The 132,218-nt window shown below is 40.0% G+C and overlaps 3 protein-coding genes across 3 annotated transcripts; all 3 read right to left on the reverse strand.

Annotated features, from left to right (window-relative positions):
- Positions 1-12,518: 12,518 nt before the first annotated feature.
- sorl1 (sortilin-related receptor, L(DLR class) A repeats containing) lies at positions 12,519-90,380 on the reverse strand. Its single transcript, XM_047339521.1, has 48 exons — positions 89,975-90,380; positions 73,756-73,872; positions 71,966-72,100; positions 70,913-71,074; positions 70,359-70,426; positions 65,954-66,134; positions 53,560-53,661; positions 52,636-52,805; positions 45,923-46,115; positions 45,347-45,464; positions 41,850-41,923; positions 40,956-41,044; positions 40,293-40,471; positions 38,876-39,062; positions 37,535-37,663; positions 37,168-37,253; positions 36,262-36,434; positions 35,617-35,748; positions 35,050-35,141; positions 34,312-34,558; positions 34,027-34,165; positions 33,685-33,858; positions 33,417-33,530; positions 33,198-33,320; positions 32,757-32,876; positions 32,365-32,490; positions 31,921-32,031; positions 30,740-30,871; positions 29,598-29,729; positions 29,326-29,460; positions 28,006-28,161; positions 27,432-27,599; positions 26,314-26,442; positions 25,937-26,063; positions 25,599-25,768; positions 24,788-24,900; positions 24,145-24,249; positions 23,952-24,018; positions 22,817-22,899; positions 22,631-22,721; positions 22,321-22,511; positions 21,060-21,179; positions 19,401-19,565; positions 18,246-18,420; positions 17,756-17,862; positions 17,314-17,506; positions 16,955-17,167; positions 12,519-15,812 (listed from the first exon to the last, which is right to left on the reverse strand). The coding sequence occupies exons 1-48, from the start codon at positions 90,293-90,295 to the stop codon at positions 15,745-15,747; spliced, it is 6,702 nt and encodes a 2,233-aa protein (XP_047195477.1). The 5' UTR covers positions 90,296-90,380; the 3' UTR covers positions 12,519-15,744.
- A 7,679-nt stretch (positions 90,381-98,059) lies between these two features.
- bco2b (beta-carotene oxygenase 2b) lies at positions 98,060-103,605 on the reverse strand. Its single transcript, XM_035155582.2, has 12 exons — positions 103,512-103,605; positions 103,188-103,386; positions 102,822-103,033; positions 102,520-102,635; positions 102,213-102,315; positions 101,939-102,067; positions 101,149-101,309; positions 100,895-101,062; positions 100,622-100,756; positions 99,983-100,165; positions 99,633-99,743; positions 98,060-99,338 (listed from the first exon to the last, which is right to left on the reverse strand). The coding sequence occupies exons 1-12, from the start codon at positions 103,546-103,548 to the stop codon at positions 99,222-99,224; spliced, it is 1,671 nt and encodes a 556-aa protein (XP_035011473.2). The 5' UTR covers positions 103,549-103,605; the 3' UTR covers positions 98,060-99,221.
- Positions 103,606-120,634: 17,029 nt separating this feature from the next.
- On the reverse strand, positions 120,635-129,385 carry sdhdb (succinate dehydrogenase complex, subunit D, integral membrane protein b). Its single transcript, XM_035154159.1, has 4 exons — positions 129,274-129,385; positions 128,271-128,381; positions 124,356-124,506; positions 120,635-122,405 (listed from the first exon to the last, which is right to left on the reverse strand). Exons 1-4 carry the CDS (start codon positions 129,320-129,322, stop codon positions 122,240-122,242), a joined length of 477 nt encoding a protein of 158 aa, XP_035010050.1. The 5' UTR covers positions 129,323-129,385; the 3' UTR covers positions 120,635-122,239.
- Between the last annotated feature and the right edge of the window lie 2,833 nt (positions 129,386-132,218).

The raw sequence follows: 132,218 nt of genomic DNA on the forward strand, positions 1-132,218 counted from the left end.
GTTTGCTCCGTACATCTAGGTAGGCCCATATATCTTCAGCTTCAGTCTTCTTCCTCCCTCACTGCCAATACGGAAGGTTTTACTCCTCCCTCTGTGGCTGCAGCCTTCCATCCCTGTGACAACACCGAGGGGAGTGTTATTGGCCGGAAGCTGCAGGGAGTCTCTTCCGACACACAACTGAGTGTGTACCCTGCAGTAATGCAACACCTCGGTGGGGTCGAAGGAAAGTTGCACCGACATGTATTTATGACTTTCTTCAGTATGTCGTTACCTACGCTGCAAGATCCAGTGGAGAATTTCTCTTTGTTAACGTGTTTGGCTTCTTTGTCTTTGATAAAGTGGGATTTTGAGTGTGCAGAGGCAAATCTTTTGAAAACAATATTATATTAAAATTATTATAATTATATTGTTTATTATAATTATATTATATATAATTATATTATAGACACATATTAACACTCAACTAAATTCACAACTTTAGATTGATTGTTTTTTGTGAGAGCAGCACATAAATCAGTCTCTACTCCTGTGGATGAATACAGTCAATAGGAAGTAGGAAGGTGTTGACATGGTGACGATGTTGTTGTTGACAGTTTATGCAGTTGAAGGTTGTTTTTTTATTTTCATTGAGTAAAACTCAAGTACAGAAATGTATCTGTGTTTTGACAAGAATCAATGGCAACATTTGTCTATTCACTGTCTGTGTGTGTGTGCTGTCCAAATGAGGGGGTCAGTGTTGCACATAACTAGCTACTACGCAAGTGAGCTACAATTTATAGCATGCTACTTATTTTAGTGGACACTATCTTAATCTGCGTGTGTGTGTGTGTGTGTGTGTGTGTGTGTGTGTGGTGGGTAAGAGCTACAAAAAAGGTTTGATTACATGATTACAGAGATTGATTTGTCATTGTCATATTTTGTATAATATAAAATATGTTACATCATGAACGAAAAATAGTAGAGCTTCTGTTTTATTAAAGAGAAAATAGAGAACAGTGGATAACTTTGTCAGTTTCAGCTAATTTTAGAAAAGTGTCAGGGAACCAACACCTTAAGCCACTCACACATAATAGAGAAAGAAAAGAGGAATCATTATGTTACATAGAAGAAAATATCAGTCGGAAAGGATATCAACACACAACGTTTGTCTTTTGACAAATGTAGCTTTCATTCATACCAGCGTAGCTAATGAGCAAAACATAATCACCATCAAGTATAAGAAGAAGAACAGTTTTTAAATGACGTCAATTCACAGTGTCAGTTAGTTAGTTAGTGGCTTTTCATAACCAGTGAATCTTGTTGCTAGGAGAGCTGCCACTCCGATCTCTTCTATTGGCCAGAAAGATGTGGATGTTCATCCAATAAAGTCCCCACAGCAATAACACACTGATAGCCATCTTCACACAGTCATGGTTTGTCCTTTGACTGCAGCTGAAGTGGACTGAAAAGTAGCTGATGGAAAGGTCACTGAATGGTAAATGGTTCGTATTCATAAAGCCTTTCTAGTCTTGATGACCACTCAAAGCGCTTTACAGTACAGTTTGCCATTCACCCATTCACACACACATTCATACAGTGCATCTATGGGCAGCACTTTTTTTTTTTCATGAGGGGCCATTCAGGGTTCAGCATCTTTACCAAGGACACTTCGGCATGCAGATGTGGAAGACTGGAATCGAACTGCCGACCTTCTAGTTGGAGGACGACCACTCTACCCCTCAGGCACAGCCGGAACAGCCGCACTAAGGAAATGGTTGAAGGACGTCTGCTGGAGGAGAAGAGGTTAAGGTGGATGTTACACATACATATTTCATTAATGCAAATAGTGTATTTGAAGGATGCTGACAATGATAATATCCTGTAGAAAATAATAGAACAGGGACAAATGTGTTGTGTTATTGAGTAGCATCTTAGAGCCAATGAGAACTATTCTCCATCCGGTCTCTTCAGAATAATCTACCAGCCTTATTGCTGCTGCAGGAACTCATGGACTGAACTTTGAGATTCTTGTAACTTGAACTTTTAAAGGCCACATGAAATGACAAATACATGTTGTACCAGTTTTAATCCTTGGGTTCTGCGTTAACTGTTTGAATTAACTTTAATCTCCTGTTATGTTCCAAATATGTGACAAAAAAATCATAGTATTGTTACATCAAAATCCCTGTCTTTTCTCTTCCTGTAAAATTTGAACGGTTTGATGCTCAGGATTCACACTGCAGCATAGAGGGCTGGGCTGCAACTGCTGCCAGCAGACAGATGTGTTTTACACTTTCAGCAGGCAGTGATGCTGTTTCCGTCATCGATAACAGCATCTTCTGCAAATTACATGCCTCTTATCAAATCGTCTGTCCCTCTTGAAAAATCCAACATCTGATTTGCAGCAGTTTAGTGGAAAGTGTAACATTTTCTCCTCCATGATAATCTGGGACTCGCCCAGACGTCAACACACGAGAGACCTGGCTGAGAGACGTGATGAGATTTGGCCACTGACAGCAGGGGAGAAGACTGCTTACATCGAAAGTGGAGGAATCGATCAAAAATAAATCTGAGCAAAACTACTGGACATATTTCTAAATAATAATAAACCTGCCTGTTTGGAATGGACTGTTCTCTTGTCCTGTTAAAGCTCTGGAGCTACTTCAGATTTATGACTTGTCCTAACATAGACACGTGATGTTTCTACTGTTGCTTTGCTAATGTGCTGATCACCTCCTGTGTGGACATGGTGTTAGTCTTGTTAAAAGTATAGGCTGTCCTGGTGTAGCAGTAAAAAGGTTGTAATACTGTTGTGTTTGTGGCAGTCGCCCTTTGTTGCGATGTGACAACACGTCTGCTGAGCAAACCCTGAAAGCACCTGGACCTTGCATTTCTTGACGTTTTAGCAGTGGAAAGCTGTTATCAGCAAATTAAGTTGATAAAGCATCTGTATCCGTCACTCAGATTCACCTGATCCTGAAAATGGGACGACTGAACCGTGATGTGCATGAAAACACTCATCATTCACTTACGCAGCTGTCAGCTGTGTTTTCAAGGTCCACGCCGTATGTGCTGGGAAACATATTATTACAGGTCACATGCTGAGTGCCAGAGGAAACATATTAATGGCAGATGTCAGAAAGCAACCGTTCCGGTACAGCAGGTATGTACTGTAGCCTGGTAATAATGAACTGCTTCTGAGGCAGAAGTGGGGCTGAATGTTTGAGGACTGTCTTAAGAGCAGCACTAGAGGAACCATCATGAAGTCATTCAAATCCAATGAGTTCACTGTGCTGTTGGTCTTCCAGCTCATATGATACAAGTGCACAGAACAGTCACACACTCACGAGCGAGCATTTCTGGTACACATACAAATGCTGTTGTAAACTTCGTGGATCATAGATACCACTGCTGTCGACACAAAGAGCCACAATTGTGACATGTTATATATGCACAATTTTTTGTGTTACGCGCCTTGTAGAAGTGACTTAATGTAACTCTTCTCTCTCCACCTCTGAAGAAGCAGGTTAGAGGATCAGGGATAAGTTTGGGAGTGGAGTGTTCAAAGTGACCAATCGAAGGAGGGGAGCATCAGCCATTGTCCCCGCCTCCAAAGTCTCCAAATGCAACTTGATGAGCGAGAGTCCGTTGGAAACGAGGGGGGAAGCGAGGGGGGAAGGGCACGCTTGTGCTCGTCTCAGACCCGTGTACACGCAAATTTTAGGAACTAAATAAACGCAATAGTTCACACTTGTTTATGTGTGTAAATGCTCTGAAATTGTGAATTTTATGAATAACTAAATATTACTACCATGAAATACACATCTGCTCCCACTGGTATGTAAATATAGGTAAAGGTACAGTCCTGGTAGGCAGGAAGGTGCAATTCAATTCTGATAGGTCGTATAAGTCCAGGGAGGCAGGAAACAAGAACTCTGAAAATCTAAAAAACAGCAACACAACTCCAGAAAATGTACAACAAAATAAACTGATCAGCCATTCAACTGCAAACCAGAGGTCAGGAAACAGGATGTGATGATGGTCAGAGCAACAAGAAGATGGAGATACATTTGCCATTAGTAAAATTATTTTTGTAGATGTGTAACTAACTTTTGCTTTGAGCCAGCACTAATAGAAGGCATGCATGAAGCAGTAGTTGTTAGCCGTGGCGTGGTCTCATGCCATGAGAGGGTACGATGAGGCTCTCAGCAGTAAAAACTGGGATTTGACTGCAGAGGCTGCTCTGCTCTTTTTTAACTTGGATTAACAATGCCTCATATAATGTGGTATTTATCTTTCATGGGACTTGGTCTTAAAATACAGGTAAAGATATAATTATGATGAAACAACATTTCACTCTGCTTTGACTTGCTTTTGGTTCGTCTCCAGGGCTACAGCCATGCCGCAATACCCATCAAACTTTTAAGTCTTCTAAATCTTTCTAAAGGGCAAAAAGGTTAACTCATGGATCCCAAGGGGCTCGAGGGAGGAAGACATAATCATTTGGTTCAGGCTCTTTCTGCCTCTCGCTTCTGTCTGTGAGTCTGACAAGGTCAGAGCAGCGATTCCTCAGGCAGACGGGGAGAGTCTGAGTTCAGCCCAAAGCACCACCCCAGCTGTGATACTGTCAGAGACGCACAATACCAATATTTAACAATACCAATGTCCTCCAGTATACCAAAATTATAGGGAGTGATAGAGATACATACCTAGTATATCAGAGCTTTAGCACTAGAGCAAGACAAGACTAAAGGGTTTCTGTCTTTATTATCACATATAAAGACCGCAGCAGGTCTCCAAGGTGAACAGCCTCTGGCGTGTTAGAACAAGGGGGGTAAGGGAAGTTTTGTTTTTGTGAAATCTCCTGCAAATGAAAAGGCCCGCATGGTTGTGGCCAACTAATTGCTGCAGTCTGGATTCACAAGACAACACACTTGTCAGTATGAAAAGAGCTGGAGCACGATGAAATGTCGGCCGATGATGACGAACGCTGTCGGCTCCTCTCATCGTGTTTTGAAGACGTTCTTAAATAAAATACTTACACCACCTGGAGCTTTGGATGAGGCCTAATGTTTGTAGCTTCAGTGTAGTTTTGGGGGATTTTGTAAAAATTGAAGGTGTTCGTAGACACACCAATGATGAGAGCAGCACACGCCAGCCAATAGTAATCACTTCACTGCCATCATTCTGCAGATTTCACCACATACCCAGAGTCAGTTCAGTTCGTTTGCTACACCTGAAACAGGGAATGTTACATCGAGTTGTCTTGTTAAAGTCATCAGGGGCGTTTTCTCTCTCCTGATTATTTGTTAGGCGGCTTCGGGACGGAGACAGAGTATGTGAAATGTAAAGAAGGAAAAATTTGGTGAGGAAATTAAATCACAGTTTATCAGAGTCCAGTGCTCCCCACAATAATTCATAAAATATTTTTTTATATAGCACTTTTTAAAACACACAGTTACAAAGTGCTTCACATGACAGGTAAAACACACAACATAAGGTATACACAAATGACTATATCCATCCATACATCCATACATACAAACATGCAGACAGACGACCACAAGAAAGTGATTGTGTTACCATGAACTGATGTTAGGCCTCGAGGATGAATGGTTACAAACTCTCTCTTCGCCTCCTTACAATATGTATTTTGACAAAGTTATAGAACATTTTCCAAAGTTTCTGTAGATATCTGGATAAGCTCGAAATCTAGTCTTTAAAATCTGATATCAGTTCAATATGTGTTACATATTTGTCTTTTAAATTCAAGTTTTAATTTGATGTGGTTCTTGTGTGATGATGATGATGATGAAGACTATGTCCTTGATGATGGTTGATTGTATTCCAGTTGGTAAGATGCTGATCAGGTTATCAATAGACTGGTACAATGCACTTTATATGGACTGCCTGACTCTTGCAATTGATCTTATTTATTCAATAATATTTTTTTGTACTTCTTGTGTATTAATATTCTATTTACATAGTGTTATTTATATAATTATAGTAAAGGATGCCTGCGACTCCTGTTCTTGGTTTCTCTGGCCTACTGTATTCAGGGCTCCTCCCACTTCCCTCATTGTACTATATGTTTAATGTTATTTTGTGTCTTCTGTGTTGTACTTCCTAGCTGTAAACACAAATTGCCCTTCTGGGTCAAATAAAGCTGAGAGTTGAAGTTAAAAGTCGATATATATCGTTATAACTCCTCCGTGTTACATATGCTTTGGGTAGATATAACACATTGTTTTGAATGTTCTACCTCAGATTTGTGAAATGAAAATTGTAAAACTACAGCTAACTTCAACTTTTCTGTTCTACCACATCACAACATTCTGGGCATATCAACAGTGATGGGATTGTAAGAACTTTGCCTGTATTCTGGTCACTTTTTCGATCTGCATGTGTGTGTTTTGTGTCTTGTCTTTCATTCCCTACAGTGTGTGTTGCTGGCTGGGTGTGGCCTCTGGTCCCCTCTGCTCCCACTAACTCACCTGCACAGCTCCTCACCCATCGACTCTTTCATCTACCTCAGTATGAAAGCACCAGCTCAGACACGACTTCTTCACCAGGACGACAAATTTACTTGTGGTAGGTTTGCTATGGAATAGTCCATTGTAGGGGGTGCTGATACACTAGTTACTCATGAATTATAGGCATTCTGATGTCATTTTATGATTAATTAATGAAGAGTAAAAATCTGTTTATTAAACCTAATTCAAGCAATAACAGAGAGCAAAATTAGCCGCACACTACATCAGGTATAGAACAAATCACAGGAAAACAGAACAGGTTCTCATAATGAATTCATGAAACAGTGGATTTGATGACTTTGCCGATGAGTGTTTGCTAATACGGACATGTATTTGTCATGTGCTGGATACATGTCACTGATTCAATAGAGGTCTGTACAGAGGGTGAGGAGATCTCTCAGAATAAATGTACTTTTGCCTTGTCGCTGTTGTATTTGTGTGTTATGTAATTATGTAGATTATAAAGCTGTGTTCACACCAAGCGTGACGCGAATTTTCTCATTGCGTTACTTGTGCAAGTTTGGCCACAGGATCAGTTGTGTTAAAGGTTCAGTGTGTAGAATCTAGTGACATCTACAGGTAAAGTTGCATGTTGCAGCTGAATACCCCTCCCCTCACCCTCCCCTTCCAAACATGAAAGATAGCCTGTGGTGGCCTTCAGTTGTCATAAAAACTCAAAATGTGTTAGTTTGTCCAGTTTGGGCTACTGTAAAAAACATGGTGGCCTCCGTAGAGAGGACCCGCTCCCGATGTGAATATAATCACCAGTAGAATGGATGTGGCAGGATGAGAACTCAACTAAATGACTGAACCTATATTCACTGGAACGAAGATGTTTTGGGTTGAGGGGAAAAACGCGAACTTCGTCTTCATCTTCAAGAAATTCTTCTCTTGGTGCAAGTTGCCTTGATAAATAGATAAATGTATGAACAGATATATAAACACATCATCATCACATATGTGATCTCATTTCTTAAACCTACTTTTATCCTTTGGCTTTTTCCTAACTGATGGTATTTACTGTACTTGTTTTAATTATTTAACTTTTTATTATTATTATTATTACAATTTTAATTTAAAACATTATGTTTTGAAAGGTGCTCTGTTAATAAAAGTGAAACTATTAGTCTCTCATCAGACCTCCAGGAAGACTTCAGGGAAGCTGTTAAATAAGAAAAAGCCTCCATTCTTGCAATTTCACATTTAAGTGCATTAAAGAAAGTTTAATTTCGACCTGGAACATTTTTCAGTTAGTAATAATATAGCTTTAGATTACAGCAAATTACTGAATGCAACATGTACTGAGATTTGGTTAAATAATGGAAAGGAATATTGGATTTATTGAATTAATTTAAGCCTTTTGATTGCCTTAATTAAACTAGCTTAAATCTTACAGGCGGAGTTTTACAATCAGATATTAGTCTGGCAAATGTCCACTGAGAATCTGTTAAACTGAGGCAGCAAGGAGCTGATGATAATGACTAAATGCAGCACCGTCATATAAAACCTGATCCTGTCTCCAAAGTCATTTTAGTCTGAGCCCATGGGAACCAGTCCTCTGCAAAGCCAGCTGCCTGTGAAGGCCTCAGTGAAACAATGTGTTTGTCAGATTGTGAAAGAATGAGAAACATCTGCTTTTTGTAACTTTGCTTATCAGGCGATACGGCAAGCAGTGATTGTTCAGGTGTGGTGTTCTGAGCCTTAAAACTTCTCTCTCGATGTTTCTTCATTATTATTATTCAGATTTCTTTAATTTTCACTTTTTGTGTGTTCACAAGATACAGTTTGCAAATGTGTACCAGTATCTCAACATGTGTTCCTCAGAGGAGCTGTTATTGATATTTTCATAACATGTACTATGTGACTATGTAAAATGCTCACAGTGACGAACCCACAGAGAATCTGCAGCTCCCCCTGGCTTTACGGAGCTGTGGTGCCAGATTCAGCTCATTGTTAAATCGTCCGGGCCACAACTTCGCTGCTTTGTTTCAGTTCCACAGTTCTCATAGCCTCACTTATGTAGTTTATTCTTTCTTTCCTTTATTTCACTTCTTTTGGTTTTAGATTGCTTAACATTTTAACAGTTTTGAGTTGCTTTTATTATTTCTTTTTTGAAAGCACTTTGTAACTTTGTTTTAATTAGTGCAATGTAAGAAATGTTTATCCATTTACTGATATTATTAACATTATTATTATTATTTATTTTTCTTTGGCCAAGCCGATAGATTTTAGACTCGTGAAATGCTGTGAACTAGCTGCAGTAGGTACTGAGCCACTGTAATAGCTCATCAACATGGTGGAGTGCAGGAGGTGGTGGGGACCAAAAACAGAGTGAGAAGAGTATGAATATTGTACTAATTCAAGGACACAGCTCCAAATGAATGATAATGTTTCACTGTAACTGCTGGATGTGTAAATAAGCTGTTTGTTTGTGAACCAGTTCTTCATATCAACTCAAAAGGTGGTAATAAGTCAACAATGTTTTCACGCCCCCAAGTGGCACAAAATAGAATTTATAAATGATTTACATGCTTAGATTGCCTGGTGTTTTGAATTTGTTTTGTAGAATATTCATGAAACTTTCCTCGATGTTTTTGAGTAAATTCTTATGTAGAAACTCTTTTTGTTGATAATGTTGTGAAGTGTAGGAAACCTCCAAACCAATGTTATCCTCCTTTACTCTCCTCTCTCTTTCTTCTTCTCTCACAGCCTTCACTCCAGTCTTGATCTTGCATCGTCAACCTCCAGTCTACTGACCTTTGACCCTGGGCAATTAGAAACTGGGCAACTGTCAAAAAGCTCTTGATCACCTCTTGACCTGTGGAGGTTGAGACAAGTGCTCTGTTGTTGTTGTGCATTTATGCGTGTGTGCATTTGTGCTATGGTCTCAACCTTCGTGACCTTTGACTAGTAGCTACACTAGAAAGCAACCGGCAGCTCCCTGATGAGGCTTACCCTTACTTTGTGTGTCTTTCTGAGTGTGTGTGTGTGTGTGTGTGCTCTTTTACAGCTATCTTTGTGAGGACCAATTTGAGCCTACAACCCACGGAGTGAGGACATTTTGGGAAAGTGAGGACATTTTGGCTGGTCCTCACCTTCTGACCCTCTTCTATTGGATTGTTTTGGGGTTAAGACTTGGTTTTAGGTTTAGAATTAGGTTAGGGTTAGGGTTAGGCATTTAGTTATTGATAGTTAAGGTTAGGGTAAGGGGGCAGGGAACGCATTATGCCAATGAGTGTCCTCACTAAAATAAATTGAATATGTGTGTGTGTGTGTGTGTGTGTACTGCACAATACATCTTTATGGACAAGCGTCAGGGTTAACCCTAACCCTAACCCACTTTAAACAAATTTTGGCAGCCTTAAACTTAGAAACCTGATTAAAATAGAACTGACATCATTTTAGATGCTTACTTTGTAACTGAAGGCATTAAAACTTCCTCCAGGTGGTATTATAAACAGTCTTTTAAAATGCACTGAGATTTATTTACAGTTCTGATAAAAGTGCAAATCTCTGACCTGATTCTTGGTTTCCTGAGGATATTAATAGCTTAACCATTCCAGCTGGATCATCTCAGTGTCTGTTTGTCTGTCAAACAACTACTTATATTTCAATAAATATGGATTGCAAATGAGTATTGTTAAGATTTCAGTCCTGGTTGATTTGTTGAATGCAGCAGCACACGAAATGCTTGGTTTAGTAACTTGAAACATCTACATTAGAGTTTTATTAGAGGCAACAGTAAACAGTGACAATCGGAATCCAGTGTGAGAATGACAGCCTCTGCCAATTGTGATAAATTGTCCCTTCTCCCAGTCGGGCGTGCCCAGAGGACCGCCAGTGGAAGTTGCTCATGAGACATCTTCATCCTAATCAGATGTGTGAACCACCTCAACAGGTTCCATTTGACACAAAAGACCAACGGCTCTGTGGATGTCCAAACTCCTCACCCTATCTCAATGTAGAACGCTTGTTTCATCTGCTCATTTCATCCGTGTATCTCGTCCTTCCTGTCACAATGTAAAGCTCGTGACCACAGGCGAGGGTCGGAACATAGTTTGACTGGTAAATCAAAAGCTTCACCTTCCAGCTCAGCTCTCATGTTCACAATTTAAAATATCAAGCTGTTGAGGACACCAGAGTAAAAGTCAGGGGTGGGTTTTACCCTGTGGAGACCTTGAATGTCTTTACAACATTTCACGGGCAAGAAGAGTCCCTCAACAACTGGTCCAACAGAACTAATGCTCTCATCAAAGCCTGGTTAAAAAACCCAGAGATCTGAGAGGCAGTGGCTGAGGAGGTAGAGCGAGTCGTCCACGAACCAGAGGGTCTGTGGTTTGATCCCCAGCTTCTCCATTCTGCTTTCTGAAGTGTCCTTGGTGAAGAAACTGTATCCTGCAAATAACCTTGATTTAGTGTTCTGTCCCAGTTGTGTGTGAGTGATGTGTGATTAAGAAAGAGCTGTACATGGGCTGTATGACTGTACAGGGCAAAAATATACTGTAAAGTGGTTAAAACTGCACCATGTAATTACATATCACTTTTCATTTATCTCCAAACTGCAGACACATATGGTGCAAGGAAGGAACCATCATCTCTAGTGGGACCATTTAACCAGAACCCGGATCCTGCCGCCTTTAACCCTTAAACGACCTCCGAGGTCAACGGCCAACATCCTGGAAGTTATATCACATTATCATCATCTGATCTGGCTCTCCCTACATGGCAACTGGTCTTTGTGTCTTTGGACTTATTTAGCCAAGCTCAGAGCTAAGTAGTAGCTGAGCTGTGCAGCTCTGTTGTAGAAGGAGACAAATGAGCTGTTGTGTTCATAAACAGGAACTTTCCTCTGCAGCAGTGAACACAACAACCTTCTAACACTATGGTGCCGCAACCTGAACTTATCAGGACAGCACTGATTGAAGTTTTTGCCAATCTTAATACTACTTTTTGGTTAAATAAAAATGACTTGGAACTATTGTACCTCTGATCTTCCTCTTAAAAAATTCCGTTTATGATTTTCACCCCACCATAGAATTGGTAGGAATATTTGTACGATAACTAAAAACTGAAGCTTGTGACAAAACTGGATAAAAATGGTAAGTGATCACAAACTCAGAGACAAAGTAAAACAAGTTCATTTCAATATCCTTCACAAAATACATTATGATTACTGACTGAGAATTTTTTTATACCTATTGCAAGAAATAAGAAGTAACTTCTATTTTACACTTGCGAATTGTGACAATTGTATGAATTTTTCTCTTGAGCTTTGGAGAAATATTTAGAAATTAGAGGGTAATGAAAATGTTGAAGAAATACAAAATAGACAGACATTCAGACATTGTTGATCACTATGACTTCAATTCCTTCTTCCCAAACCATATTAGTGTTATCTTGACAGTAGCTTCTTAATTATTTATTGTATCTCTAGTTTCTCTTTTAAAAGAAAATCATCTCTTTTATCCCAATGTTGTATGTATCATAAAAAGTTATATTTTATGTCCTTCCTGAATCCAATGTTTGATCCCATGTCCATACTTTAAATGGAACTAAAGTTATTATTCTGGTTTATAACAATTGTTCAAAAACAGAATGAGAAAATAAATAAAACATAAATTGTATCAAATACTGATTTCTTTACAGTTCATACTCCATTATTTAAAATCATCCTAATGAATGACTTTATTGTTTGACTTGTCAGTTTATTAATTGATTATAATCAAACACTGTCAGACTTTAATTATTCTGACAGCACCTGTCAGCCTCCATACCAGAGGACCTTTCAGGGTCATTATTTAGTAACCTCCTACTGTTTTCTTCATGACTGCATGACTGAACGTGTCATTTCTCAACTGTATGTTGGAGTTCACATCTGTGAAGTTGTGCTTTCATCATACATGACATATTCATCCATACCTCAATAACAAGACAAAATGGTTTATCTCACTTCTGTATCTTTACAAACTCCTCTCCGGCACTGCGCAAAAGAAGGACAAGACAGAGTTTCATTTCCAGCAACTTTATTTCAGTATAAGTGGTTTTTAAAACACCTCACACTGTTTCTCCAAACATCTCAGTTTTCTTGCAACTTCCGAGAAAAGCAAGCGAGACATTAACATCTTCAGACACGGCCAAGTCCAACTGTCCTCTGTGCCAAACGACATTTTGAAGCAAACTATTTGACAAGAGTTGACATTAAGACAAGAGGGGAGCAAACCATCACATAATAACAAATAATCGTACTTTGTACATGAGTAAAACCTGACTAAAACCAGACTAAGTGGCAGCTTACAGCAGCCGACACAGAAAGGAGCAGTGATCTGACAAAGACAACCGAATGCCCTGACACCAACCTCTTCTCTAGCCTCCTTAGCCTGATGTATGGGTGTGTGTGTGTGTGTGTGTGTGTGTGTGTGTGTGTGTGTGTGTGTGTGTGTGTGTGTGTGTGTGTGTGTGTGTGTGTGTGTGTGAGACTGTGTAGGCATGCATGTGCACTTGTGTTCTATCACAAAAAACAATACATTACATAAAAACCAAATGTGTTCTAATAAGGCATTATGTGGCAAAACACAAAGTCAGAAACTCCACAGAGCAAAAAACAGCATCAATGCCAGAGGAATCTGTTTTTAAGGCCAAGAAACAGACCAAATGTGTGAAAAACAGGGTAAAGAGCTGAAAATCAAGCCTTGAGGAAACCTTACATGTTACAGCACAGACGGGGGTTAATGATGGGGGAGAAGAATGAGATGGGGAAAAGAAATATGGTTCAGGAATTTTCTGGGCTCTACCTGACAAAGAAAAGGTTTGCTGCTCTGGGTTAATGATGTGAGCGCTGAAGGTTGTAAGAGCCAGTCTACAGAGGAACAACAGAAAGCCTGTGTTGTCCTCAGTAGAATGGGCGCTTTACAAACTCGTTGGAGCCAGGACAAAACCAGGGAGTGTGCATAAACCTCACAGGTGGTGACAGTAGCATTATGAGCTGGGACAGTACCTTGGAAAGTATAGATACAGTATAAAATACATTCATGAAGACATCTCGACAAACAAAACAAAATAAGAGCAGAACACCATCAGTTCTAATGGCTCAAGCTGAGAAGCAAAACACAAAAATCAGTTAATGGACTATAGTGCAGAGTCAGGTGGGGGTGGGGGGGTGGGGGGGGGAGAACAATGGTGAGGATTCTCCAAAATGTGTTTTGAGTTAGACATTAATGGACTTACAACAGTGTGACCGTACATACCGATATAGACAGATCAGCTAACCAAATAATAGAAAGTATGTTTTCTCACACAGGACCTACAATCTAGATTATTTTCTTTTATAGTTCATAAATGTTTTGAGATATCGGCCTCTGAGATTTCTGCCTCAACACCCGTGGAATGAGGGTGAATAGAAAAGAAAGAAGAAAGGCCCGGTCACAACAGCATTGGCAAATTACGGTTAGACATCAATCACTATTTTGTGACATATTAACCGAACAATGAATTGAATGATCGAATGTCATCAATGGAAAATTATATTGTTATTTGTAGCCCTATAATCTATAAAAAAGCGTTTTTTTACAAAAGACTGTTTATAAACAGCCTTGAACTGGATTTTATTGACATACTGAAGTTATACCAGTAATGAAGCCAGAACAGCATGCTGGAGTGTCAAAAAAAAGTAAGTATTGCACAATTAAAATCATATTGTCTCATAAAAAGCTGTTTGGTTAAGAGTTAGCCTATTAGCCGTGCTAGCTCCCACTAGATATGCTTAGAAGCCTGCCCTCACTAGCTTTCAAAGTAAAATCAGGTCTGACTGCACAACAAGGCCCCAGTCACACATGCGCAAATGCATCAGTGGTGAACCTTCGATTTTATGGCGACTTTTTTTGGCAAAAGATAACCGTCTCTAGAAAGAGATGTACATGTAGCACGAGAAATCTCAGCGACAGATCTCTTAAAACTGTCAAACTACAACTACATGCTAACAGAGGTATGTGAACACGTATTTAAGTGTATTTTTGCGTGAATCAGCCCTTTCAACCTTTTTCCAAACCTGACTCTTCATCATCACTACTGACAATGACGTGTACCTGCCAGTCATTCCACCCACAGCTGATCCTGACCTCCTCAGAGGTTTCTGTACCTAATCAACAGTAGATGGACAGTGCTGCCTAAGCCATGGTGGTGGTGGTGATGGTGGTGGTGCTGCGCTGGTGTCCGCTCTGACACAGTTCCCTGAGAACCCCAAACACACTTCCTCTACGACTACAGCTATGGCAAAATGCTGGGGGCAATAATTTGTGGTCCTGAATGATTAAAAAAAAAAAAAAAGATTACACATTTTACAGAATGATATGGTACAGCATTACAAGGAGAGAACATATTAAAAGCCAATATTTACAAATAGTTAGGACCTTGGCAATGCTGTGAGGGATTCCTTCCCCCTCAAAGCCAGAAATATTATCATATCGTGGGACATGTGTTGCCTCTACATACAGACATAGAACAGTGTGCTGGTGGTGGAAAACAGAGTAAAAAAAAGTGGATCTATGGGGACACTACAAGGTGCCAATGGTCAATCCAGTCATGGATCTGTTTAAATATGTTTACAAGAACAGTTCCCAAACATTGAGATTCAGTAAATGAAGAAACATAATCCACAGTTAACTCATCCGACTCTCACCCTGGGCACCACTGTTACATACACTGCTATAGTACACACTGTACTAATACCAAACTATGTAACAGTTACTGCTCCGACCGTTTCTATGTGTACATTTTGTATACAGCATATACCATATCTAAATATGTATTTTTTTTTATCTTTAGTGACTCTTAAAATGTTTTTGCATTCTATATTTCAGTCTCTGGATGCTTATTTTGGCTTTAAGCAGTGAACCGCTCCTATGGATAGTGAGTTTGCATCACAAACAGGGTCTCTCTCCCTCCTCCACAAACTCAAATCCTTCACAGTTTGTTTCAGTGTCCTCCTCCCAGTCTTTTTTGACCCCGAACATACATATATATATTTAGTATTATAAAAAATAAGTTATTGCGCATCCCAAAAAAAGTGCATTGTATATTTGAAAAATATCTCTTTCTCTTGTTACACTTTTCCTTTTTTTTCTTCATGTTTCCTGTTATTTGAGGGAGGGGGGAGGAGCGATGGGGGGGGTGGGGGAAGAGAGAAAGAGAAGAGGAGGAGGGCGGAGAGATAAACAGGTAATGGAGGGATGTCTTGCTACGCGATGACCATGGGAACGTCGTCTGAGAAGCCGCTGATCATGGGAGCATCTTCATCATCGTCACCTGGAGAGGAAGAGGAGAGAACAGAGAGGAGTGTTTACGACAAGTTTGCTGTTTGAGTTAAGGCTTTTTATTGACAACCACGAGAAGTGAAAATCAATCTACTTAAAAAAACTGATTTGTTCTGTGTCTGATCCCCTCCACACTGTTTCTGTATCAGCACAAAGGGTAACAGTCAAAGTTTTAAGTGTGTCTAAATTGTTCAGCAGAATATTAGGACCTTTTCATGGCGCTTTGTTACACAGACGGACCGATGAGCAGCATCGTAAATCCAAGTCATCATGTTGACTGCTAATTAGAGTCACTCTCTGCGTTACCAATACATTTTCAAGAAAATTTGAAGTGAACTTTTGAAACGACGCAAAAGTAAAAAACAAGACTTGCACTCAGTAGAGCACATACCTCCGCCAAGGCCGAAGAATCCTACATATGATTGTCTAGTTCTTATAGTCGAAATATAAAAGGAAAAAAAGACCTGAGAATTTAACCCTGAAACATTAACTAGAATGTTAAAAATTGCCCAATGTTGCAATGTTAATGAAAAGTAAAAAAAAATGGAGAAACAATACAAGTTACTTTGGCCATCTACAAGGGCAAGTTATAATTACTCTGTTACCAGCTTCCTCTTGTTCTCGAGAAGCGGAAACAGCTGATCAGTCATGTGACTTGACGTTTCAATCTCCCAATGAGTACATTTACTCTTTTTTTGGTTATTTACTCATGCAATACTTCAAAATGCGCTAAAATGTATGTTTATGGAAACACAGCATATGAAGGGAGTTTCTGTTATATGTTAAGCTTCTTGAGTCGACCATCTATTCTCTTGTATATCCAAACAACACATGGACGTTCACCTCTTAATCTTATTCTCTCCTTTTGCCGTTTCCTGTGGGTGAAGGGAAACTACATGTGCCTTCTAAAGTTTAGTGTGTGATTTTCTCTCCAACCCTCAGTGACATTTCTATTTATTTATCTGCCTAGAATCTCCACCTTCTACACTTGCGAGGCAACCTGAGCAACCAGTGGGAGTTTCCAGTGCAGTGACCAGCCTCCTGCCTAGTGATCAGACACAGATGGGTCCTGGACCCTACTGATCTCTTCTGACTGTTTTCCTGGATGACCATGTACAAAGTAGAAAGTCTTACCCAGCTCATCCCCTGATGAGAAGATGGCAGAGCCCAAGCGAGAGTTGTAGTGGGAGTTGGCAAAGGCTGTGAAATTGTTCTGCAGCCGGCGGTGTCGGAGGTAGAGTGCCCCCAAGCTGCCGCACACTCCGAGCAGCAGCAGGAAGAGGACGGGCACTACCACTGCTGCCATGTCCCCTGAGTGGCCCTCACTGCGGGAGGCGTCATTGGTCCCTAGGCAAGAGGAAAGGAGCATTAATTGCATGAAGGGAAAAATCAGGTTCACCGTCATTACACACAGTATTTAACTGTGCAAACACTTGTTTTCCTTTATGCTACAGCTCACATTACAACATGCTGTTAGTCTGTAGATGCAGTACCTGCTGTCAGCTCGTCAAAGAGCAGCAGAGCTGGTTCCCCACACAGCTGACCGCTGAGCAGGCAGCGGGCCTGCACGAAGAAAGTGTAGTTGTGACCCACCAGCAGGCTGCTGATGCGGAAGTAGGTCTCTGTGGTGTTTCCCAGGTAGGACGTCTGGTTGGTGATGCTGTCATGTACGTGCACCTCATACCCCTGTGAGGATCACGCCAAGAAAGTCAGAGGAGGACAAAAGGAGCATAAATGAATTGGGCAGAAAATCTGTCCTTATGAAAACACTTCTGTTTCTACTACTGTGCTTGCTGATTAAATCGCAGTACTAACAATTAAAAAAAAACCTTAACATCAAGGTCATTATTATTATTATATATCATTAAGCTGTATTAAAGTCCAGCAGGCCTTTAGTAGAGTGTGAGAAGACTGTGTAAAACAACAGTGTCTCACCCTGCTCTCATTGAACTCCTTCTCCCTGACAGCCAGGCTCTTCCAGAAGAGGAACACGTGGTCTTTCTCTGTCAAAATCTTCAGGGCCTCAGGAGCAGCAAGAGGAACTGCAGCAGAGGAGAAAATACTTCTTTAAGCAACACTGGACCATCACTGTATTGTCTCTGTAAAGTTACTGCTTGTATTTAAGTGTGTTGGGAGCTCATGAAAGAGTACAAAGTATTACAAATACTACAAACTGCATCATGTTGTGCACTTTGATGTGACATATTTGATGAATTACGTAAAATAATGTAACACTAACACATGTTACAAAATTGGTAATAGTACATTTTCTAGATTGACTAACAGTGATTAACACTATTGAGTTAATTAACATGGTGGCACAATGACAAGCTGTATGATAGTTACTGCTCAGAAAGAAAAGACATGAGAAGCTCTGTGTGTGTGTGTGTGTGTGTGTGTGTGTGTGTGTGTGTGTGTGTCTGACCTGTGCTGAGAGTGAAGCTGGCCTCCTTGCTCATGTTGCGCAGGCGGACAGAGATGCTGTACCGTCCTCCGGGCTCCAGGCCTTTCAGCAGGTACTCCACTGTGTTGTTCGGTGTGGTCACCTTGTAATCGAGCTCCACTTTACGGATCACGTCCCGCACGTGGATTGCATAGGTCTAGAGATACATGAAGAAACACACACACACACACACACACACACACACAGAGGTCAAGTTCACTAAAACAGAACAGATTCAGATTGCTGAGAGTTGAAATCCATCCAGTCTGACAAATGATTAGATCGTGTCAAAGACTATCAAAGACTGCTGGAAAATTTATGTTTAGTGTTTGAGTTGATTTTTTGCGCCTGTTATATAAATAAATATGATGAAAAGAGAATGGTTTGTCTCTGGCTGTTGTGGGGAGACCCCGGTGGCATCGTCAATTGCCACAAAAAGGTTCAGTGAAGATTCGTGTTGTCCCCTGTGCTCAAGCCCAACTACACATCCACTGTAACGCCTGGGCCACACTGCCTGCGTGTGAAGCGCCTCACAGGCGTGTGTCCTGCGTGTGAGCCGTGCTGAAACAACCCAGGCTGATGTCACAAATGAGCAGGCTAGACAAACACTGAGATGCTGATTCTGGGATGCCAGAACTCGCTGCTAAACCTGCTGGAGGAGTCGTGAAATACAGTCTTGAAACATATACTAGAAAGTCGGGGGATGTTTTTGCCCCAATATCATCAACTTCAGAACCAGTGCAGCCTCAATAAGAGACCTGGACCATCAGGGAAAAGTACTGGGCAGAGCTTAAACCTTCAATCACCCTGATGGGTGAGAAATACAGGGGTGGCACTTTACACTATATCATCATGTCTTGTGTATCTGAGAACATATTCAATGGAGGCTCACAGTAAGTGTGGTGTAAAGGAGAAGGACATTTTCAAAGATAAAAATAAGCGGATAAACGGGTTCAAGACCTGACAGGTTTACCGATAAGACACCCGTCAGTACAGTGGTGAACGTCAGCATTTGCCTATCAGATTATCTGTTGTTGTCTGTTCAACTCTACCAGGTCATGAAACACCCCCCTGATCACATTCCTGATGCTTATCATCATGTATTCATCATCACAGTAACATGAGACAGTGTTTTACCAGAGCGGTGTTTGGGGCGTCATAAGGCGGCTGCCACTTCAGCGTGGCCTGTGTTTTGTCTACTCGCACACGATGGAGGTTCCTGGGTGGCAGCCTCTCGTTGGGAATCATTTTCACCACAGAGTACTCAGAGGGAGGGCCCAGGAAGGGGGAGACGGAACGCACCTGAGAAGAGACAAGTGAGAAAAATCACCACAGTGAAACGGTACAATAATGCAAACGAGGCAAGCTGATGCTCCCAGTCACCTATTCAATGACTTCTGCTCCAATAATGACGATGCCCCTATGTGACCTGTTATTACCTGTTTATTATATAATTAGTCTATTCTACAATGACACCGACATGGATGGAAAACCCTTCACTTAAAATTGACTCCACTGTATTAAAATGTCTGTAATGCCAATGTTTGTTGTTATTATGCTGCTTTTTATTTTCCCATAATGCCTCATTTTATTTAGCCCCTAAACAACATTTCCACATTAACATCACCAGACACAAATATACGCAAAAAACAACAATGTGATCCAACAATAATTATGTTGAAATCTTACATTTAGTTTTACATTTTCATGGATGAGGTCTCGTAGATAAAAACACACATTGATTGATAATGTTAATGATCTAAAGTATTTAAAGGCAGGGTAAGCAATATTAATTCAATACACTTATGTAAATTCTGCCAACATCTCCTCACAGTGAGCGAGTTGTACGTTCTGTGTGTGCACATCAGTATATCTGACTGTCTGCCTCTTCAAGGGCCAGAAACACACATTGTAGATTGTGTAAATTCAGAGGCTGGATTTGTCCACAGTTAATGCTCATGTCTGTGGTGGCTAATTCCAACTTGTTGAGATCCATGGTGCACTTTGGCAATGCACGTGGATGAACGTGGGGGGGGTGGACCTTCTGAAGGAGCAGTGAACAGTTACTCCCCAGACACCTTTACTTGGTGTATTCAATCCACACTTTATATTTCTGGGTCATTTTACAGTGTGTATGAACAGGAACTGCTGTATTTCATAACAAATTCAAATGGAAAATGCTGAATACTCTGATGTGATATTGTTTTTCTAATGTGAGTAATAGCCATGGTTTTAAAGCTGTACGTGTAGTGAAGCACATGATGTTAAAATCTGTCTTCACTAATGTAGTCATGATCAGCTGTTCACTTTTCCTTCCACAGCAGACAGGTTGTGGCAGAGCTGCAGATCAGATCATGTTTCCCATTAGCACCTGCATCCGCGAACCTGACACAGAATAATTTGCTACTTCTGCTCTGACTTTTTCTCTGTTAGGTGAAAAGACTGAGGATAATTTAGCCCTCCAGCCACCCCCCCATTTTATCTTTAATCAGACGTCTCTGTTCAGACCCCCTGACTGCTGGAACAAGTTTGGCTTCATGCCAGCCCGAACCCTTTGGTGTGAAAACAGAGTGACTGAGAGATGTGAATGACTTCATGTGAGACTCTTGGGGGTTCAGACATCTGCCCAGACGTCTCTGGATTTAGCTTTACTGCACAAAAGTAAAAGCGTCAGTTAAATATGAAAATGGTATCAGCACAAATTTAAAAAAAGACCAGGATGCAGACCTCCAGACTTTGAGGCAGCAGATGTTTAAGTGGAGTGAAATAGTCTGTAGAGGATTTCAAAAGACTCACCAGGAAGAGATACTGTTCATCACTGTCCACTGTGACTGTGAGGCTGAGGGAAGTGCTGCGGACCAGGTGAGGACTCCGGTACAAATCCAGGAAGGAGGTGGCATAAAACACACCATACATCTACACACAACCCACAAATAAAACAAAGTCAACTTGTGCACTCAGTAAAAGGGTTCTGTGGATGGGGTCTGGTCCTTGATCAAATCTTTTCAAAGTATTTATTACAGAGATGGAACATATGATCCTGGTCTTCACTACTGCGGATATTTTTCTGAAGGGATATTTTCCCCTTCGTTTTTATATGAAGACCAAGACCACGTTTTACAAAATATCTGTCCAGACGAAAACACTAAAACAACTACAACCCATAAATCGAATACCAGAGAAGAACATTGTGAGCATGCTCACCAGTATATAGCATTGTTGGTGTTACATGACACAACAGAAACCGTAGTTAAAGAAAATGTAACTTTGGAAGGCATTTGTAAAAATCGCCATTTAAATGACGCGCAACGCTGTTCACGTGTGGACAAGAGGCTGAAATAGTATTCACTGTATATCTGCCTTTTTGAAGCACTGAGTGTTTAAAGTCAAAGTACAAAGAGTTCTTTTTATGGAGAGTTTTTCGTTCTGTGACCTTCTAACATTGTTTTCGGAAAACTATGGATAGGCACCTCCGCCAAGGACGTTATGTTTATTTGTCATTTCGAAGGATTACGCAAAAACTACAACAAGGATTTTCTACAAAACTTGGTGGAAGAATGCAGTATGTGCCAGGGAAGAACCCATCCAGCATTTTTATTTCATAAATGTGGTTCATATGTGGTCTGTTGGGCCTTGGCAGAGGTAGTGAGTGCACTTGTAGTTTTTTCTTATACTTGTATTAGTTCCCTATAAAATCAAATCAAAACCGAGAGGAAGTGTGTTGCAGTTCAGTGTTGTCTTGATTAGGAACATCATTGACCTCCAAATAAAGTTATCAGCTTTGCAGAAATGCATAAAAATACTTTAATGTATGTTATTCATTTAATTGTGACAATTTTAATGTTTATTTTTCATTGGACACTTTTATCAAGTCATTTTATGTCTTCAATGGATTCGTTTTTAATGGTTCAGTGTAAATAACTGGCCCTAATAGGCTAAATGATGTGTAGTCACTGAGTATGTAGATCAGCATAAAGAGCAGGTGCACACCATATTCGAATGTACTAGTTATTTTTTACTGTATCACATGTATATATATCTATGGTGAGTGTTGTACCTGAGCGGGGGGTCCTTTGAGGGTCCAGGTGCAGTCCACAGCTGTCTGATTGAGAGCCCTGGTTTTGAGGTAGGGTCTCTCTGGCTGCGTGCCGGCGGTCTGATGATGGGACAGGGCAGTGGGACTGTCTCCTATGCTGGTGTGAGCCCACACAGCCACTTCATACATGGTTCCCGCCGTCAGGTTTGCAGCTGGAAACAGGCAGCACACAGGGAATGACTGGATTGAGATGATAGTCGGTGTCACTGGGTCACTTGAAATTGAAAGTGCACAAGTATCTGGACAAAGACACATCGCCATTAAACAGTACCTTTGAGAATCCCCTCTCTAACTGTGAAGTTCTTGCTCTCCTTGACGTGTTTGTCAAACTGCCACGACAGAATCACAATGTACTGTTTCACCTTAAAGAAACACAGGGAACCATCAGTCATGTTCGGACACACAGAGACAGAACACAATCTTACGACCTGAGATGTTATTTTAAAGAGAGACTTACATCGTACTGCGAGTTCAGGCTGAAGGAAAGACTCATGGAGTCAGGCGTGATGCTGTCAGCGATCACAGAGGGCGGAGGCAGAGCTGCAGCAGGACAAAGAGGAATTAAATGAAAATGAAACCGCCATGAGTTTCACATTAAAAGCCTTCCAGCAGCTGTATTCTCGTAGCCTCCTCACACAAAGAGTTTGCACCTATTGAGAAAATTAAATTCTTTCTGAGGATGTCTCCCATCCCAAATAAGACTAGATTCTTCTTCCCAAAGCATCTCAGCCTTCAAGGTAAAAACCGTGAAGTGAGATTTAAGGAATTTTTATTCCATTTTTTCGATCAACCAATCACAGCTTTTAAAAGAATGCACCATATGTTCAAGGTTCAAGAGTTAAAGAGTTAAATCATCCATAAACTCGGACAAATTAACCCAAAGTGCACTTTGGAGAAATCTTTTATAGTTTTTGTATTTTGAATGAATGAATGAATGAAGGACAGAATCTTTGTGAACAGATTTTCATTCCATTTGTTCCAATGAGCACATTTCTTTTTGTGAGGCAAAGTAATGTGAATGAATTAATGATTGAAAACTGAATGTGACTTAATTTAATCTGAACAGAGTGATGACAATGCCACGACTGTGATGTAATAATTGTAAATTATCATGTGGAATTGGACACAAAAGGAGTTTTGTTTTTCCCCTGGTTATTATTCACCAATCTTCACTTTGAGAATTTATGATGGCCAACTAATCTTAATATTAATCTAGGTTAAGAGCACTTTTGATGATCGTGCCATGAACTGTGGTGAATTTATTTAGCCTTGTGGTTTAATCTGACCATTTTAATTGTGCTGGGAGAGGAGTGAAAACATGTGGTCGGCGGTTTGCCCAAGGAAGCTGCCAGCGGTTTTAAAGTTATGTGGTGAGGCTATTTCTGTGCTTTTCCCTAAAGGACACGCTTTGTGCACTGAGATCCAAACCATCAGATTCATCAGCAGTCCCACTATCACAGTTTAAGTTACAAACACTGGTGTAACTCCAAGCACAGCACACCTGCACAACCTGACATACCTACCTAACACCAGCAGGGGACAGTGTTGGACAGATGTTTAAATTGTATTTGTGTGATAGATGGACGAGTTACCTTTCTTAGGAGTGATGGATTTAACCTCTGTCCAGTTCCCCACACCTCGACTGGTCACTGCTGCCACCTGAGAATCATCATATCAGAAACATCCACATCTGTGCATGATACTATCACCACTGTGGAAATCATAGGTTTCTCACCGTTTTATGATCGTAACAGAACAGTGTGAGTGTGTGTATGAGTGACTTACCCTGAACCTGTACAGGTTGTCTGGCTGCAGCTCCTTCACCTTAGTGCTGGTTGTAATGCATCTCTGTGATGTCCAATCAAGACCTCCACGCTCACTGTATTCAACCTGAACACACACACACACACACACACACACACACACACACACACACACACACACACACACACACACACACACACACACACACACACACACACACACACACACACACACACACACACACACACACACACACACACACCAAAGAAAAGCATACAGGAGCTCAAATAGTTTCCTACAAACCTTTAGGAACACAGTGTAGTCAAAGTTTATTTATACAGCACATATAAAACAACCACAGTTAACCAGTGCTGAACAAACAAAAAAAAACAAAACACTATATATAAAAAAAAGAATAAATAGAAATTACGAAAAGCAATAAAATGTTAAACATCATAATCATTCATATTAAATATTGCACACTAGCAAATAAAATGAAGGTCTCAACTCGAATTGAAAGCCAGTGAGAAGACGTGAGTCTTAAGCAATGACTTAAATGTATCAGGGTTTGAGGGTCAGTCAGTCTTGGTGACAGTATCGTTAGTTTCATTAAATATTCGGACTCTAATTGGACATGTAGTTTCTTCAGAGGAAAATCACTTACGATGTATTCCCTGATGAGGCCGTGTCCTTTGTCAGGAGGACTCCAGGAGACCTCCACTGTCCCATCCTCGCCGTTATCACAGGACAGCTGCAGGTTCCGGGGAGGATCAGGCACTGAGGCGCACACACACACAGACATTCATTATAAATTAAGTATCGATTAGAAGAAGCACACTAAATGGGTTTGATTTGTGTTAAACTACATCGAACTAATGACATGTCAATTTCTGATGCTACAATAGTTAACTCCACAGTGAGTCTTCTTATTTCCTGCTCTCAGAAAAACAACAAAATCAAGAGACATTAGGAGAGGACATGTTCCCTCTGCAAAACCTGAGAGAGCTGATTATTTGCTGTCACAGTTACCTGAACAACCCTGTAATTTAGAGACAGGGATAACAAGTGAACCCTTTCTGTTGCTTAATGGCGAGTAGTTCTGAGCTCTCAATTTCAAAATCATAAATGTACCGGTAAAAAGCCGGACTTCTTGGCACTGATGAAACAGGCTAGAATTACATTGACAGATTTCTCTATAAATTCAAAGGCTGTAAAAAATATTTAGTCTATTTTGTTTATAATCTTCATTTGAAATGTAACTCCACATCCTGTGCTAGAGCTGTGACTTCTTCTGTACTTTTATGTGTTTACTTTATTGAAATAAGGTGAAAAGTGACAGCAATGTCCTGGTTTTAGCTAAAAGGTTATGATATCGACCAGTATGATTTCAGATATGATTTCATAGAGGTTAAGTGAAAATACTGAGGTCACTGACAGTAAACCAGCCTCCTGTACATCGGTCACGTGATCCTCACCTCCTTCTGGCGTCCTGACTGGGATCACCTCGTTGGTCTTGTGCAGCTTGCTGAGACACTGAGTGAGCACCTTCACGTGGTAGGTGGTGTCTGGCTTCAGCACAGTCAGTTTGTAGCTGGTCTTGTTACTGTGAGTGTCCATGATGGTCCACTGCTGCACGCCCACAAGTCTGGAGACGGAAACAAGAGAGGAGAGACATGAAGGCAGCAGGGGCGACACACGGCACTGTGCCGGGAGCATTGCTCAGCATTGTATTCTGGGCAGTGGGAGAAAGCTCCAGAAACATTCAACAGGTGAACTTCAACATTATCAGGAGACTGGTAGCAGAGGGATTCACCTGTAGTAGATAAGGAAGTAGCAGGAATCCAGGGGAAGGTTCTTGGGACGAGACCAGGTCAGAGTGATGGCGCCTAAAATGTCTGGTGCCCACTGGAGGTTCCGAATTTTGTAAGCCAGGGTGTCCACTGGTGGTGGGAGGAGAGTTAAATGAGTTTAGTGGCATACAACCCAAGTGCACACTAACAACCAGTAGGTGGCAACATTGCACCGCTATTAAACTACAATGCATGGTGACACATTGACACATTAACGACCAGCAGCTTTAATGGTTCATGTGTGATGTTTTTAAGTATGTTATCATGAAGCATCATCTAACATGTCCAGGGGCTAAGTTTGATTAACTTGGTCATGGTGACCGTAAAAGTGGGGACCTACAGGTGCAGTTGTCCTCGTCGCTGTGGTCGGAGCAGTCCAAGAAGCCGTCACACAGCTCGCTGTCCAGCACACAGGCTTCACCATCAGAACAGCGAGTCCCGTTGGCACAGAACAGAGGCCCACGGGTGGCTGAACAGCCACGGGAGGTGAAACAGAGAGAGGAAAAGATTGTATTTTTATTATTGCATTGTCTGCATCTGATATACTACACTGTACAGTTTCAAGAAAAAGTGTGTGACTCCTTAACTACTTGTCTTTCTTCTCGAGTACAGACAAACACAATGTGCTTATGTTAATGAAAAACAGAACAGACGTTATACATTTAAGCTAAATACAAAACAAGCACTTGTGCTAGCCGAATCCAACCAAGCCCAACAGAATATTAGCCGAGTCTGACCTGACCCGGACAGGCATTCAGTCCGAACCGGATCGGTTCCGGATATTTTCACAGATTTCAGGCATGTGCAGCATAAAAAACTAAGTAGAGCCAAAATGACTGAATCTGACCTGAAGCCAAATATAATTTCGAAATTGTTGTCCAAATCCGTTGAGGGCTCAGGTCAGGTGGCCACACTCTAGTAGCTTCAGATCAAAGCTGCACTAAGTTCAGGAGAACATTTTAATCATTCTATTAACAGAACGGCTTCAGCTCAGACATGTTGTTGTCTGAGCCAGATCATATGTTTAGTCTGTTGTGAAAGTCTCTACAGAGAGTGTGTGCGGTAGATTTACTCCAGTGTCTAGTGTCATTGCTCTGCTGCACTAATTCTGTTTAATTCTGCTCACAACATTCTGTTTAGGTAGAATTTCCCCCCAAAAAAGAAAAGGAAAAATAATGTGTCACTGGGTTTGCCAAATCCTGACCATAATATACAGTTTATATGTCAGGTAAACAAGTTGGCACAAAGCTGCAAGTTTCTTTTATCATTCAACATTAATAATTTGGTCATTTTTATCCTACAAAAAAAAACTAAAGCTGATCTCAAATTATTCTCAGGAGATTTAAATGTGTGAATTAGACTCACATTCACAGAATATGTATATACATATAAATCTGAATCCATCCTGCATCCTTATATTTAAAAAACATTTTCTACACCACCACCGGTGAGACTCACGGCAGTGGGCTTCATCAGAGCCGTCCTCGCAGTGGAGCTGTCCATCGCAGCGCTGCCAGTCGGGGATGCAGCGCGGGGTTCTGCGACAAAGAAACTGACCGCGACTGCAACGGCCAGGAGCTGGAGAGGCGTGGGTGGGCACTGGAGCCTGCGTCACACTGCCATTAACTGCTCTCAGAGAAAGACAAAGTACAGAAGTGTGTTTTAATGAACTTATTGGTTTATGGGTCTTTATTCAGCTTAATTAAGATATATTGCTAAGCTGCTAGAATTAATTTCCAAAAATAAATACATTTATCAAGAAATCACAAAAATATGACCTGTAGAAACTGCTGCCGTTTTCTTACTTAATGACGGGGCTTTTCTGTTTTATTTTTTTATCCTTTGAAGTTCATTATAATAACATATGTGTATTGTATGTTTTCAACATATTTTTAAGCCTGTCCTGAGAGTGGAAGTGGTGGTGCAGGTGGGAGGGAGAGGCTGATGTTCGTTGGCACCTCTCTGTCATTCACGGTAAAGAGCTTCATGTATTATGAGGGAACCAGTGGATACCCATCGGCAGAGTTGGTACCTGTGGGACATCCGAGCTCGTCGCTGCCATGGGGACAGTCAGCGTAGCCGTCACACACCCAGGTGTTGATGATGCAAGCTCCAGAGTGGACACAGTGGAAGCGGTTGGGGGCGCAGGTAGAGGGACCAGGGGCCACAGTGTGAGGAGTAACACCGCCTGCAAAGGTGGATATTAAAGTTAAATGACGGTGTTTTTTATAAAAATGTTTCCAAACAGAAAATTATTACAGAGAGAGCTACGTAACGTAAGGGTAGTAAAAACACCAATATAGATATGACTCTGACTGTGTTTAGATGTGCACTGGTATCCCGGTTATGAGGCTTATCCTGGTTTATTCATATTCGGGATGTGGTATTTACATGGAACATGGGAAAATCTGGTTCTTCATATCTCTGTATACATGATGAATACAAGTATCCCACTTACTTATCACTGTGTGTGCAAGCAAGCACACCCACAACAACACAGCCTACCGGCAATTTTGATTCCTGTATGGATGCTATTAAAAATGAGGCAGCAATGGCTTATAGTGGGCTAAGCTCTATTAAATGCCAACATCACGTTGTGGAATTCGCATCCTTATGGGAGATGAGAGCAACAGCAAATATGAAACACTTTGGCTGGCGTGGTGATGTTACTGCCACCACAGAGAACCAGGGCATAGTGGATAAACATTTGGCAGCCGTGCCTGGTGGAATCGGGTCGTCATTATGAAATTCAGTGAGAAAATGTCCATATGAGCATCTTTTTACCACAAGTGTGTCACAGTTGAACCGTTCTTGAGGCCGGACAAAACAACAGCACAAGCACCAGTCAGCAGCATTCAGAAACAATAAAATGTATACATGCACCAGTATCCAGGGTAGTAAACCAGGATAGGGGCTATTCCAGGATACTGAAACGGGGATATTACATTTACATTACACATAAACCAGATAATAATCGGGATACTTTAATGCATGTGAACGCAGTGACTACGACAAATACTGATATATGTATGTATAAAAATTATTATTTAGAAGTTCATAGAATGCGCAAGGCAGCCACCACTAACATCCAAACATCTACCTACTGATTGCCCAAACATTCGTCTGTCTGTCTGAATGTGGATTGCATATATCAACTTATTAGCAATACTTTCGATATTGATAAAAAATTTGAATAAACCAGTGCTCTTAAGCAGTCAGTGGGGTAAATCAGTGGACCGTCACTCTGTGGACCGGGTTGAACATGTCTTCTTCTATGTCCTCAAATAAACTACAGCAGTGATCGAAAACTGAGTCAAACCAAGGGTTGCTATTAAAAAAGAAGCAGGCTTACCTGTACACTGGGCCTCGTCAGACCAGTCCCCACAGTCGTTTTCCCCATCACACTTCCACCACGTGGGAATACAGCGTCCATTTCGACACTCAAACTGGAAATACCTCGAGCAGCCGGGAACCTCAGTGGGAGCAGCTGCAGCACACGGAGCAACTGTTAGCATCAGACAACTACAACTCTCCATTTTAGGACTAATTAGTAAAACTAAATATCATATGCACACAGTGTAATCCATTGAATTAATATTTGTGCATAAAGTCTTCCTCCCTCACCACAGTTGGCTTCGTCAGAGTAGTCCCCGCAGTCGTCCATGCCATCGCACTTCCACTCCAGGCTCACACACACTCCGTTGGCACACTGAAAGGTGTAGGCGTCACACACTTTGCCAAACTCAGACGATGTGGCTGACAGGAAACACACAAGCGCATTTAGATGACTGGTTTTCAATTTCATTATCCGTAGGTGACAGAATTGGTGCAACAGCTTCATAACAACAGGGCTCAGATAAATACAGATAGAATACAGCGAGGTAATGATACACAATGACACAGCTGACAACTAGAATGTCACTCAGTAGAATGCATACCTCCGCCAAGGCCCAACAGTCCCCTTATGAAACCACGTTTAAATTCACTGGATCTGGATTTTCACTTAGGTCTACCGAAAGTGAATATTTGTGTGAAGAAATTCCTTCAAGACTTTCTGGGAAATATCGCGTTCGCAAAAACAGGATGCATGTACGAAAGCAAGTTTTAATTTACGGGCAGACAACCCGAAAACATAATATAAATAAAATAAAATCCTAATTTAATCAACAATATTGTCTACTTTTTCCCTTCACTTATCATAAACAAGTTATAAACCACATGTCTTATTTTGGTTCCAGTCGGTTTAAATGAATGAAATCAGAGCGAAATATGATCAGATGATCTGATACTGATGAAACATGTTTGGGCCCAAGAAAACAATAAGTTCCAGACAGAGCAGCTGGTATAACTCGTTGAAATGTAAACAGATTTAAACTTTCACGCCCTGCTGATGCACAACATTGATTTAACGAGTCACTGTTCAGGTGCACAGGTGTGTGACAAGCCCAGTGTAAACACATCTCCTTCTCTTGTTAACTGTGCAGTGTCAGTGCTGCTCTTGGCAAACATCAGTTCAAGCGCTGCAGATGCAGAGTTTTTGAGAACTGCAGACTTAGATCCTGTCCCTTATTTTAAGTAAATAAACATGGAAAAACTGTGTTTTCTATAAACAGATTCTGTATATTTTACAGCAAGCTGGAAAAGTGAAATCATGTTGCCCTCATGTCTGGATCTGCTTTGTTGAAAAAGTTCTTTCTGGGGTTTTCCAAGGATCATACAGTGCTACAGTGGAGGGCTACAGTACAGACACGTTGAGTGTTCCTCACCACATCCAGCATACCCAGCGTCCTCATCTGATCCATCTTCACAGTGTTTGATCCCATCACAAACCAGAGACTGAAACAGACACTGGGCTCGGTTCTTACATACAAACTCCATGTAGCGAGTACACAGGGGATCTGTGGGTGAGAGGAAACAAAGCAAAATGCAAAAATGACTCATGGTCCACCGACAGCAATTGACTAAAGCACTTTTCACACATGAACAACTTTCACACATGAAGAACGCAGCAGGAGACTCTGCGATCAGAAGCGTTCACAACAACACAGACATCCCTGGAGCGTTATGGTGAGGGGTGGTGCAGCAGGTCCGCCTGCATGGAGTGAAAGCCATTAATGTGAAATATTTTGCTGCAGCGGAAGATGCACGGCTTCATACTGTATAGTACTGGTGTTTATTTGAGTACACGGGACAACTTTTATTCAAGGAAATACTGTAGTTATACCAGAAACCTCAGAAAAGGCTGTAGTTATATTAAAAGTTAACATAAAGAACTTTAGGTGATGGGCAGTAGTCTCTCTCTCTCTCTCTCTCACACACACACACACTTACTCACACATTTATGGTCATCTTCAGTATAAAAACTGTGTAAAAACAGCGCTGACAGTAGCAGCTATACTGCAGAACCGAGGCTCATCAGCAGCTGGTGTGAACTGACAACAGCAACATCCAGCCGTTCTGCAGCCGCTGTGCCCCGGGCATCATTCATAAAGTATCGATACTTATAATAGTATTGTAACGTTTTTAATGGCTGGGTATCGCGACACCTTTTCTTGTATCAGTATACGTGCAACACAAAAAATGACTGCTACATATTTGAATATGTACCCTATAATTACAATGTATTCTGACAGCAGTGTATCTCCCATATTAACTTTGTTTACATTTTGCCAAGCTGCCACGATTAAATGTATGCTCACTTATCTATTACCAGTTTCTGTTTGCTTTATACCTATTGATGTATCACTGGATGACTCTTTTTAAATGTTATTGTTGTTGTACAGGACAATAGTCTCCGTAAAGAGTGTATAAGACAGACTGAATGAATCTAAATATATGTGTATTATTTCTATGTTTAGGTTTTATAATTGGCTGAATTAAGACTTAGAGGAGGGGTACGATTTTTGACCTATCATGTCTCTCCCTCCAAACTAAAGTAATCTCTCACCACAGTTGTGCTCATCAGCGCCGTCTGGACACTCCTGGATGCCGTTGCAGTGTGCGGTCGCTGGCAGGCAGGTGTCATTGGAGCAGAGGAAGCCTTTACACCGAGTTCCATCTGAAACACGCAATTTAAATGAAATATTACCGCTAACAGAGAACCATTGCTTTTCTTGTAGCTGTTTTGGATGGCTACATCAAAAACAGCTACAAGAAAAGCAACTCCCCAAAAATGTAGCTAAGCGTCGAGGTGACGCAGACCGCAGCTTTTATAGCTTTAAGGACCAATAGCCCAAATTACATAGTTCTAGAAATACAGGCCAATGTCAATAAATTCTAAATACATTTTATAGAGAACAACAATAACACATTTTAAGTGAACATCTAGTACTACCATTGACAGGACGCCTTGTGTTGAGTATGTGTGAAATTGTGTGTGTTGCTGACTCACCACAATATCGAGGGTCTTCATCTGAGTCGTCCTGACAGTCGTCGTCACCGTCACACATCCAGCGCTGTGGGATACAGTGACCTGTGTGACACTGGAAGCTACTGGCCTCACATGTATGGTGGCCAACTAGGGACAAACACAGAGCGATAATAAGGTTGAGGGTGATAACAGTACTACGATGTTTCACACATTTGGTCTAGAATGTAAATAGTATTTCTTTGATCATGCAGTGATGTGAAGCATTTGCACAAGCAGATCTAAAGGCAGTGGATGTGTACCTCATTAAGTGCACAACTATTTGTTTAAATACTGTGACTTTGCTGTGGATAAAAATGGCTCTTTTCATGACTGGTGTTAGACCTCCTGACTGGTGTTAGACTGGTGTCAGTCACCTGTGCAGTTGGCCTCGTCTGACCAGTCTCTGCAGTCATTGTCTCCATCACACCTCCACGCCTCACGGATACAAACTCCTCGTGCACACGTGAACTCCCCAGGGCCACACTGGTGAGACTCTGAGAAAAGTTAACAAACCACAAAAAATGTCCACATAACGGTCTGTAAGCAGAATTTATTGCAATATTTAAGTACTCCCGTAAATATATTTTTAAATGATGTCATCTGTTTCACCGAATCAAGATTTTACTTTTCATATGTGGCTATTTCATGGAGTCCAATATTTTCCACTTTTGTTTGTTAACATCTACAAAAAAACACCATGTTAACATAACATACGTAACATTATTGTAACATGTCTGTCAGCACCTCCAGTGTATATTTGCTGAGGCTATAAACAGCTGCGCAGAGAATTGACACCAGCCAGCACCGTATCTTACCACAGTGGTCCTCATCACTGTTGTCTCCACAGTCGTCTTCGTGGTCACATCTAAAGGCCAGGGGGATGCAGGATCCTGAGGCCACGCAGCGAAACTGGTTGGATGGGTCACATGTTGTAGTAGCTTAAAGTAGAAGGACACAAACAAAGACAAATAAATATGTGTGGTCCCCTTTCCCCCCCCAACACTGTGAGCAAGGTGATGCTGTTGGATACGTACGACACTCCTGCTCATCACTCATGTCTCCGCAGTCATTGTCGCTGTCGCACTTCCAGATGCTGCTGATACATCGGCCATTGGAGCAGCGGTACTGGTTGGGTAAACAGCTATGCTCTGATTGGAGGAAAAGAAGGATTAAATGCACACAACTAATTCATCAGCCAGTTTTCCCTCTGACACGAAAGCCTCATTTCCAACAGACACAAGATCACATAGTATCCCACTGCACATGATCACAATGATCCTGCAGCACTTGCTTTAGTCTCACCAGTCTTGACGCAGGTGTTGTTTTGCAGCTGGTAGTTGGAGGGACACTGGCACTGCAGCTCACCGTTGGGCATGGTCACAGTGGGAGTGCCGTCTGGGCAGACACAGGTGTGCCTGTGGCCGGGCTGAGGCAGACAGAGCAGGCTGCAGGGCTGGTCGGCGCAGGCGTTATGACCTGGTGGACATATTCAAGATAGTGTGGATACTAATACAGCATTTCTTAAAGTAGATAATTGTGATCTTTAACCTTAGCCATAACTAAGACAGTGTGTGTTCATACATTTGTATCTGAAACTGGACATTTTACTTATTCCTATTTTTACAGTTAAGCTTTGATCCTCACCTCGATTCTTCCCCTTGTAGAAGATCTTGAGGTCCATGACTCCAGTTAGTCTGCCAACAATCAGCTCATTGCTCTGGGAACCAGCTTTTGGAGCTTTGAAAATTCCCATTCTGGACCAGTCGTCCCAGTATAGGTCATTCTAAAATGATCATTCAACACAGAGAGAATTATTAAAGCTAAAAAAAACTGGTTTCATTACATTTTTGGTGTAAGATGTAAACCAACTTTGTCTTATACAAAACTGTAAGCAGATTAAAAGATTTTTAATGGTTTATACTGGCTTACTTTGAAGACAGCAATGGCATACGGGTGGGGCAGCCCCTCCATGAGGACGCTCCGCTGGCCCCCGGTGAAGTTGGCCCTCTCAATGCGGTCGCTGTACGCTTCGGTCCAATAGAGCCAGTGGTCGTCAGCTGTGATCCCATTGGGCCATCGGACACCATCTGACACAATGCACGACACATTGGTTCCATCCATGTAGCTCCGGTAAACACCGGCGGCTCGGTCCCCCCAGTCCGTCCAGAACATCAGACTGTGGGAAGTTGACAGGATGAATTTGACTGGAAGTAATTTAACTTTATCTAAAAGCATTAAATGGACACTTTAACCTGTTTGTTAATGTTTCCAAATTTGTGATAAAGTTTGAAACATTATATATTTCTTTATTATAATAAAGGTTGATTAAAGATTTGATTTAATAGAGTACAGTGACTCCTTCCTCACAAATACAAGCGTCTTGACCTTATCTTCCTTTAATAAGAAACAGCAGAAAGGAGAGAATAGTGAATTAATTAATTTGCTGAACCAAATATAAAGCCAGTAATAAATGAAAAACTGTGTGTGTGTGTGTGTGTGTGTGTGTGTGTGTGTGTGTGTGTGTGTGTGTGTGTGTGTGTGTGTGTGTGTGTGTGTGTGTGTGTGTGTGTGTGTGTGTGTGTGTGTGTGGTGTGTGCGTGTGTGTGTGTGTGTGTGTGTGTGTGTGTGTGTGTGTGTGTGTGTGTGTGTGTGTGTGTGCGCGTTAACCTTTCTCCAGGAAGCAGAACCAGAGCACGGGGATGTTCCAGGATAGACGAATTGAGCAGGGTGTGGCGCAAATCTCCATCAGGGTTAGAGACCTTCAAACACAACAACAGTGAAGTGTATATATTGTATATATTCATCATGTTCAGAGTTGGAGCTCACATAACCTTTGGATGAAGGACAAAATGATCTCATTGAAGAACGTTTGTATCAGGTTATTGGTCAGTCGCTATCGATAATTATTGCGATAACCATTATTTCCTTTAAAGTTTAAAGTCAGATTTTTGCTCCTGAGTGAAGGTTGTGGTTTAAACTCTTCTTTATGACAAACACTTGTTAAACAACAAAACATTTTCCAGATCTGAGGTAGAACAATTCTGTGTTATATCTCCTCACTGTGCTTACACTATGCATAAACATCATATGGATATATATTGGACTTCTCTTAAAATACTATTGATGAAAATAATACTGCGATGATTGTTGATATTGTTGTACTGCCCATCCTATCTGTTATCTGTGCTGATTGCTTACTGTATATGGACAAACACATACACAACACCTCCATACCTCAATCTTCTGCGCTCCAGCATCAACCCAGTAGAGCAGTCGGCTGATGGGGTCAAAGGTCAGGGCCTCTACGTTCTGAAGGTCCTTCCTCACCACGACCTCCTGACCTGTACTGCCGTTCAGACACAGACGCTGCGGGAGAAAGAGAGACAGTCAACAGGACCCTACGTGTGAAACCTTGTGTATAGTTACGGAAAATGAGAGATGGCGCATTAACGCTGAGCTGTAACAGTCATGTTTATTTCATAAGCAAAGAATATTCCATCTGGACAGGTTGACATTTGAGCAAAACTGTGTTTGATAAACAAGCTCTCCTCAGGTCTCTGAACTCGTATAAACGAGTTCCAGCCAGCCCGCTAGTAAAAACCCTGGAGAATGTCCGAATGAGCCAAGAACACAGAAGGAGATCCTTCGCATGATTCACCGCGATTGAGTAATGTGTTGATGACACTTCTAACCCACAACAGATGCAGAAATGGAAAAACAAAAAACTAATAAAACCCCAATATATATTTCTGTGTTGTTGTGAACATGTCTGAGCGGAGAATCTCTTGCTGCGTTGTTCATGTGTGACAGGCAAACTTCAGGGGAAAGTCGGGATCCAGTTGAGAAGACATTCTCTGAAGCTCATGTCTGAAAACTCACCTGTATGGTGTCCAGTGAGATGTCGGCCCAGTAAAGACAGTTCTTGTCATAGTCAAAGTCCAGAGCCACAGCCTCCCTGAGTCCGGCCAGAGGCAGGGCCTGGTCTGTGCCGGTGGCCAGGTCGTACCGGTGGATGGAGTTCCTCACCGCGTACAGGATGAACTCGTTACTCTCTGCAGGAACACAAGAGACAGGAGTGATGAGAAGAGACACACACAGACACACACACATTAACAAACATGTTTGATAAGTGTTGTAGTTTGTCCAGTACACCAGGACGATTGAATCAATTTTAAATGATCTCTTACAACATTTCCCCATGATGTGAGATACTTTTTGGTGATAGAAATTGTTCATACAATAACAATATAGAATTTCAGATTCTAAATTATCCAAATTCAGATTAATTTATTGACTCGCTTTTACTCGAACAGACAGACCATAAAATCTTCACTTTCACATTCATCCCACCAGAGGTTTTCAATCAAAATGACATCTTCTCTCACAATAGACTTACTTTTGTACTTTGTAACTAGTGTGATTTATCTTAGTTATTGTAATTCCTGGATAGATAAAGGTAATGTACAAGTCCATCTGAATTAGTCTGTTGCTGACAAGTAACAGCACATTAAATTCAATGGCAATTTTTTAGAAATTTTAAATGCAGTAAACGCTAAAACAGCTGGTATTAGACTTTACTCTGTCCATGTGCAAGAAAAGGAGGAAATAGAGAAAACATGTGAGTGAAAAATGAAGGATTTCATTATTTGTACATTTTCTTGAGAGAGGGAATGCCTCAATGATTCAAATACAATAAATGTATTAGAAAACTTCAAAGGGTGTCATTCCATGCGAAGAGCTCTGTTCAATTTAAAAAAAAAAAAATCGAATTAAGTGCAGTTTTACCTCCGACAGGACAAGGCAGCATCTCTCCATCCAGCCTCGACTCCACATCTCCTCCATTACAACTGTCGCCTGGAACCCTCCTGTAGCTGCAGCAGCAACAACAACAAACATGTTCTTACTTAATAGCAGTAATCTAAGGAGAACGAACGCTTGTTTGCATTAAACAAGTAGAAAGGAATCTACACGGTAGAAACAGATAATTTTATTTCCTTATAACTATGGTATGGTGAAAATGAGATTTAACCTTCTAACTCACCTCAGTGTTGTTTTAATGGTTCAATGGTTAATGGTTCAGCTGACATTAAACCACACAAAAGAATGGAGTCTGCATATTCGACAAGTGTTAAGTCAGATAACTGGAGCTCACCCTTTGCTGCGCCGGTAGGTGGTACCAACAGGACACGGGACCGGAGGAGCATAGAGGTCACCAAGGAACTCGGGGTCCGGCACACACACCTGCAGAGACAGGTCTTCACTCAGCTTGAAGCCGTAGTCACTGGAAAGAGGAACAGGAGGAGGATGAGAAGAGAAGAAGAGAAGAAGCAACCACAGTTAACTTCTGACCTCGGATTGTTGGCGGCGCCTGATGTGCATTTCAAAACCGACTCCTGATGAGTTGTGATGGGAGCAATCAAAATGTGCAGAGTGGGCTTGGGTTGTAATGTATTGTGTTGCCAGTATTTAAATGAAATGAAAGAGTCAGCTATCAGCCAGTCAGTTCCATCTACTTCTAATAAGACAAGAAGTCGCAGACACATTAGAGCTAATGAATATAGATTTTCTTTTTCAGCTCTTATAATCATTTGTGCAAAGTCATTATAATGTGCTGTGAGAGAATTTGCCTCCTCTTGGCTTAAAGAGCTGTTTGCCAATTATTACCTCAGGCAATGAGATTGTGTTTTCACGTTTGTCGTTTGGTTTGTAAACAGGATTAGACAAAAACTACAGGAAGGATCTCCACGAAACTTGTTGTAAGGATGCAATTTGGGTCATAACCCATTACATTTTTGTATTTTTAAGGTTTTTTGGACATTTTAACTGTTTTCCCAGGGAATAATTCAGGGATCTTGATTAAATAAATTAAGAGGACTGATATCTATGGGTGTGTGAAATTCGATTAAAGCATTAGCTTGAATTGAAGGACCGTTGGGCCTTGGCCTTGTAAATAAATGTAATAATAATTAGACATTTATGCAGCCCAATACAGTATATATGAGAAAATGCATATCTCTATATTTATATATATTGTATCAACAATCCTCTTCACTTGTGACTTGTAAATGAATGGTTTGTGGCTATATGTCACTATAACTCATATAGTTATGAAAAAGTTCTGTGTTTGAGTTAAAAAACAAATGTCAGTGAATTTGTCAGGTGGAGACATTTCAAGGATGATCATGATGAATAGTAAACACCTGAGTCTGGGATTTCACAGCAATGGGACACGTGAAGTATGAGGTGGAGATAAACCAGTGTGATTCAGTTAACAATTCATTATGAATATTCATTATGTATATATTTTTACAACAGCTTTTCTAGATGCTGTCTCATGGCACCTTTGTTGTTTCCTTTCAGCCGATTCACTGGGAACAACACATATGCAGAGGTTCGACACTTTGCTATCCAACAACAAACTACACAACAACAACTGATGAAAGTGGGATTCAGTGACACATATGCATGTTTTGTGCTTGTGCGAGTCCCTAACCATTCATAGTCCTGGCGTGTGCACGAGCAGTTAGAGATGGAGACGGGCCGGTCGAACTCTTCTCCGTTAAAGCATGTAGCGTGAGGAGCTCGTCTCTTAAACGTTATCTCTCTGCCCAGCAGACACTCGTTACCGTGCTCGTCTGACGGAGACCAGCGCTTGTAGTCGGCCTCTAAACACGGAACACCTGGAGAAAAGAAGAAAGGCTACAGATATTTGATGTTGACATGGAACTTAAGTTACTTGCTAAGATCTCTGGTGGTCCATTTGTCAAGGAGCTTTCATTTTCTTTCTCCTCCAAACATACGTATAGTAGCCTTAATTATACATTTAACAACTGTGAAAAAACTCCTGAGAATATGTGTATTAATCCAATAATAATAATCCATCATACTAGTAGCAACTTATTAGTAATATATAGTATTCTCCTGTCCCTCGTCTGTCTCTCTCTTTCACACAGTGTTTGAACCACTGACTGAGACAGCCACCTGTGCCAGCAGGTCGAGCAGTTCGGGAAGATCGGGACTTGACCATCAGGCGAGAAGCCTCTACTTCATACGGCTTTTCTGTCAAAGTGTGTGTGCTGCTACTGGAGTCATAGCTCATAGCTGAACTTAAGCTAAGCTTAATATTTGTAAGTTCTCACACAATGAATTTCTACATGGTAAAGATTTTCTTTTGCTTTTCATTTTTGGCTGCTGAATATCACAAAAACACATTCAAACTCCAACTGCAAACTGCAGTGACAAGTGTGACCAACTGGAAAAATCTCAAACAGCTGCAGTTGTCTGATGATCCTAAAGGAGTCCACAATCTACTTTTCAGACATCAACACTTGGTCTACATTAAAATGGTGGATCCACGATACATTCACAAACTAACAGAATGATTTCCTACCAGATCACTGTGCTGATTGGCCCAAAATATATCACGTCTCTGTCATAGGGTCTCTAATGTGTGATGTTCTTAAAAAACTATTCAATAAGGTGCTGGTGCCAAAAAAAGGACCTGACAGCAGTAGTGTGGCAGTGGTTTGGCTCTGCACACTCAGAGATTTTTCAAAGCAAAGGTTGGGACCTAAGTGTGTAGCATAACAAAACCTAATGTAATTTGGTGTTTTTAAAGCTACAAACAACCAGGTCCATCGGTTGGTTTGAGTCTGGATATTCTAAAGAGAGAGATTACTCTTCAAATCCTGAATTGTGATTGTGTGTTAAACGATATTGCTCTCCCTATTTTTGAGAAGATCTCCCATTATGATGATGTAGCTTAATTATACTGTACAGGTTACAATGCAAATCAGTCATGCATTAATATTGTTGCTATTGATGTGATTTAACCAATCATCGAAGAATAACACTATATTGTCTACCTTCCTCTCTCTACACGTCAACGTCCTCCTCGCTCTAGAACCTACCCAGAACGTCCGAAGTGTTGACCTGAACGATGAGCCAGCTGTGTCTCTGGTTTGCGTAGGAGCCGAAAATGGTGAAGATGGTGCTCTTCTCCCCCGGCTCCGTCAGTAGCTGGTAAACATACACCTCCCGCTCCGAGAACTGAAAGTCGGTCCAAGTCTCCCCTTCGTTGGTGCTGAACCTGGCAGAGATAAGGCTGATATTTAACTCATCCTTTGTTTTTTAAACCAAACCCAGTTAGTGAGTAGCCAGGGGAAGGAAAACTGAATCATCTCTGCATGTAAACAAAGCAAATATATTGTGTCACCTGCCTGTGAAGCCTGCAGTGTTACTGTTGGCATAAAGTTGTTTTATTACACTTCTGTTCACTTAAGGTTTATTTTTGTTGGTTCCCTCTACATCAAGCTGCTTCACATTCTTACAATCTGCTCCTGCTTATTTATGAGCATGTCCGCTGGGGCCTGTGCTGCTTTATGTGCTTCACTCTCCAGATTCCCTCAAGTTGTTTGGGGATTTGAGGTGGAAACCTTCCAGCCTCTCTAGTTTTTATGTTTGAAACTGTTGTTTTGCTAAAACCAACCGAATGGCAGATTCGGCTTCTGAGCTCACATTAGATGGACTTCCTCCACTGGGAGAATATTAAAAAACACCTCATTTGGACTTACTTCAGATGTGTGGTGGCGCCTCCTTGTGCGATAGCCATCAGGATACCACCATGGTCACCCCAAGTGTAGAAATGAGGGCCTGCCAGTGCCTGGATTAGAGGAAGCATGGAGAGTTAACTTTCAGAACATACTGTGCATAATAGGCCACAGGACTATTTCTCTGTGACATGACATATTTTGTCTTTTAAATACATAATTTATCTGAAAGAGCTATTCTGAAGACAATCCTGACTTCCTTGATGAGTTCAACAGAACAACACCGAAAACAAATGTATGGTTCCACCTCCCAGCTTCACTTTTTAACAGGAAATTAATTTCATTGGGTTTTTAAAGTCTTATCAACTTTTGGACAATAGCATCTTTAATTTAGACACATCATCTTCCAAGCAAACTAAAATACTGGTCATTTGTAAATGAGAACACTAAGGTGAGTCTACATGGAAATATCAAATTCAGTATAAATTAAAAAATGTTAAATCGTTAAGGTTTTAGAATTTTAAGCTGCGTGAATCAATATTTCTATTCAACCTAATGCATGTCAATTGTGTATTAACTTTATGAAGTCAAATGGGTTTCCAGCTTGTTTCCAGCTTTAAAGATCTTTAAAAAAGTTTTGAAAAATAGTTGTGGTTAATGAGAAGTTGTTGTTCTCTCTTACATATTTGTTTTAATAATCAAACAATGAATTAATCAATCAATTATTCAGAATATTCGACAATTATAAGCAATTAATTCAAGAATTATAGAGAAATTAAGGCAAGAATGCAGAGAAGTCTCTTATGCTTTCCTACACTTGCAGGCACTGAAGTGAAATTCATTGCAATGTTTCAAAACCCTTCGAACAGACAAGCAAGCTGTGTTTTTCTTGTCATCTGTGTCAGATTTTATACTGACCTCTCTCCATCGGGCCCCGGCACTGCTCGATACATACACATTAGGTTTGCTGGCCAAGTTCCTGCCCACAGATCCTGCAATCAGAGGAGAAACAGACGTTTCACACACGGGCTTTACAGGGGCTTCCCACTGAATAGTACAGACTTGATGTGACCACTGTTGTTGCTTTCACAGTTGGAAAATTTGTAACCCAAGAAGTCAAACCACTGCCTTCACTTCTGTAACTTTTCATGCATGTGGCTGTTTCATGCAGTGTCAAATACTTTCCTCTGCTGAAAACACACACTGAACAAATCAAACACACAGAAATAGAAAGCAATATTCCAGTTTCTTTTGATTTCAGAAAACTGCTCAGAGTCTACAGCTAAGTTAATGCGAGTGATGAAGTAATTAAATCAGGCTAAAAATGAACACTGTCGTCTTTCCTTCTGTGAATTTGGGACTTCAACATGAATCAGGTTTGCACTGGTACATGCACGACTGCCTCCAGGGTATGACCATATTAAATTCCAAATGCTTTTGCCTTTCTCGTCTAGTTTGGTTAGATATTCATATGAATGAATTTCATCTTGAACTTTGTTGAAAACTAATTTGAGCACTGTGTGACGAAGTTCAGCTTCAAGCAGTCTAAGTGGCGACTGACTGGATCAGGTTACAAACATCTACAAAGCCGTGCACTTCATTCGACTAGCTGAAAAGACTCGATGCTGCAGTTTGGCTTAATTACACAACTTTTAGTGTCGGATAGTACAAATAGTGAGGCATATTCTTTTACATCCAGTATATCATGTTAGTGTGCTTAGCACGCACAGCCTGAAAGGTGCACATTATGAAATACTTCATACATTTAGAGGTTTCAGACCTGGTTTAACACTCCTGGCACCAACTGTAATGTTCATCGTTAAGAAAACCAAACTGTGAGACGAGTAAAAGTTTAGATCCTAGGTTTGTTTTTGATCCTTTGTAGTTTTATTAAAGTGTAAAAATAGTGAGAGTGTGGTGCTATCAAAAGGGCTTTTACGTTGTGAGCAAAGTGAAAGTGTTCAGAGATGTCTGGTTGTACTGGATGGTGGAAGCCACTTGTGGGATTTTGTGATATCATCACCAAAGTAAATACAGTTTACCCCAGAGGGAAAACAAATATGAGCCTAATCTTTTCTCATTCCATCCAGTGGATGTTGAGATGTTCTGCTGGATGAATTAATGTTGACCTGCTGGTGATCCTAGAATTACAAGGAACTCTCTGTAGACCTGCGATAAAATTGTGGGCAGGCACAGATCAGAGCGAGGTTATAAAAACACTCCTAAAGCTTTGAGTGTTTCCAGGAACTCATTTTGGCCACAGTGAGTAACCAGGCCAGTGACTCTGACAGAGCCTCAGAAGTCCTCTGCGGAAACGAGGGAACCTGCTGGAAGGACGACCATCTCAGCAGTACTCCATCAATCAGGCCTTTATACTCGCAGAGACGCCACTTGGAGTAAAAGTCATGTGCCTGCTTGGAGTTTGCCAAATGGCGAGACTGAAAGTATGAGGAAAATTATTTTGTAGTCTGAAGCAACGAGGACATTTATCACCACGCAGTTGTTCGCCTCCGTCAAGCAGTCAATTTCCAGTTTATATTCCTGTCTGCCCAAAATAATAACATGTGTAGCTTAGAAAGACATAAAAAGATCAATTAGATTATAAAAAATAATATTTTTTTTGTGGTACTGAATTTTCAAAACAACTGATTTGATTTGACTTTGTAAAGCTTTGTTGTTCATGCCTACTGCATTTGTTCAGTGAGAGAAATCAAATTCCAGATTCCAACAAATTCTAGTTTCATTGATTCTGACACTATGTCACTCAGTAGATCACATATGAAACCACATTCAAATACACTAGATCCAGATTTTTATTTGGATATGCACCAAATTGCACACACTCATAAATATCAGTCCTCTTAACGTGTACGATTATTTTCGTCAAGATCCATGAATTATTCTCTGAGAAATAAACGAAAATGTAGAAAACACACTATTTCACAATGTTCCACAGATTGACACAAAACCAAAAAATACAACACCTCTGACCACAGCTGCCGCTTGCCTCCGGTTATAAACTTAAACACTACGAGAGGTGTACACCAGGCACTGCTCATCAGCTGGCTAATACCACCCTGGTAAAGTGTGGTGTATCATCATCATCATCATCATCATCATCATCATCATCATCAAATTAAGCTTATTGAAGACTACAAAGCAAGGAAGGCAATAAAAAGTTAAATCCTTCTGGCTGTAAATAAATTTCACTGTCTGACATTTCATTAAGAAACAGCAGTTAAAGAGAACAGAGGGAAAACAAGAATTAGGAAAAGACAAAAGAAAAGACTTCTTGCCAAAAAAAACAAAACAAAGTAAAGTGGTCTTGCAGAGTTTTTTATGAAAGTTTAATAAAACTGCAGGCCAGCTGTTAAGAAAGGCGAAGTACCACCCCCGCATGACTCAGACAAAGGAGTGGTGGTGCGCTGTCACAGCTCTCAGTGTTTTGTATGACGTGTGTAGGTTTGGGTATTGTCTGGGGCTTTTAAATACAGTATATGGAAAAATGCTCTCCGATTTTTGAACCCTCTGTTTTCAAAATGATAAAAAAAGTATATTCATTTCACACTAATTTCCTCAAACTGACATATTAATCAAGCATGTAGAAGATTGATTAGTTCAGGTTGTGTATGTACACCTGATTGTATGGTTTGTGTACGTGCCTGCCTGTATTCATGAGTGTGTGTGACCCGTCGAGTGCCCTCTGGGGGCTGCAGCAGTAATTTGCCCATCTGTTCTCGAGTGATAATGAATCGAATGGAACAAGTGATTGCCACTCATCTATCCATCCTTCCTCCCCTCTCTTTCTCCCTCTCTCTCTCCATGCTCTTTATGTACTAAGAATTTAATTAGAGGGAAAGCAGCCTCCCAGACACTGAAGATCATCAAGACATCAATGTTGTCCACCAGCTGTGAGGGACAACTGCAGGGAGAGTCTACAACATTCTGAGGACTTCTGTCTGCAACACGTTGAAGCGGGTTTCTCATTCTCTTAGGACACTTCACGTCGCCTGTTTACATCTACCCTCAAAACACTGACACAGTAAAGACGAAGTTTCTAGTATTAGTTCTGCAGAAGTGCAACCACATTTCCTGTTGAAAGGGTGCGCCGCCACAGAGGAAGACCTGCAGGTTTCTGTCGCTTGTTTACTGTCAAGGACGAATTTGTTTGTCATCACAACAAGAGGAAGTGGGTGCATAACCCAAAACAGGCCACAGCTAAAGTTGCTACATCTGTTTAGACTTAAGAGATAAGCAATAGTTAGAATTTTCTTTCTTTCAAAGTATTGCAGAACTGGAAGAATGTGATTAATATATATAGGTGGAAAATCCAATCATGGATTAAACAGCTTAGATTTATAACATTAAGTTTGTTGAAGTACTCATATCTGTGATGTGGATGTTTTTTGTCCCACCTGTGGCCATGATGACTCCGGGTGCCGAGTCCTTAGATAAAATGGGCATCCTCCTCAGCTGGATGTTGAACAGCTGGCTCCAGCGCTGGGCGAGGTGAAGAGAGCAACCTTTACTGAGCTGAAGGACAGAAGGATCACATGGTGTTGTTTAGTTTCTACTCTGTGTGATGACAATTCCACTGGGAAATCAGAAGGAGGTCAAGTTATGTCTATTCAAAGGAGAAGGTAAGGTAAAAAAAATATTGTTTTGCCAATAAATTGGGCTGATATTTTTAAGTTAGAGCTGTCTATCTCTATGATGGCAGAGCTTTCAGCTTATCTTTCATACTTCACCAGTAGGAGGTAATAAACTCACAATAAGACCTTCATCACGTTGTCTTCATGAGCGGACAATAGAATATTGGTGGTCTGACTTGCTTTGGTGATTGAGTTGTGGATATTTGATACGAGCACAAAATGCTAAATAAAAACCAACAAATATTAATCAGGGCTGTGAGATTTGAGGAATTACGTCTTGTGATGGAAATATTTCGCTCTATGGCTTATTATGTTGTTCCGCTAATCACTTCACTGCACCTGACAGTCCACAGTTCCTCCCAGGCTGTCGGCAGATGGTGGCTGAAGCAGCTCCCATGTCCCTCCCTTGTCGAAAGTGATGACAGATCTCATGTTGTTCTCGCTGACCGAGCCGTTGATGAGCGTGGCGATGAAGACGCCTCGCAGCCCCTCCAGGCGATGCAGGTCTGCAAAGGGCTCATTGGCGAAGTACCTGAAAGACAGAGGGGGCATATTAAGTCAGGGAGCAACACTTTGTTTGATAAAAGACAAATGTGTGTCTTTGTGCCACAGTGTCTGATAAGTTTACAAATTTAAAGTGGAGTAAGTAATCGTTATCCAATACACTGATACCTTTACCTTCTAGCTGCCTGTGCTGTGTGTGTGAGAAAAAAAAAATGGCAAAAAAATCTGCCCTAGCTCTGTAGGTCTCCCACAATAACAAACAAACAAAGTGGCTGAAACCAAAAACTATTTGAGCCTATTAGCAGGATGTTTTGAATGGGACGTTGGGCCTGCAGACGAGAGACAAGCAGCGGCATTAAGATGAGTGAATGGAAAGAACTGGTTGCAGCATGATGGTGCCGTACACAACACAATTGTATTGTCAGGACTGAATAATGGCCTAAAGCAGTGGTCGCCAACCCGTCGATCGCGATCTACTGGTCGATCTCGCAGTCTTCACTGTCGATCCCCGAACTCTCTGAACTCACTGGCTGTCATCGCGCCGCAGATCAGCTGTTTGTCGGTTGTCTGTTTTTCACACGCTGTGTGTCCGCTACTGGCGTCGGAGCTGCAGGTTTATCTCCTGCATTTCCTTCAAGAACAAGTTGGTTCATGTACTAAAGTAAATGTCAGGACTCTACGGTATGAAGATGCGCATCTTTCGGTCTGTCAATAACAACAAAGCCCCGTTGGAACAAATGAGTGGATTCAGAAGGTGAAACGCTGGAGTGCTTTTACTTTGAAACGGGTTCGGGAAGTGATGTAAATACGTTTGTGTCATAGAGCGATGAACATTGTGGTTCACAGCAGAATAAACAGAGAAGATGATCTTTCAACTGATTTTTAATGGTTATCTGATGAATTTATGTCACAAACAAATGGTTGCAACACTTTCTGTATGCCTTTTCAAAATAAAAGCACTCGAGCGTTTCTGTTGATGGAATCCATTCCCTTGTTTAAATTGCACAACTGCCTTTCTTTGTGTATATTTATTTCTTGTACATTCAGCCTTTAACAGAAATTGCAAAAAATAATAAGTATGACCCTCCTAAGTGGGTTTTTTGGAAGATATCAACAAAATCACAACTGTTTGCTGTCCTGGCTCCTAAATGGTGGAATGAGCTCCACATTGACATCAGGACAGCAGAAAGTTTATACATCTTCCGCCACAAACTAAAAACGCATCTCTTCCGACTATACCTTGAATAAAAGTTTAAACTAACAATTTAGTAGCACTTAAATGGCACTTACTTATAGCACTTTGTAGTTTTGCTTTTTTGAAGAAATTGTACTTTCTTGATTCTTGTTGTTCTGGGTTTGTTTCTCATGGTTGATGCACTTATTGTAAGTCGCTTTGGATAAAAGTGTCACCTAAATGAAATGTAATGTAATGGTAGATCTCGGCTTAAGTTTGGAATTAAAAAGTGATCTTGGGCTCCAAAAGGCTGGTGACCACTGGCCTAAAGTATAGCCAAAGAGGTCAGATAGTCAAACATTTTCAAACTAGAATGGAACTCAGAGTGAGTATTGCCAAGGCCTGACAGTCTCCTTGAATTCGATCAAGCTGTACCACATTTCACACACTCGTAGAATAGTTCCCTTCATGTGCCATCAAGATACATGAACTATTTCGTAGAAAAACTGTTCAAATGTAAAAAAATATATATATAACTTAAAATGTTATAGAAAGCATTCTGATCGAGATAATGGGTTCTTTTCTGACCCATTCCACATCCTTCCACCAAGTTTCGTGGAAATCCCTTCAGTTGTTTTCGTGTAATCTTGCTAACAAAGACAGGGGTGAAAACATAACCACCTGGTCATTGGTAGAAATAAGTGCTATGATCAGACAAGGGCTAAGAGCTTTGTTAACAAAGGCAAGGCTTTTGAAAGGTGGAGACTGCATCAATCTGATGTCCCTCTCAACAATCCACTGGCCCACTAATGTCTGATTGCAAGTGTGACTATGGTGCATTGACCTGAGAGTGGCCATTAAAGGCAGGAAGAAGGATATGGATGTTGCTCTGTTTCTGCTTTGACAGGTTGTTGACGGTACGGGTGCAATGTCTCACAGAGCCAGTAGGTGTGCTGGCTCTGGGAAATAGAGCAGTCATGTCCACTCTGAATGTTAGTTTTTCAGCATCAACTGTTGTGAAAGCAAGTGTGGTCACAGTTTCCTGTCATTATCGCTGTTTGCACTTGATCATTTCATGCAGTTTTTTGACTGTGCAATATGTGAAGACCTAAAAAAGACATCTTTACTAACACAGTGGGATTATTTGGACTGATGCATAATTCAAAATGTTTTGTCGGGTAACATTATCTCCCTTGGAAGCCACAAGTCTACACTGCTCTCTTCTGTCACTCTAATTTTCTAAAACTATTTAAACAACTAACTCGCTCCTTTATACTCCACTGTGTTCTGGATGCTGTGTTTGTGTTTGTGTTCTGAAAGATTACTGAAGAGAGGGGTGTATTTGTTTTGCTGTTATGTTCAAGAACCAAGTCTTTCTTTCAAATCACTTATATAGTGCTTCTCTATCATGAATCCCATTTACACAATGCAGGCACAGCCGTCAGGACAATTTGGGGATTCAACGTCTCTGCTCAAGGAGACTTTGACATGCGTGATGGAGGTACTTGGATTCGAACCACCAACCCTTTGACCCCTGAGAAGATAGAAAGGGATTAACTTAATTCATCAGCATTTTATAATTTAAATTTACTTTAGGTTTACCCCATCTACATGAGGATGAAAAGCAAACAATGGTCCACAGTTGGTTTTAATGGGAGAAGACACAGGGTCGTATAAACAAAGAAAATTGTAATTGAGAGGCAGCCTGAGCCAACATTGCTTATGCCGAAATAAAACACACAATCTTCCGGATGTGATTATGAAGAAGAATAAACAAAAAACTATACTCTTCTCTGCAGAGGACTTGTTGGAGTGACCACTGGGTACTCAGTCACGGCCCGAGCCAACGCCATTCTTACCCAGAAAGCCCTGTGTCAAACATGACCCGGTGTTTCCAAACTTCATCCATTTAACACAAGATTCAGATATGATTTTGTACACTTGCTCTGATCTGTGCTTCACCTCAGTGTTATTGCAGAGGTCTACAGAGAGCTCTTGGACTTCATGGCTTGGTTTTTACCCGAGCATACAGTGTGAATTGTGGTACCTTTTATACACTGATGTCTTCCAATGTCTAAATTAGTTGAATTTTGCCACTGTGCCACAATTAAGGGTCTGAATTTTCTTTAAATGAGAGAATTTCGTTTTGGATTTTTAAAACATTCTGAGAAATTACTAAAAGCGCGTTTTCACTTTGTCAGTATGGTTAACATTGTAATTAATTCAAACCAAACTTAAACAAATTATACAACATTATTAATATATAAAAGTATAACAAGTGCAAGATAAGAACTTGTCTGATGACTTATGTTTATAAAAGTAACATGATTTTGTATATGAATGTGATGCATGTTCTCCCCGTGTTTTAGTTGGGTTCTCTCAGGGTACTCCACCATCTTCCCACAGTCCAAAGACATGCATATTGGGGTAAGATTATTGTAGACTCTAAATTGTCTGTATAGATGTGCATTTGAATGGTTGTTTGTCTGTGTATATAGTATTGTAGTGTATGTAAATATTTAATGCAGCCAATAATGAATAAGCACAAATGGTTGCAACGTTAAAATACCTCTGTACACACATAATCAGCAGTATTTCTTTCCAGATAGATGCCGACCATATTTTTAATACGCCTCCACTTGCAAGCTCAACAACTTTAGAGTGAGCCAAAATATTCCGCAAACTGTGAATTGGAGAGGAGGAACAATCTGCAGAAAATAATGAATGTGGCCTCCAAAATTATACGGAAGAGCAGCTATGTAGAGAATATGATGAACTCCTAAGAAGTAAAGCTGACAGAATTATTAACGACCCCCCTCATACACTGTACTATAGTAAATTTTAAATGTTACCCTCAGGGAAAAGTTATAGATCACAAATTGGAAATAGAAATATCTAAAAGAAATCCTTTGTCCCAGGTGCTGTCAAGGTAATAAATGGAACTAAGGTCCAGAGGTGCTCCTGACTTCACTGCAGTTTCTTGCACAATATACAGTAGTTGAGTGTGACGTAGTTTATCATGGAAACTTGTGTAGTAATGTGTATGTTTAGACAATATGTTGACATACTCCATATACTGTGTTTTATGTTTTTAATGATATCTTTATAATGATACCAAAAGGCAAATTTCCACATTGCTGATAATACAGCTTTTATATCCGTTTTTTCTTCCCTATCACTTCCGTTGCTTTCTTCACCGTCTTAATTGAGGCATGTCTGTCTGTCAGTCTGTCTCTCTAGCTGCTTTGAGACATGCACTGACCTCCGGAGGTCCTCCGGACTTTCTCCATCTTGCCCCCGAGTAAAAGGTTCGCAAAAGTCCAGACGAGCCGAACACAGCAGGAGATCCTCCGCAGGATTCACAGAGAGTCAGTGGGTGGGTTGAAGCAGTTTTTAATATGTTTTTAAATGAAACAAAGTATCTCCGAATGATAAGGAGGAGCCACACACGTAAAAGACACCAACGAAGATGTCAAGAGTTTGTGGTGATTAGAAACTATGCCTGTGTTGCTATGCTGTAAATAAAAACATTTGATCTCCGCAGCAAAATTAATACATTACATCCTGCCACAGCCTGCGTCACCAGCCCTCACCTTAATCCTGGAGGATTTGTTGCTGTTGTGAACGTGTCTGAGCAGAAAGTCTCCGGCTGCGTTCTACGTGTGTGAAAAGTAAATTCTCCGGAGTTCCTCTCGAGGTCATGTCTGAATACGGCTTCTGTCTGTACGTCTGTGTGTCTGTCTGCAATTTGATTTTCTCAATAACCCCTCAGCTGCTTGACTTCCTGGGTGTTTAACTGAGGAGCCAAGGACGCGCAATGTTGTAGACAACATCAAAAATACATATTCAATATAAACCCTATGCAACCATCCGACTGACAGCATGGTTTTCCTCTCACAGTTCAAAGACATGCAGGTTAATTAACCTGGTAGCTACACCTCAGAGGTCTGAATAACATAAATAAAACATCATGTGTCATGTGTCAAGTTGTTTTGGATGATGATTTCAAGAAGAGTGCAAGCTGGATGCACATTTTAAACAGCCACTGCACTGGCTGAATAAATAAAATGAACAAAATGGATATAACATAGAAGTTATTTGGTTAAAACGTAATTGTCTTTTCGTGGTGTGCCACATCTCAGCTCTCCTCCTGACGGGAGCTCTGTGGATTGGACTAGATTGCACGAAAAAACATTAGCTGGGTTACAGAATAGTTGGACAAACTTGGGTTGAAAAGAGAGGAATGCTAGTTTTAAGCCAAGGTTTGTGTGCTGTATAATTGATGATAGACATCTGTGGTTTTCATTTGGAGAACTCTGAGGGAGTGAGAGAGAGGGGAGGAGGGGGAGGAATGCTGTGTTTGTGTGTGGATCAGTGAGTCCAAATAGTGTGAGTAAGGATTTACCCCTCAGCGATAATTACACTTCTTTCCATGCTACCTCCTCTGTGTAAGTGACAGTTAAATATTAATCAGAGATGAGGACTTTCAAAATGTTCATTCTGTGGACATCTTGTATGTTTACGTCCACTTGTACCAAATTTGAAAGGATTTGGTTTAAAGGTAAAGGCTGACAACAAATACATTTGATAAATAAAATGTTCCTTCATTGTGCTTCAGGGACATATTTTTGAAAGCATCGTCACTTTATTTTTAAGTGCCCTAAAAAGATCTGCATCATGGAAGTGATTGTACATGAACTTCAATTCCACATTTATTGAATAAAAGTAGGCAAAAAGAGAAGACCCAGTTATTTTAGTTAGGATGTCACTCAGTAAGTTGCATTCTTACGCCAAAGCCTAACAGTCCTTCTGAAACCACATTTAAATTCACTAGATTCAGATTTTTATCTGAATCCGCACCAAAATGCACACACTCAGTCTCCTAAACATGCCTGTTTCTTTCGTCAAGATCCATTAATTATTCTCTGAGAAATCAAGAAAAATGTTAAAAACGCCCCATCTTGCAATTTTAAAGAAAGTGTTAAAAAAAAAACTCCTGGATCCACACCCAGATCCGGGATCAAGATTTAATGTGTACTTCCTGGAGCCATAACACCACCAAGTTTCAAAGTTTTTGCATAATCTTGCATACAAATCAACCAATAAACAAACGGGCTCCTTGGTGGAGGTTATGTTTGGCAGTCTTCTGACTCAAACAAGCCTGGCAGGTTTTTGATAAATGTGAGATAATCTGTGTCTGTATCTGTCTGTCTCTGTGTCTGTATCTGTCTGTATCTGTTTGTCTCTGTGTGTGTGTGTGTGTGTGTGTGTGTGTGTGTGTGTGTGTGTGTGTGTGTGTGTGTGTGTGTGTGTGTGTGTGTGTGTGTGTGTGTGTGTGTGTGTGTGTGTGTAACTGTGTGTGTGTGTACTGCACCTGATGAGTGTGTTGCTGCCGGAGCCCTCAGGACTGTAATACAGCACATTCTCCAGCGACAGAGAGAAGGACAGGCCCTGTGTGTCTGAGATGTAGAGGTGTGTGGCGTTGTTTATGTGGTTCACACACACAAACACTTGGTCCTCCGATGCATCTGCTATGTAGTACTCCTGTCGGAAAGAGAGGGCAAGAGTGAGGGCTTGGGGGGGGGCATGATGAGGTCACTGACCAACTGTCAGAATACAGACAACCTGATTAGACAAAGTGAAAAGACTGGATGCCTTGTACACTGTCTAGGATATAAGGAAGTCAGTTGTGTCATTTTTTTCTTCGAAGGAAAACAGGTTACTCATTCACTGTTTGCTTATTCAAAGTAACCCGAACTGCTCAGGAACAGACAGGAGTTGAGGAGCTGTGGATGTAGACACTGACTTTGACTCATCTATGACTCCAGAATGGTTTAATGGTCATAAAGTCGATGATCATTTGTAGGGAACATAATCTTGTCTATCACGTTAACTCCAAATAAATCTTTAGATTTTACATCTCATTCCTCCAAAATAAAGTAGATCTGAAAGTACAATAAAAAGCATCCGCTGTATATTATACCCCAATCAGGCAATGTTAACTTTATCATCATGCCCTTTCATAATGCCATTTGCACCATATAACGACAAATGATTGGTTAATCCATAGCTGTAGATGGTGTCTGTTATGTTATTGATTGATTATGTATTACTACACTATATGACTTCATAGAGACATCATTGTGACATTAGGGGTTAGGGTTAGGGTTCCATCATCTGCAGATAAACATTTCTGTCTGTAACAAAAGGTTCGGATGCTTGATGCCCAGCCCAACTTTAACATTTGATGCTTCCATAAATTCTGAATTATCAGTCAACATGTAAGAGGGAGACTCACCGTGATTGGATGGCGGGTCATGAACTGGGCAGCTTTCATCGGCTGGCGGTTGTAGGAGACCCAGAGCTGAACAGATGACGGATCGTGGCTGCCAAACAGTTTCTGGAGAGGCAAAGAGACTGCAAGTTCATTCAACTGCTCGTCACATGAGTCAAACCATTTAAACATTCTAGAGGCAACCAATCGAGTAGCATGCTCTCAACCTCTGTTTTCAGCTCCATCTTGGAATCAGAACACAGCCTGAGGGAAAAGTTTGTAAGTTAGAACACATCCACTGATTCTATTCAAGTATTGAAATATAATTTGATCTTTTTTTGGGGGGAAATCACCAAGATGTTGATTAACCAGAAAGGGTGTTGTGCTGTCACTTTGATATGAGACACTGCTGTCCTGTGTGAGCTGCTGTCCACAGGGAAGTGAAGCTGTGGACAGAGGAGACTTTTGTTACCTGAACTGTCCTGACAGTGTTTTTCTGTCTGGATCTCCCAGTGTGTGAGTGTGTGTGCGTGCGTGTGCGTGTGTGTGTGTGTGAGAGAGAGAGAGAGTCTCATTACAATTGCAAATACATAGGAAACTGGCAGGAAGGAGCAGTGCTCTGATTTTTCATAATTTACAAGCACGTTGAGCGAGCTGAGTGGACGACTTGAGCATATCTCCTTTGTGTATGTGGGGGAGAGAGTGTGGGAGGGAGGGAGGAACAGAGCAACCTTCTAATCGGAGTCCTGGGGATATATTCCACATTTCCTTTAGGTAAGTGACTCAGATTTTCATTTGAGAGTAAACTACCCACCATGTGAATGTACAGTGATGGGTAAATGACACATATACCGTTGTGGAGTGATACACTCACAAGATTAATGTGATGTGCCGCTTTTAAATAAAGTGAGGATGTTAGAAATTAAGCACACGTAAAATAGCTGTCTATCAAAAGTCAAAACTCAAACAAGTTTCAATCACAAGTTTACACATTTCGAAAACATATATTTTTCTTATAACAAGAGAGGAATGTTTGTAAAGTGCCTTGAGATAATGTATGTTATGATTTGGTACTATACAAAGACAATTGAATTGAAATGTGACATTCAGGTAAGAGGAATATCACAGGGTTGACCTTAGAGATAACATCAATCTTATATCAAAAAATAGGAATAAAAACATTTAAAAAGGTTATTTGTAGCGAGAGAAATTATATGCGATTGGCTTTTTTTGGGCTCCTTTAAGCAATCATAGCAATGTTATACATCAAAATCAACTTTCTCATCATAAGCAATACTTTGCATCCAGTGTATGTTGCATTGTATTGTACCATCAAAATTATCTTGAGTAGTTTGTAGATTAAAGAGACTTAAATTTTATTTTTTTAGGAATTCTTATCTTTGTTGGTCTTTGGTCTCTGATATTGTACATTAGCATAGCATTAGCACTTTTTGTGTGTGACATAAGTACATTTTACCTTCTAAGCATTTGTGCACTCATATTGTGTATTCACTATTCCTTTTTCGAATTGTAAATAAATCATAAATATATTTTAATAGATATTCTTTATTGCACACTAACCCTTTAAACACAGTCTTAAGAAATGCACCTCCTAAAACCTAACGCCAGTTTAACAAGAAATGTATTTGAATGAAGTGACGGTCGGAAGTGAAACCTTGGTGGATTCCTCTTCGTGATTTCAACATCAGACCAGACACCACATTCTTAAATAAGTTGGGTGATCTTGAGCTTCACTGTGTACTTTTACAAAACAAAAGCTTTTCTGCCTCATTTCAGCCCTGGAAAACGTCATTCTAACCAGAGGAGGTGGATGAAGACCTCAGGCCAAAATGAAAACTATATATGAACGGTTTCCTCAAACGTGCTGAGGAAAGAGAAGATTAATGATGCCTGAGACTGTTTTTTTACCTCCAGACCCTTTATCATCCACAAAGAACAAATCAAGCTCAGAGGACTGTGCACTTCACCGACATCATGTTACATTAATTCTAGGCCATAAATGTTCGAATTCTGGAAATTATTTGCATGATTTCCCATTTTCACTACAGACCTCCAAAGGGGAATTAAACCCTCTAAACTGGCTTGTATTTCTATGACTGTATGAACTATGTTAACACCTACCTGCTCAGACCCTTTTGTCCAAGCTCTTCAAATCTATAGTTATAGCAAGAGAAGAAATACGTCTGCTTTCCTCCCTGTGAATAAACCAGTCCTGAGGCTCCAATCTCGACTCTCAATTTACATACTCTCCACTCTTTCTATTTCTGTCTCATTCCTTGCTCTCCCAGCTATAAATGTAAATGGTAAGGGAAATGTATTACAGAGAGCTGAGCAGCTTCAATATTTTTGCTTTGAATTAGTTTGGACCACCCTGCTCGAGCCTTTAGCAGCAACACACACTCAGAGAGAGAGAGAGAGAGAGAGAGAGAGAGAGAGAGAAACAGGAGGAGAAACGGAAAGAGAGTGAGACAGAGGGAGAGACAAAGACCAGGGGGAAATTCAGAGTCTGGAATTCAAAGAGCTGAGCAGCCCATCCACTACACTTACTTTGTCTGGGATGTTAGAATTACATCGATGTGCTATACTTTGAGGAATGCAAATGGCCACTTCATATTTTAATAATCGCATATCAGCCTTTCAGTGTCTGACAAATGGCGTTGAGGTTGTACAGCATTTTATCAAACCTGCATTCAACACTGAATCACTTTATCAAATTGAGACTCCTCTAGTGAATCCAGAATTTCAACATTTTAAAGTAACCTAACATTCAGTGACCAGACTTTTGATGGCAGAAGACACACAGAAACAATACAAGTTTTAGTGGGATCCCCTGATGTGCTCTGCCTGTATAGACAACACCTGATAATAACATGAACTGCATAATATTTCACTTTTACAACTATAATAGAACAGTGTGACATTTTAACACGAGCCAGAATATCACTACCAGTCTCATACTTGTCTGTTTAATACTGATTTAGAACCAGAAGATGGTATGGTTAGCTTATAATGCCTGGAGGCAGGGGGAAACTAATAGCTTTATTCTGTCTGAAGCTAAAAGAAATCCACGCTCAAGCAACTTCTTAAATTGTGACCTTTGAAAGACGTGGTAGGAGCGTTTGCTCACCTATGGACAGAGGTAAGCTAGCTGTTGTCCCAGCTTTCAAACTTTTAGGCAAGCTAAGCAAACAGCCCTCTAGCTTCATGTTTAGTATACAAACATGAGAAGGAGTCAGTTGTTTGTCTGCATCTGGGCAAAAATATATATTTTCTAACATGTCATATTAAGATTTAGCTGATTCACAAAATATTTTTGCAAACAATCTTGAGCAAAAAAGCTTTTGCTTGTTATCTAATTAGTATTAATTATCTGAGGTTGATACAATCGTCCAACAGTGAAAACACGTATCCCTCCTCGCAAAAAAAAACCAAACCCTGAGATCTGCTAATCTTAACTACAGCTAAGCAGTGAAAGTTTTGAAAAGATGGTTGATAAGATCAGAGTTTAGCAAATCCTGATATTTTTCTGTTTGCAGCCAGGACCAAATTAAAACTGACTATAGAACCTAATACACATTTAGTAACTCTGGACATGGTGCAGAATATGAATCTAAAGAAGCATCAACCTGTATTGCTTTGTTTGATATTGATGCTGTTTCAGAGGGTTATTCAACCCGACAAGAATCAAGGAAGTGCTGAAGTTCATTTCTCTCCTGGATTTTTCTTTTTTAACAAACCATTTAGTTATTGAAAGTCACAATACCTGCTTTCAGCAACTTTCATTGTACTTTTAAAAATGAAAAGAAATCTTGTGCATGTGTGCATGGGCCTTAGAAAGATTTGTGTCTATTCTTGACTGCCTAAGCATCCCTAGAGCAGTTCAGCCTTTTCCATCCGCTCTATTGATTTGTCCACTGTAGTGCCCACATTGACTGTATGGTGTGATGTGAAAGCAAAGCATAAACTATCCTGAGACAATGGAAGGAATGGAGACAGGTACAATTGGAGGCACAGAGCACAGACAGAAAAGTATATACAGAATGACAAAAGGTCAGAAAATAAAATGTAAGTAGGTACTTTGTATTTTTCCATTTTAGATGTTGAGGAAGCTGTTCTCTTCCTCCAGTCTGTAAACTGTAACTCAGTTAAGGTTTTCGGCTCAGTTTACTTTATGAGTCAAGAGGGAAAGTTGGAAAGGAGAATGTCTACGATGTATTTACACATGTAAGGGGCACGGTGATGATATATTTTCCCAGTGAAACCACAGATTGCAACCTAGTGGCAACTGTAAGTGAGCTACACTGTGATCATAATCTCTTGATACACATTCAATTTAATTAAAAAATATAAATGTCTCTAAATCCCTACCCTTTCAGTGATCCCAGTGACACTGAAATTAATGTATTTAATGTAATTCAACAGAAACAATGAGACACCTGGAGCTGTATTCCTAAACGATGAACAACGAGTAATATAATCTCACATTAAATGTTTTTAAAATTTGTAAAAGGTCAACACCTGCTGCTAAAGTTAGATTTTCTTCTCTTTACTTCTAGAATTATTTTTTCCCTGTGTGACGTTTTATCAGTATTCACAAACAATGTTGAAATCTGACCATCAGGGACACCTTCTCTTGCTTGCAACACATTTAAAGATGGGTGCCTGAAATGCACACGCTAGTTACAGGAGTTCAACAGGGCTCCATACTAGGCCCCTTTCTTTACAGCGCCACTTGCCACTTGTCCTGTCATAAACTCAACTCAAAGCTCCTACTACTGCTATATTGATGATGCCAGACACCTTTTGTCAAAACACACATAACAGCTTTGCTGATATTTTGGAGTAACTGTCAAGGCCCCTACCTGAAATTATCCGTATACTTCAACATTCTGTGAAATGAGCCTAAAAATGAGTGATTTCTTGTTTCCACTCAAGGGAGGTGGCCAAGTGCTCATTGAAGCCTTTATCATCTACTGCAACTCCCACCTCACTGTGTCAGCCAACACACCACACAGACAGCCAAGAATTCTAGTATGCATTTCGTGTCCAACTTCCCAAAGTTTTTCCACACTACTCTGCTTTTCAGTTCACTAAATTGGCTCCATGTTGCTGTTATCCGATACTTCTCTACACAGACCGCCTAAACATAGCAACTGGGAGACTTTTTCTTAGAGATAGAGCTATATTTGAATAGACTTGAACTTTCTCTCTTGATCATTGCATTGGTTGCATTAGTTGCTGTGGCAAAGGCAAATCAAATATATACGGCACTGCTTTGTCAAAACTGAATAAAGAAATGAGGTTGATTAACAAGTTTTGCTGCCTTTTCGTTGTAGAGGGTTGTATCATGTTTCCAGGTCTGTTAAGTCATGTGCTATCTTATAGTACAAGTACAGAGGCTGGCAAGGTTACCAAGGTTACTGATGCCTTCAGCTGTCTCCATCCAGCTGTCTCATGACTCACCTTGCATGTGTTAGCAGTCCCTCACGAGTATGTAGTGGTCCCTACATTCTTATTTATAAAATAAAATAATAAATATATCTATATACATTTTTATGTCTTTATTTGACAGGATAGTGAAGGTTAGACAGGAATCAAGGTCAGAAAGTAGGGGAATAACATGCAGTAACATGCATGCAAGTAGAACCAAGGACCAGCTGCTCAAGGCATGTGCCCATGTGGTATGCAGCATAACCATCCGGCTATCAAATCGCCCCCACACCCTACATTATGATTTGAGCATAGTGCAAGTTGCTCAAACCTAAATTAAGCAAATGTGTCACCCTTGTTACATTGTTTGGCGCTTGTGCTAAAATCATACACATTTTTCCAAGACTTGAATAAACCTCTCTACCTTCACTGTCAAGTGCATCCTGTATATTTCCTTGTAACCTCCAAAGCCATAGATAGCTCCAGTCCCACACTGTAGACAGCAACAGGGTGACATTTGTTAATGACTAGCCGAGAGGAGGAGCGTGTGTTCACCAACCCCTCTTATTTAAGGCTGACATTTTATCCTGACAAAAGGTACCTGCACTTACACCGCAATGATTTGGAAATGTCACGAGTCAAACCTCTGAGGCCAAGTGCTTTGTTTCAATCCCCTGGTGTAGACTGAATCCCATCAGACCTTTATGTACTTTACAGTTTTGGCAATGAGGCTGCCTTTCTGCTCTATCCCAGCCCATATCTCAGGACTCATCTTACATATTCATGATCCACTGGCTGAATGCACCTCTGACAACGCTGTTATTCAGATAAGCTTATAATACACTATAATGTCAACACGTCTCATCTTTCATACAATGCAATCCCTCTGCTCAAGCGGATGTCAAGCACCTCTGTAGATGATTTCATGCTAATAGTTTTATCATTTTAAAATAAATAGAATAGTGGATGAAAACACTCCCCTAGGAGTACTACATCAACAAACAGCAAACCAGTTTGCAGTTCATCATGTAAGTAATAGTTAGTTTCTCTCTCTTGAGGTCTGGTAAATGGTTATAAATTTCAGACTGAGTTGTTAGAGGATAATGTGCCATTCACTGTATAACTTATTTGGTTTTCTCTTCTACCCTCTCTAACTAACAGTGTGAAAAGGTGGGTTGTTGGCTCAGCTCTCAAGTTTTTGGCTTTATATCAAATTCGAAGCTTCAACTCTACCAAATGGTGCAATAATATGCAAATTGACAGGATTGGCTCCACTTTGATCCTTCCTCCAGTCTCCACTTCTTGTTTTTACTCTGTCACAGACCTTTTACTTAGAGAATCTGTGATTGAAATGGGAAGGAATATACAGTATGACTAACAGATACAGTAACTGGGAAGAGCAGGGTTGGGCCTTATCAACACCCCCATTACATCTATTAAAGCAGTTCTCTCCCCCAGGTCTCAGTGATGGGACCAAAGGCTGGGGTCTTTAAGGTCTGATTAGTACTCTATTCCTCAAGATCCCTATTGTTAGATATAACCCTCCATTTATGGCTCTTTAATTATCTTGAGCAGCTCGGCACTGCCAAGAGCCCTTGTGATATTCCATTATTCTAATCCTATTAAAATAGGATTATGCTTGTCATCATTTTTCACTATCACTATTGCTCATGAATGTTGCAAGGCAGCTGGCTAGCTATGCTGCCTAAGTGATGCCTTGTCTTAATCCCACCAACAAAGCTTTACTGGTGAACTGTTTCCCAGATAGCTGAAATAGTTGTCAGGCACCACAACCCCTCAAGTCAAGGTCTGGAAACAACAACTTCCCTACTCCCAGAAGGCAGACGGCAGACGGCAGGCGGCAGACGATCCCAAATACATAGATTCCAAATGAAGGCATCATGAACAGCAGGGCAGTGTAGTTTTATAGACATTTTTTCTTAAATAACTAAATGGCCAATAAGGCTTAAGTGCTGGTATGTCTAGTCAGCCTGAGACAGGAGAACAAAGTGTGGGGGGACTATGTGTGAGCTAGAGCCAGTGTGTTACTCACTTGTTGTTAGTTGTAGCTACAGCTCTCCTCTTTTAGTGGATAAAAACAATATGCTTAGTTTTTCGAAACTTAGGTCAAGAATCTTGATTCCAAACAAACAATTGGGGTTGAATCTGTTTCACGTCTATGATATAAGTCATCAAAAGAAACACAATATATCATCTACCTCACATTCTGCTAGACCTCAACAACCTTTGGTCGGATTTTAAGTCAGTCCCACACCTGCCCTGCTGGATTGAGGTGGTTGACTCTGCCAGTGAAGAACATCCTACCCCTGGTCCAGGAAAGGCTCTTGCAGCATCAGCTATATGTGTGACATCTCCTTGTCTAAATAATGGTAGAATATGTAGAAAAAAGAAAGCTGCAGTTTCTTCCCTGTTGACCGAGTATGAATGTGAACAAAATCTAACTATACTAAAGAACTAAAAGAACCAATATATGAACCCAATGACATGGGATATGTATTACATAGGTTGAAATATTTGTTTAGTCTACATAATCTGCATACACAAAGACAGTACTGGTAATATATACAACTGGACCAAGCCCAATAAATTAAATATGCAACATTAATTGGGAATGAAGAGAGTAAGACTTTGAAATCCACAGTATAGTTGTGATTTTAATGACAAGGTCAACTAATATCTACCATAAATGTATACATTTCATGCAGCCTAAGCAAATACCCCCTCCACAATATCAACACTGATCACTGCATGACGTTTGATACTTTTTATAAAATTGGTCAAATCTTTCCTCATAGCTGTCCGCATTCATTCAATCAGGTCCTGCTGACTCTGCTTGATCTAAGCTCTACTGTGCTCAATGTAAAAGTTATTTTTTATGTTCAATTAATCACAGACATTCATTCATTTAGGTGTCACTTTTGGTCCACATTGGGATGGAATGAATAACCTACAGAGTTTGAGTTCAGAATGGTGCCAACATTGTACACATCAGCAGAAAAATTGTTTTGGTAGACTCGAGATAAGCCTAGAAAAGAAGAACCTTTATAAGCAATACATTTCATTTTTCTATTGAACTATTACTGCCATCCAAGTTACTGGTGTAACACAACAGGAAGCTGTGACAGTTTCAGACCAACATGTTTTTCTATGTTGATGAAAGAAAAGGGGGGAAAAAAAGACAGCAGCACAGAACTACTTCGAGGTCTGACTTACTGTAAATGTGAGCACTCATCAACAACCATCTTTCATCTTTGGGTCCCTGAATCCATCTCTGATAACTGCTAAGTCCACATTACAGTCTCTGAGTTCATCTGGATACTATCATTAATGTTTAGTGCTCCCTGCTGATGTCTTTCATAACATGGAGCACTGATGAAATGCTGAGTAATGACCATTTAAGAGCAAAGACAAGAGAGAGAAAACCCAGACAAACAAGTCAGTCAGGTGTTGGCAGCTTTACTTTGCCCTCTGGTCCTCTGAGCCTATCTCATCATCTGTAGTAGGTCACAGGCTAATTCCAGGTTTGTTCTCTCATCTGCACACTTGGATTTAATATAGCACAGAGCTTCTATCTGTCTTGTGATAAGGGAGATTTTGGAATGAGCGCTAACTTGGATAAACTAAGATTTGTATGAAGAGTCAAACTCAATTTTGACAAAATCATCTGTGAAAAATGTCCACTTGAGAGAAGACCATGAAATAGATTTAAAATACTCGGTGGACTTTGCAAGGATTATTTGGTCAAACAATGAACTGATGGTTTTTCTCCAACACTGAGAACAGGTCTGATGATGTTCTCATCACAAAACTACAGTCCCCTAATTTAGTGAAACCAGCATCTAAACTATTTTTGATATATATACCTGAAATAGTTGTTGCACGAAGAAAAAAAATCAATGTAGACCAGGAGACGCAAACTATGACACATCTAGTCTGCAGCATAATTGATTCAAGCGATTATTTATCAAAAAGTCTGGTATTACGGTCACGTAACTTTGTTCAGGTTATTTCTCATTGTGTAGCAATCCTGATCAGAAATCATCATGGTTGCCCTTGATGCAGGACCAATGACTGTGTTTAAAGATGGATAACTTAACGGCTCCCCAATCGTGAAGCCAAAACATCTCGATTTTACGTTTAACTGTGCAGCAGCTACATCTCAACCTGCATTTACCTGAGTTTTGTGAAGTGGAAACTGCTTATAGTGATCAAACACATAACTGGATGAAAACGAGTGGGACAGAACAATCTCTGTACAAAGAATCTCCAAAACAATTTTGATTACTGTAATTAAGAACCCTTGTGCATTGTGCAACATGTGCAAAAATACATTTTACTTCTGCGTGCTGTAATATATTTATGCTCTCTTCCAATTGAGTCCATCCCTGCCTGCTCTCTAAACATAAGCTCACTGTGTGTGTGTGTGTGTGTGTGTGTGTGTGTGTGTGTGTGTGTGTGTGTGTGTGTGTGTGTGTGTGTGTGTGTGTGTGTGTGTGTGTGTGTGTGTGTGTGTGTGTGTGTACTTCCTGCGCACATTCGCCTGCAATGTGAAATCTTCCTGCACTGCTGTGGCACAGCACATTATTTCGCCCTACCATCCCTGCTCTGTTGGCCTCTTGGGACATTTACAGAGGGTAAATATCATGCCTGCTCTCTCACAGCAGCAAGCAGTTACATTACATTTCAAAGAGAAATAAAGATTCTAATATTCATTTGCTAAGAGCCCTTTATTTGGCCCAGACAGATGTGATCACTATATGCTTTTTCCAATTTATAGTTATGGTAGTAATGACAAACTGAACAGTAGTAATTAGATCTTACCACATCCTCCACAGGAAATGATTGTGGCTGCTTCATATTGTTCTATATAGTTATATCTACCCTGTCGTGCAATGCCTTCTTGTTGTGTTCACTGTAAATTCCATTGCACAGATCATGCACTTGCAGATGACACAGATAGATCACTATCTTTCTCAACCCATGTCACTTGAAAACAACAGGCCACATAGCACAGCTTCCTCAGCATCTTCAGATCATGTAACTAGTTGAAAGTGCACAAGCAGTATTCAAATGTATTTACTTAATCATAGCAGTGACACCTGATGCAGGTCATTACTGATTTGAATCACAACAACATGAATGGTTGATGATCGACCGTCTGGTTTGAATTATGGGAACAGACAAATCCTTCACAGCTGAACTCTCTTAACAAACAACTGCTTGCTGATGGCCACAGGCTGCAGTCAACCCGCGGCAAAGCCAACATGCAACAAGGAGGAAAGCATTTCTGTCCAGAGCAGCATGTTTAACAAGGGAGGAGGTGAGATCCTAATCATATTCAACCTCGGCTCCATTTGTCAGTTGCCTAAATGAGGCTTCCACTACCCAAACACTGACTAACTGCGACAAACGTACAGTGTTTCTAGTTGCCTCCAGCCAAATATTGATCTAACATCTGTTACACTCAGCAGAATATGCTGAAGTGCGAAAGTGGTTACTCACTACAGTGCTTCACTTTGCTGTAATACAATGTCGGCTTTTAAAAATGCATGTAGGTGCACAGTAGGATCAGCAGGAAATGCCTCGTTTAAGATGCTACATTACATTTCTCACAACCGGTGCCTGGTGCAGCTTAAATAGGGTTTTGAATGGGAAACGATAACCATCTAACCACAGGAAAGCTGCTCTGCAACAATACAGAGAAATAAGGAGTGACAACACAAAGAAAATATAAAAGATTACCCAGGCTTTTTCTTTTAATTTGCTCCAGCTCCTACCACCAATACTTTCCAGCTTTATCGTTTTCCAGTTCAGTTGTTTTGCTTTTACTCAGAAGTACTGCCAAGGATTCGTGGGCCGGCCTGATCAAGATTCAATCTGTAACAGTGAACGCTGTTCAACAGTGCCAGCTATTCTCAGTGCGAACAACACGGACGTTTTCAGTTCCTAAACTAAAAATAATTTCATCCCAACATTATAATATCCTCTATTTAAATATGGTATATATATATATAAATGTCAAGTTAAGTTGATCGGAAACATTATAAATAGATACTTATGTACAAACACTGTCTTTTCATGTATAATCATTTTGGAGTTTATTTTAGCAGGACCATACTTCACTTTGCAAATTTAATGATAGTTTAAATTGACAGGGTTACTGAGCAGTATTACCTGATTTTCAACTTCATATTTTATGTCATTAAATAACATTTAGGAAATGGAGCTAGAGCTGTGGTATGATTAGCTTAGCATACAGACTGAGAGGGAGTCTAGCTCTCTCAAATTTAAAAACTATGCCACAAATCAACTCACCAATAATAAACACATTTGATCTAATTCATTGAATATGTACATAGAGGAACAAACAGACAAAAAGTTGGTTTGGGTTGTAACTAATAACATTGTAGCCATCTGCCCAACACCTCTGTCTCCAATAATAGCAAGAGCCGCCAGATACTCACAGTTAGAACAGCTATCTGTGTCTATACAATGGTACCTAACTTGGTAAATCCAAAATATCAAGCTATTACCTCAACGCTAGCAATGCAGGAGTTTCACTGTAGCTACATCATTTTAACCGGGGCTGCAACTTCATATTTTACCACTACATGTTTATTTGCTTATTTAGATAAAATAACTATACAATTAAAATAGCCATGGCTTCTCACTACACACTTAAATGTCCTAAAATTCCTTTTTTTCCCACAATGATACAAAACAGCAAGCATCAAGCAGATTTTAAATGACAAAACACAAATTATGATCATACAAGCTCATCAGTAGAATTTTAACCTGTAATTAGGATTGTTATAATTTTGAGGTCATATACTTTTATATGCTCAAAGCATTCTTTGTAAACATCATACTGATTTTAATCAAAATAAAATATACTATACACTTTTCAGATCTATTTACCAACAAATTACGTCTCTCTCTCTCTTACCCGGGTGGTGGTGGCGAACATGTACTTCTCTCGGAGCTGGAAGCTGTCCACCTGCTCCAGGATCACTCTGCGATTCTGTTCACTCTGGAAGAAGTCGGTGCTGCTGAGAATAGTGGAGACTCCCTGGGGCTCGTGTCTCTGGACCAGCACTGTGGTGGAGGGGTCATAGGGTTCCACACCCCTGGGATGGTGGGAGAAGGGAGGAAGAGAAAGGGTAACAGAGGGAGGATGGGAAGTATGTTAGAAGAGGCATTGCAAAAGCAAGGGCAGATGAGGGAGGCAAAAGATGTTTGCCGGCCAACTCTTCTTGAAACACAGTCATTTTTGTTTTTTGTTTGCATATTTCTATGTAAATCCATTTGCTACCTTCCAAAAACAGTGTTTTTAGTTGTTACTTAATGGAGTACAAGTAGGCCTACATAAGAATGTCAACAACCCCTCCTCCATCCATGCAAACCACCAAAACTCAACAGGAAATCCTCCTCTGTCTCTCTCTTCATGGGCCAGCACTTTATCTCTCATCACCAAAAAGCTGCTGTGATGTTATCACTTAATTCTGTCGTCTAAATAGATTCTGTGCAAACAATAATCAAGCTGATTGCCTAATGTAAAGTATGACAGTGGGCCGAAGTGCATGGCAATTAATATTTATTTCATCATTTATATATGTGTAAATATATTCATTGATCTAGCCACACAATATTGCTATTTGATGTTCTTTAAACACCTTCACAAACTACTGATGCTAGTGAGCTACACACTGGGAACACGCTAGTGTCAGTCAGTCACAATAGCACTCTGATCTTCCAAGTTAGCTTGGTAGCAAATAGGACAACCACAGGTTATTCAAAAGAAAATGTCCATTTTAAAATGTACAATATTTCCTAAGGGTTAGCGGGCTGAGCTCAGAGTGAGCAAGGCAGACTGAATGGACTGAGCACATTGTTTTTGCCTCCAAAACTAAGAAGACAGAGAAGTTCATACACTTAACCATGTATACTCTAAAGGGCAACATCCTGCTGCAACATCTGCTGCAGTTGTGAGTTCAGACATGCAAAAAAAGATACACTGCAATGCCAATAATCACAGCCTATGCTGACCATTAAATTAGCAAAGGCAGTTCTTCAGCTGTTGCTTATTCAACTGAGCTACAGTCGGTCATGTGCTCTCTGCACGCTGTGGTCCGGACTTGTCTAAGTTGTGAGAGAATACACGTCGCTCTGAAACAACAATGTACAACCACAGGTGTTTCACAGTTTCAACAAATACAACTGAGTAAGACTTTTTTTTTTTTTTTTGTGGATCACATCACATCAATGTCAGAGGTGGCATTTTCAGTCATTTGACCTGCAGTATTTGGATCAGAAGATAACATATAAAATAAGGTGTGTGAGATTAACTATTAGAAACAGGCTGCTCAACATGTAAATAATCGTTCCAGCTTGAAGAACTTTCAAGAACTCCTGAGAGGCTTCTACACCACCTAAAATAACTGAATGTTTCTGGCCTTCACTGAGCTGTTTCAGAAGCTTTTCACACTGACAAAGTGTCCTTGTCATTTTCTGCTACAGAAATAGGCAAATTTCAAGAAAATAAATGTCTGCGACCATCAACTGCGACCTGATTATTAAACTGAAAATATCTGTCTATCGGTCAACCTTGACAAACAGCATGGTCAAACTATTTATGACTGGGCTTGCTCAAAAGCCACGGCGCAGAGAATCGGACAGAATGAATGAAGTCGATTTACGGCTTCTTCTGCCTTCCAAATCAGTGTGTTTTCCTCCAGAGTCTTGAGAGGCGAACAGAGAGAGCAGTGTCTTGGCTCGGCGCTGCCTCTGTGGCATTCTCTCAAAGAGCCCTGTTCAGCTGATGGACACTGTCTGGGCAGAGAGTGCTTGGAGAGCTATTCCCAGTCTGTCTCTGTCCCTTCCTTTGAATTCATCTATGCCCCTTTTTAATTCGCCTCTTAAACACCCTTCCGCCTCTTGTTTGTCATTTGTTCAGTGTCTTACTGAAATGGTTTTGTAGGAAAATATCCCCCTTATTACACTGAACTGCCAACAGTCAAGTTTTTGTTAATTTGCAGGCCAAAAGTTTGTGACCTCACATGTACTATTACATCGAAATAAATACAATATTTACATCTACATCTACACATAAAATTCCAATTACTTTCATTGCCTTGATATCAACGACCATTCAACCTGTTGATCAGCAGACAGTTCACCTGTTAACCTCTGGCAATGAGGTTATGTTTTCATCTGAATTTGTCTGTTATTTAGCAGTATTGTGGATAGTAGGGGATACTATTCAAAATAAATATATTTCTTGAGGGGGTGATACTACTACTGTGCACTAACAAATATTCCTTTCAACTATTTCAGATAATGGATATTTTGCCTGCTACTGATGTGAGAAGTTTTCAGAACATTTCCGTTACATATTTTATAAATTCACTTCTAATTTTGTGGTGAACATTTAGCTTTTTTTCCACTGTCTTCTATTTACTGCAATACAACTTTTATGTAAATAAACACACACACAACACACATTACAGAAATTTGAGTTTCAGTCCAGAGTTTGCTGTGAATACAATTTGTTGTGCCGTTTTCTATGGCTGACAACACTTCTTCTTCTAATATAAAAAAGGAGTTGGATTCCACTCTATTACAATGATATTCAGGTGCCCAATTCCACAGTAAAATGAACATGAAGAGGTGTGAAGGTTGGTGTGTCCAGGTAGTCTGTGTGTCTGTGTTTTCATTAGTGGCAGAAGGTCGTTCACAGAGCAATCAGTAATTAAGTTTCACTGAGGAGCAGCAGTGAAGGAGACCTGCAGCTCCATGAAACCACTGACCTGCAGCTCCACTCGCACATGCAGAGACCAGAGGTGGGAGACATTTATTCATCTGAATACTAAATAAATTTATCAACACACATCTGAGCAGTGTGATGGGGTTGCCCAGTTCCGTGTCCTCATTTTCCCCGAGCCCTTGTTTTTCTGAGTCTGCAGGACTGTACCGCGACTGCTTTCATTTGAATTTAAAGTAACAGACGCAGAGTGCTGAAGCATTTGATGGGGAAAGGGGAAATGCAGTCACTGATTTCATTTTCTGTTTGCAGAGGATCTACTTCTAGTCCTATAAGCTATCCTTTGGCTTTTATCAAATGAGGTTAAATCAGACTATACAACTCTATTAAATCTAAAACTATTTTAATTCACTGCAGGGTTGCTCTTTTCTCTGGTTCAGAGGCAAATACCAGTGGTCTGTTTATGCTGAAATTCAGATCTCTCCCACAGAGTCCTGATCAAACTCAGTTTGGCTGCAGTGAGTCGTGTTGTGTTTCACAAAACATAAAGAATTAAAATATGATTGAAGCTGCAAGGTCACTGTCACGCTTTTACGTGAATATATGTAGCCAATTAAACATTGCATGACTCTATCTGCAATGTGTCACATTTTCAAAAGTACCAATTATTCCCCCTTGAACTCCTGGGGCAAAGTGTCGTGAAGGCAATTTGAAGAGGTGTCTCTGAAAGTTGCTGTGCACAAACTGAATAAAGGTTGTAAGGTTGTTGCTCCTCAGGGGCTCTTGGAGAGGAGATGTATTAAAACTGTAATTTAGTCTTAGAATTGTGGTTAAAACATAAACCAGTTGTCACCTCACAGCATCTTTGTTGCAACAACATTGCACACTGCAATGTTGTCACGGTAAAGATAATTTTGGAAGTGGTTTACAGAGACGTTTACAATCCATTTCCTCATTTATACTGTCATGCAGTCGTGTTTAAAGGGAAAGGTCATCTGATATCTACAAGGTAGTAAGGGAAGAAAACACTTTACTTCTCTTAACTTGGCGTAGATCCTCTAACTGATCCACACTGACTGAGCACTTTATTAAAAACACCACAAGATGTTGGAAAGTTTCCTCAGACATTCTGCTCCATGTTGACATGAATGCATCACATCTTCTCTTCAGATTTATCAGTGGCACATTCATGCTGCAAATCTTCTCTTCTACCACATGACAAAGGTTTGGGACTTTTACTTGGGGCTTCTAGTGTAGACTTCTAGTGCACATATAAAAGCTCAGCCCCTCCTTGCCTCGCACTCTCTCTCTCTCTCATACACACACATACACTGACAAACACACTAACAATGACAATAGATGTGTGTGATGTTGTAAACTAAAAACACTTGTCTTTGAGAACAGAAATGATGCAGATGTACTTTTGCATATGAGCAAAATGTGAGGTTCGATCACAAGCGGTCACTGGAGACACATTCTAATACCAGGTGTGAACCGATGAACTGAGAGTTGTCCTCTTGTGATCGCATAACCTGAGACGGATCTTAATACCAGGTCTGAACAGCACCTCTGTGATCAGTGGTTCTCTTACCAAAAGTAGGCCTTCACATGCTCTTGGATCAACACCCATGTCTCCCCAAAGTCGTCTGATTTCCACAGCTGCAGGGGAAGGAAGGGAGAGAGGGTGAAGAAGTGAGAAAGAAGAAGGGGGGGTGCAATGTAAAAATGTAGGTCAAACTCATTCCTTTGCTTTGGCTCTTTCACTTGTGACAAGAACACTGGCGAGCCATTTGGCACTTTTGAGCTTGAACTCGACAACGAAACCAAAACAGCTTACATGCAAAAATCTAAGCAACCAATCATCTCTTTTCCTGGTTACCACAGACTCAACACAAAGCACTTAATCAAACCGTGCTGAAAAGCTCAGGAGGAGCAGAATACATCTTGAATTCATTGGAACAAGACAATGAATTAACTTATTCCGACATAAATAAATGTAGGTATATGTTTTGCAGTAGTGGTTTGTTAATGCGAATGTTGGCTGTCTAGCTATCTACCACAATACATTAAAAAGCACAAAGACAGTGCACCTATAAATAATACCAAGATTAGACTTCACCCCATGAAGACAGAAGCGGTCTGTACCTGTTTGTTTGGGTGGGAGCTGTCGTAGGCCAGCACCAGGTTAGATCTTCTGCTGTGGAGCTGCAGGTCTGTTGGTTTGAAGGGCAGGGAGAAGCCCTGGACGCTCTTACAGAAGTCAAACGTGTTCCAGAGGTAGTTGTTGGTGGAGTCTACGAAAAGGTACTAAAGAGGAAGAAAACACACACACAGACAAGTCATGAGACATTTCAGACAGAAATACTGCGTGCTGTCATTTCTAAACTCATTTGACAAAAATATTCTATCAAATATAAGAGATTCTTACGCGATGAGTGCATTCCCCAGTCTCATTACAAAGTTTGATTAGGTAATTGCAGTGTACTAATCCCACTTCTCTCAGCTGGCTTTAATGTGCTGTGTCACTGTATTCCCAGTAACCTCTCAATGATGCATAATCAGGGCACGGTGCAGCTTCACTGAGTAAAGGCAGAATCACCATAGACCAATGGGAAATTTAAAAAGACGTAGGGTAGCATTACTGTTATTAATGGATGCTCCAGCATTTCAGTATTACTTTCCATCATGTTGTGGAACTCACAACAGAAAACACACATTAGAAAAAGAGAGAGACTTATAGTCCTTGCTATGGGTACTTCTGCAAAGACACTGGATACTTAAATAAAGAATATATAAATGTGTAGAATATGTAGAACCTATTTCGAATCTATACATTTAACTCAATTTGCTTGGATTGAAGACATACATTTAGCACTTTCAACAACTCATGCCTGTTTATGTATTTTCAAATACCTTTAGGGCCTTGGTTTTCATTTCTCTCAAATTCACTAACTTTCAATGAGCCATGGAAACTATGTGAGGTATTATAGGCTTTGCAAACAGACTACAAAAATTCTAGATAAAAACTAAATTCTGTATCATCACTGTAGGATACTAAAGAAACATCAAATCATATGTGTTTTCAGGTGTGTTAGTGTAGATGGAGACTACTTCTGATATGGAGATAAAACATGTCGCCTGTATTTTCTAATGGCTTTTTTTGATTGGCTTAGCCACTGGTCCCAGGCTGTGACTTACCCTCCTGTTGTCTGCAGGACTGTGGCAGAACTGGGAGATGACCTGCTTGCTGCCCTCCTTGAACTTGGGCCCTGAGAGCTGGAACTTGTCTGAGACGAGCGTGAAAGTGGTCCCGTAATCATAGGACAAGTAGACCTGGAGACAATGGAGACAGGAAGTGATCAGCACCTACATCTTGTCGTCTCTCAGGTAACACATAGTGTCTGTCTTACAGATGTTTTATCCCTGGTGCTGGCAGTGCTGGTGATGCTATGTTTTAATACAGAATTGCATGCGCTGTAAGGTGACCTTGAGTACAATGAAAGGCACAGTAAAAAAAAATGTGATTATCAGTAACATCTGTACATAACCCATGGCTCTACATTTCAGCATGTAGATTAGATCTGAAAAATTTGTTTTTGCAGCAAAATAGTGATTGTAGATAATGAGTAACTAGAATTACAGCCCTGTGGTTGTATTCTTCTGCCAACCAGCGCAGTTTCCAGACTCATATGAGATAACTTTGACTTTTCACCACTGAAATCTAATCAGTGAATCTTTGAGAGCTGATCAAAATTTTAAGAAATTCCCTAAAGAGACTTAACATTCGTTGACTTGTACAGAACTGAAAAAGAAATGATTCTATTACTTCTTGTGGACAAACAAACACACATTATAGCTCTCTTTGAAATGTGAAATCATCCCATTCATCTGTGACTAAACATGCTGAGGCTTTTCCTTAATTTCTGAGGAGACAATTTAAGATTTAAATGTCAAATGTTATAAACATTTTGGCTTCTAAAGTTAAAGTTACATTTAAATGTGTGAGACAAGGTCTAATTGAAAAATCCTTTGAATTTTAAATAAAAATGATGTCTTTATGGTCTGATTACAATTGAGTTCACACATGATCCAGTCCATTGGTTGGATGTTATGTTTGACACATATTGGCCTTTAAATCCGATATGGTAGTGTTATCCACGTTTGATTACCTAGTATGATTGATCCGTGGTAGTCAAACATTTTTTAAATAAGCAGGAAGCATGTTTGAAAAACGTTAAACATGGAAAGTAAACCTTTAATAGTTGAAAATGTTTTATCAAACAAAATGACTGCTTCCAAAGTAATTAATACTGGTTTTTAAACTAACAATTTAGTAGCACTTAAATGGCATTTACTTATAGCACTTTGTAGTTTAGCTTTTTTGAAGAAATTGTACTTTCTTGATTCTTGTTGTTCTGGGTTTGTACCCTCATGGTTGATGCACTTATTGTAACTCGCTTTGGATAAAAGCGTCAGCTAAATGAAATGTAATGTAATGTAATTTTGAACTTAGAAACACGCCATAGTGAAACCATTTCAGTGCCTATTTTAAGTTGGAGAAGTATAGAGCAGCTCAGATGGGGGAGGAAGGAAATAGAGGAAGAAACATCCGCACATCATCTACTGTCTGCTTTTATATGAAATGTTCATACAGTGTAGACAATGTGCTGGTGGTTTTTCTTCCTTTTCTTTAGTTGTCTCTGCTCCACCCGTGCACTTGACATGAAGAACATTCAGGTGTGCAAGAGATTTTTCTATGAACATGTTTTTCGTGAGCATGATTCATGTGAGGCTCAACAATCATAACATCACAAGCAACAGGAGAAACAAGTTAGACAAGTGTCACGTTCTGCTGCGCTTGTTGTTCACAAGAGAGCTTTAGATCAATGACAGAGCATGAACTGTACGTGAGGCTGTAGCCACTGTATGTTTGAGCCATGAGCATGCTAGTTTGAACTTGTTTCTGTTTTTTTGCATTGGGTAATTACAGAGCTGGTTCTGGTCCCCGTGGCTCCAGCGCTGTCTCGGGCCAAGGCTACAATGACGTTGCTCTTCTCTCCAGCCCAGTGGACCACCATCTGGTTATGGGAGTCATTCAGGTTGGCCTGCAGGACACAAACAGGTGGAAGTAAATATGCATGTCAGGGAAAAGGCCAGATTGGAAACACTGCACACAACCTCTCTTCCAACCAATGTGAGATTAATCTTTGCTAAAAAGAAAACTGACAAAGATTCTTAAGTTGTTATCAAAAACACATAATATAATTATAACTATATAAATTATTATATAATTATGAATAAATAGAAAACAAATCAAACCAAATGTATAGAAGTTTAATTAAGAAAATAAATATTTTGTATTTTTAATTTATAAACATAAATGCATTAATACCTTCTACATTATTTATCTGTAAACATAAAAAACAACAATCATAATAACAAATAATAATATAATAATAATTGTTAAATTGAAAGTGGGGAAATCATACTGTCATTTTTAACCATTGTTAGCCAGCCAAAATATCAGCCGAGCTCTACTGCAAAGTTTTTGGAAAAAGAAAGAAACCATAACAAAAAAAAAAGCTGAAAATTTAGGATTTAATGGATTCATCCTTTTAGGATTAAATCAAAAAGTATTAGTTGTGCAAATGGCCATCAAGGAATATCTGAAAGAAGAAATAAAACCATCTTCCCTTTGCGGATGAGAAAATTTAATTTACAAAAAATAAAATATTTTTGATGTGATCTAGCTTTTGGAGGAAAATATCATTCTCTACTTACACTATGTTTTAGTGTTCAACAATAGACCACAGCTGCCACTTCATAGCCACAGCCAGTAAATGCTACACAGGCTCGCTTTAAAGCCGCATTACAGCTCAGAGACTGAAAGTGATGAAGAGTCTTTGAATGTCGCGTCTCAATAAAATTCCAACTACTATATTCACAGTGTTAAAGGATAAGGCTGGTGTTATCTTATATTCACCAATGGAAACGGAAATGGAAATGTTGCCTACTCCATCTATGGCATTCAGTGCAAAGTCCACTAGCTCTTACTGACAATGCAAATCATTTGGCGGCTTTATGGCTCGGCAGTAAGCGCAGGTCATCCACTAGCCAGAAGATCGGTGGGGAGGACACTGAAATGAGTGAATGATGTGTGATAGAAAAAGCTTTGTGTATAGAAACGGTGTTTGAATGTCTGCGTGAATTGGTGAATGTGACTTGTACTGTAAAGCCCTTTGAGTGGTCGATAAGACTAGAAAAGCAACACTTAAATGCAGTAAATGCAGTCTATTTACCATTTAAAACATATCACAAACACATTGTTTCCTTTTTTTTTTTTAAAGGCATGGTAATTTTATGAATCAGTTAATGTGATCCATAGCAAATGTAACTCAAACTGGAGGAGATTGTGTGCGTGTGTGTGTACAAGATAGTAAAATAAATGTCACCCAGTGCAATAGTGAGGCTCGTAGATGTTTTAATAGTCTGTGGACAACAATGGAGCTCTATGACAGATAAAAAATGAGCTACACAAACAATACTTGCTGGAAGGATCGATTTAATGTTTCAGTCTTTTTATGCTTTTTTATTAGCTGACCGTAAAAGACATAAGACAGAAAACGACAAAACCATATAAACATCTGGCTGATCAAGCTCCATCACTATGTGCCTATGCATATGGTCACATTTCATGTATATAATTCCATGTACGTATATGGTGGCTAATGCAGCAGCTTGCTCTTGACACATACTCTTATCTCCCTCCCATCGGGGACATGGATCAATGAGAAGAAATGGGCTATTTCATCTTTGTCATTGTCACCGCGTTGCCATCTCATCTCCACACTGCCTTCCTTGCATTATCTTTTATTGATGGTTCTCCGAGAGGCAGGCCTGTAAAAGGACTCTCTTATTTTGCTTCAAAGCCCTTTTCTGCACTTTCCTACCAGCGGAGTAAACAACAAGTATCTTTGCTACCCCTGTCAGCTGTGATCAGACACGTCCGACCCAGTTCTGCTTTGTAACTTCCCCTATCACAACAATGATGTGGATGACAGCACTAAAATGTTGGCAATGTGGGGCGTTTGGAAACTGAGTTAAATAAAATATTCATTCTGAGACATTTCAGCCGTTAAGAATAGCTGCTGGTAGAACGGTAAGAACTGCTGGGCCTGTTTTAATAAAACAAGGTTTGGATTTTTCAGTTCTGTACCAGCATTGAGTAGTCACCTGTAAAAGGAGAAATACACTGATGAACAGACAAACTCATAAATATATCCATCCACAGAGTCCTCAAAAATCCATAACCCAATACAACAACAACAACACATACAAAGGTAGGAAATCATTAAAGGAATAGTTCAACCATAAATGATAATTCACTCACTATCTACTCACCACTATGCCGATGGCAGGGTGGGTGAGTTTCAGGGGTAAACATTTACACCAAGTTTTAAAGCATTAATGTCTGCAGATATCTTCCAACGAGGTGCATTCAGGGACCGTCAGAAATGCTAACGTCCACTAGCTTAGCCACTTCTGATGGACTTTTAGGGTCGTGTGGTGTCATCAAAGTATCTGCAAGCCCCGACATTCATATTCGACTCGAAACAGGGTCATTTCCATTCTTAAGTCTGAAGATAAGCCCCTTATATCTTCAGTTGTATTGCATTCGGCTGCTACCTGGCTGTTACACTGTTTACCCCTGAAACTCCAGAAGTGTTTTGTGGACTCAAACACTTCACCCACCCCTCCATTGGCATAGTGGTGAGTAGATAATGAGTGAATTCATATTTTTGTGTGAACTATTCTTTTAAGGGTTAGACTACAGACAATATAACAACTCAACTACAACAAATATGATAAGAGTGACGATATGAGTGGCTTTTTCCTCTGACATGGTGTTGAAGACGTTGCCAGAAAACAACAAGCCAGCATCATTGCAGGATTTGACTGTATGTTACCAACAAGACACACATTTTACCTTTTCCTACATGACTTCTAACAAAGGAGTCGCAGTCATGCAGCCAGCTTCACTGATAAACAACCTGCTCTTGCTTCAGTAATCAGCCCTGTGCTCCGCCTCCTCTGTCTCCCTCAGGGCTGCTTGAGTAAAAGCCAGGGTTGTCTGTCAGGCCAAGGTGTTGAAACAGTAAATCTCTTCATTTTAGGCTTCATTGGCCACGATGTGACCGGGCAAAAAAAAGCGCCAGCTGCCCTGCAGACCATCACGGATGAATCTAAGACAATGATGATGACTGTGGAGGTACATTCTATTTGCCAGGATGCAGCATATTGCAGCTGCGAGAATCCATTCGTTGCAAGTCACTGCTCTGTTCACGAGTAAGTAGTGGCTCAAAATGGAGGCAGAAGAAACAAGGTCCAATCCACATCAGGACCATGATGAGGAGCATTTGTGTACCATAAAGCCCTGCTGTTTGGGGTTTGGTATCAAACTCTACTGCTACCAAATTCATGTTGGAAGAAAACAGAAATCTCTTTGTCTGCCTCTGGCTCACATATCCTATGAACCGCATATATTTCCGGCTTCATACATGGCATGTGCAACGTTAATGGCCAAGGAAAGTGCAGAGCTTATTTGGTGTGATTTGGACACATTATATGTTCCAAATTAATACATTTGAATAAACAGGCTACCAGCGCTCTGGCAGCTGAGACTCGTCACAACAACAGCGTTCATGGGCATGTTCACAACAATGGCAACAACAACTGATTCTCCAGTTCAGGGTTCTGTTAACTGAGTGGAGCTTGACTGAACTGTGAATAAACAGGTGAACAGCTCTTTGTGCAGAAGCAGTTTGGCTCAGGAGGTAGAGAGATGGTTAAATTCCTCGCTTGTCCAGTCCTCATGCCAAAGTGTCCTTGAGCAAAACACGGAGCCACAAAACTGCAGCATGTGAATGAGATGCATGACTGATCGACCGAGCGCTAGACATAGAGACACTATGTGAATGTGATCTGTCATGTAAAGCACTGAGTGGTCATTAATTCAAGAAGAGCTCTTTACAAAAGGTAATCTATTGAGGATCCATATCTGTCTGTATATATATCTAACACAATATATCAAACATTCATACTCATAAACTTAATCTATAAATAAAACCCACAGGTACACTAAATCATTTCAATCCCTTTGCTGTTCCCCATGACCTCCTGCAGAACAAAGACCACAGGATCATGTTTTCTTATATTACCACGGGCCACATTTTTATGTGAAGATAATCTTGTCATGTTCATCAACTGAGGATAAACTCATAAGCAATGCAGGAGAAATAGAAAAGACAGAAAAGAAAGAATAGGTGTCGAGACCGCTCTGGCACACTTTCTCACTCACATGTACAGTGCATTTCAGCATTGGGGTCTCAGAGTTGATAGCGAGTTAGTATAGAAAGATTTGTTTAGAGGTGAAGCGGGAAAGTCCATGTTTTCATGCTCAAAATCCTTTGCTCTCACACCCCTTTCCTGCAGATGCATGCTCCCTCTCTCTTTCTCACCCATCACACTGTTATTTAATCAGGGTTATAGATTTGGTTGTAATATATTTAAAACTATATTCAAACCCATTTTGCTATAGCTTCCATTTATTTTAATTATTAATCAAAATACCAAAATGTGTGGTCAATAATTAATGAGACTGATTTAATCGAGACTGAGCTGAATACCACAATTGTACGTACGAATTTAGGTTAATTCATCAATAATTAATAGTTTGATAAAGTAAAGATCTCTGAGAGCAGGATGTCGTCCAACACTGTCACAATCAACAAGACTATTGTCAGAAGTTTATTCCAGAGTTTGGACTGACAATACATACAGGTTACTTCAAAGAGCACTGCACCAGTTCAGCATTGCGCTCCGATAACACTGTCAGGCTCTGAATGGGCTTTTTTTTTAAGAAAGAAACCAGAAATATCCTTGTTTTTATTCCATGTATTGTCTTCCTTTTCAGATCCTGGAGCCTCCAACCACAACGCACATCTCAGCATATGACAGTCCTGTCAGAAATTCTGATATGTTGTGCTAGTGGTGGCTAATGTAGCCTAGAGCCTGAAGCAGGGAGGAGGACTGAGCTCCAGAGGTCTGGTTAGACCAACTCTTTGTGAATCCACAGCAGGGACGTGCACAGACATTTTGGGGGGCATGGGCTCAAGTGAGAAAAAGGGATCTTCTCATACTTAATTATAAAAAAATGTTTTAAAACAAAAAGTTGAATACAGTAGCACATCTATGACTGACTTACCAATGTATTTCAATACCCTCACACAATAGTTAAATACTCAACAGTTCACACAGAGACAATGGTCTTCTTCCACAGAGTGCAGAATCAAACTGCTTCCAAAGAGGCAACGAAGTCCAACAAATCTCGAACAGGACCCCAGTCCACCGTAACTACTTGAAGCCAGGTAGAGCGCAGAAGGACACTTTAGGGCCGTTGAGCCTGAGGAGCTCGAGCTATAACCAAGACCAGTGTTACCCTCAGTTACTCACAGCACATTTATGTCAATCATTAAGAGCTGCTGAGTACAAAGACAATCATTCATTTTCAGGAAATATCCATGAAATATGTTATTGATATAAAGAACAATTAGAAACACCCTTCAGTTTAACACAACCAACAAACGTACACAAACAACACACACACATTGTGAGAACTAGGAATTTCAAAGTGTAGTTACACTGAAGAACTGCTGATTTGTATGGGTGCATTAGTAAATTCAGTCTAAAATAGTCAGAGCATCATCAAATTCACACTTTCAGTCTCAGGTCACTCAGAAAAGAGAAGGATTTAGTAATTTGGGGGCTGTAGGAAAACAGCACAATTTGCAGGATTTAATGTTAATCTACTGTACATATACAAAAAATAAAAGGATAATATATTGGGCTGGAAGGACTAACTAACATTGCTAAGGACAAGAGGTTGGGACCATACAGTACATGAATATTATGAAATCTAAAAAGTGACAAAAGATGAAATAGTTGCTGCAGTAAAAACCTTCCACAGTTGCCTGTAAGTATTAAAACCTACAACGCATTCATTACTTTAGCCATCTATACCTTTTTAGGATTGAATTTCATTGTTCCACCACAATTTTTACACAATATTAAGGCCTGAGGTCTGTCCCTACCCTGCACTTTACACTAATTTCCCAGAGCATCACTCAACCAATGCGATCGGTGCCTTTCATGCTCTTGATCTGGTTTACCAGCATACACGTCACTACCTTCAATCACTTTATATGGCAAACGTTGTCCCTTTACATGCTTATTTGTGTCAGGCTTTGCTTTTCACTAACAAGCCATTACATGCTGCAGAGAAACTGGCTGCATTCCTCATTTGTGCTTGTATCCAAATAAAAAGCTGCCGGACTTGTCTAGCAACGTGGGTTTCAGTTTGCTTCCTGACAACAATTAAAAAAGCATCTTCATCGGTTATGCATGCCTCAGTAATGTATATTGATTATTTACGGTACAGTTTAAACCCCCACCAAACAGTTTTTGAGGTGTTAAATATTCACAAAGCACAATAATTGCCATGGGACGGTGTGAGTAAAAAGGCATGATACAGGCTTATTGGAGTACAGTTGAAGGTTGTTGAAGGAGTGGTTCAATTATTCCGTTTATGTCAAGACTTTGCATTTCTGACTCTTTTTTTGCCATACAATCATAGTAATCTTCAGCCAGTATAATTAATTTATTTGAACCTTTCTAGGGCAAGGTTTGTGGTTTCAGGAAAAAAAGATTCTTGAGAGACATTCATTGATGCATTCAGGTCACTTGATTTGGCTCGACTTTGGCCGCAGATAAGGAAACTACTTTATTGCTATCTGCTGCATTCCTCTCCTTCCTGTCCACCCCTATGGCACTTTGATAACCTAATGGCAGCAGGGCTGGGTGATGGGTCAAAGCCCTTGACCATCAGATCAATGGTTTGTTGGTTTATCTTTGCCGTTTAACTGGCATAATATCCCTATAAGACAAGAGTCTTGTGTTTAAAGGCAATGGGGGGAGGGGGCGGGGCTACCAGGCTTAACATTGTGATGACTGTCAACAATGAATCACCCCAACTTTGTAAGCATGGAGGACTTGAGCTCACTGTCTGGTTTTAACCCCAAAGTGATTTGGAGACATTTGCAAATCAATCAAGGTCTTCAGCAAATAGCACTTTACAGTACAGTTTTACCACACACGTTCGTGGAGTGCATCTATGTGCATCTTGCTATTGGAGATTGCCGATAGCCAGGGAGCAGTCAACATATATGAAAGCAGTGTTAGCTACCCCACAAAGTATATCAGATGACTACATAAATGTATGTAAAACTAGCAGCACAAAAATGAGAGTTTTAGAACTATCAACATAAACCACCATGTTCTGACATATTACAAATACTGAAAATTACATAAAACAGCAAACTTAAATTACTCAGTCAAGCACAAAGCATTATGGGACAATTACAAGAGGGTGGGGGGAGTTACCTCACAGCACGCCAGTGAAATGCTAACATGGAGGAAAGTAGTCGCAAAGAAAAAGGTAAAATCTCCTATTTCGGGAATATTATGGGTTTTGCCCAGCTGCCAAAGGTGAGCCTAAGGATCCTACACAGCCTATCTGTAAACGATGTAATAGATATGTGCCAGTGAAGGACATGCAGCCCATCAAAGTGTTAGCACAGATGCGACTCCACCTCACACTTTACCAGCCCACGATATTGGCAGTTTTTGGTAATGGCTCCAAATAAAAGCAAGGCAGCAAAATTGGAGGAGCCTACACCACAGCTGATGCAAGATATCTCGTGAAGGAGGGATTCCCATCTAACACAGTATTCTTTTTTTTTTTCCTTCTATTTAATAACAATGTCTCCTCTGTTCAAACAAGAGCATCTGTACTGGTGCAGCAATATCACACTGTCATGTTCCGTTTTGTCTTTAATATCACAATCCAAATTATATATCATGTTAATTACTCTTATGGAGCGCAAAGCAAAGTTTGGTTGGGTAGTCAAATGGAGAACGGAGATGGGTGTCGCATTCGTGGAAAGAAGACAGTTTGTAAACTAGGATTTAAAATTCACTTGTCTGTGGCTCAGACAGCGCACATGCTGTTCCACCAATATATTTCAATGGGAAGCAGGTTGCAGATTTTACAGATTACCTTGATAACATTGTAGTTCTGATAGTGAGTTATATATAGTTATCATCTTATTATCATAGGAAAAAACAATCATCAATTAATCGATAGACTATCGGAAAAAATACTGTAGAGGGAAAAGCTGTGTTCCTGTGTTCCTACAGTCATAATACTCTAACTGCTTTCAGGCGATGGTCAGCCCCTTCAACGAATGAGTGGTTCAGTTAGATATGGTAATAGTTCTGATAAATATTTCACAAATTCATAATTTGCAATAAATTTATCTTGTTTGTTACAGTGGAACAGAGCAGCTTCCCTCCCCACCCTCCCCTATCCTCTCCTCAGCTCTTCATTATTCAACAGCAAGGGGGTGTGAGGGGACATCACGGCCAGCACAACAATGACATCATCTCTGCAGGACTGGCAGGCAGAGAGGGCTGATTGCGCTCTGACCAGACGCTGCGCACAGTTTGCATGTGTGAGTTAGCCTGTGCCGTTAGCCACCATTGTATTTCTGACGACAGGGAGGATTGCATGGTCGAGCCAATGTCCTCACTGACCTCACTGTCCTCCGCACAACGTCACAGCAGATTTAGGTTTTAGTCAGTGTTAACAAACTGAGACCAAATAAAACTTGAGGACAGAAAAAACTGGCATATGCTTGTATGGATGACACTGAATGTTTAAAGGGCTCTAATGGAAGGCTTGTTATTGTGATGAATAGAGGCACTCAATGGTAAATATTATATTCAAGTCCTTCTCTACAGCTGAATGAGTAGTGGACAGAGGTTGTTTCACATCAAAAAACTATGCTTGAAACATCCTGACAGTCACTGCACAAACTCAATAGAGGCAAGAACTAATGTAGATGTAAGAGGTGCTGTGTACAACACACACACACACACACACACACACACACACACACACACACACACACACACACACACACACACACACACACACACACACACACACACACACACACACACACACACACACACACACACACACACACACACACACACACACACAGTCATCTTTGTGCCACTAGCCCAAGTTCAGGGATTACAGAATGAGCGTGCAGTTTCTGGGAGATTGACGCTGCTGTACACACACTGCTCCAACTCTGGGTGATGTGGTGTCATTCAGTTGGGAATGACAACCACTCAACCTGCACCTATAAACTGTGACTCACTCACACACAGTCACAGTCTGTGAAGATCTGTGTGCTGCTCTTGTATTTTGTCTCCAACTTCAATCTCAAAACTTGAGTGAAGGTTTGACACTGAACTTTGCAAAGATCGCGATGACACCTTCTATTCTAATATGGATTTCTGTGTCGATAAACCATGTAAAATCAACTATGCTCTTATCACATATCTGCTGCAATTAGTGTCATACACACAAAGAATTATCGCAGACCCTGTTCAGACCTGGTGTTGACATCCGTACTGGATGAATTTGGACAGTGCCAAATTCAGGTCTTCTCCTATTCTTCAACACTGGTCACCACATATTGACTGATACTTTTCCTAAATTGTTAAAATATTTCCTCATAGCTGCACCCATTCATTCATTCAGTTCCTTCTGACTCCACACGCTCTCTTTCTCGCTTGCACCAACACAAAGTCACACCCACAGACATTGTCATCGGACACATCTATAAACCCAATCTGGGTAAAAACAACTTAATTTCATTTTCGCGAACACGACTGACAGTCGGGTTAATTTGCACTACGTAGCGCGATCCGACCACAGATGGTCAGACATTCAAGACACATTTTAATGCCAGGTGTGAAAAGACGTACCTCATGTTGTCCACTTGTGATCAGATGACCAGGACTGAACAGGGCTACAGACACCCTCAGGTCCCCTTTAGGGACTTTTCAGCATCTTCCAGCTCAGTGTTCTGCAACTTGATTGTTTTGGTTCAGTGTCACAGCTCTCATCAGGGCTGCTTTGATCCACAGCAAGCAGCCGGTTCAGAGAAAACACTGTAGAATACGACTACATGACCAGGTCCACACAGCAGACAGTGAGAAACCCGCTGGTAAACTTAGTCTTGATTTACGTTTGTGCATTAAGTTGCTTACATTGTACACCTTCTCGAAAATGTAACTACACACTGGGGTTACATCAGCTGACATCAACCACCTTCTGATAATTGGACCAGCTGCTCAACATCACCACACTCAATAACCCATAATGACACAGGGAAAACATGTTTTTAGAATTTGTTTTTAAATGTATCAAAAGTTAAAAATGGATTCTCTTATTTTCTTTGTATTCAGACCCTTTGCTGTATCTAGAACTAGACTGGAGTCTACCTGTGAAACAACATCTGCTCACACTAACAACCCAGTGACTCCAACAAAAAGGCTGGATATTGCAAAAACCCTGTACTACACTCAGTTACAATATTACAATAAATAACCCTTAAACATTAGCATCAAACACTGGACATAAATTGTGAGGCAGTGTAATCCGAACAGAATAGTACAGTACGATGTGCATAGTCTCTGTGTGGCCTCTTACTGTTTATTTACACTGCACATTAGTGCAAGCACATGGTGATTAAGAGGGGTAATTGTAACACCAGGACACCAGAAATAGCCGTGACACTGTCTCTGAACAACAAAAGCAGCAGCAGCAGCAGCTGGTGAAACAACAGCAGATCTGAGGATTTAAAGCCGTTTGACTTTTCATTAGGAAGTTCCTCTCCTGCAGCAAACTGAGCACCACTCTTACATTTCTAAACAGGGGAAATACAGCTAATGAAAAAAAAAGCTAAGTCATTCAACTCCGCCAACCATGATATACTTAAAGCGACATGTTCCACATGCTACAATGAAACACCTTCAACATTTATAAAATGACTCACTTCTCAGACAGGTGTCGATTCAACTCTATGGTCGAACCCCAAAATGTTCCATATTTAATATTTAAGTACATTAAGAAATAATCATATGAATAAATAATGTACGATATAGAAATATGAACTTCTCTTAGGGACTAGTTTTGCTTAATAGTCACAATGACAGCAGTGTCAGTGTCGCCCTCTCCTCTCTTCAGCTAGCCAGTTAGCTCCTGTTAGCTAGAACACCAACTGTATCTATTGTGAAGTAAAAGTATCGAGTTCAGGTCACCTTTTCTTTTTGCACCCTCAATGTGTTGTGGATTTCATTTAAATTTACATGTACTGCCCATACCTTAATAAGCAATCATAACAAAGTGAAAACATGTTTTCAGGATATTTTGCAAATTAAAAATCGCACATTGAAATCTCTCATTTAAAAAAGGTATTTAAAACTCAAACAGTATTAACCTGTGGTAAGTAGGTCTGTTTCACAGCAGTGACATGTCACAGTAAGAAAGGCACAGGTGTAATTTGACTGATTTGAAAAAACGTGGGAGACCACAGACATAACATATTTAAGAGATTTATTTTCTTATATTCTTCAGAACACATACACTGAACGACTTGGCCAGAACTTCAGGCCACACACTTGCCATTTGTAGGAAACAATTTCACACTGGCGATTCCAGAGATTTGAAATCTCAGAGAAACGCTCTAAATCTTCTTCTTCTGTTTTTTTATGGCGGTTGGCAAACAACTTTTAGGCCCACTACCGCCACCTTCTGAACTGGAGTGTGGAACACTCCTGACTACGTGACTTCAGAAGAAACACAAATATAGAAGAGGACCGACGTCGTGTGTTCGGTTTTGCAGCAAAAAAAAATAAACTATGGATGTAGTCATGTCTGAGTTGGAAATTTATTGTTGTTTTTAGTCACAGCTGTATACAAGTCCACAAGATCCAGTTGGTGAAACTTCCTGGTCAGCTCGCTCTCTCGCTGGGTTTCTGTCTGAGCCAATTATCGTAAATATCAAATATGTTTGATTCGATATCGGGGAGGCTCCAACTCAATCGGTAGCATTACGAATATTGTGTAAACCCCCCCACACTTCAGGATTATTTGGGCAGATAATCGGCACACAGTGACCTCCAGTCAGGAACACCCCTGCGATTGTCAGAACGGGCAAATTGGGTCTAAAATCGGCCAGATTATCCTCTAGTGTGCAGCTGCCTTTAGCTGCTTCCGTCTCAGGGTCCTGGGACGGTTTGTGCTGGCTCACTGTGTCACTCTGTCATGGATTACTGAGCCACAAATGGACAGCTGCAAGTTACAGGTGTGAATGTCCTCAGACGCGTTGAGGATTCATTGGAGATCTGATCACTCAGATCGCAGGCGTGGACGGGGACGTGTGGTCACATGTGGAGACGTGTGAACTGAGGTACTGGGAGCTTTCCACATGTGATCACCAGCTACTGATGTTAATACCAGGTCAGAACAGGGCTGAGCAGAGCCATTGTTTCTGTTTTTAGAAGTGCCTAGGTTTTCCTACTTTCACAACTCAAAATGTCTGTGATTGGCATGTGAACATGCACTCAGTATGCTATCATGTGTATCTGATGCACAACGAGGGCAGCTGTGCCTACCTGCTGAGAACTGTATAGCAGTTATCAGACATGACCTTCAGAGAATCTCCAGAGAACTTGGTCTGAATTCCTCTGGGTCCAGAGGTTTCATTTTACACATTCAACTGCGGAGATCACATGTTTTGTTAACAGCACATCGAAACCAGCATCGGCTCATAGAAACATCATCAACACCCCCACTTGCTTGTGGTGAATCCTGCGGAGAATCTCCTGCTGTGTTCTCCCATTATCTCCTCTGGACTTTCTGTGGACTTTATACTAGGGGGTCAGACAAAGAAAGTTGCCAGAAACTCCAGGGTTTCTCACGCGGTTATTGCGTTCACACATAAAGCCCCTGGGAGGGTAAAATCTTAATGGATGTTTTGAGAGGCCACCAATGTGGTGAGAAATAGAGAGGAAGAGAGAGAGAGGCTACATCCATACTATTAAATTCTAACTTGAAAACACATCAACACTGCTACGAAAACATCTGGTGACCACACTACTCCAGAGTTTTGGAGCCACTAATACTGAAACGTTTGGAAATGCTGCTGGACCCGTATTAGTGCGAAAACTCCAAGGCTATGTTTTAGTGTAGACTGGCTCAAAACTGCTTGCTGATTCGGTCATGATGTAAACTTTGCTGATTTGTCAGGGTCCTATCACATGACCCTCTTCTGGAATAAAACAACCTGTATTAGTCTCCAATAGTAAAGAATGCAACATCGATATTCAATTACAAGCGTTGCTGACCCTGTTGTCTTTACTAACAGCTGCTGTGCAGTTAAATCCTACATTTAACAATGTTACTGCTTACATGTTTAGAAGACAAGCTATTATTCGAGCAAATCCTTCCTGTGCATGCCAAGTGAGAGCAAAAAAATGAAAAAGGAGTAACTCTTAGCCCACAGTCTGTAAACAGCTATTAATATTTAAAACCTATTCCTGGTGGACGTTTGTAAATAACAATCATTAAAACTTATATTTTACTTATTTATTATTAAGGACAGTAAACAGGTATGATTTAAGATGTGTTGTATATAAACCATTGTTAAAATGTATGATGTGGAGAAACAAAGAAGTTTCAGTAGGCCTACATCATGTTTTGGGATATTTGACATGAGTTAGTGACACTGGTAAATGGCAAAACAGCAATATATAATATTCAATATATGATGAATACAAAGGCGTTCACTCAGATTTTAAACTGTGAAGAGAACGTGTGAAGCTAAGACACGGCTACATTTTCCTCATATGAGAGAGGCCTGTTACTGTGACAACCCTGCCTGTTTGTTTGCAGTGTGTCTTGGAAATAATCCACTGTAAAAAGCACAATGTAAATAAAGATCTTTCGCTGACTCATTTGTTTGTTCATTCATTCAACGTCTGTGTTGAGAATGGAAAATGCCGCTTTCGGTGGACTTTGTTATTCTTACCGGTGTTTTCTGAAGTAGTCTGCCTGCTGAGGATGTCCACTGTCTGTGCACTCAATGCAGCTCTTACTATGTTTTGCCAGTCATTTTTTGCCATTATTTATCAAACAGTCAAGACGTGTCTGGGCTCTTTACCTGGCAGACCACAACCTCAGAGCCCATGTGTATTCATATAGTGCACGAGGGGGCCGGACTGATACAGACAAACAGGTTTCTTCTTCATAATTGTTTTAAAAGGAGAGGCTGGTGGTTGTCAACTTTACCAACAAACCAAATTGAAAATTGTTTATCATAACTATTTTAGTAGAAGCAACAATGAATATTATAAAATAGCATGCTGGGCTTAAACCAGTAGTCAGCTGTTTAACCAGAAGAGATCTAAATTCGTTTGCATGTAAAAAGGCGGAAGAATCTGAGTGTGTAGCTACACGCCCTGAGCCTACATGAATATTTACATTTGGGTTAATGACAATCTGTTTACCTTTCAAACAACCTCCATTCTACATGTCACAGTTTCATTCTGACACTGGAATGAAACTAGACGTCAATTTCCTTCCCTTCAGATCTACACTGATCTCATACACGGCCTCTAAGGAGTCCAACTGACGGGAATCCATTGTAGCAGCGAAGAACTTCAAGAGAAAGCCTGTGTAACAAATTGTGTAACTAAGATATGGGACAGCCAAATACATCAATGAGATGCATCATGGGAATTGCGTGATCACGTGTCTTTGTAGTACCTTAGCTTATACCTTTTCAATTTGTCCATTGTTTTTCCTCATTTGTCTCCTTTGAGTCTCCAAACCAAATGAAAGTGCAATTCTAACTCTGTTGTCACCATTTAGCAAATGTATCAAGAGAAAATGTCTAATATTTAGCTAGTTCAAGGTTTTCAAGCGGGAGAAATTGCTAATTAGGTTTCTAATGGTTGGTCAGGTGTAGGGCTGGGTACGGAAATCGTACACGGCCAGTACCCCCCCACAAAACACTGATTACTATGACTCATTTCGGTGCCTGAGCCTAATTAAATTATTGTATCTGGGTTAGGTTTTATTGTGATATTATTATGTGAATTAGTTTAGAGTTTTGCACTTCTTTATATTTAAGTTAAGTATACTCAGCTAATGTATTAAATTTCAACTTACAATTTGCCTTAGCAATACAAAAAAAAGAAGTAAGTCTTATCGATGACCGTCTTTTTGTGCTTTAAGAAAGAAGCATATGTTCTATTCTTTGATTTTCAGCTTAATCAATCATGGAAAAACAACATTCATTGGAGGTTAAAAATCCAAATGTGTTGTTTTGTTTTTAAATCATAACTTGCACTTTACAACTTGCTTTCTTAAATTTTGGTCATTCTGTCCATCAAAAACTATGCATCTCCAAAAAGACAAACTTGTTATGAAAGAAGGAAGCCAGCCAGCTGCTCAGAGGTGTGACTCAGTGCATGTCGGAGATGATTCAGCAGAGCCGAGCTCCATGTCATGAAAACTGACATCTTCACACAAACTTTTCCTTTTGGTTTCAGCTCTTCGTCCTCTTGAGACAGAGGAGAGAGCACCCTCAGACCTGCTCACCTAGAGCATCAGCACCACCCTCCCCTCGGTGCTCCCCTCGACTGAGCGCGACTGCTCTATTGCGAAAACACGTCGTTTCATTTTGTCGTTCCCAGGCGGACACACGCACACCTGGAAGCACAGCACCTGACGCCTGTGCACGATCCCACAGGGTTGCTGGGAACTTCGGCCTCCATTTCCCCCTTCTCATTCTCACCCTGCTGCCTGTGTTCACCTAGGGAACCGCCACAGACAGGTTGCCATTAGGGGGGACCTGGTGTGCGAGCTGCCGTTCATTTGAATGCATGTTTACTGAAGTGTAACGTTGTACAGCTACACTGGAAACACCAGGTGAACACACGAGACGCTTTGTCTGCCAGACACTGGCTTCGATGTTGTGAGGCTGGTGGAGACACTTAGATGTTCTCCCTCCACACAACACAGTGACAATAAGGTGCAAGAAATGATGGGACTTCAAAACAACAGTGGGGCTTGCATAATTTTCTTGAAGACATCCTTGCCAGCTCTATTGCACAACCCCTCGCTCCTGACGTGAACAGTGGTATCACCGGGATGCTTTACATTACCTGTCCGTACACCTTCGGCATGGCCGGGTCACCGGGGCTCCGGCGGCTTCGATGCTGCGGGTAGGTACCCGAGTCCGACCCGCCTTCAGAGGTACTACGGTCGGCCACGGGCAGCGCTGGCGCCGCGGCGCCACCTCCGCCTCCGTCTGGGGAATCCGCGTTAGCCTCTATCGTGAAAAAACCTGTGTTTTGAGGCAGCATGTAGCGCTGCTCCGGGTGGAGACGGAGGGTCGACGAATTTATCCCAGCGAGCCCGAGGACGAGCAGATACAGCGCACACCGAAGAGACGACTGCATCCTGGCCGCCCGCGATATCGCCATGTTTGTGTACGTTTGGTGTTGGATTAGCAGAGAGAGCTCCTTCTACAGGCTGCTGCTGCATTCACACACCGTGGGGGAATCAGACAGGACGAGCCTCCCCCTCTCCAACACACTCTGACAACGGCAGTCCGCATGCCCCCCCCCCTGCTCCACACACTTCTGTCTTTTATTAAGAGACTCCAGTTCAAAGGCAACACACACACACACACTGACTACAAAAGAGAAACAACACAATGTAAAAACGAGAGAAAAAAAGAGACGTTGCACACAGAGGGACAAAACACAATATGTCAACCTAGAAATAAGACACATGCCAACAAATACATCTATGTATCACCAGCCCCAACAACATGAATAGATTATAAGCAATGAAAAAGACATACAGTTATTTGAAATTATCACACAGTGAATAATCAATTAATCAATACATTTTTATTTGAATAGCCCATATTCACAAATCCCAATTTGTCTCATAGGGCTTAACAAGGTGCGGCATCCTCTGTTCTTAACCCTCAACAAGAGTAAGGAAAAACTATCAAAAACCCTATTAACGGGGGTATTTATACATAAGAGTATACTAAATAATGTCTGATAGAGATGAGCAGCAATGACAATTGAAATGGAGGAGTTATTGTTGGTAATGGTGGAGTATGTGAGTAGATGTATTATATCAATCAATCTTGTTGTCATCATAGTCCATGTTCAGCTGCCACCACAATCACGATCCACCACCACTATCCAAACTCAGCTCCCAACATGACCGTCAACACCCCAATAATACATTCTAATTCTGGGATTTGTGAATATGCTAAAATGGCCCCACCACTGCTCCCTGTCTTCCCACCCTCACAGCGCCACCTGCAGTTGAGACACCTTTTCCAGCTGCTGAGCCCCACCCACAAAATGACAGGATTGGTTTCTTAGGTTTGTGACATCACAGACACTGCCACACTGTCTAAATCAGTTTTTTTGCCATTCGTTTACTGCAGTGTTAAGATGGAAATAAACAACCATGGTGCACACTACTTATTTTGCTCAAATATATTTTATTAACCCACTTCTCACTCAATGTCAGGATTGGCTCAAGCCCCCCTGCAACCCTCAAAGGATACACTGTATAGATGATGGATGTATCACCTGTGCCTTTCATGCTATGACGGGTCAAAATGTCATGTCTGTCATTTGGGGTCATGCTGAGGTTGTGTTTACTGGACTCAAGTCTATATTTTACCTCTCTATTATTGATGTGAATCTTCAGCATCCTTAATCAACAAGTCATCCACATTCACAATCAATATTTGGTTCATCATCAAGTTTTTGACCTTGTAATTTCTCGTTTTTTAAACTACACAGCATTTTTTATTTGGATTATTTATCATTATAAGTTAAATTTACTCTGTGGTTTATACTAACCCCTAGCCCAGGCAGCAGTATTGATCTGCAGTTAAACCCACCACCTTATTGCTGTCTACTCAGATCTAATCCTCCTTTGTATTGTGTAGCTGCGACAGTTCAATGAAATAATAGTCACGTAACATACATGTCTTTTGAAGATATATTTTTTATCTCGCTACGTTTTCCTCATCCGTGAAAATCTAAATAAAATAAAAGAACAAAGGTTTCAAATATACATCTCTCCATAGTTTTCTGAAAGTCCCTTAAGCTGATATCTGTAGATAAACATGTCAGCACAACAGAAATGGGCCAAAATTAAATATCATGTCCAAAAATATCCATAATGTCAATACAGTCACTTAAACAAGTACTTCACACAAACAATGAAATACAGTCACAGTGTGCGCCTCTTGAACCATGTGCAGAATGTAATTATTCTCTCTGTGTCCATGTTAGCTATATTCCATATTGCAAACGTATATATAACCTCTGACTATGGTCATGTGACTACTTACAATACACATGAAGTGAACCTCATTTTAACAGCATTAGATTTTTAACCAATATTCCATTAACATGGTATACAATTAACACATTTTTATCTTTGGTAACACTTCTGTATTAATTACATTTTATATCCTTTTTAATGCCAGTATGAACTCAAATGCTTATGTAATTATGATGTGAATATACAAAATGAATTATTTCATGAACTTGTCTCAGACAGTTACATATTTATTTACTCCCCTAAGACTGTGGGGGTTAATGACACTGCCAACCCACAACATTCACTCTGTGCTACCCTCATTAAAAGAGACCGTTTTCATTTGTATATTAACAACATCAAAAGGTGAGTGTGTGTAACGAGTCGTTCTGTAATCTAATCAATCAGAGACATGTATATATCGGTCAATAGAGATAGTTTACCTGCTCTTGTAGAAGGCCTGAATTTACGAGAGGCCTTGAATGCAGCACGGCCGTTGCTTGGTGCGCGCTCCAGGATCGATAATCACTTCTGATTATCTGTGATTGTTCACATTCTAATAATTAATCAATATTTGTTGAGGCGAATGAGTATATGACATTTAAACTCCGCGACACGGACCTAAGTCTTGTAAGTAGACGTCATTTACCGTTTGTTTGGTCAGTTCTGTTTGTACTGTGGCAGGTAATTTAGAGGTTAGCATACCTGCTAACTTAGCATTCAACTTTCTGACTTGCTGCTAGCTTTATGTTTGCTAGTTAGCCCATTTCACAGGGGAAAACACACTCTAATGGTGGACCAACCAGCTGGATGTGGGTAAAGTCAGTTTGGTAACAGCTTGTTTATGTGTTAGACACCAAAACACCAGCAGTTATATTATTTACACACAGTTGTAACACTAAGACAAAAACAAACCAAACGTTAAACCAGCTGGTTTTACTTAACATAGGCAAGAGAGAAATATTATCTTGTACCATAATGTGAGCCAACAGCCACATGTGAGTCAATATGCAAGTAACCCTCCACCATGAAGTGTCTGACCAAGAGGCTGGTATTAAGAAACATAGACAGGTCACAGTCAGCCAATGTTTCCATAACAATCAGTAACCAGATCAACAGTTGGAACAGCGGTAGTTGCTGCTAATTACTCGTTCTGTGGACGAAACATTATTGGAACATTTGTACACACCCATGCACTATTTACTCCACATGCACTGTAAATATTTACTGCAGTTTTTCTCACCTGCGCCTTGTATCCTCACAGCGTGCTTCGCCTGTGTTTTTCTTTAGCTCATATCCATTGTGTTGTATCTGTTATTTGTTGTGTGTTAGCTCTTACTGGTTGTTTGCTTGTGTATATGTGTGTTTTCGCTGGGTGTCTGAGAGAAGCAGCGTTTGATTCCATCTATGTCCTGGACATATGGAAGAAATGACAGTAAAGTTGATTTCAGACTCTGAGTAACCAGATCAACAGTCACAAAAGCGAAAGCAGGGCAATAACAACAGTGTGTCCTCCCGACCATGATCTGGGCCCCTTTGTCTCCTAATGGTTTGTAACAAACTGGTGTTTTGGTAGTCAACAGAGTGAGAGGGATCATCAGATTAAAATTCAAAATACAATAAGAAACATTGTTAGTCAGTGGCACACATGGTTTAATATGATCCTGCTTTGAAGTATTACTTTTGACACTAGCCAGTTTTTACAAATATTCAAAATGTGCTGCATAGGCTTATTGTGTGCCAACTACTGTATATTGTAACACTCTTTGATGTTACTGAGACACTAACAGATGGTTGTCATGTCTAATTTAGTGCTTTATTTGCAATAGCATAACAACACAATGGAAGAAACAACACCAGTGGCAGCAAAACCGATTGCACCAGCATTTAACAAGAGGGCAATAAAAGACAGCAAAGGCCCCAAACAGACAACACCCCAAGAGGTAAGAGTATCAGCTGATAAAGAGAAAAATATTTGATTCATTTCAGATTTTATGTCTGCATATGTTGTGGAAGAAAGAAATGATCACAGCAGTTAATGAGTTACCCATAAGTTGATGAGATGCTGAATGGGATCCAAAAAGAAAATTACCTGCTGAATGTAATAAGAAAATAAAACAGAGAACAATTAATGGATAGAGTAATGCAAAGTATTTATACTGCTACTTTTGTGACTGATTATACAGACAGACAGAAACAGATAGACAGAAACAGACATACAGATAGATAGATAGATAGCTAGATAGATAGATAGATAGATAGATAGATAGATAGATAGATAGATAGATAGATAGATAGATATTGTTTCAGTGCAACTAATCTCTTCTTTACAATAGATGGCACGTACACCTGAAAATCGAGACAAATCTCCACCAAAAAAGAAACGACCTCGCTGTAGACTCCCCACTTTAGAGTCAGCTGATTTTTTTGAGGCTACAACTGCAGGTATGTGCAACGTCATTCAGTCACTATGTTTCCAAAACAAATGAAAGAAGCATCAAACTGCTTTCTCACTGCTACTGACACAAGCAACAGGTCACAGGAAGTTAAAAGGGAGTGATCCACAAACTCATGTTGCCTATGAGAGGTGTGAAGCAAGTATAGTGAACTTAAAATTGTTGCTGACATGTGTTTGTGGCTCTTCACTGAGCTGATTGAAGTATTCAGAATCATATTGTCAAGCCATCATATTTGGCCGGGGGGGTGTATTTTTGAACTGCTGACCAGTGACCACACCTAGTTATTGTCAACTCACATGAATAAAATATTGACAAAAATGTATAATGATCATTTAATGAAGTGGAATGAAATGGCAGTTCATTGTCAAGTTAAGATGTTTTTATGAATTTTTCAGCATTTCTCCTTGCAGGTGCAGGTAAAGAGATCAGCATGCTGCTTTCACAATTTTCTGAGGTGTTACGGTAGGTCATAATCTAACAAGTTAATCTGAATTCCTTCTGTTGTCTACTAATAAACCATAAATATTCATTATGCTTCCTTATGAGCTCTTCATCTGAAAACTGCTGACAGTGAAACATTGAATAAGTGAAGGAAAACACATAAATATTCTGGTGAAGTGCTGATTCGTATTTAGGAATAAAGTCAAGGAGATGAAAGCTGCATAGTAATAACTCAAATTCAATCTTTCTATTTGAAATTCTGTGCTGTAGATAAAGGTTTCAGCACTTCTTGTTGAGGACAGAATGCTGTGGTGAATAAAGTTGAAGTCTAATTCTAACAATGTCTGTGATCCCCTGACCTTTCACTGCCACAACACAAACAAGTCATATTTCTCACTTGCTAGAATAACAACCACAGTTTCATTTGGCCTGCACTTTGAAATCAATGCTAATAAACTTTACTATATTGCCATGGTCTGCAACAGCCGGCCCTCCGGCCAAAACTGGCCAATCTCTGTCATGGCAGCAACATTCATAGAATTTCTTCCTCTCTAGCGATTTGTCTACAAAGTAAAGGCACACTGTTATTTTTATTTTATTTTGCAAAAACTCAATAAAATTGGACAACACGTCTATTATTCTTGCTACTATCCAGAAATGAAGCCAAAATATCACTTGTACGAGTGATGGCCATTTTGCTAATTTGGAGCCAGGGTTCTGCAGTTAAGATGCCGCTAAAACAAATGGGTGCTTGCATCTGTAGTATGGTTAAGGTGTCAGGGAGTTACTCACTGCACAACACTAGCCCCTGGTTTCCGTAACATCTGCATTTACCAACTGTCTTACGTCAGACATTTTTGTAAATTGATGAAAAAAGACAGGAAAGATTTTGTCATTACTTGCAAGCCTTTTCCTTAATGCTGCACAAAACCTTGACACCGGCTCACAACTGTGGCTCTGTTTATTTCTGACAGCACAATACAATTTGATGACCCTCAATCACTTCAGTGAACATTCTGTAACAGTCTGTCACTAATTCCAGGAGCAGTTTTTAAACTAATTCCTTGAATTAGCCTTTGTTGATGTTCTGACCAGCCATTTAAGGGTTAAGAAAAAAATTGCTTACTTACTGACCCCTGCTGTAGAATACATGGTGTAAAAGCCATGACAGTAGTCACTAGGAATTTATTTTTGTGGTAATATTATGATAATCCTTATGGCCTGGTATTGGTATTTGTTATTGTTTTTTTTAGATGATTTATTATTGTGATCACAGTGGGGGAATATGGGTGGTAACTCATAGTTAACAAAAGCACCAGCTCACCTGTGTGGTTTGCTGAGAGAGGTTGAGTTTTGTTGACCGCATTTCGTTGATTGCTGTGATTATCTGGATCTCGGCGAATCTCTTTGCGAGCAGATCGGACAAAGTAATCAGGATCGACCTCTATTCCCAGAGGTCGCTACACATGGTTTAGTCACTGAATTTGGTGCAAGATTAGTTTCTTCCTGTACTGCATCGGTGAACTGATCACGAGCTCTGTAACAGTGATCTCCGGCTTTGTCATTACACAGTGGGAGCACTCGCACTTCTGAACGACCTCTGTTAGATTGCTATTTTTAATAATGTTACCCAAACCATTTTAATTGAGTTTAAGTACTTGCTTTTTCTAACTATTACATTTACAGTGTAACCCAAATTTATTGTCACTGTTTATGCTTTTTTCCAGTGAGAGAGCTACAGCAGATACTGCACAGATGAAAAAGCTGCAGGGTATTTTGACCGAAGCTCGAAACCTGGAGTCCCATCTGAAAGAGAAGAAAACCCATCTGAGGCTAACTTTAGCTCTGATCTCTGATAAACTGCAGGGTTAATCACAGAGCTGTCAGCTACATGTTACCAGTCTATTTTACTGAGGAATAGTTTTCTTTTGTGTATAGTTGTGTCCTGTACATGTGCCCTCTGCAGTTAATATGTTGTATGTATGTCTTATTATAAATGCTCAACTATACATTCAGTGTGCCGTGCTACATACAGTCTAGCATTACTTTAATAATAAACTAATATATATGTTTTCTGTTAGGAGTTTATTGAGTCATGAGTTAAAATAGAAACTCATTTTGAATAGAAATGTATTTATTCTCTCTAATCTCAACACAAATGATCTCAATGTCACTATTTATTTATTCTTCACACAAAACTTACATTTTGTGATGTATAGTATAATGCCATTCTGTTTTATAGAGTACTAAAGTTCAGTATTCACAGTGTGTTTATTACTGTTAATAAAGAGGAGTGCCTAACATTTTTTATATATTGTCATCATTGATTGAGAGAAAAGCCCTCTCCACCAAACACACATACACCAAATAGAAAAGGAAAAAGGGAACAATGCAAGAACAGAGGCACAGAGTCTCTATTGACATGAACACTTTCTAATTATGTAAACTGTATTCATGTACAATGGTTGGCCAGCAGAGGGGGCAAGTGTGCCAAAGACCTTGTTGACTCAGCCTCATAAATCGAAATCAACAACTAATTCTAGAGTTAGTGCTTATTTTGGAAAACTTTGATTAAATATCAATGTCTACCATCAAGAAGTAAAGATTGGTTGCAAGGATGAGACAAATGCATATAAGATGTTAAAGTGGAGATTTTTATTGAGAGGGTTTTAACAGTCTTATGTTTTAGGAAATGTAAAAGCCATTACTATTCCATTCATTACTCTGACATGTGGCACTTGACTTGACGTTTGTGCTTCCTTATCAGTTTCTTATTCTTACAAAATGGAATGACAAGAGTCTGTGGTGACCGTGAACTGAACCTGAACATTTGTAGACTGGCAGAAATACAAAAAAACAGTGTTAAAGTAATAAAGTTTTTTAATACTTTTAGTATACATTTTCATTTTATATACATAATATTTTCAATAATCCCAACGTATGAATTATTGAAATATACCAAAAATGCATAGATAAGCACGACATCCTAAAGATCAAGACAGGCCTATGAGCAGTGTGAAGGCTGCAGTGGTAAGGTAAGTGTTACTTATTGATATTCCTATGTGCTCTGTGCTAAACATGAATTATGCATTATCACTGCAAGTTTCAGACAGTTGTTGTTAGGGCAGCAGGACAACAAGCTTTTGTGCTGCTATTGTGTGATATAGAATGAGCAATATCATCTTCTGACCCAAGGTAAAGTCAAGAACAGATCAAAACTGAAAACGCTGCTACACATTCTCCCATAACTCATGTCTGTTCTGCCCAGAACTTGGAACTTGCCTCTTAATATCCATCAAATTGATATCTGTTCAACTGTTGCCTCCAAACCAATGCACCTCTTTCGAGTTCAACTTGGGCAGGGTCAACCAAACTATTGATCACTCTTGTTTCTTCCATTCTTGTTAAGGCTATTGAAAGGATACTTTTCAAACTGGTCTCAGAATTTCTCTAACTTTGATCCAAATCAAGGATGTCAGAGTGGTTACTCCACTGAGATGGCTCTACTATCTGTGATAGACTTCCACAGGGCAGCTAGAGCTGCAGCTCAGTCCTTGACTCAGTATACCACCCAGCTTTTTGCACAGGCCATGGTTATCTCTCACCTCAACTACTGCAGTACCCTTCTGGTGTGACTCACGTCTTGCACAGTGAAACTCGCACAGATGGTCCAGAATCCTGTGGCGTGTCAGGTCTTCAATCAGCCTAATAGGGCACATGTCACTCCACTGCTCATCGATCTCCACTGGATACCCACGGCTGCCAATGTCACTAATGCTTGTCTAAGCTTGTCTAATGAGCAGCATTTGAAGTTAGTGCTTGCAATAAGGTTTTACCGTTGTGAAGCACTACTGTTGTCCCTCTTTTGGAAGTCGCTCTGCATGAAAGCATTAGCCAAAACGGTAAATGTGAAAGTAAATGTGACATGGTGCAACATAAATAGAACAGCTTCATATAATTGCTGTTATAGCTTTTCATTTTTGATAACAACACAAGGAAACTGCATCCATACATGCGTAAATTTGCATGTACAAAGATATAAACGAAGCATTAAAGGACAATATTTACATTGTATACAATCAATTGCCATCAATTCTATTCATGTGAGCTTGGAAGAGCATTTAGCGTTTATTTCCTCCCCACATGTCTATGATGTGGCATTGAATGTTCCATGGAAACCATAGGGAATGTTGACAGGCACCCCAGCTCGGCCCAGCTCCTCAAATGTCCTGGCATCCAAAACCAGGAGGAATGTGCTATTCTCCTACAAGACAAAGGCAAAAGATAGGTTAAGATTTATTTAAGTTGAAGATTTCCAGAAATCAGTTGTGTGCATTTAAAATGATTTTTCTACTTGATATATTTAAGTACCAGTTTGGGCTTCTGTAAATCGAAAAAAAAAAACTGATTGTATGATTGTACTGAGTCATCATTAAGCTGGGAGGAAACAAGGGAGCTTAGTCTAGACCCCTTTATAATTTTGACTGTGGAATTCTATTGTTTGAGGTACAAAGAAAATGATCGCTTTGTCCAAAATCTTTCATTCAACCTGACTGACCTTGTTCGGGGTGATGACAACAGACAAGATGACACCGTCATCCTCCTCCGTGGCATCAGGGGAGGGTACGAAGATTGGCTCAGATGGATAAAGACCAGGTTGTTCCCACACCTGTCAGAAAATCAGGACTCATTAGTCTTGCAGTTTGGCTGTTAGCATATTTTACTTTTCTTTTAGAGTCTTGAAATTTTAAGCCATCTTATTGATCATTTATCTCCCTTTTATTTTGGTATATTGTATTTGCTGACATACTACAGTATAATTCTAACTGTATCATATAGTCTGCATACAGGTAAGAGTATATGTATCACAGCCAGTCTCTTACAGTTGGTAACATCTGAGGGACTCACCTTCATGTGTTTTCCGTGGAGGTCCATCTTGATTAGTGAGTCTCCTACTAGGTGTCTGAAGCCGCAGCCATAGAAGTAGCGGTAGGGCTGAGTGTTGTACTTGCCGTAGTTGATCTGTGGGAACTCCATACCACCATATTGGTCAAGATCGTCCCCGTGCAGGTCCTCATGGGTACAGAACACCTGCACCAAGAAGAAAAAGCAGTGTGGGTACGAGGGGACTAATTTTCAAGTTGTTATTGTCAAGATTTGAGGCTTGGCTGGTTTACTGGTTACTGTGGTAATATTATAAATATAACAAATATTAGATGTGGAGTTTGCAGTATTACTACAGCATTTGTGCATCCATAGTGCTGGCCATGTTTTCAATGAGTTTGAATATGTGATACTGTGGAAAGCTTTATGCAGCATACTATATGTACAAGGCCATAAATTCGTAAACCTGTATGTTTGCAAGACTTCATATCCTTTGTGTAAGTGATACCATTTTATCAACCAACCGTCTTAAGATACCGAGTGTTCTTTTGTGTTATCAGTAGGTATTGGCATATCTTACTTTTTTCCTACACATCTATCAAAGACACGCTTGACCTAGAAATGATAAACTGTGTGTTGATAAGTGTAGATCCTGTAGCCTACCTTTTTCTTGTTAGTTCTTATAGAAGTGGCTGTAGTGTTGGGCCGGTTCAAGTTCTGGTGATAGGGTGTATCATGGTCGACATTGAGAGGCAGCACGAAACGCCGTGGGAACGATCTACATAAGGTGTTATACACCTGGTGAGGAGATAAGAATCTTTTCAGCAAACCAACTAACAGACCAAAAACTAACCATGAACACAACATTTACATTACACATGTCTGGAAAAGTCACGGAAGCATTGAAGGTACAGCTTGTTGACTGTGGCATTTTACCTCATCAAGAGCTTCTCCAGACTTTCGTAGATTCTGGATGTTGTAATTAGAGATTGCCTCTCCATCATCTGAAGCACACATATCGACGATCAAGAAGCCGTCCTCCTCGTATGCGTTGATCTGGTGGAAGGTTGACAACGGCTTGGCAAGATACTTGACAGAGCTCACCTGGAAGAGACGGATGAAAGCAACCCACTTTTGGTTGATGTACATTACAATAGACTGCATTTTAGAGGGGTGGGTTAGAGACTTACCTTCCCTGTCTTCTTGTCAATCAAGTGGAAAACTGTGTTGAGAGATGGGTCCCAGTACACGCCATCACTGATGCTCTTTCCTCTCAGCTTGCCTGTTACAATCGTTAACAGGTCCATCTTGATGGGCTGCTCAATGAACACCACGTAGTTCTCAGACATTGCTGTGATGGATTAAAAAGATTTATATTAGTCTCTACTATTCAAAATTCTGAATGCATGATTCAGAATCGACAGATCAACCCACGGTTGAGAAAATACCTTCCCCTGATACCAGGGCTCTCTCTCTCTATATATCTCTCTCAAAATGTATACCGAGCTGCACAGAACTCACATGGATCGTTTAAGAACTTAAGCAATTGATAAGTAGATCGAGTAATATACAATTAAGTTAAGTAATCATTAGCCATTTATCCCCCCAAAAATAATAAAAAATTGCCAGTTTCTCAGTGTCCGGCCTATCGATGTGATGATTTGCCTCTTTTCTTTTTCATACATCATGTAAACTGAGTATCTTTGGGTTTTGGAATTGAAGAAAAGGAATCTGCACATTCATCAATAATGAAACCAATTGCTAGTTGCAGTACCAAGATCATTCTTAGGTAAGTTAGCCAGGGATTGCTGTGACATTAGAAACTGAGCTGACAACCTGTGACTGAATGTTGGATATCTGAAACTCTGAATTTAATCACATTAAACAGGCAGATTTGTAGAATACACAAATAGTGAATCTTGCTCCTTTAAATTAATGTACAGTCAAAGCTCAAGTAATGAAGACTCTGGTTTTACTCACCAAAGCTGTGGTAGTAGGAGGGTTTACTCTTGTCAACAGGGGCAATAGTGCACAGCACTGTGGCTCCCTCCAGGGTTTCATCTTCTGTTTCTTTAGTTGGAGGCACCCGGATGATGTTGTAGTGCGCTCCTGTCAACACAGATAATATATGAAGTTTCTTTCTAAAGGTCTCCACAGACACAGGGAGCTGTAGTATTGTTCTGCACCCTCGTCTCTCACTGCACAGGTTCCAATGATGCCATGTGAACACACTGAGTGATGTTTCCTAAAATACCTTTAGCGGAGTACGAATTCCCCATGTTGTATGTTGTCCCATCGGGCTCAGTGTGAGGGTGGGCTGTCGCTCCATTCACAGCAATGAATTTGCTCCAGTTCACCTAACAGGAACACATTCATGAATGTTAAGATAGATCTAACTCAATTTAGATAAGATATCTATATCATATAATGAGTGACAGTAGCCTGCAACCCTGCAATAAACTCAGTTATATTGTCAATAAAACAGTTAGCTGTCAGAGATATGCCTCTGGAAATCATTCATACACAGTCATGCGGTACAAGTACATTAACCTTGGTGTTACCTTTTTGGTTGTCTGTAGTGTCTCAGGATCCACCCTGTGCATGATATTGGTTTCCGTGCTGACATAATAATCTCCTTTGTAGGTCACAAAGCTCACATTGGCATTATCTGAGGGCTCTAGAGAAGAGGAGCAAGGTGTCAACGTTAATAACACAGCACAACCTCAACAACAACAACTCACTGTACAATCATGTATTTCACATGACTCTATGTATGTGGGAGTAAAGTCTCTTCACAGTCACGTCTTATTACATCTAACTGCATCAAAATATTTGTGTTCATGCATCTCAGTAAGAAACTCACTTGGCAACTCAAATCTTGACAGGAAGCGTTGGAAGAAGTTTTTGCAGGGGTCCGGCATGGTGACCGTCCCAAACTCAGACACTACAATGCGGTTGCACTCCTTGTTGGCTTGGTAACTGTCACTGGACAGGAAGCGGCTTTTGTAAGTCACCTGACCGTGAGATATTTTGAACTGGTGCAGTAGAGCCATACCATCAAACCAGTGGTTGAACCTGATGAGAATGGAGGGAACAGGAGAAATGAGGCAGCTGTGTGAGGTAGTGGCTGCACTGGATCACAAGTCAAGGCAATTATATTTATATCCCCCAACATCCCAAATGAGAAATTCTATTCTCACATCCCCCAAATGTATACATTTGGACTCACTTCTGGTTTCCGATCTCGAACTTCCCAGGCCCATTTCTCAGGAAGCTCCCATTGATCCATTCTGGGATTTTGCCGATGATGTCGGTGTTGATGGGATCAGGGGTGTCCGCAACCGAGCTCACGATCTTCTCAATGCACGGCAGCCCCTGCACGTCTGTGAAGTGGTTGATTTTCTGCCGAGACTTGGATTTCTTGAGTGCTACAGAGGAAAAGTTTAAGTGCAAACCATAGTCACATTTTCCTCATATACAGCAAAGGGCACAATTATCAAATATTTGGTATTACATTAAGTTGTAAAAGCTGCTGGTACAATCAAATCTTTACCTGGGCAGTTGTTCTGTTGATGTGTGATGGAGTTCATGGCTGTAGCTTTGTATCTTGAGTATGTAGAGGAGTTGGAAGACCTGCACACACACTCCTCCTGTAGCGCTGATGTTTCTCCCAGACTGGCACTTTGCTTTATATTGTCCTACTTTCTGTTACGCCCCCCTGCAAACAGTCAGATAAAGCAGACCGTGATTTCATACTTATGTAAGGGCTTCAAAAATAGTACTTTGTCATCACAAGATAATACAAGTGGTACAGTAACTTATTGAGAGATAATCACTTCATTGAACCGTGAAGTAGAAAAAACCACCGCTGCTGTATTTATAGTTCATTTCAAGTAGTTATTTTGTCCTCATAGTTATCTCATTGTCATGGTAAATAATGCAGGCAGACTTGTGGAGATGGGGAAGGTAGATAAACTAGGATAAGTTGCTTGGAGGGAATCGAACACACCATCTGCCTGTTTTTCTTATTGCATTTTCTATTTCTGGAATATTTCGGAATTTTTTTCTACTTTTAAATATATCTCAAACATTAGCAATATACCCAATAGCTGCGTGTCAAACCATATAATTCCCGGTACATGAACATTTTTATTAACTTTGTGGGGGAATTGCTTTTTGAACAATGCACAACGGAAATTTAAATTTAAAGATTGCGAGCAAATTTATGCTAGATGTTATTATATCTGGAATTATTTGAAATACTGTTACTTTGACTTTCCTCTGCAGTTTAAGAGGCTATCACTGACTGTTTTGTGTTTTTTTTGTTTTTGTTTGTGTTGTTTCATCAAGTCATATGAATGCAAGTTGAATGTTTGGGAAGAAAATGTATAAAAACTTAAATGACACACAAGCTTGGTGAAGGGGACGGATATGGGCAAAGAAACAACTATTTAACTCTTGGGGCAGAGCCAAGATGTTTCACTTTCTTTAACACTGTAAGATGGAGCATTTGTTGCCATTTTTATAGATTTCTAAGAGAATAATTATTGGATCAAGATTTTTATAAATCAAAATTTCAGTAACTGATATCTATGATTGTGTGAAATTTGGGGCAGCTGGATTATCGAATGTAAGGTCACTTTTGGCCCTGGTGAAGGTATGAGCTCTACTGAGTGCCATTCTGGTTTTTCTTATTATTTGTGCCCTCACAAAAATCTCACGTGCTGATTTGATTCAATTGTTTATTATTTTCTTTAATAGACAAATTAAGTAGGTCTGATTATATATTTAATCTGCATATCTTGACTCGTTTGAGTGGTTACAGGCCAGTTCATGTTCAACAGTTTATCTTGATGTTTCATTACTTGATAGGACAGAACATCTTACAGGCACAGTTCATTCTTGTTTAACCATATAGCTTTATCAGCTTTTACTTTGTCTTATCTATATCAACACCATTGAACATTATGGGCCTGATCTACCAAAGGTTTGTGCGTGTAAAAACGTGTCCAAACTTGTTGTCTGTAGTTGTGACTCACAAGAAGGTTAGATCACATTATATTTCCATAGTATATGACACACACTTTGTCATGCCACTGTATAGACAAAACAGATGGCATCAGATTGTAGCAGGACAGACGCTTGGATTTGAGGCAGGTCTGTGCCTGGCCATGTTTGACATGTTTTTAGTTGCTGTTCCTATGAAATGTTGACGTTTAACTGGGATAAAGAACACATGTGGTTACACTGCTCAAGGCGATGGAGCTTATAGCATCACTGCTTGTTCTACTCCACATTTTCCACTATGCACAGACAGAATAGCCTTGTTTACATTTATTTTCTAAGGTTTACACATTAACTTCTTAAATAGAACTGTCCCCAGCTATTTTGAGTTGCATGTTTGTTACTGAGCAGTGGCAATAACACATCGTACAGATGCAAATTTTGCCAGGTTAGATGCTTCTATCTGTTCTCAGTCTTTATTCTGAACTAATATGAGAATGTAGCTGAGCATAGTTCTCATACCAATATCAAGCTATCCCTTACATGCACCAGTTTCTATGTCGTCTCAAGTTTACAAACTGAAAGTTCTCTTTCTAAATTTCAATCAAATTGTATTGATATAGCTCACATTCACAAATCACAATTCGCCTCATGGGGCTCAACAATCTGTACAGTGATGCAACATAAATTTAATACATGATCAATACATAGCATTGCATCAGTCTCCTTTCCCACTCACTTAATTAGTAATAGCTAATAGATCGGTAATAGGTCAAATATTATTATTATTATTATTAAGCTTTATGCATTGCGATAGACAGTTGTGGTATGTGGTTCAGGTAAAACCTCAGCAAAATGAAATGTCAGAGTAAGAAAAACCTCAGTGTAACTTCCCAACCTCTGGACTTAGTTTCAGGTAATTTCCCTTGAAAATAAAAACTTAATGCATTTCATTTCTACTCAAGCAGCTTCTGTGTGGCACAGCTAGGAAATTCCCATAAAAACAACTCATGCCCTGCAGAAATCAGACCACTGATTACGGATTGGACACAATTAGAGAAGCATAATGCATTTGCAGAATTTCCAGTGTTGAGGCTGTGGATGATCAGTCCTGGACCTTCACCTCCATAATCTTGTGAATGCTTCTGCTTGTATGATAACATGTGCAACATTATTTTAGTATTAAAGCACATCTGTTTCTAGCCTTTTCAGTATAGTCAAGCATTGGCTTGTTTTTTGGTCATCTCTGCATAGGCTGAGAAAGAAAGAAGTTGAGTTTAAACTGTTAAAAACCCTAACCCCCTAACCCTGTATATGCGATATTTATACATTTTTTAACTCGATTCTATGATATATTTGGGACATTATGAGCTCAAAATACCCATGATGCAACAAGGATCAAAGAGTTGCTTGTCTTGAGCTGAAGAAAAACAGCTGCTGGAAATATCAAGTAAAACAGAAAGCTGACACCATAGCAACAATCAGCTAATTACTGGTGAATGATAAACCAGGATCCATATTGCAGCACAACATTGTCGTAGAAGGTATAGTATCTCATCTCAAAACGTGTAATAGCTATGTTGGTCCACTAGGCAAAACGTAGTAAGTTCACAATTTGGCCTTGTGAGATGCCTACGTTTTTGTCTGCCCATTGTTTTTGCATTGGCCTGTGCCCACGTCACGTGACTCTCATATTCCCGTCATATTTCCCAAAAAGGAAAACATGGACGACATTCCTTGTATTTTCAGATAAAAATGTCATTTTATAACATAGTTTGGGCATTCAAATATTACACGCAGCTATGACATGTTTTGAGATGCGACTGGGTATGCATATTCACAAATTGTTCAGCCATTAAAGCCCAAGAAAATGTTTTAATGACTATAATAATTAAAGAAAATGTGATTAATAATGTTTGACTCTAAACCATGTTTATTTACTTTTGTTCCCAGTGTCAGATGAGAAGATGGATAGCGGTGTAATGTTTGAGCATTACGTAAAGACCTGAGGTCAGCCGGTGGTTAGCCTATAGCTTAACAGTTAACCTATCTCCCTCCAAAGTTCGAAAAATATACACTCAGTAAATCTCAATTTTTATCACATTATATTATTCAATTTTTTTTAATCTATTAATCTACACACGAACAGAAATATACGACAGAGGGTAAAGGCCACTTAAAGTGAAAAATAATTATGAGATTCTTCCTTCTAATAAAACTAAGACTTTCCTCTCAGTCAAGACTTTATTCTCATAATCATAATATTACAACTTTATGCGCATTATATCATGAAATTATTCTGGACATCCCAGTTTTTTTTCTCTGTCATAGAAATGAAATGTAAAAATGATGGTTTGTGGTTTAAATGGGGTCAAAAAATGTCTCTGCAAGTAATAGCTATGTACAGTACCTTTCAATCACCTTGCAAAGGCTTTTTGACAAAAGGTTCAATATGGTCATTTTGTTTCTCTCCAGTTACTTTTAAACGTTATTGGTTTGCAGTGTTGTGCATGAACGAGTTCAAAACAACGCGTTCATTGAACACGTTCATTTTTATGAGAACGATGAACTGAACGCAACTTAATGACAAATAATTAATATTATCTGAGGTCTAGCTAAAACGTTACGGAGTGTTTTCCTTCTACTGAGGAGAGACGCTGTCTAAATCGAATGCTTGCACCATGTCGTTGCTCAGTGCCCGTCAAATTTCCGCGATGTAGCCTGACCTAAACCAACTAACTCGACTTCGCACTACGTTACCCATGATTCATCGCACGCACATGTAGTCCAAACAAGCAACGTATTCCAAGACAACAGCTCTCGGTCTCATATAAAAATGGCAAGTGAAAGCAGAGACGCAGACTCAGCGACTACATCCGATGCACCTTATTATTATTTGCGGGATTTTTACAAATCTCACCTTTCTGTGCAAATTGTGTCGTCCTGCGCTGAAAAAGCAAGTCCGGACGTCAGCCTCATCCGCATCTAATTTAAAACGGCATGTGGAGCTGAAGCATCCAGCTAGCCTAAAAAGTTATCTCCAAGTAATTGAAAGTCAAAAAAAGACCAACACCCCCTGCCAACAGCCCCAAATGACCCAAACCACATTGTCTGCAGCCTTCAAGGGTATGATTTCCCAGCAACAGGTAGACAAACTCATGCAGGGTATGAATAAATAAACAGGCAAAATTAGCAATAATTAAAAAAAAATTAAAAAAACATTTCTTTTAGGAATTGATACATATGAAGTACAGTTTAAGGCAAGGGGTAGTGATGGATAAAGTTTTCTTTAAAAAACAAGTTAAGTCTTTCATTCTCACTTTCCACCTTAAAACTATGAAATGAACTGAACTATGAACTAGTTCAGAATTTAAATGGTGAACTATGAACGTGAACTATTCATGTTTACTTGTATGAACTGAACTTTGAACTAGTTCATGAGAGGTGTGAACTTGCACAACACTGTTGGTTTGTGGCTATGTGGTTTCTTTCAAAGGTCATTATCTCCGATACAGTCATTTCTATTTCTGATTAAACCCATTGATATAAAGCTCAAATTTCTAAAGAGTCTGAACAACGAAAAAAGTTGTAACTCTATAAATATTCAGTCTGCGCTATTGGTACTCAATGTGTAGGTAAATGCTATACGTTAAACTAATCCCACTTTTGCTTGCACCTCCATATTTACTGCACAGACAGATATGAGACTCATCTCATGTGTTGAACTATTGGTGAGGAATAGTTTTAAAAATATAAAAAGTCGGAAATCCCACTATCAGTGTTATCATCAGCTTAAGGTGCTTTTGATAAATCATGATGCGGTGCTTCATGGACAGCTAATTCATCCTCATGGCTATTTTGTTCTTGCCACAGACAAGTAAAGCAGAAAATAGAGGGAAAGGCCCAGCGCCTCTTGTTGCAGTGCTTTGGAAAACCCAACATAGTAGCTCTATGGTGGAAACCGCTGGAGGCAAGGTGCTTAACAAACAATCTCTTCACAGGGAAATTTGGGCCACAACTTTGGAACCCATGATTGGAAATTCTTGAGGGAATACACCACAAACAAACCTGAAAGGATTAACCAGTTGTGACGGAGTGATGGTCCACGCAAACACACTCACACACACGTACACACACCCAGACACACACCGACAAACATTTTCACGCTTCCTGTTTCAGTGCCTAGTTTGTCGCTATTTAACCATCATTTACTCTGTTTAGCTGTGGGGCGACCGAGGGTGCGCACTCGTCAGCTCCGCATTTTGGTTACACACACATGCGCACACACACACACGCTGATTTACCAGCGGTTTGGGGACGCTGCACCTTCGTCTCGCCGTCAGTGTAAAGTTCGAGGGATTAAACAGGGGCATAACTTCCTGTCAGTTTAAATAGTTTAATGTTGTGGGGTTTTTTTAATGATAATTAGTTAGAGTTGGACTGTTTCTAGTTGATACCTTTTGTTTCACAAAAGTAATTTGATTTGTTTAAAGAGGATATATTTTGTGACATGCAAAGACGTCATTGTAACCTGTTATTTTTGTTTCCAAGCACTGGTTTTGCCCATAATATTGTTTGAATTAGTAATTAAGCCCAGTGGGAGGGGCTAAAGGTGTAAAAGGGCAGCTTCAAGCCCTTGCAAGGATGAGTCTGAATCTGGTTACAGAGGAGATAAAGTCGGAGAGTTAGACAAGAATTTTTCCTGTCGTTTTGATTTAAAATTATTTTGTTTTATATTTTTGTAAATATATCCACGAGCACCTTGGGGAGCCGGCTGTGAATAAATTGAAAACACCACATTTTTTGACTACGCCTGTGTTGTCTCACTCTTTGAGGAGTTTTAAGAGAGACCCCGCCACACCAGTATACTCTAAACACGTATTATCTTCAACCTGCCCAAACTTTTGAATTCAGTGTTGGCTTAGGTTTTGTGCCACTATGTGTGACCACCATAAAGGTTAGGTAATCCAGTGCTACAAGCCTCCATTAACCACAAGGGTACAATGGCTCGATGACACACTGTCGCTCGTGTTTGTGAGCAGTCAGATGGTGAGTTGGGGGTATCGAGGGCTGGTGCGGTGAGAGAAAACATTCGTGGTTTACCTTCTTGTTTAAAAAGTGAGTGTTGATGTTGTGGTGAAGAAGGTCAATATCAATATCTGTGTTCTGGCTTTATCATGAGATCTTAAATCTGACCCTATAAACAGCTGCTGGACACTTACACTCTGTTGACAGTTCATCAGGAGCACTGCTCTTAAATACAGTCTAATCCAACAGCCCTGCAAAAACAGCCCTCCTTCAAGTAGTAAACTTGTATATTTTATATTTATTACATATACACATATACACTTGTTATTCCATATGAATGTCGATTATTATGAAATGATACCTATGTAGGTGTAACCAATGTATTAATGTAATTAGTTTATATTTCACCAAAAATCCACTTTAGTTCATGCTTTGCTGTGGTTTTTCATGTATAGATCTGTTTTTATGTACATTTCTTGTGGGGAGCTTTATTTTGTTAAGTCATGTTCTGCTTCTCGTGACGCCATTTCCTGTCGATTCGCGCTAGTTCTCTCAGTTCGCGCCTTGTGCTGCTGAGGGGAGGTAAGGACGGGCTGCTCGGTCCAATCGCGTGTTCAAACGTGGTGAAACCGAGCTGAATTCAAAAGAGGCACACATATATTACTTCGTACAGGTCACAGAACTGGTCATTGTTTACACAGTGTGTGTATGTCTTTATTATACCGTGTACAGCACTTTTTTCTAACGTGCTAGTTAGCTGTCTGAAGCTATAGGCTAGCCGAGCACAGAGATGGTTTTTCCTTTAAAGATGTGCATGGAAACCTGGTTATGTGAGACCTTGTGATTCACACAGGTATGCGTGCTCCCCTTTTGTTATTTTGTCATGTCAATTTGATCTGTGTTAATAATTTAGATTTTTACAGTTGTTTTATAACAATATACTTTTTATACACACCGTATATTTAAAATCATGTTTGCATTTCAATATAAATCCATAAAACCGTTCCGCTAGGGAGTTGGAAAATAGATGTAAAGGGATATTATGAAGACTTGTGATAAAAAAGTTTGCGCTTTGTGAAGTTGCTGTACGGAAAACCTAGTGTTTTGAACAGAAAATAAATCCTCCCATGGCTGGCAAGAGAGCAGCTGTGCTGGTTTTATTCACCGCAAGTCACAACTCAACGCAGCGTTTGTAGTGTCAGCCAGACCGGCTACATATACTATTTTTAAATTCATTATATTGTATGCTATACCTGCGTATACATATGTACATTTATTTCATATCTCCATATACATATGCACAAATACAGAATACATTATCTTGCATCCTTTGTCCAAATACTTTTCTCTACCCATATTATTGGCAAATAATTTGTTAGCAAACAAAATTTGTTCAGTAATCACTCAAGGACCATGGATGGGAATACAGTCAAAGACAGATGTGCTCTCTGCTCCGTAGCTTCAACAAAACTTACGAAACACACACAGGTAGCACGTTAACCATTTAACCAATCAAAAGCCAGGACTGCCTGCAGTCCCAATTGGTCCCAGTAAAGCCCTAAGCTGCAATGCAGATGTAAAAACTGCCTAACAAATCAAGCATGACAGGAATATTTCACAAATGTTCCAACAAGGACATTTAGCACAGGAGCAGAGGCTCTTGGCTGCTCCTGATCCCACCCGTCTGTACAACAGAGCCTTATTCTGTCCCCATCCACCAGAGGGAACCTCATCACGCAGATAAAGAGAGCAGGTTGGAGCCCGAAAGGGATAGAAATTCGACACAATTAAAATAACAGGGTTTATTAATAGTTTCATAAAAATGTACAGCCCCAGATCCTCCTGTTCTCAGCTGGGATGTATTAAAATAAAATCAGCCCCCCCTGAATCACTTCCCCTGCTGTGGTTTGAAAATATTTAACCCTCAGGTGAATAAAGATTTTCACTGTGAACCAGCTGCTGGTGGATCTTTGAGGTTTGTTTCACAATTTCTGAGTCATATAACAACGTAACTGGCTGACTTCAGTCAAAGGAGATAGAAAACCATAAAGCAGGTCAGTGAAAATTCCAGAGGTCGTATAGGGTATGGTTAACTTGTCCTGACAGATTACACTGTTATCACGGTTACAGGTGTGTTTTCCTTTCTGACATTTTGGTTGTAAAATGCCTCCTTTGCACAGAGTTATCTCTCAAATTAGATTAAGGTTATTATGATAAAAAGTAGTTGTTTTATCTTTTGGTTTTCTGCACAAAAACAGAGGTGTGTGTTATAGATCTCAGGGTGCGCTGGGACACACACACACATCAATGACGTTACCAGGGGTCATTGGTTCTTTAAGCATCAGAGTCAGCAGTGTCCACTATCCAGGACCACACCGCAGGGCGCTGATTCACTGAAGGCCAGACCTCGCTGAAACCCTGTGGCTTCATGAAGCAACGCTTGATGAAAAGGAACTTCCTCTGTCAGTACCAGTTCACCATACTCTATATGACCCCTTGAATTTTCGGTGACTGTCCTTATGGGGCTTCTTATCTCTCATGGCTGAAGTCAGACAGAGGTAAACCACTGTCTGACGAGGTGGTAGAGATTATAATATGTCATTGATAAGATAGTCTTCGCCCTGAACTCAAGAGCTGATATTTCTCTCACTGGTGCAACGTCATCATCTTTTTGTGCAAACGCTGGGAGTTTAATTAGCATGCTAACATGAAGACATTAGTTTTTTCTTATTTTCTTGTTTGTGCCAGTGTGAAAGTGTAAAAGATGTACTGGTGGTTTCATAAAAGGGGCTCTGTCCTCAGAAGAATCTCCAAACATCCTGTTAGGAAGTCTGATCTCTGAGTGACCAACTGATCTGTCTCTTTCCCCTTAAAATAAAGACATCAGTGCACACGTCTTCTGCCCTAACTTCATTCAGTTATTTTCTGAGGCTCAGGGTCACAGCCTCTTCAGCTTTTGCAGGAAAATTGTCACAGATAGAACGGGAGCTGTGCTACTTTTGGATGTTTGCATCAGGCCTCACTACCCATGAGATGAGGTAATGTGCTCCATATGAAACCCCAAAGCATTCAGATGCTCTACTCTAACACTGTGGAGTTCAACGTCTGACAGTTGATGCCACTTTCTCAACCAAATATCTTATGTTCATCGGTTTCCATTCCATAGACGTGAAGATATGAGGAGACAGACAGTTGATGTTAATTAAAGAACGCTGTTATTATAAAATAGTAATTGTCAGTAATTAGTAGCAAAAACTCTGTTACAAAAGCTGTCCAGGTTGATTTGAGTGAATCCAAAGAAAAATTTAAAACAAATTAACCGATACATAGAGTTTTAATACATTACATACATGTCCATCAGCCTGATGGTTCCAAAATGTAGCCTGATGTAGTTTAACAGGAATTTGCATCTTTATTTGTTTTTTAAACAATAGGGACCACAATGGGAAACTATAGAAACACAAAGAGGAACTTGAGCAATACCGTAAGAAAAAATAAAAATAATACATATATACACACACGTATATATACTTGCCAAATAATATCAGATAAACAATATCAGAACAAAACAGTGAATAATGAATTCAACACAGCAATGGAGCGCTGATGCATATGAGGTTTCAATGGCTTTTAAAGGGACTTAAGTATTTGTGCTATTTCAATACAGGCATTTATTTTTGTTCTAGCTCAGAAGACATTTAAAGAATATAAGGAAGGTGTAGAGCCCACTGTGTTAGTTCCCTCAGCGTATTTCAGCCCTCTGGTGGCAGACTGCAGCACTGTCAGAGCCAAAACTGAATTTATAGATTTTTATAAATGCTATTCTTTATTTTCTGGTTCTCTCCGTTTCTCTGTCTTTTCCCCTTTTTTCTGTTTTTCTGTTTGCACAGCATATTGCAACTCTATTTTTTATGATATTTATATAAAATTGCTGTATAAATAAAGTTATTTTTATTGAAACAGAATTAATAAGAGGAAAAGGGGTGGATACTTCAAAATACATTTTAAATTAAAATGAACAATATGGAGTCATTAGTTAATCATTAATCCTTTTTTTTATCACACTATAAACAAATGTATAGAAGTAAAAAAACATAAGAGAAACATGAGAAGTGAGAGAATAGGCAGATTTAAAAAACAGGACATGTTTTCACTTTTTTCACAGAAAATTAAGGAAGAGACAGTTTCACCTGATACCAGATGAGGAATCGTGGGTTCGTCTCCCGCCTCCACTACAAACTGCACACACACACACACACACAGGAGTGGCAGGAAACACTAACCACAATGAGTGTCACAGGTCTCTCACATCTATTTTCAAAGACCAGGAGAAAGCATAATTAAACAGTATGTCGGCATTTCACAGCCACTTGGAGATAAACAAACACACACACACACACACTATAACTTTGGTTTGAAGGCTCTTTGGCAGAAAGTCTTGATTTGTCTCTCTTTGTAAAGGTGAGTTTGAAGGTGAACGTGCAGAGGACTGAAAGAAGCTCACCAGTTTGCATCTGTACAGGTAAGTTCCAGATGTTTTGTCTATTCATCATTAACTCAGTGCTGCTGCATCACAACCATGTTATTACACCAACATCTCTCTTCACATCCAGTTTAAACTCTTCTGCTAGCTAATGATGTCCAGTGTGTGAAGCCTCAGGAAGGACCTTGTTGCCTTTTTTCAAATTAAATGTGATCTGATGATTTTACTGAACCCAAACATCCACAGTCAGAACTGCTGGACAAAATAAGTAGTGAACCCTTATTGGATTTAAACTCATCAAACCTGCCTTAGCAGCCAAAACACAAAACAAGCTCTTATGGCTAAAGATAAGAGGCACTCAACGGAATTTCCGATCTCACTAAGGAGGTTACGTTTTCACGCCTTTGTTTGGTGGTTGGTTTGTAGTTTGTTTGTATACAAGATTACACAAACTGAATGGATTACCACCAGACCTAGTGGAAGGATCCACAAATTGAGATGTGGATGTGTGGGCAGATCCAGAATTGTTTTCTTTTCCTCAGTTTTTTCAACATTGCATTATTTAAACATTTCCACCGTTTTCCCAGCGAAGAATTCATGGATCTTGATGGAAAAAAAAAACTGTTTCCACTGGTCAAAAAATCTAGTAACACCTGATAACATCTGTCTACAATGAGGATGGATACAATCAGAGTTCCCTCCAGGGTCAAATGACTCAGCAGCAGAAACAGGTTTTATCGGCTCTGATCAGCATGATGGAAAAAAGACGCACCAGGGGAAATAAATGACAGGCAAGCTCTATTGCAATGCTGTGGTTTATGTCTCTGACTGGCACTCAACAAATCTTGTTCTTTGCCCATTTGTTCGATTTTATTTGAACTTAAATCCTGAGCTGAAAGCGAAATGGACAAGTGAGGAGACCACAGAATATATGGCCCCTCACTTCCATGTGGGATGTCAATAAGACTCTGCCAACTTTTCTGTGTAAAACCTATTTTTCACTGGGACATTGTCACAGACATGAATACTGACCCACAAGCTTTGGCTATGGTTCTAAATGTGCATGTTTCTACTTATGTAATTTCTTATTGATCTATTGCAAACATCAGCTTTGTTCAAATCTCAATAAAACTGGATTGTAATTGTAATTGTAACCAAAATTCCTGGTCATGAAATCTCCATCTCTTGATAGATGTAAAATAATAAATAGCTATAATGATGTTGGCCTATAATATTCTTTCTTTTTTATACTCTACTGACATCTAACTACATCTAAGGGAGGGTGTAGGTTGTAACATCCCAGAACTGTGGCAAAACGGTGTAAAACATTCATTATCAGATTTGAGCAATGATTTGAAACATTGTTACGGTTAAAATGTTTTCCTCACTTCCTCACAACTGCAATAATTTTAAAAAGTTTGCATCACTCAACAGTAGCTGTGGATATGTTGTTTTTTACCAGGTCCATGATGGCTGCCAATGACTGCTCCCCTGTTACATTTCATGGTACATGCGTGGACGCCTTCTACTTTGATGGTAAAAGCGATTTCATACTTTTATTCTTTTTCAGGAGGTGAATAAGATATTATTATTGCATTTATACATAACATATCGAATGTGGTGTTATATTTATTAGGATTTTCACCTAATTCTTGTTGTTTTTCAATGCTGTTATATAATATAACCCAAAATCTAATCAGCTGTTTACTTCTCTCTGTTTAAAGTTTCTGAATCAGGTAAGGTGCCTCAGTCTCATGATTCCCCACTTAGCCTTCATTTGTAGTAGAAAATAAATGCAGGGATCATCACGTGTCTATGATGTCATATTTTTCTCTCAAACAGTTGTGGATGGAGACTCTTTCATAGATTCTGGTTGCAGCAACACATACAACCTCCGGTGCAAGGACAACAATATCCTGCTTCTTAATGCTTCAGACCAGTTTCAACTAAAGCACCTACAGATCCAGGAGCATTGTCAACCCGGTAAAATGCAGCCACATGAGGCAAAATACAACTGAAGATGTGTGCTCAGCTCTGAGGCAGAAAACAGTCAGCGGCCTATAACACAATGCATGTACTGTACATCCAGAGAGAATCGGCAATTGTTAACAGAATGGTATTAACCCAGACTCCAAAAATAGCTCTTGCATATTGTGAGGCAACTGTTTGTCTGTGCACTCATGTGCTCCTCGGAAAGTCCAACTTCCCCAGTTGTGCAGTCGCTGTTCCAACTTTGGTGTGTTCATGTGCTTTCGAAGTCGGAATGTGGAAAAAAACATGTAAACAAATTTCACTCGTGTACCAACATTTTCGGGAATTTTTCCAATGACTCAAAAACCACACGAATGCACAATGTGTTAGAGTTAACCCGTGGGAAAGAACACAGAGGCCCCTGTTATATATTATAGATTAGTTGCATGAAATTCCTGCTTATTGCCACAAAAAATATGAGTACTATAATCTATTATTAATCTTGACCTATTTAAACTACCACTCAATCATGATTAGAACAAAACAGGCATGTGACACATGCAGCTAGGAGTCATATATTTGTACATGCTATACATATTGCACTCAATTTCATGACTTACATGTGTTACAGTGTTAGCAGTGAAATAACTGTTTGTTACATTAGTATCTAAAATTGTACTCAGTAGAGCCCATATACCTCCGCAAAGGTCCGACAGTCACCATAAATTAAAACAGGCCAGGTACATTTCTCAGCTCCACATTGGTGCTACTTACAGGTTTCATGCTCTTTTTGTTACCATACATTGGCTGACACATATGGAGCCTCATATAAATCCAGTAGGTCTAGATTTTTATTTGGATCTACATGAAATTACACACACTGCATCGATAACAACCCCATGAATGGTTTTCATCCAGATTCACACAGAATTCTCGTTGAAAAAACACTTTGCCATTTTAAAGAAAGTGCAGTGAAAAATCCCTGGATCTACCGCCTGATCAGGATCCACTTCAAAATTGAATGGGTTCTTCTCTGACCTACACCACATCCTTCCACCAGCTTTGACAGGAATCCATCTATCTTTGTGTAATCCTGCTAAGTGACGAACAGACGCAGACAAAAACATAAACTCCTAGTTAGAAGTTAGAGGTAAAAATAAGAGCTCAACAACCTGCACCTGCAGCTGTGGGTTGTGTCGGAGAGCTGCAGTTCTAATTGCAGAAATTGGTTTCGTGGTTTTAGCCTCAGTTTCAGAATTGTTACTTCTAGTTTTTGGTGATTCTGGAACAACACTGTGCACGTTATATTAGTTTGAGGTTCATTGGTAGCATTGTGTTTCAGCCACTGGGGAACTACACTGAAACGCTGTACAGAGTTTCTTATTAAAGTTAGCTGCAGTGCTTCAGCATTTGTGAGTATAACATCCTGTGAGTTAGTGGTGTTTGCATTTCCAGTGGCTAACAGTAGTTGTTACGTTCAGTTGTGGCAGAGTAAGTCATCTGAGGATACTTCTTCTCGTCGTCGTCACTCAATATGATGAAGATGTAACAAGTGATGTTTCCACGTTTTTCTTATCCAAGAGTATAAGCCTTCCATTGTCATATATACTGATTATGACAGTCAGAGACCTCCATCTTGCTCCCACTGCCCCTTCCCCCCACCGTCCTGTGCACAAGCACAAATACCCTTGTTGCTGATTGGTTGTAACAGTGTAGTGGAGACCGGGTCATCCAGCTTTCTTTCTTTCCCAATTACAGATCCATAGCTGTGTATTTAAATTGATTATTTCCAGCATATAAACTACAGCTAGCTTGCTAATTAATATCGCTTACCCCACCTTTAGCTCCTTAACACATAGCTAATTTGTGATTTTCTATAATCCTTCAATATTCAGTAACATGTCATTCTCCCCCCCACCATCTTCTCTTGTGATTTTTTTTTTTAAGAGTGCAAATTCAGCATCCACATATATAAGGATTTTTCCAAGGAGGTACGCCCAGGGGTACCAGTCATGCTGTACGCCAACAAAAATGGCAAGAAGATGGTGGCGTGCTGCAGGGACAACAATGACATCTATCCTGAGGCAATGGTGAGGATGACACATAGTGTATTTACAGTGTGTGATGTGATGTGTGAAATGAAGGCCCTCTTGTGTAGCCCTGTAAATTAGCTTGCTGAGAAGTAGGGAGCTGCCACCTGCAGAGTGGTTCTGCTGCCACTGCAAACACAGAGGACCTGGGAAGTCATAAACATGCAATGAATTATGGGAAAGTTAAAGCTGCAGCAGTTCTATGTGTAAATATATCACTCATCGTAAACCTTGTTAACCTTTTATGTTAAGGTTCATGCTGTGCTGCTTAGATTCTCTTTTTCTTTTATCCGGTTTGCCACTAATGTTTTTTTTTTTCTACAGGTTCTCCCAACCGAAATTGTGGATACTGCACACAAGGCCTTGTTCTACCTGACAAGTCTCACAACTGACAAGTTCATGTTCGAGTCCACTTTGTACCGTTCTAAATTCCTGGGATTCACTTCTGTCGACGGGAATCCCTCTCTGAAAAAACTAGTCTTGCTTAAGAAAGGTCTCGATGGCGTTGACGATTCCTCTGAGGCTACTTTATATAAATGTAATGGATGATTTCAAACAGTCCTCATAAAAAACACACCTTGTTTGTTTCATTAAAAATAGATTGCTTCATGAAAAAACATGCTGTCCTGCTTGTGCATAAAGCTTTTTCTCTCTGTGTGCAGCTTCCATTGTCGCACGCCTCGACAAAAAGATGCATGTAGTGCCACCCACACGCTGTGCTGTAGAATTACTGTAGGTTTAAAGGGATAGTTCACCCAAAAATGAAAATTCACTCATCTACTCACCACTAGGCCGATGAAGGGGTGGGTGAAGTGTTTGAATCCACAAAACCTTTTGGAGTTTCAGGGGTAAACAGTGTTGCAGCCAGATCCGATACAATTTAAGTAAATGGTGACCACTTCTTCAAACAGAAAAAAACTAAATGCCTCCATACTGCTCCTGTGGTGTCATCCAAGTGTCCGGATGCCCCGACATTCAAATTTGACTTAACAGGAGGTCATTTACACCATGTTTTTTGCCTAAATGTCCTCTGGCCCTGGAGGAGGATATCAAAGGACATTTAGGCTAAATACTTGGTGTAAATGATGCCGTTTCAAGTCGAATTTGAATGTTGGGGACACTTGGATGACACAGCAAAGAGAGACACATTGTGAGTAAATCTTATCAGTCAGCAGAGTTCCGCTGCTCTGTGGTTGTGTATCATTGGGAATACTGAAACCTTTGTATTTTTTAGAAATTGAATTTTAATTTAGCTTACCCTTAAGCATATGAAACTCCAGTGTTTAATAACATTAAATAAATAACATTATGAAATAAGTAATCTGAGGAATTTACTGTGTATGATATAGACATGAAGTAACAGTATATGAAATATAATTATTGAATCTCCTTAAAAGGAAATGTTACTTCAGCATTCATGGACAGTGTTTTATTCAAAATCATTTTACTTACTTATGCATGATTGTTTTTTGGTTTTTTTTTTTCCCACTGGTACTTTTGATTTGTGTTGTGTTTTATTCATAACTACAGTGGCACTCAGTACAGTGCATACCTTCATCAAGGCCCAACAGTCTGCTTATGAAGCCACATTAAAATTCTCAGTCCCCTGGACATGTCAAGCTAAATGAATTATTCTCTGAGTAGTAAAATGGTGAAAAATACCCAATCTCACAACGATAAACAATGTGAAAAGAGATTCCTGGATCCGCACCAAAATTGAAAGAGTTCTTTTCCCTGACCCATAACACATCTTTTCACCAAGATTCATGGAAGTCCGTTGCATTTTTTTGAGAAATCTTGCTTACAAACCAACAAACAAATGGACAGGGGTGGAGGTAACTAATTACGTATTGATTGTGTTTACATCGAACACTCCCTAAGAAGCAGCTTTGGCTTCAGTTCATTGGTCTTGATATTGAACTGACCAATAGTAAAGGTGATGCAGCCAAGCTAACTTTTCCTTCTTATTGCTATGTTTCATTTCTGCCTTTACATCTGGTATCACAGAAGTTGCATACAGGCTACCTTCACTGACCCTATTTGTCTCCTCACCTCTGTGGCAGTTTATTGTTTCTGAAACAAACAGGTATTCAGAAATGATTGTTGCTTAAAATGTTCTTTAATTTTATCCCACATCAATGTGTAAAAGAGAAGATGTGACTTTCCCACATACATACATACTTCATACATACTTCTGTCAAAGAGTGTAGATTTCTGTTCAGTAATAATATGTCACAAGTATGAAACCATGAAGACAAGTTTATTCCACTGAAGCAGGAGCAGTGCACTCGTCTCACATGTAATTTTGTGCGTATAATCTGAGGACATCAGCTGAACAGATATGACAAATTGACGATTGAGGCAAACAGACCAACACCAAACTCGTTAGCGCTCATAAACATTTACTGCATGAACATTGTGACAAAGGAGTGAATCCGTGAACCCGACCTGTAACCCTGCTCATTCCAGCCACACAAAAAGAACTGCTGGTAATAGCTGCATGCAAGGACTAGCAAATATATGTGGAGTAAATGTTCCAAGATTACATTGACATTTTGCCCTATTTGCCTAAAGGTTGTAAATAATTTGCAAGCGGTGAAAATAAAGGTTTGTTTTTTTCCCCCATTTGAAGTTTGCTGACTCACACAGTGGAAGGAGTTTGTAGTTCATACATTAAATACAACACAAGTCAATATGTTACAGAGGCATTCATATGACTGACACCGTTAAGGTCTTGAGTGATACTTGGTTGGCAGAGGACGGCATTTTGCAGCTGTTAAATTCAGACCCTGCTGTGTCAGGTGTTCCCTCCTGCAGGAGATGCACAGGTCGGCTGAGAGTTGCTGGATGGCTTGAATTTGAAATCTAGCCTCCCTTACCATTAATGAACCTTCACAAACCGGCCATTACAAGCAAATCCACTCAACTCTGCTCTGCACAAAACAGTCTCTGCCCACTCGGCTGAGGAACATTTCTCACTTTAAAGCTGCAAACAGCGTTTGCTTCTGTCAGACAAGATACAGGAGTACGCTCTGAACTGTACTGTGATGAGGCTGTAGCAACAATAGAAACATGGACCATATGAATCGTTTATAAATGGTAGGAGGGGGGTGGAGGATGAACTCCCTCACAAACAAAAGGTTAAATCTGTAAGTGCTGCCCTGTTATTCCTGAAGCGTTAGAGAGCAAAGGCAGCGTATACTCATAGTGTTTGAAAGAAAGTACATTTAAGACGTCAGCGACAGAAAGGAACCGAACCTGGATAAAAATACCCGATTGAAATGAGAAGCTAATTATATGCATGTCCCTAGTAAATATAACATCTGCAAGATACTGGATTTCTTGTATTTTGGAATATTGGGTCGTGACATTTAATAACTGGACATGTTGCTTAGTGAGAATGCAGCTTCAATTTAGTCGACACTGAACAAAAAGAGAAGCTCACCTCCCACATGTAAGGAAAGATCATGGATTTCTGTTGCCCAATTATTACCCAAACTTAGCTGTGCAAGAACTTGATAAGAAGACAGAGCCGGAACTGATAGACATGAATCGCAATTACACACATGTCAATCACTGTCAAAATGGTCAACATGATATATATTTATAAGAATTTACATAGAACACCTTGATTTTTTTTTTACAATCGGCCAGGACAGGATTGCTCCCGTCCCGGCGTCTGGGTCCTCGCAAGTCCACAGTCATTCATTTGCTCCAGAGCAGGGCAATGGCTTTGCAGATGCCGACATCGTTGTAGTTGAAGTAGCAGAGACCGGCGAAGGTGACCGTGGACAGGAGGAAGAGACCTGTGTTGGCGGCCTTGATCTTTGCATCACCTTTAACGTAGTCTGTCAACACCTGCCCCAGGCCCCTAAAGGAGACAAACACAATGTGCAGAAAAGATGAGCAGTGAATGAATAATTCAAAATCTAAACGACAGAAATACTGTTTAGAGCTGTTCAGAATGTTTTTCAGCCATGTGCTCCTGTTTGAAATTTTTTATTTTTATTTCATTTTTATTGTTGAATTGTTTGCCTCTACTATGTTAGTGCGGGGACATGGACCAAACCAAAAAGTCAAAGTATACATCAAAAATCGAATTTGTTCGAACTTGATTTTTGGTCAAAAGTGACAGACCTGTGTGCCAAAGTTTTGCTACCATTGCGCAAATAAAATGCGGCCGATTTTTGAAGTAAAATAAGTACCATCCCTGAAATAAAAAAAAACATTAAAAATATGGCCGAGGAATTAACCGAAAATGTATCGAAACCGACATTTATAACTTCTAACAGCCTTAATCTTGCTCATGTGGGTTAATTTGGTTATTACTCTCTGCAGTGCATGCATCCTCCTCACTCCCCCGCTGGCCTGTGCTCACTTTACACGTTAACTATAAACACCAACAATGATCAGAAGTTTGTAAGACACGTACAGTAAGTGTACCACCAGGACCTAATAGATTCTTGAGTGCTCAATTCCACATTATATACTATGACTTCATGTCTTCTATTGAGGCCACATTCACCAGGTTGCCGCTCACTTCAAACATTCCTCAGTGCTATAAAATCCTATTAGGCACAGACACTGCTTATCCTCAGTACCAGATGAAAACAGGACGTTTTACAACCTTTGCTTTCTTCGACGCCAAATGACATTGGGGTCTTGATCTAATCTGTTATGGTCAAAGAGGTCAAAGCTTGACCCTTGCAGACACCAACCCGCCCCTGAGAGACTTGGCTAAAGAAGACTTATCACTAGTAATGCCTGGTCTGTGGCCTTAACCCGCCATGCTGTTTGCACTCTAACTGATGGTGGAGCACATCGCTGTGACACTGAGCTAAAGCCACCTTCTCGAGTCTGCTAACAGTCGAAACTAACCAAGGCTGAATTAATAGCCGCAGGCAGCTACGGTGAGACGGAAGAAAAAAAAAAACCCTGGCACAAAGTTAGCCTTGTGTCCGTTAAATCTTAGTGCCGGGTCGAGACCTTTGGGAAAGGAGTTTCTGGAGTTTTTGAAGGCTTCAAAGGACTCTGACTCTGCCTCAATGCTCTTGATCTGTTAAGTCACAATGTGTGGGTGTTAAGATCACAGAGGTGACGTTGAGTCAAATTAACGATTTCACACTGGACTGCACTTCCCTGAGGACCTCATGTGATGAAGGAATTCAACCTCCATGTTTGCTTTTTCCCAGGAAAGGTGAGGTCTGTGTGTGTCACTCAAAGTCACTGCTCAGTTTGGGGGCTGAAGTTTGTGGCAACGCTCCATTTATTTATTAAGTGCTTCTAAAATTCCGTCTTCCGTAATGATGTAAGCAGGGTGGACAAAATAATACAAGAGACAACTATCAGCCCAAAAAATGACCAACGCCTCTCTAAAAACTGTTTTATTCACAAGCTGAATTACGATACGCATTACTAACAGTTTACGGATTTTGATTTCCAGTTAAACATAAACAGTTGAAACATTACATTCGAAGCACAAGCAGGAGCTGTTTAAGTCTGAGCCCAGGGTTTTGCGTGAAAGCATAAATGTCCTGATCTCAAACTGAAAGATCATGTTTTTGACAGTGGTTACATCTGAGCCTTCTCCTAAAAAGGTCAAATTTATGTTTCTTAGTATCTGACTGTAAATAACAATCCATACCACTGTGAGATTAACTGGTCTGTCTGTCCTAACCACTAACCAACCAGCAGAGAAAACATGTCTGCTGTGTAGTTACCATGTAAAAAGGAAGTGAATCTATGTCATTGGAAACCTGTGGGTTAGAAGTGACGATATGGCCCCATTAGAGAGGGTCTGAAACCTGCAGAAGTATCTTACCAGTGGCCATGCAGTGTCAGGGCAGCAGCCAGGGAATAGTCAATGACAGGACCGGGGCTATAATAGGCCACGGGTCCCATGGCCAGCAGCAGGATGCTCACCACTCGCTCTGCTGTCCAGTGCATGGAGGCGGCTTTGGAGCCAGCTCCGGCTGAGGAACAAGAGAAACAGCAAAGTGTCAGCATCCATAATCATTTGCCTGGTAGAACCATACACTGTGTATAAAGATGGACGACAGGTCTGCTCCCCAAAAGTGAAGCCAGTGCATCTCCATCGCAGGCTGCGGTATATATTATAAACCGTTCCTCTTCCATGTTAGAGAATGGGACATGAACCAAACTTAAAAAAGTATAGTATACATCAAACATGTTTCTCTCAAAGATGGTTTCTAACATTTTAGGTAGATCTTATTAAACTGATGCATGTCTAAGTGATCCTTTTTCAGATACGTTTGGTTTTTAATTAGTTATTTGATGCTATAAAAAAGGGAAACGTTGTGATTGACAGGGGAGATGGACTCGCGCTGGCCGGGCACCTGTATCAGCGGGGCCTCGCTATTTAGGCTTCATTTACGGATGGAGGGAGGAAGAGGAGACACGTCCTCCATCTTTACAGTCTGAGTAAAATCAGTCATGACCACAAACAACGAGCTGGATATTTGATGAGATTTAGACAGTCCTCCCTTGACCTGGCTAGATGACACTCAAAGAGTTGTAAGGGAACAGGTCAGCATTTTTGGAAACGCTTCTTGCCGAGTTAGATGAGAAGAGAGACACCACTTTTATGTCTGTACTGTAAAATTTGAAGCTGCTGCCAGCCAAAGACAGACAATGAGATAATGGGCCCCAGAGCAACATCCCCTAACTGAAACAGCACCATGGAGCTACATTTATATTTTGTGTGTCTTTGAGTAATATTTTGTAATATTTGTGTGTCAGACAAAAAAGTGACTCAGGTGTCATTTGTAGTCATTTTGTGTCTCTTTGGGGAAAAAAAACATCCCGGCTCTGATTTAAAGTAACTACATGTGCCTGCACCTCGAAAGCTCACTTAGTAATATAACTAAAGTTCAACAAGGGTGTGAATTAATGAACAACTTCTTTAATATGTGACTACAAACAGTTAGACACAGCCAGACAACACAATAAAAAGAACAAATGAATCACATAAAAAACACACACACCTGTGTATAGATGTTAAACATAGCACTTTATTGAAACCACTCTTTTTGTCCATGTCCTAAAATATTGGAACATGACAGGTGTTTCCTGTTGCCCGTGTGTTCCCGTTTCGATGGATTGTAACCATAAAATAGCTCGTAGTGTCTGCTCTTGGGTTTCACCTGTGAATACTGTGTTTGCTGTTAAGAAGGATTAACAAGAGCAGAGAGATCAAATTAAGAAGAGAAGAGAGGAAAATCTATCAGAGCCATTGCATAAAGAGTGGAAATAGCTAATACAAGAAAAACTGAGAAAAACTCTGTGTACAGAGCAAGAGAACCTGAACAGGTCGGCAAAGGAAAGCTCACATTGTGAGAGATGTGAAAGAAAAAGCTCAAATAATACCCAATTTACACCAAAATTATCGGGTATGCGCAGGTTTTTAAACGTAGGTAAACCTGTTAAAAAAAGGCGATTAACTCCGTTCCCATTGCCAGTAGAGGAGTTTGCCTTTCCGTTATTTTTCCACCGGTGCGACATGATCGATGTCACAAGCAACAACAAACACCTTAAGACGCATTAATCAACACCTTCTGAACTGGAGCGTGATTGGACGAGACTTCGGAGGGAAAACAAACATGGAGGAGGACCAATGTTGTGTGTTTTGTTTTGCAGCGAAAAAAGAAAAAAGAAAAATATGGATGTGGAAGAAGGGGGAATATACAGCGTGACCTGAAGGTGAGGTTTATTGTTGTTTTTAGTTGCAGCTGTACAAGTACGCAACATCCGGTTTGTGATGCTTTCCAGTCAGCTTGCTCTCTTTGGCTTTTGCTGGTTTCTGTTGGACCTGATTATCGTACCACATTTGTCAGAAGGGGCAAATCGAATCTAAAAGTCGTCCTGATTATCCTCTAATGTGTAGCAGCCAACCAAAATGTCTTCTAAACCTACAAAAGACTCATCTAACAACAAGACTAATGTGACCAACTTGTGGTGTTTGACAGATAAAGCTGACTGTATCTAACCTAACAGTGGGTCACAGTGGGGTCTGCTGACCTAACATGAGCCTGGTGTCAAAAATACTGACACCACTGTAGCATCTGGTGTGCTAAATGTGGACCACAAAACACCGGGGCTGTGAGCCAGCTGCGGTCCTGTCAAGACCACAGAAACTGGGCTGCCTGGAAATGGAGAGGTACTTACACAGACATGTTACTTTTTTTATACTGAGCTCTTTTACTGTAATTGAATTCACTCGATTTAAAATGTCCTCTCTTTTTTTTTATATTCTCTATGACATTGCTCTTATTGCATTGCTGAGCTGACCTGTCCTTCTGTCCAACACTTTACATTGTATTGTTGACCCTGTATAAACGAACACATGACAAATAAACTTCAAACTGGAACTTGACAGAAAACCTTAGAATTCACCATGCTGGCAAAAACCCATCAAGAAAGTCACCAAGATTATCCTGTTAGATATGAATCTGACGCCCTTACCCATTCATTGGTGTAGGACTGGTCGATATGGCCAAAAATGATATCAGGATAAAAATGTTCATACCAGCCAATATTGATAAGTATCTCGATAAATGTCACATTATTATTTCTTGTAAGTTTAAAATCAGTTTTTTGCTCTGGAGTGAGGGTGTGGTTTTAGACTCTTCTTCGTGAACAGAGAAGGACAAACTCTTGAGGTTGATCTATAATGTGTAAAAACCTCCTCACTTTCTGTTCCTGTTTCAATTTCCATGTACAAAAATAAAATAGAAAATGCTCTGCTGTCTGAAATATTTGCTTTAAAATGAAAATGAGCTCTATTAGATTCTGTTATTCATCTGTATTTATAGCATGTGTTCTTCCCTCTATATTTTTTCAGTATTAATATATGTCAATTTTTCTCTTATAATATGTAAGAGAATTTGGATGCTTTTCATTACATTTTTCTTTATACTTGTGTTTGACTTTCATATAAGTCATTCCTGGTTTTTACCACACCCCATACATATGATAACATTTCATTATATATTTAGTATTTATGTTGTATAATATAAATTAAACTGTGTCTACACAATGTATAAGCATTATATTGACTTATATTGAACTTTTGTAATATTACTATTGATAAAAATTATATTTAGATAATAATTAATATTGTTTTACTGCCTGGTCCAAGCGCTACTAATGCAAATTCTGTACAACCAGAGAACAGAGTGGACAAGTCTCTATCACACACATTACACAATGCGTTGTGCTATGATACCAGTGAGAGCTAAGTTACAACATTGTTATCCGTTATCACAACAGTGATAACGGAGTTCAGGTCAGTCGGAGGTGAAACTGTGTTGTGCTGCTGATTCATCTCTGTGATTATTCGGAGGCTGCGGTGAGTCACGCCTTGCGTTTGCTAAATACTGAGGCTACGAGACTTGAGTTTTTAACCTGCAAACGTTTTCCCGAATTGATCGATTACTTTTCCAGTCTAGAACACGACGGCGAAATGCCAATCAAATTTTTCTAGAGCCTATTGTTGCCACACAGCCCGAACCTCATTCAGCTCAATTTAACATGAGGTAAGATAGACAATTCTCTCTTTTGAGAAATGACGATCGATTAGCTCTTTTGCATTTTTCCATTGAAATGTTACTCAAACAATTGATACATTTTACTGACTATAAATAACTTTAACTGACTTATTGTTGCTGTACCAATGCTTGTATGTATGTATGTATGCTGCCTGTATGTCGACACTGACCGTACAGAGCCTGCGACGCATGAATCCTCGCTGTCAGCAGGTGGGGCTGCTCCTGGTATTTGTGTGGTACAACCAGCGGTCTGGACATCAGAGTGCTTTGGTACAACAGAGCTGAGGAGAAGGGACAAAAAACGTCACATTTACAGCTGACATGGAATCAGCTGTATTCCGCTCACACTAAACCACATTTAATTCTTATAAAGTACGTTATTTAATCATGTCTCAACACACCAAAGATGATTTACATAATCCTACTCTGGTCTGTTATTGAACTCTTTCTAAATGAAACGCAACAATACATACAAACTATTCACCTTTCTTCCCCTTCACCCCTGGCGTATTTATTGTTTAATGCTATTTATTATAACTACAATAATAATAATAATAATAAATTATTTCACACAGTTACATGCTTTACAAGTTCAAATGAAAAATTAAGGGCAAACAACATTATTAGGATGAATTTCGCAATAAAATGTAGAAAGAAAACATCAGAACATATTTTCTGTTTTGGAAAACTGTATCAAGCCAGTTAGCAGCTGAATGTGATTTATTAACCACAGAGTGGAAACGATCACTTGTATGTTCGTGGTCCACACTGAGCTTTTAAGAATGAAGTCACATGTTTCAGGATGGTTCCCACACAGTTTCCGTCGATACGTGTGTGAAGTTGTAATTCCCAAACGCTCTGCGCGGTGGTTACAGCACTAACGTCCCAGTGAGTTCAGCTGCCTCTGACTGAGCGTCACCGTCTAAACATGAACGATCAAACCCCGTACGACACTAGATGAGAGGGTTTAGTGACTCGAGTTCAACAGAGGTGGTTTCACTAACAACCCCCGCCACAGGCGACTTGATCTTGTTCACTACAGTCGTGCCTGTGGGGGGGTCTCGTACACAGCCGAGGTTTAACACGTCCTCTCTGTCAGAACGTACAGTCTCACTGGAGCCAGCGCACACACTGAGAAACACTCAAACACCGGGAACACACAGAAGAACTCACGTCTAACTCCTCTGCGACACACAGAACTCAACCTGACGATCGCCGCCATGATGATACTCCAACCAAGGTCACCACAGTCACCCGGATGTAGTTGACGTGTCGTCAGCGGAACAAAGATGTTGAGTGTGAGAGGAGATCCGAGCAGTCAGAGTACTAGTACTACTACTACTACTACTGCTGATAATACTACTGCTACTACTAATAATAATAACATTTACAACAATAATAATCATAATATCAATAATAATTATAATAAAACATAGTTACAAAGTGCTGCACAAATAGAAAAATACAAGTAAAAATGGATAAAAAAATAACTAAAACACAAAGAAAAAACAAGGTGCTTTACTAAATAAAAGTGCAAAGATAGCAAATCATAGAAAAGCCATGCCATACTTAGCAATGCAATAAAACAAAAAAATACTAAAGTACAAACGTAATGCAACAAAACAAAAATAAAAAAATGTAAGTCTACACAGAGGTGAGTCAAACTGAGGCACTGATTCTGCTGATCTGATTTTAAGGGGGAGTTTGTTCCACAGTGTAAGAGCTAAAGCATGAAAGCGTACCTGGATCATGCGACTTGTAGCAACATTTGATTGTCTGATCTCAGGGTTCTCGGAGAAATGTAAGTGGGTTTAAAGTTCTGACATATAAAGCAGAGCCAGACAGTGATTTCAAATTGATCAATAACATCTTATATGGAACTTGTGTAGCTTGGCTCAGACTGGAGAGATGGGTTCTCCATATCGACTGTACAGTCATGGAGTTGATTGTAAACACTAGGTTAATTATTTTAGATTTAAATTGTACGGATATAATTACAGCAGAAATAGGCAATATTACAAAATACAAATCAATTATGTGATGTGCAGTGTGAGTGCTGCAACTTGATGCATAAGCCAACATGTTGGCACGCAAAGTACAGAGTACAGATGATGTTAATGTAGTGCTCCTGTGATGCAGTGAAAAAGCTTTGGGTGGCATATGATATAATGATGCTTTCAGAATTTTGCTCAAGCTTCTAAGATGGACAAGTGTGTCAATGTCCCCATGTTTCGGTTTCCACTGAGGAAATTAATGTATAATTTTGTACGATTAACTGACTCAAAAAAAGTCATCATCAGAAGACAATGAAACAAAGTCCTCATGCTGAAGTCTATGTGTGTTTAAATCATGTGGCCTTGTAAAATATGATATGTTTTCCATATGTTTGTGCTATACTTATACTATACTATATAAATATAAATATATATATATATATATACTATAACTTATTTATTTCTGTTTTTTTATACTGATATGAACCTATGAGGTTAGGAGAGAAAATGCTTGTAAATATTTGGAGTCAGATCGTTTTTATTGGGAGATACCTTCTCTTAAACGTTGAAAATCTTTGTCAGTGTCACTTCCGGCGTCACATTAAAACGCTGAGTTATAAACTGCATGGATGGTTCCGGTGCCAGCGTAGCAATGCATGTCGGTCCTACTTGCTCTGACGTCATGCAAACCTTCCCAATATGACCTGAGATGACCGAGGCGGCTGTAGATTTTCGGTTTTGACATTGTTCTAAGCGATGTGACATTTTACAGAAACCTTTCACCTTTTGTTTCATAAGTACAGCTGCCATTTTAAAAATTAAATAGTAGATAAACACGTGTTACTAAAAGGGAACCTCACAGATTTCCCACCCACTTTGTATAGTTACAATATACTTTATGAAGATGAGCACTGTTTATTTCTCGCCATGTGGGAAACCCTGAATTACTTGATGTTTTGTTGTCAAAAGTCCACCTGATGACTATTTGTATGTCTCTTTACAGACTTTTGCCTGCTCCCTGGCTGTGTGACAGAAACATGGGCGTCTCCTGGCCTGGGCATCCGGGGCTTAGGCCAAACCTTATTTCTTCAGCTCCGAATGGTCGGAAATACCACCAGGCTTGAAAAAAGATTCTAGGGGGAAAACTACTGCAACACCTGATTGATAGAAAACACATTTAAATTTAATTAATGTACAAAGTTTCCCACCAGGCCTCATGTTAAGACTCGAGTTCATATTTTTTTCCCCCTCCACTTCCCAATGAAATCCTGCATATCTGTAATTAGAAACAATTGTTGTAAGCAGCTTAAAAATATTTATTTTGTATTAACAGAATATGAATGACACTATTCCTGTACTGTTGCTAAACCTTGATGGTTTTTATTACATCGTAAATGTGTCACAGTTGTAATCAAGTGTGTAAATAAAACACACAACCCCAGGTTTCCTTTTTTATTATTTTACCTTTGTACAGCTATGCACACTGAGTTGGTCCTAATTGTTGAATCAGACATGAATGTGCAGCCGACAGTCTGCGTATTAAATACATTAAATCAGCAGAGAGAACCTCAGCTTATTGGCTGCAATCAAGCCAGCCTCCACTTCTGAACGCCAGCCCCCATGTTGTTTTAATTTATGTGTATATACTCGGCGTTAACAGCGCAAACTGATTTTACAATAACAGCAATGTTCTGTAATACTGAAACATATATAAATAGAGAAATTAAACTAAATTCATGGAGGGAAAAATGGTCTAATAATTTATTTTCTTTCACAAAAACTTCTTCAGATTGACAGGAGACCACCTCATAGTGTCACTCACACACAATCAGGACATTCTGATGGAGAGTTACAAAGTGAAAGCTGTATAAAATATCATAATGTGAACCACTTTCACCATTAAATTCATATAACAATTAAAGCAACACTTCCTGTTTCCCCAGTCCTGTTTCACTTCAGATTGATGGTAGACCACCTCAGTAATGCATCTTTCAAATACTAAGTATTCTAACTAATTAAAAATACCACCAGTAAAGAGAAGAGCTATATACAGTGTGCAGGATGTAATTCATGTATTCCAAAACAGTGGTTTTGAAATTGAATCACATGAAACTGATTAGTAAA

Source organism: Hippoglossus stenolepis, chromosome 4 (assembly GCF_022539355.2).
Source record: "Hippoglossus stenolepis isolate QCI-W04-F060 chromosome 4, HSTE1.2, whole genome shotgun sequence".
NCBI lineage: Eukaryota > Metazoa > Chordata > Actinopteri > Pleuronectiformes > Pleuronectidae > Hippoglossus > Hippoglossus stenolepis.

What these genes read in the sequence shown, in the direction of transcription:
- sorl1 (XM_047339521.1), bottom strand. Translation starts at nt 90,295, where the DNA reads ATGGCGATATCGCGGGCGGCCAGGATGCAGTCGTCTCTTCGGTGTGCG. An exon ending in GCTCCCACCCAAACAAACAG is followed by an intron (nt 70,427 to 70,912) that starts GTACAGACCGCT and finishes CTTCCCCTGCAG; the next exon opens with CTGTGGAAATCAGACGACTT. An exon ending in CGAGCTCGGATGTCCCACAG is followed by an intron (nt 27,600 to 28,005) that starts GTACCAACTCTG and finishes CTCTGAGAGCAG; the next exon opens with TTAATGGCAGTGTGACGCAG.
- bco2b (XM_035155582.2), bottom strand. Translation starts at nt 103,548, where the DNA reads ATGAACTCCATCACACATCAACAGAACAACTGCCCAG. An exon ending in TCAACAGAACAACTGCCCAG is followed by an intron (nt 103,387 to 103,511) that starts GTAAAGATTTGA and finishes TTTCCTCTGTAG; the next exon opens with CACTCAAGAAATCCAAGTCT. An exon ending in TCCACGGAAAACACATGAAG is followed by an intron (nt 99,744 to 99,982) that starts GTGAGTCCCTCA and finishes ATTTTCTGACAG; the next exon opens with GTGTGGGAACAACCTGGTCT.
- sdhdb (XM_035154159.1), bottom strand. Translation starts at nt 129,322, where the DNA reads ATGGCGGCGATCGTCAGGTTGAGTTCTGTGTGTCGCAGAGGAGTTAGA. An exon ending in GTGTCGCAGAGGAGTTAGAC is followed by an intron (nt 128,382 to 129,273) that starts GTGAGTTCTTCT and finishes CCTTCTCCTCAG; the next exon opens with CTCTGTTGTACCAAAGCACT. An exon ending in CTGACACTGCATGGCCACTG is followed by an intron (nt 122,406 to 124,355) that starts GTAAGATACTTC and finishes TGTCTCCTTTAG; the next exon opens with GGGCCTGGGGCAGGTGTTGA.